The sequence below is a fragment of the Staurois parvus genome, unplaced genomic scaffold, assembly GCF_062004578.1.
Source record: "Staurois parvus isolate SC_StPar_1 unplaced genomic scaffold, SC_StPar_1.0 ptg000768l, whole genome shotgun sequence".
In the NCBI taxonomy this organism is placed as follows: domain Eukaryota; kingdom Metazoa; phylum Chordata; class Amphibia; order Anura; family Ranidae; genus Staurois; species Staurois parvus.
This window is the reverse complement of record NW_028318564.1, coordinates 3,661,270-3,805,448: the sequence shown is the minus strand read 5'-3', so window position 1 is coordinate 3,805,448 and position 144,179 is coordinate 3,661,270.

The window sequence follows — 144,179 nt, the reverse complement described above, 5'->3', positions numbered from 1 at the left end:
CTCCTATAGCTGCTGCCAGGCCCCTAATCTGCCATAGGCCCCTATATACCGCCTCCTCATGCTGCTGCTAGGTCCAGAGTCTCTCATGGGTCCCTGTACGGCCTCCCATTGCTGCTGTCTCCATCGCCACACTCTGCTGCCATGTGCCACTTTCAGGTCTCTTCACACTGCTGGTGTGTTAAATTTTTTGACATAGGGTGCAGGCAGATTACGGGCCTCACATAGCTGCTGCCAGGCCCCTAATCTGCCATGGGCCCCTATATACCGCCTCCTCATGCTGCTGCCAAGTCTAGAGTCTCTCATGGGTCCCTGTACGGCCTCCCATTGCTGCTGTCTCCATCGCCACACTCTGCTGCCATGTGCCACTTTCAGGTCTCTTCACACTGCTGGTGTGTTAAATTTTTTGACATAGGGTGCAGGCAGATTATGGGCCTCACATAGCTGCTGCCAGGCCCCTAATCTGCCATGGGCCCCTATATACCGCCTCCTCATGCTGCTGCCAAGTCTAGAGTCTGTCATGGGTCCCTGTACGGCCTCCCATTGCTGCTGTCTCCATCGCCACACTCTGCCATGTGCCACTTTCAGGTCTCTTCACACTGCTGGTGTGTTTAATTTTTTGACATAGGGTGCAGGCAGATTACGGGCCTCACATAGCTGCTGCCAGGCCCCTAATCTGCCATGGGCCCCTATATACCGCCTCCTCATGCTGCTGCCAAGTCTAGAGTCTGTCATGGGTCCCTGTACGGCCTCCCATTGCTGCTGTCTCCATCGCCACACTCTGCCATGTGCCACTTTCAGGTCTCTTCACACTGCTGGTGTGTTTAATTTTTTGACATAGGGTGCAGGCAGATTACGGGCCTCACATAGCTGCTGCCAGGCCCCTAATCTGCCATGGGCCCCTATATACCGCCTCCTCATGCTGCTGCCAAGTCTAGAGTCTGTCATGGGTCCCTGTACGGCCTCCCATTGCTGCTGTCTCCATCGCCACACTCTGCCATGTGCCACTTTCAGGTCTCTTCACACTGCTGGTGTGTTAAATTTTTTGACATAGGGTGCAGGCAGATTACGGGCCTCACATAGCTGCTGCCAGGCCCCTAATCTGCCATGGGCCCCTATATACCGCCTCCTCATGCTGCTGCCAAGTCTAGAGTCTCTCATGGGTCCCTGTACGGCCTCCCATTGCTGCTGTCTCCATCGCCACACTCTGCTGCCATGTGCCACTTTCAGGTCTCTTCACACTGCTGGTGTGTTAAATTTTTTGACATAGGGTGCAGGCAGATTACGGGCCTCACATAGCTGCTGCCAGGCCCCTAATCTGCCATGGGCCCCTATATACCGCCTCCTCATGCTGCTGCCAAGTCTAGAGTCTCTCATGGGTCCCTGTACGGCCTCCCATTGCTGCTGTCTCCATCGCCACACTCTGCTGCCATGTGCCACTTTCAGGTCTCTTCACACTGCTGGTGTGTTAAATTTTTTGACATAGGGTGCAGGCAGATTACGGGCCTCACATAGCTGCTGCCAGGCCCCTAATCTGCCATGGGCCCCTATATACCGCCTCCTCATGCTGCTGCCAAGTCTAGAGTCTGTCATGGGTCCCTGTACGGCCTCCCATTGCTGCTGTCTCCATCGCCACACTCTGCCATGTGCCACTTTCAGGTCTCTTCACACTGCTGGTGTGTTAAATTTTTTGACATAGGGTGCAGGCAGATTACGGGCCTCACATAGCTGCTGCCAGGCCCCTAATCTGCCATGGGCCCCTATATACCGCCTCCTCATGCTGCTGCCAAGTCTAGAGTCTCTCATGGGTCCCTGTACGGCCTCCCATTGCTGCTGTCTCCATCGCCACACTCTGCTGCCATGTGCCACTTTCAGGTCTCTTCACACTGCTGGTGTGTTAAATTTTTTGACATAGGGTGCAGGCAGATTACGGGCCTCACATAGCTGCTGCCAGGCCCCTAATCTGCCATGGGCCCCTATATACCGCCTCCTCATGCTGCTGCCAAGTCTAGAGTCTGTCATGGGTCCCTGTACGGCCTCCCATTGCTGCTGTCTCCATCGCCACACTCTGCCATGTGCCACTTTCAGGTCTCTTCACACTGCTGGTGTGTTTAATTTTTTGACATAGGGTGCAGGCAGATTACGGGCCTCACATAGCTGCTGCCAGGCCCCTAATCTGCCATGGGCCCCTATATACCGCCTCCTCATGCTGCTGCCAAGTCCAGAGTCTCTCATGGGTCCCTGTACGGCCTCCCATTGCTGCTGTCTCCATCGCCACACTCTGCTGCCATGTGCCACTTTCAGGTCTCTTCACACTGCTGGTGTGTTAAATTTTTTGACATAGGGTGCAGGCAGATTACGGGTCTCACATAGCTGCTGCCAGGCCCCTAATCTGCCATGGGCCCCTATATACCGCCTCCTCATGCTGCTGCCAAGTCTAGAGTCTCTCATGGGTCCCTGTACGGCCTCCCATTGCTGCTGTCTCCATCGCCACACTCTGCTGCCATGTGCCACTTTCAGGTCTCTTCACACTGCTGGTGTGTTAAATTTTTTGACATAGGGTGCAGGCAGATTACGGGCCTCACATAGCTGCTGCCAGGCCCCTAATCTGCCATGGGCCCCTATATACCGCCTCCTCATGCTGCTGCCAAGTCTAGAGTCTGTCATGGGTCCCTGTACGGCCTCCCATTGCTGCTGTCTCCATCGCCACACTCTGCTGCCATGTGCCACTTTCAGGTCTCTTCACACTGCTGGTGTGTTAAATTTTTTGACATAGGGTGCAGGCAGATTACGGGCCTCACATAGCTGCTGCCAGGCCCCTAATCTGCCATGGGCCCCTATATACCGCCTCCTCATGCTGCTGCCAAGTCTAGAGTCTGTCATGGGTCCGTGTACGGCCTCCCATTGCTGCTGTCTCCATCGCCACACTCTGCCATGTGCCACTTTCAGGTCTCTTCACACTGCTGGTGTGTTTAATTTTTTGACATAGGGTGCAGGCAGATTACGGGCCTCACATAGCTGCTGCCAGGCCCCTAATCTGCCATGGGCCCCTATATACCGCCTCCTCATGCTGCTGCCAAGTCTAGGAGTTTGTCATGGGTCCCTGTACGGCCTCCCATTGCTGCTGTCTCCATCGCCACACTCTGCCATGTGCCACTTTCAGGTCTCTTCACACTGCTGGTGTGTTTAATTTTTTGACATAGGGTGCAGGCAGATTACGGGCCTCACATAGCTGCTGCCAGGCCCCTAATCTGCCATGGGCCCCTATATACCGCCTCCTCATGCTGCTGCCAAGTCTAGAGTCTGTCATGGGTCCCTGTACGGCCTCCCATTGCTGCTGTCTCCATCGCCACACTCTGCCATGTGCCACTTTCAGGTCTCTTCACACTGCTGGTGTGTTAAATTTTTTGACATAGGGTGCAGGCAGATTACGGGCCTCACATAGCTGCTGCCAGGCCCCTAATCTGCCATGGGCCCCTATATACCGCCTCCTCATGCTGCTGCCAAGTCTAGAGTCTGTCATGGGTCCCTGTACGGCCTCCCATTGCTGCTGTCTCCATCGCCACACTCTGCTGCCATGTGCCACTTTCAGGTCTCTTCACACTGCTGGTGTGTTAAATTTTTTGACATAGGGTGCAGGCAGATTACGGGCCTCACATAGCTGCTGCCAGGCCCCTAATCTGCCATGGGCCCCTATATACCGCCTCCTCATGCTGCTGCCAAGTCCAGAGTCTCTCATGGGTCCCTGTACGGCCTCCCATTGCTGCTGTCTCCATCGCCACACTCTGCTGCCATGTGCCACTTTCAGGTCTCTTCACACTGCTGGTGTGTTAAATTTTTTGACATAGGGTGCAGGCAGATTACGGGCCTCACATAGCTGCTGCCAGGCCCCTAATCTGCCATGGGCCCCTATATACCGCCTCCTCATGCTGCTGCCAAGTCTAGAGTCTGTCATGGGTCCCTGTACGGCCTCCCATTGCTGCTGTCTCCATCGCCACACTCTGCCATGTGCCACTTTCAGGTCTCTTCACACTGCTGGTGTGTTTAATTTTTTGACATAGGGTGCAGGCAGATTACGGGCCTCACATAGCTGCTGCCAGGCCCCTAATCTGCCATGGGCCCCTATATACCGCCTCCTCATGCTGCTGCCAAGTCCAGAGTCTCTCATGGGTCCCTGTACGGCCTCCCATTGCTGCTGTCTCCATCGCCACACTCTGCTGCCATGTGCCACTTTCAGGTCTCTTCACACTGCTGGTGTGTTAAATTTTTTGACATAGGGTGCAGGCAGATTACGGGCCTCACATAGCTGCTGCCAGGCCCCTAATCTGCCATGGGCCCCTATATACCGCCTCCTCATGCTGCTGCCAAGTCTAGAGTCTCTCATGGGTCCCTGTACGGCCTCCCATTGCTGCTGTCTCCATCGCCACACTCTGCTGCCATGTGCCACTTTCAGGTCTCTTCACACTGCTGGTGTGTTAAATTTTTTGACATAGGGTGCAGGCAGATTACGGGCCTCACATAGCTGCTGCCAGGCCCCTAATCTGCCATGGGCCCCTATATACCGCCTCCTCATGCTGCTGCCAAGTCTAGAGTCTCTCATGGGTCCCTGTACGGCCTCCCATTGCTGCTGTCTCCATCGCCACACTCTGCTGCCATGTGCCACTTTCAGGTCTCTTCACACTGCTGGTGTGTTAAATTTTTTGACATAGGGTGCAGGCAGATTACGGGCCTCACATAGCTGCTGCCAGGCCCCTAATCTGCCATGGGCCCCTATATACCGCCTCCTCATGCTGCTGCCAAGTCTAGAGTCTGTCATGGGTCCCTGTACGGCCTCCCATTGCTGCTGTCTCCATCGCCACACTCTGCCATGTGCCACTTTCAGGTCTCTTCACACTGCTGGTGTGTTTAATTTTTTGACATAGGGTGCAGGCAGATTACGGGCCTCACATAGCTGCTGCCAGGCCCCTAATCTGCCATGGGCCCCTATATACCGCCTCCTCATGCTGCTGCCAAGTCTAGAGTCTGTCATGGGTCCCTGTACGGCCTCCCATTGCTGCTGTCTCCATCGCCACACTCTGCCATGTGCCACTTTCAGGTCTCTTCACACTGCTGGTGTGTTTAATTTTTTGACATAGGGTGCAGGCAGATTACGGGCCTCACATAGCTGCTGCCAGGCCCCTAATCTGCCATGGGCCCCTATATACCGCCTCCTCATGCTGCTGCCAAGTCTAGAGTCTGTCATGGGTCCCTGTACGGCCTCCCATTGCTGCTGTCTCCATCGCCACACTCTGCCATGTGCCACTTTCAGGTCTCTTCACACTGCTGGTGTGTTTAATTTTTTGACATAGGGTGCAGGCAGATTACGGGCCTCACATAGCTGCTGCCAGGCCCCTAATCTGCCATGGGCCCCTATATACCGCCTCCTCATGCTGCTGCCAAGTCTAGAGTCTCTCATGGGTCCCTGTACGGCCTCCCATTGCTGCTGGCTCCATCGCCACACTCTGCTGCCATGTGCCACTTTCAGGTCTCTTCACACTGCTGGTGTGTTAAATTTTTTGACATAGGGTGCAGGCAGATTACGGGCCTCACATAGCTGCTGCCAGGCCCCTAATCTGCCATGGGCCCCTATATACCGCCTCCTCATGCTGCTGCCAAGTCCAGAGTCTCTCATGGGTCCCTGTACGGCCTCCCATTGCTGCTGTCTCCATCGCCACACTCTGCTGCCATGTGCCACTTTCAGGTCTCTTCACACTGCTGGTGTGTTAAATTTTTTGACATAGGGTGCAGGCAGATTACGGGCCTCACATAGCTGCTGCCAGGCCCCTAATCTGCCATGGGCCCCTATATACCGCCTCCTCATGCTGCTGCCAAGTCTAGAGTCTGTCATGGGTCCCTGTACGGCCTCCCATTGCTGCTGTCTCCATCGCCACACTCTGCCATGTGCCACTTTCAGGTTTCTTCACACTGCTGGTGTGTTTAATTTTTTGACATAGGGTGCAGGCAGATTACGGGCCTCACATAGCTGCTGCCAGGCCCCTAATCTGCCATGGGCCCCTATATACCGCCTCCTCATGCTGCTGCCAAGTCCAGAGTCTCTCATGGGTCCCTGTACGGCCTCCCATTGCTGCTGTCTCCATCGCCACACTCTGCTGCCATGTGCCACTTTCAGGTCTCTTCACACTGCTGGTGTGTTAAATTTTTTGACATAGGGTGCAGGCAGATTACGGGCCTCACATAGCTGCTGCCAGGCCCCTAATCTGCCATGGGCCCCTATATACCGCCTCCTCATGCTGCTGCCAAGTCTAGAGTCTCTCATGGGTCCCTGTACGGCCTCCCATTGCTGCTGTCTCCATGGCCACACTCTGCTGCCATGTGCCACTTTCAGGTCTCTTCACACTGCTGGTGTGTTAAATTTTTTGACATAGGGTGCAGGCAGATTACGGGCCTCACATAGCTGCTGCCAGGCCCCTAATCTGCCATGGGCCCCTATATACCGCCTCCTCATGCTGCTGCCAAGTCTAGAGTCTGTCATGGGTCCCTGTACGGCCTCCCATTGCTGCTGTCTCCATCGCCACACTCTGCCATGTGCCACTTTCAGGTCTCTTCACACTGCTGGTGTGTTTAATTTTTTGACATAGGGTGCAGGCAGATTACGGGCCTCACATAGCTGCTGCCAGGCCCCTAATCTGCCATGGGCCCCTATATACCGCCTCCTCATGCTGCTGCCAAGTCTAGAGTCTGTCATGGGTCCCTGTACGGCCTCCCATTGCTGCTGTCTCCATCGCCACACTCTGCCATGTGCCACTTTCAGGTCTCTTCACACTGCTGGTGTGTTAAATTTTTTGACATAGGGTGCAGGCAGATTACGGGCCTCACATAGCTGCTGCCAGGCCCCTAATCTGCCATGGGCCCCTATATACCGCCTCCTCATGCTGCTGCCAAGTCTAGAGTCTCTCATGGGTCCCTGTACGGCCTCCCATTGCTGCTGTCTCCATCGCCACACTCTGCTGCCATGTGCCACTTTCAGGTCTCTTCACACTGCTGGTGTGTTTAATTTTTTGACATAGGGTGCAGGCAGATTACGGGCCTCACATAGCTGCTGCCAGGCCCCTAATCTGCCATGGGCCCCTATATACCGCCTCCTCATGCTGCTGCCAAGTCTAGAGTCTGTCATGGGTCCCTGTACGGCCTCCCATTGCTGCTGTCTCCATCGCCACACTCTGCCATGTGCCACTTTCAGGTCTCTTCACACTGCTGGTGTGTTTAATTTTTTGACATAGGGTGCAGGCAGATTACGGGCCTCACATAGCTGCTGCCAGGCCCCTAATCTGCCATGGGCCCCTATATACCGCCTCCTCATGCTGCTGCCAAGTCTAGAGTCTGTCATGGGTCCCTGTACGGCCTCCCATTGCTGCTGTCTCCATCGCCACACTCTGCTGCCATGTGCCACTTTCAGGTCTCTTCACACTGCTGGTGTGTTAAATTTTTTGACATAGGGTGCAGGCAGATTACGGGCCTCACATAGCTGCTGCCAGGCCCCTAATCTGCCATGGGCCCCTATATACCGCCTCCTCATGCTGCTGCCAAGTCTAGAGTCTCTCATGGGTCCCTGTACGGCCTCCCATTGCTGCTGTCTCCATCGCCACACTCTGCTGCCATGTGCCACTTTCAGGTCTCTTCACACTGCTGGTGTGTTAAATTTTTTGACATAGGGTGCAGGCAGATTACGGGCCTCACATAGCTGCTGCCAGGCCCCTAATCTGCCATGGGCCCCTATATACCGCCTCCTCATGCTGCTGCCAAGTCCAGAGTCTCTCATGGGTCCCTGTACGGCCTCCCATTGCTGCTGTCTCCATCGCCACACTCTGCTGCCATGTGCCACTTTCAGGTCTCTTCACACTGCTGGTGTGTTAAATTTTTTGACATAGGGTGCAGGCAGATTACGGGCCTCACATAGCTGCTGCCAGGCCCCTAATCTGCCATGGGCCCCTATATACCGCCTCCTCATGCTGCTGCCAAGTCTAGAGTCTGTCATGGGTCCCTGTACGGCCTCCCATTGCTGCTGTCTCCATCGCCACACTCTGCCATGTGCCACTTTCAGGTCTCTTCACACTGCTGGTGTGTTTAATTTTTTGACATAGGGTGCAGGCAGATTACGGGCCTCACATAGCTGCTGCCAGGCCCCTAATCTGCCATGGGCCCCTATATACCGCCTCCTCATGCTGCTGCCAAGTCTAGAGTCTGTCATGGGTCCCTGTACGGCCTCCCATTGCTGCTGTCTCCATCGCCACACTCTGCCATGTGCCACTTTCAGGTCTCTTCACACTGGTGGTGTGTTTAATTTTTTGACATAGGGTGCAGGCAGATTACGGGCCTCACATAGCTGCTGCCAGGCCCCTAATCTGCCATGGGCCCCTATATACCGCCTCCTCATGCTGCTGCCAAGTCTAGAGTCTGTCATGGGTCCCTGTACGGCCTCCCATTGCTGCTGTCTCCATCGCCACACTCTGCCATGTGCCACTTTCAGGTCTCTTCACACTGCTGGTGTGTTAAATTTTTTGACATAGGGTGCAGGCAGATTACGGGCCTCACATAGCTGCTGCCAGGCCCCTAATCTGCCATGGGCCCCTATATACCGCCTCCTCATGCTGCTGCCAAGTCTAGAGTCTCTCATGGGTCCCTGTACGGCCTCCCATTGCTGCTGGCTCCATCGCCACACTCTGCTGCCATGTGCCACTTTCAGGTCTCTTCACACTGCTGGTGTGTTAAATTTTTTGACATAGGGTGCAGGCAGATTACGGGCCTCACATAGCTGCTGCCAGGCCCCTAATCTGCCATGGGCCCCTATATACCGCCTCCTCATGCTGCTGCCAAGTCCAGAGTCTCTCATGGGTCCCTGTACGGCCTCCCATTGCTGCTGTCTCCATCGCCACACTCTGCTGCCATGTGCCACTTTCAGGTCTCTTCACACTGCTGGTGTGTTAAATTTTTTGACATAGGGTGCAGGCAGATTACGGGCCTCACATAGCTGCTGCCAGGCCCCTAATCTGCCATGGGCCCCTATATACCGCCTCCTCATGCTGCTGCCAAGTCTAGAGTCTGTCATGGGTCCCTGTACGGCCTCCCATTGCTGCTGTCTCCATCGCCACACTCTGCCATGTGCCACTTTCAGGTTTCTTCACACTGCTGGTGTGTTTAATTTTTTGACATAGGGTGCAGGCAGATTACGGGCCTCACATAGCTGCTGCCAGGCCCCTAATCTGCCATGGGCCCCTATATACCGCCTCCTCATGCTGCTGCCAAGTCCAGAGTCTCTCATGGGTCCCTGTACGGCCTCCCATTGCTGCTGTCTCCATCGCCACACTCTGCTGCCATGTGCCACTTTCAGGTCTCTTCACACTGCTGGTGTGTTAAATTTTTTGACATAGGGTGCAGGCAGATTACGGGCCTCACATAGCTGCTGCCAGGCCCCTAATCTGCCATGGGCCCCTATATACCGCCTCCTCATGCTGCTGCCAAGTCTAGAGTCTCTCATGGGTCCCTGTACGGCCTCCCATTGCTGCTGTCTCCATGGCCACACTCTGCTGCCATGTGCCACTTTCAGGTCTCTTCACACTGCTGGTGTGTTAAATTTTTTGACATAGGGTGCAGGCAGATTACGGGCCTCACATAGCTGCTGCCAGGCCCCTAATCTGCCATGGGCCCCTATATACCGCCTCCTCATGCTGCTGCCAAGTCTAGAGTCTGTCATGGGTCCCTGTACGGCCTCCCATTGCTGCTGTCTCCATCGCCACACTCTGCCATGTGCCACTTTCAGGTCTCTTCACACTGCTGGTGTGTTTAATTTTTTGACATAGGGTGCAGGCAGATTACGGGCCTCACATAGCTGCTGCCAGGCCCCTAATCTGCCATGGGCCCCTATATACCGCCTCCTCATGCTGCTGCCAAGTCTAGAGTCTGTCATGGGTCCCTGTACGGCCTCCCATTGCTGCTGTCTCCATCGCCACACTCTGCCATGTGCCACTTTCAGGTCTCTTCACACTGCTGGTGTGTTAAATTTTTTGACATAGGGTGCAGGCAGATTACGGGCCTCACATAGCTGCTGCCAGGCCCCTAATCTGCCATGGGCCCCTATATACCGCCTCCTCATGCTGCTGCCAAGTCTAGAGTCTCTCATGGGTCCCTGTACGGCCTCCCATTGCTGCTGTCTCCATCGCCACACTCTGCTGCCATGTGCCACTTTCAGGTCTCTTCACACTGCTGGTGTGTTAAATTTTTTGACATAGGGTGCAGGCAGATTACGGGCCTCACATAGCTGCTGCCAGGCCCCTAATCTGCCATGGGCCCCTATATACCGCCTCCTCATGCTGCTGCCAAGTCTAGAGTCTGTCATGGGTCCCTGTACGGCCTCCCATTGCTGCTGTCTCCATCGCCACACTCTGCCATGTGCCACTTTCAGGTCTCTTCACACTGCTGGTGTGTTTAATTTTTTGACATAGGGTGCAGGCAGATTACGGGCCTCACATAGCTGCTGCCAGGCCCCTAATCTGCCATGGGCCCCTATATACCGCCTCCTCATGCTGCTGCCAAGTCTAGAGTCTGTCATGGGTCCCTGTACGGCCTCCCATTGCTGCTGTCTCCATCGCCACACTCTGCCATGTGCCACTTTCAGGTCTCTTCACACTGCTGGTGTGTTTAATTTTTTGACATAGGGTGCAGGCAGATTACGGGCCTCACATAGCTGCTGCCAGGCCCCTAATCTGCCATGGGCCCCTATATACCGCCTCCTCATGCTGCTGCCAAGTCTAGAGTCTGTCATGGGTCCCTGTACGGCCTCCCATTGCTGCTGTCTCCATCGCCACACTCTGCTGCCATGTGCCACTTTCAGGTCTCTTCACACTGCTGGTGTGTTAAATTTTTTGACATAGGGTGCAGGCAGATTACGGGCCTCACATAGCTGCTGCCAGGCCCCTAATCTGCCATGGGCCCCTATATACCGCCTCCTCATGCTGCTGCCAAGTCTAGAGTCTCTCATGGGTCCCTGTACGGCCTCCCATTGCTGCTGTCTCCATCGCCACACTCTGCTGCCATGTGCCACTTTCAGGTCTCTTCACACTGCTGGTGTGTTAAATTTTTTGACATAGGGTGCAGGCAGATTACGGGCCTCACATAGCTGCTGCCAGGCCCCTAATCTGCCATGGGCCCCTATATACCGCCTCCTCATGCTGCTGCCAAGTCCAGAGTCTCTCATGGGTCCCTGTACGGCCTCCCATTGCTGCTGTCTCCATCGCCACACTCTGCTGCCATGTGCCACTTTCAGGTCTCTTCACACTGCTGGTGTGTTAAATTTTTTGACATAGGGTGCAGGCAGATTACGGGCCTCACATAGCTGCTGCCAGGCCCCTAATCTGCCATGGGCCCCTATATACCGCCTCCTCATGCTGCTGCCAAGTCTAGAGTCTGTCATGGGTCCCTGTACGGCCTCCCATTGCTGCTGTCTCCATCGCCACACTCTGCCATGTGCCACTTTCAGGTCTCTTCACACTGCTGGTGTGTTTAATTTTTTGACATAGGGTGCAGGCAGATTACGGGCCTCACATAGCTGCTGCCAGGCCCCTAATCTGCCATGGGCCCCTATATACCGCCTCCTCATGCTGCTGCCAAGTCTAGAGTCTGTCATGGGTCCCTGTACGGCCTCCCATTGCTGCTGTCTCCATCGCCACACTCTGCCATGTGCCACTTTCAGGTCTCTTCACACTGCTGGTGTGTTAAATTTTTTGACATAGGGTGCAGGCAGATTACGGGCCTCACATAGCTGCTGCCAGGCCCCTAATCTGCCATGGGCCCCTATATACCGCCTCCTCATGCTGCTGCCAAGTCTAGAGTCTCTCATGGGTCCCTGTACGGCCTCCCATTGCTGCTGTCTCCATCGCCACACTCTGCCATGTGCCACTTTCAGGTCTCTTCACACTGCTGGTGTGTTAAATTTTTTGACATAGGGTGCAGGCAGATTACGGGCCTCACATAGCTGCTGCCAGGCCCCTAATCTGCCATGGGCCCCTATATACCGCCTCCTCATGCTGCTGCCAAGTCTAGAGTCTCTCATGGGTCCCTGTACGGCCTCCCATTGCTGCTGGCTCCATCGCCACACTCTGCTGCCATGTGCCACTTTCAGGTCTCTTCACACTGCTGGTGTGTTAAATTTTTTGACATAGGGTGCAGGCAGATTACGGGCCTCACATAGCTGCTGCCAGGCCCCTAATCTGCCATGGGCCCCTATATACCGCCTCCTCATGCTGCTGCCAAGTCCAGAGTCTCTCATGGGTCCCTGTACGGCCTCCCATTGCTGCTGTCTCCATCGCCACACTCTGCTGCCATGTGCCACTTTCAGGTCTCTTCACACTGCTGGTGTGTTAAATTTTTTGACATAGGGTGCAGGCAGATTACGGGCCTCACATAGCTGCTGCCAGGCCCCTAATCTGCCATGGGCCCCTATATACCGCCTCCTCATGCTGCTGCCAAGTCTAGAGTCTGTCATGGGTCCCTGTACGGCCTCCCATTGCTGCTGTCTCCATCGCCACACTCTGCCATGTGCCACTTTCAGGTTTCTTCACACTGCTGGTGTGTTTAATTTTTTGACATAGGGTGCAGGCAGATTACGGGCCTCACATAGCTGCTGCCAGGCCCCTAATCTGCCATGGGCCCCTATATACCGCCTCCTCATGCTGCTGCCAAGTCCAGAGTCTCTCATGGGTCCCTGTACGGCCTCCCATTGCTGCTGTCTCCATCGCCACACTCTGCTGCCATGTGCCACTTTCAGGTCTCTTCACACTGCTGGTGTGTTAAATTTTTTGACATAGGGTGCAGGCAGATTACGGGCCTCACATAGCTGCTGCCAGGCCCCTAATCTGCCATGGGCCCCTATATACCGCCTCCTCATGCTGCTGCCAAGTCTAGAGTCTCTCATGGGTCCCTGTACGGCCTCCCATTGCTGCTGTCTCCATGGCCACACTCTGCTGCCATGTGCCACTTTCAGGTCTCTTCGCACTGCTGGTGTGTTAAATTTTTTGACATAGGGTGCAGGCAGATTACGGGCCTCACATAGCTGCTGCCAGGCCCCTAATCTGCCATGGGCCCCTATATACCGCCTCCTCATGCTGCTGCCAAGTCTAGAGTCTGTCATGGGTCCCTGTACGGCCTCCCATTGCTGCTGTCTCCATCGCCACACTCTGCCATGTGCCACTTTCAGGTCTCTTCACACTGCTGGTGTGTTTAATTTTTTGACATAGGGTGCAGGCAGATTACGGGCCTCACATAGCTGCTACCAGGCCCCTAATCTGCCATGGGCCCCTATATACCGCCTCCTCATGCTGCTGCCAAGTCTAGAGTCTGTCATGGGTCCCTGTACGGCCTCCCATTGCTGCTGTCTCCATCGCCACACTCTGCCATGTGCCACTTTCAGGTCTCTTCACACTGCTGGTGTGTTAAATTTTTTGACATAGGGTGCAGGCAGATTACGGGCCTCACATAGCTGCTGCCAGGCCCCTAATCTGCCATGGGCCCCTATATACCGCCTCCTCATGCTGCTGCCAAGTCTAGAGTCTCTCATGGGTCCCTGTACGGCCTCCCATTGCTGCTGTCTCCATCGCCACACTCTGCTGCCATGTGCCACTTTCAGGTCTCTTCACACTGCTGGTGTGTTAAATTTTTTGACATAGGGTGCAGGCAGATTACGGGCCTCACATAGCTGCTGCCAGGCCCCTAATCTGCCATGGGCCCCTATATACCGCCTCCTCATGCTGCTGCCAAGTCTAGAGTCTGTCATGGGTCCCTGTACGGCCTCCCATTGCTGCTGTCTCCATCGCCACACTCTGCCATGTGCCACTTTCAGGTCTCTTCACACTGCTGGTGTGTTTAATTTTTTGACATAGGGTGCAGGCAGATTACGGGCCTCACATAGCTGCTGCCAGGCCCCTAATCTGCCATGGGCCCCTATATACCGCCTCCTCATGCTGCTGCCAAGTCTAGAGTCTGTCATGGGTCCCTGTACGGCCTCCCATTGCTGCTGTCTCCATCGCCACACTCTGCTGCCATGTGCCACTTTCAGGTCTCTTCACACTGCTGGTGTGTTAAATTTTTTGACATAGGGTGCAGGCAGATTACGGGCCTCACATAGCTGCTGCCAGGCCCCTAATCTGCCATGGGCCCCTATATACCGCCTCCTCATGCTGCTGCCAAGTCTAGAGTCTCTCATGGGTCCCTGTACGGCCTCCCATTGCTGCTGTCTCCATCGCCACACTCTGCTGCCATGTGCCACTTTCAGGTCTCTTCACACTGCTGGTGTGTTAAATTTTTTGACATAGGGTGCAGGCAGATTACGGGCCTCACATAGCTGCTGCCAGGCCCCTAATCTGCCATGGGCCCCTATATACCGCCTCCTCATGCTGCTGCCAAGTCTAGAGTCTCTCATGGGTCCCTGTACGGCCTCCCATTGCTGCTGTCTCCATCGCCACACTCTGCTGCCATGTGCCACTTTCAGGTCTCTTCACACTGCTGGTGTGTTTAATTTTTTGACATAGGGTGCAGGCAGATTACGGGCCTCACATAGCTGCTGCCAGGCCCCTAATCTGCCATGGGCCCCTATATACCGCCTCCTCATGCTGCTGCCAAGTCTAGAGTCTGTCATGGGTCCCTGTACGGCCTCCCATTGCTGCTGTCTCCATCGCCACACTCTGCCATGTGCCACTTTCAGGTCTCTTCACACTGCTGGTGTGTTTAATTTTTTGACATAGGGTGCAGGCAGATTACGGGCCTCACATAGCTGCTGCCAGGCCCCTAATCTGCCATGGGCCCCTATATACCGCCTCCTCATGCTGCTGCCAAGTCTAGAGTCTCTCATGGGTCCCTGTACGGCCTCCCATTGCTGCTGTCTCCATCGCCACACTCTGCTGCCATGTGCCACTTTCAGGTCTCTTCACACTGCTGGTGTGTTAAATTTTTTGACATAGGGTGCAGGCAGATTACGGGCCTCACATAGCTGCTGCCAGGCCCCTAATCTGCCATGGGCCCCTATATACCGCCTCCTCATGCTGCTGCCAAGTCCAGAGTCTCTCATGGGTCCCTGTACGGCCTCCCATTGCTGCTGTCTCCATCGCCACACTCTGCTGCCATGTGCCACTTTCAGGTCTCTTCACACTGCTGGTGTGTTAAATTTTTTGACATAGGGTGCAGGCAGATTACGGGCCTCACATAGCTGCTGCCAGGCCCCTAATCTGCCATGGGCCCCTATATACCGCCTCCTCATGCTGCTGCCAAGTCTAGAGTCTGTCATGGGTCCCTGTACGGCCTCCCATTGCTGCTGTCTCCATCGCCACACTCTGCCATGTGCCACTTTCAGGTCTCTTCACACTGCTGGTGTGTTTAATTTTTTGACATAGGGTGCAGGCAGATTACGGGCCTCACATAGCTGCTGCCAGGCCCCTAATCTGCCATGGGCCCCTATATACCGCCTCCTCATGCTGCTGCCAAGTCTAGAGTCTGTCATGGGTCCCTGTACGGCCTCCCATTGCTGCTGTCTCCATCGCCACACTCTGCCATGTGCCACTTTCAGGTCTCTTCACACTGCTGGTGTGTTAAATTTTTTGACATAGGGTGCAGGCAGATTACGGGCCTCACATAGCTGCTGCCAGGCCCCTAATCTGCCATGGGCCCCTATATACCGCCTCCTCATGCTGCTGCCAAGTCTAGAGTCTCTCATGGGTCCCTGTACGGCCTCCCATTGCTGCTGGCTCCATCGCCACACTCTGCTGCCATGTGCCACTTTCAGGTCTCTTCACACTGCTGGTGTGTTAAATTTTTTGACATAGGGTGCAGGCAGATTACGGGCCTCACATAGCTGCTGCCAGGCCCCTAATCTGCCATGGGCCCCTATATACCGCCTCCTCATGCTGCTGCCAAGTCCAGAGTCTCTCATGGGTCCCTGTACGGCCTCCCATTGCTGCTGTCTCCATCGCCACACTCTGCTGCCATGTGCCACTTTCAGGTCTCTTCACACTGCTGGTGTGTTAAATTTTTTGACATAGGGTGCAGGCAGATTACGGGCCTCACATAGCTGCTGCCAGGCCCCTAATCTGCCATGGGCCCCTATATACCGCCTCCTCATGCTGCTGCCAAGTCTAGAGTCTGTCATGGGTCCCTGTACGGCCTCCCATTGCTGCTGTCTCCATCGCCACACTCTGCCATGTGCCACTTTCAGGTTTCTTCACACTGCTGGTGTGTTTAATTTTTTGACATAGGGTGCAGGCAGATTACGGGCCTCACATAGCTGCTGCCAGGCCCCTAATCTGCCATGGGCCCCTATATACCGCCTCCTCATGCTGCTGCCAAGTCCAGAGTCTCTCATGGGTCCCTGTACGGCCTCCCATTGCTGCTGTCTCCATCGCCACACTCTGCTGCCATGTGCCACTTTCAGGTCTCTTCACACTGCTGGTGTGTTAAATTTTTTGACATAGGGTGCAGGCAGATTACGGGCCTCACATAGCTGCTGCCAGGCCCCTAATCTGCCATGGGCCCCTATATACCGCCTCCTCATGCTGCTGCCAAGTCTAGAGTCTCTCATGGGTCCCTGTACGGCCTCCCATTGCTGCTGTCTCCATGACCACACTCTGCTGCCATGTGCCACTTTCAGGTCTCTTCGCACTGCTGGTGTGTTAAATTTTTTGACATAGGGTGCAGGCAGATTACGGGCCTCACATAGCTGCTGCCAGGCCCCTAATCTGCCATGGGCCCCTATATACCGCCTCCTCATGCTGCTGCCAAGTCTAGAGTCTGTCATGGGTCCCTGTACGGCCTCCCATTGCTGCTGTCTCCATCGCCACACTCTGCCATGTGCCACTTTCAGGTCTCTTCACACTGCTGGTGTGTTTAATTTTTTGACATAGGGTGCAGGCAGATTACGGGCCTCACATAGCTGCTGCCAGGCCCCTAATCTGCCATGGGCCCCTATATACCGCCTCCTCATGCTGCTGCCAAGTCTAGAGTCTGTCATGGGTCCCTGTACGGCCTCCCATTGCTGCTGTCTCCATCGCCACACTCTGCCATGTGCCACTTTCAGGTCTCTTCACACTGCTGGTGTGTTAAATTTTTTGACATAGGGTGCAGGCAGATTACGGGCCTCACATAGCTGCTGCCAGGCCCCTAATCTGCCATGGGCCCCTATATACCGCCTCCTCATGCTGCTGCCAAGTCTAGAGTCTCTCATGGGTCCCTGTACGGCCTCCCATTGCTGCTGTCTCCATCGCCACACTCTGCTGCCATGTGCCACTTTCAGGTCTCTTCACACTGCTGGTGTGTTAAATTTTTTGACATAGGGTGCAGGCAGATTACGGGCCTCACATAGCTGCTGCCAGGCCCCTAATCTGCCATGGGCCCCTATATACCGCCTCCTCATGCTGCTGCCAAGTCTAGAGTCTGTCATGGGTCCCTGTACGGCCTCCCATTGCTGCTGTCTCCATCGCCACACTCTGCCATGTGCCACTTTCAGGTCTCTTCACACTGCTGGTGTGTTTAATTTTTTGACATAGGGTGCAGGCAGATTACGGGCCTCACATAGCTGCTGCCAGGCCCCTAATCTGCCATGGGCCCCTATATACCGCCTCCTCATGCTGCTGCCAAGTCTAGAGTCTGTCATGGGTCCCTGTACGGCCTCCCATTGCTGCTGTCTCCATCGCCACACTCTGCTGCCATGTGCCACTTTCAGGTCTCTTCACACTGCTGGTGTGTTAAATTTTTTGACATAGGGTGCAGGCAGATTACGGGCCTCACATAGCTGCTGCCAGGCCCCTAATCTGCCATGGGCCCCTATATACCGCCTCCTCATGCTGCTGCCAAGTCTAGAGTCTCTCATGGGTCCCTGTACGGCCTCCCATTGCTGCTGTCTCCATCGCCACACTCTGCTGCCATGTGCCACTTTCAGGTCTCTTCACACTGCTGGTGTGTTAAATTTTTTGACATAGGGTGCAGGCAGATTACGGGCCTCACATAGCTGCTGCCAGGCCCCTAATCTGCCATGGGCCCCTATATACCGCCTCCTCATGCTGCTGCCAAGTCTAGAGTCTCTCATGGGTCCCTGTACGGCCTCCCATTGCTGCTGTCTCCATCGCCACACTCTGCTGCCATGTGCCACTTTCAGGTCTCTTCACACTGCTGGTGTGTTTAATTTTTTGACATAGGGTGCAGGCAGATTACGGGCCTCACATAGCTGCTGCCAGGCCCCTAATCTGCCATGGGCCCCTATATACCGCCTCCTCATGCTGCTGCCAAGTCTAGAGTCTGTCATGGGTCCCTGTACGGCCTCCCATTGCTGCTGTCTCCATCGCCACACTCTGCCATGTGCCACTTTCAGGTCTCTTCACACTGCTGGTGTGTTTAATTTTTTGACATAGGGTGCAGGCAGATTACGGGCCTCACATAGCTGCTGCCAGGCCCCTAATCTGCCATGGGCCCCTATATACCGCCTCCTCATGCTGCTGCCAAGTCTAGAGTCTCTCATGGGTCCCTGTACGGCCTCCCATTGCTGCTGTCTCCATCGCCACACTCTGCTGCCATGTGCCACTTTCAGGTCTCTTCACACTGCTGGTGTGTTAAATTTTTTGACATAGGGTGCAGGCAGATTACGGGCCTCACATAGCTGCTGCCAGGCCCCTAATCTGCCATGGGCCCCTATATACCGCCTCCTCATGCTGCTGCCAAGTCCAGAGTCTCTCATGGGTCCCTGTACGGCCTCCCATTGCTGCTGTCTCCATCGCCACACTCTGCTGCCATGTGCCACTTTCAGGTCTCTTCACACTGCTGGTGTGTTAAATTTTTTGACATAGGGTGCAGGCAGATTACGGGCCTCACATAGCTGCTGCCAGGCCCCTAATCTGCCATGGGCCCCTATATACCGCCTCCTCATGCTGCTGCCAAGTCTAGAGTCTGTCATGGGTCCCTGTACGGCCTCCCATTGCTGCTGTCTCCATCGCCACACTCTGCCATGTGCCACTTTCAGGTCTCTTCACACTGCTGGTGTGTTTAATTTTTTGACATAGGGTGCAGGCAGATTACGGGCCTCACATAGCTGCTGCCAGGCCCCTAATCTGCCATGGGCCCCTATATACCGCCTCCTCATGCTGCTGCCAAGTCTAGAGTCTGTCATGGGTCCCTGTACGGCCTCCCATTGCTGCTGTCTCCATCGCCACACTCTGCCATGTGCCACTTTCAGGTCTCTTCACACTGCTGGTGTGTTTAATTTTTTGACATAGGGTGCAGGCAGATTACGGGCCTCACATAGCTGCTGCCAGGCCCCTAATCTGCCATGGGCCCCTATATACCGCCTCCTCATGCTGCTGCCAAGTCTAGAGTCTGTCATGGGTCCCTGTACGGCCTCCCATTGCTGCTGTCTCCATCGCCACACTCTGCCATGTGCCACTTTCAGGTCTCTTCACACTGCTGGTGTGTTTAATTTTTTGACATAGGGTGCAGGCAGATTACGGGCCTCACATAGCTGCTGCCAGGCCCCTAATCTGCCATGGGCCCCTATATACCGCCTCCTCATGCTGCTGCCAAGTCTAGAGTCTGTCATGGGTCCCTGTACGGCCTCCCATTGCTGCTGTCTCCATCGCCACACTCTGCCATGTGCCACTTTCAGGTCTCTTCACACTGCTGGTGTGTTAAATTTTTTGACATAGGGTGCAGGCAGATTACGGGCCTCACATAGCTGCTGCCAGGCCCCTAATCTGCCATGGGCCCCTATATACCGCCTCCTCATGCTGCTGCCAAGTCTAGAGTCTCTCATGGGTCCCTGTACGGCCTCCCATTGCTGCTGGCTCCATCGCCACACTCTTCTGCCATGTGCCACTTTCAGGTCTCTTCACACTGCTGGTGTGTTAAATTTTTTGACATAGGGTGCAGGCAGATTACGGGCCTCACATAGCTGCTGCCAGGCCCCTAATCTGCCATGGGCCCCTATATACCGCCTCCTCATGCTGCTGCCAAGTCCAGAGTCTCTCATGGGTCCCTGTACGGCCTCCCATTGCTGCTGTCTCCATCGCCACACTCTGCTGCCATGTGCCACTTTCAGGTCTCTTCACACTGCTGGTGTGTTAAATTTTTTGACATAGGGTGCAGGCAGATTACGGGCCTCACATAGCTGCTGCCAGGCCCCTAATCTGCCATGGGCCCCTATATACCGCCTCCTCATGCTGCTGCCAAGTCTAGAGTCTGTCATGGGTCCCTGTACGGCCTCCCATTGCTGCTGTCTCCATCGCCACACTCTGCCATGTGCCACTTTCAGGTCTCTTCACACTGCTGGTGTGTTTAATTTTTTGACATAGGGTGCAGGCAGATTACGGGCCTCACATAGCTGCTGCCAGGCCCCTAATCTGCCATGGGCCCCTATATACCGCCTCCTCATGCTGCTGCCAAGTCCAGAGTCTCTCATGGGTCCCTGTACGGCCTCCCATTGCTGCTGTCTCCATCGCCACACTCTGCTGCCATGTGCCACTTTCAGGTCTCTTCACACTGCTGGTGTGTTAAATTTTTTGACATAGGGTGCAGGCAGATTACGGGCCTCACATAGCTGCTGCCAGGCCCCTAATCTGCCATGGGCCCCTATATACCGCCTCCTCATGCTGCTGCCAAGTCTAGAGTCTCTCATGGGTCCCTGTACGGCCTCCCATTGCTGCTGTCTCCATGGCCACACTCTGCTGCCATGTGCCACTTTCAGGTCTCTTCACACTGCTGGTGTGTTAAATTTTTTGACATAGGGTGCAGGCAGATTACGGGCCTCACATAGCTGCTGCCAGGCCCCTAATCTGCCATGGGCCCCTATATACCGCCTCCTCATGCTGCTGCCAAGTCTAGAGTCTGTCATGGGTCCCTGTACGGCCTCCCATTGCTGCTGTCTCCATCGCCACACTCTGCCATGTGCCACTTTCAGGTCTCTTCACACTGCTGGTGTGTTTAATTTTTTGACATAGGGTGCAGGCAGATTACGGGCCTCACATAGCTGCTGCCAGGCCCCTAATCTGCCATGGGCCCCTATATACCGCCTCCTCATGCTGCTGCCAAGTCTAGAGTCTGTCATGGGTCCCTGTACGGCCTCCCATTGCTGCTGTCTCCATCGCCACACTCTGCCATGTGCCACTTTCAGGTCTCTTCACACTGCTGGTGTGTTAAATTTTTTGACATAGGGTGCAGGCAGATTACGGGCCTCACATAGCTGCTGCCAGGCCCCTAATCTGCCATGGGCCCCTATATACCGCCTCCTCATGCTGCTGCCAAGTCTAGAGTCTCTCATGGGTCCCTGTACGGCCTCCCATTGCTGCTGTCTCCATCGCCACACTCTGCTGCCATGTGCCACTTTCAGGTCTCTTCACACTGCTGGTGTGTTAAATTTTTTGACATAGGGTGCAGGCAGATTACGGGCCTCACATAGCTGCTGCCAGGCCCCTAATCTGCCATGGGCCCCTATATACCGCCTCCTCATGCTGCTGCCAAGTCTAGAGTCTGTCATGGGTCCCTGTACGGCCTCCCATTGCTGCTGTCTCCATCGCCACACTCTGCCATGTGCCACTTTCAGGTCTCTTCACACTGCTGGTGTGTTTAATTTTTTGACATAGGGTGCAGGCAGATTACGGGCCTCACATAGCTGCTGCCAGGCCCCTAATCTGCCATGGGCCCCTATATACCGCCTCCTCATGCTGCTGCCAAGTCTAGAGTCTGTCATGGGTCCCTGTACGGCCTCCCATTGCTGCTGTCTCCATCGCCACACTCTGCTGCCATGTGCCACTTTCAGCTCTCTTCACACTGCTGGTGTGTTAAATTTTTTGACATAGGGTGCAGGCAGATTACGGGCCTCACATAGCTGCTGCCAGGCCCCTAATCTGCCATGGGCCCCTATATACCGCCTCCTCATGCTGCTGCCAAGTCTAGAGTCTCTCATGGGTCCCTGTACGGCCTCCCATTGCTGCTGTCTCCATCGCCACACTCTGCTGCCATGTGCCACTTTCAGGTCTCTTCACACTGCTGGTGTGTTAAATTTTTTGACATAGGGTGCAGGCAGATTACGGGCCTCACATAGCTGCTGCCAGGCCCCTAATCTGCCATGGGCCCCTATATACCGCCTCCTCATGCTGCTGCCAAGTCTAGAGTCTGTCATGGGTCCCTGTACGGCCTCCCATTGCTGCTGTCTCCATCGCCACACTCTGCTGCCATGTGCCACTTTCAGGTCTCTTCACACTGCTGGTGTGTTTAATTTTTTGACATAGGGTGCAGGCAGATTACGGGCCTCACATAGCTGCTGCCAGGCCCCTAATCTGCCATGGGCCCCTATATACCGCCTCCTCATGCTGCTGCCAAGTCTAGAGTCTGTCATGGGTCCCTGTACGGCCTCCCATTGCTGCTGTCTCCATCGCCACACTCTGCCATGTGCCACTTTCAGGTCTCTTCACACTGCTGGTGTGTTTAATTTTTTGACATAGGGTGCAGGCAGATTACGGGCCTCACATAGCTGCTGCCAGGCCCCTAATCTGCCATGGGCCCCTATATACCGCCTCCTCATGCTGCTGCCAAGTCTAGAGTCTGTCATGGGTCCCTGTACGGCCTCCCATTGCTGCCTTCTCCATCGCCACACTCTGCTGCCATGTGCCACTTTCAGGTCTCTTCACACTGCTGGTGTGTTAAATTTTTTGACATAGGGTGCAGGCAGATTACGGGCCTCACATAGCTGCTGCCAGGCCCCTAATCTGCCATGGGCCCCTATATACCGCCTCCTCATGCTGCTGCCAAGTCTAGAGTCTCTCATGGGTCCCTGTACGGCCTCCCATTGCTGCTGTCTCCATCGCCACACTCTGCTGCCATGTGCCACTTTCAGGTCTCTTCACACTGCTGGTGTGTTAAATTTTTTGACATAGGGTGCAGGCAGATTACGGGCCTCACATAGCTGCTGCCAGGCCCCTAATCTGCCATGGGCCCCTATATACCGCCTCCTCATGCTGCTGCCAAGTCCAGAGTCTCTCATGGGTCCCTGTACGGCCTCCCATTGCTGCTGTCTCCATCGCCACACTCTGCTGCCATGTGCCACTTTCAGGTCTCTTCACACTGCTGGTGTGTTAAATTTTTTGACATAGGGTGCAGGCAGATTACGGGCCTCACATAGCTGCTGCCAGGCCCCTAATCTGCCATGGGCCCCTATATACCGCCTCCTCATGCTGCTGCCAAGTCTAGAGTCTGTCATGGGTCCCTGTACGGCCTCCCATTGCTGCTGTCTCCATCGCCACACTCTGCCATGTGCCACTTTCAGGTCTCTTCACACTGCTGGTGTGTTTAATTTTTTGACATAGGGTGCAGGCAGATTACGGGCCTCACATAGCTGCTGCCAGGCCCCTAATCTGCCATGGGCCCCTATATACCGCCTCCTCATGCTGCTGCCAAGTCTAGAGTCTGTCATGGGTCCCTGTACGGCCTCCCATTGCTGCTGTCTCCATCGCCACACTCTGCCATGTGCCACTTTCAGGTCTCTTCACACTGCTGGTGTGTTTAATTTTTTGACATAGGGTGCAGGCAGATTACGGGCCTCACATAGCTGCTGCCAGGCCCCTAATCTGCCATGGGCCCCTATATACCGCCTCCTCATGCTGCTGCCAAGTCTAGAGTCTGTCATGGGTCCCTGTACGGCCTCCCATTGCTGCTGTCTCCATCGCCACACTCTGCCATGTGCCACTTTCAGGTCTCTTCACACTGCTGGTGTGTTTAATTTTTTGACATAGGGTGCAGGCAGATTACGGGCCTCACATAGCTGCTGCCAGGCCCCTAATCTGCCATGGGCCCCTATATACCGCCTCCTCATGCTGCTGCCAAGTCTAGAGTCTGTCATGGGTCCCTGTACGGCCTCCCATTGCTGCTGTCTCCATCGCCACACTCTGCCATGTGCCACTTTCAGGTCTCTTCACACTGCTGGTGTGTTAAATTTTTTGACATAGGGTGCAGGCAGATTACGGGCCTCACATAGCTGCTGCCAGGCCCCTAATCTGCCATGGGCCCCTATATACCGCCTCCTCATGCTGCTGCCAAGTCTAGAGTCTCTCATGGGTCCCTGTACGGCCTCCCATTGCTGCTGGCTCCATCGCCACACTCTTCTGCCATGTGCCACTTTCAGGTCTCTTCACACTGCTGGTGTGTTAAATTTTTTGACATAGGGTGCAGGCAGATTACGGGCCTCACATAGCTGCTGCCAGGCCCCTAATCTGCCATGGGCCCCTATATACCGCCTCCTCATGCTGCTGCCAAGTCCAGAGTCTCTCATGGGTCCCTGTACGGCCTCCCATTGCTGCTGTCTCCATCGCCACACTCTGCTGCCATGTGCCACTTTCAGGTCTCTTCACACTGCTGGTGTGTTAAATTTTTTGACATAGGGTGCAGGCAGATTACGGGCCTCACATAGCTGCTGCCAGGCCCCTAATCTGCCATGGGCCCCTATATACCGCCTCCTCATGCTGCTGCCAAGTCTAGAGTCTGTCATGGGTCCCTGTACGGCCTCCCATTGCTGCTGTCTCCATCGCCACACTCTGCCATGTGCCACTTTCAGGTCTCTTCACACTGCTGGTGTGTTTAATTTTTTGACATAGGGTGCAGGCAGATTACGGGCCTCACATAGCTGCTGCCAGGCCCCTAATCTGCCATGGGCCCCTATATACCGCCTCCTCATGCTGCTGCCAAGTCCAGAGTCTCTCATGGGTCCCTGTACGGCCTCCCATTGCTGCTGTCTCCATCGCCACACTCTGCTGCCATGTGCCACTTTCAGGTCTCTTCACACTGCTGGTGTGTTAAATTTTTTGACATAGGGTGCAGGCAGATTACGGGCCTCACATAGCTGCTGCCAGGCCCCTAATCTGCCATGGGCCCCTATATACCGCCTCCTCATGCTGCTGCCAAGTCTAGAGTCTCTCATGGGTCCCTGTACGGCCTCCCATTGCTGCTGTCTCCATGGCCACACTCTGCTGCCATGTGCCACTTTCAGGTCTCTTCACACTGCTGGTGTGTTAAATTTTTTGACATAGGGTGCAGGCAGATTACGGGCCTCACATAGCTGCTGCCAGGCCCCTAATCTGCCATGGGCCCCTATATACCGCCTCCTCATGCTGCTGCCAAGTCTAGAGTCTGTCATGGGTCCCTGTACGGCCTCCCATTGCTGCTGTCTCCATCGCCACACTCTGCCATGTGCCACTTTCAGGTCTCTTCACACTGCTGGTGTGTTTAATTTTTTGACATAGGGTGCAGGCAGATTACGGGCCTCACATAGCTGCTGCCAGGCCCCTAATCTGCCATGGGCCCCTATATACCGCCTCCTCATGCTGCTGCCAAGTCTAGAGTCTGTCATGGGTCCCTGTACGGCCTCCCATTGCTGCTGTCTCCATCGCCACACTCTGCCATGTGCCACTTTCAGGTCTCTTCACACTGCTGGTGTGTTAAATTTTTTGACATAGGGTGCAGGCAGATTACGGGCCTCACATAGCTGCTGCCAGGCCCCTAATCTGCCATGGGCCCCTATATACCGCCTCCTCATGCTGCTGCCAAGTCTAGAGTCTCTCATGGGTCCCTGTACGGCCTCCCATTGCTGCTGTCTCCATCGCCACACTCTGCTGCCATGTGCCACTTTCAGGTCTCTTCACACTGCTGGTGTGTTAAATTTTTTGACATAGGGTGCAGGCAGATTACGGGCCTCACATAGCTGCTGCCAGGCCCCTAATCTGCCATGGGCCCCTATATACCGCCTCCTCATGCTGCTGCCAAGTCTAGAGTCTGTCATGGGTCCCTGTACGGCCTCCCATTGCTGCTGTCTCCATCGCCACACTCTGCCATGTGCCACTTTCAGGTCTCTTCACACTGCTGGTGTGTTTAATTTTTTGACATAGGGTGCAGGCAGATTACGGGCCTCACATAGCTGCTGCCAGGCCCCTAATCTGCCATGGGCCCCTATATACCGCCTCCTCATGCTGCTGCCAAGTCTAGAGTCTGTCATGGGTCCCTGTACGGCCTCCCATTGCTGCTGTCTCCATCGCCACACTCTGCTGCCATGTGCCACTTTCAGGTCTCTTCACACTGCTGGTGTGTTAAATTTTTTGACATAGGGTGCAGGCAGATTACGGGCCTCACATAGCTGCTGCCAGGCCCCTAATCTGCCATGGGCCCCTATATACCGCCTCCTCATGCTGCTGCCAAGTCTAGAGTCTGTCATGGGTCCCTGTACGGCCTCCCATTGCTGCTGTCTCCATCGCCACACTCTGCCATGTGCCACTTTCAGGTCTCTTCACACTGCTGGTGTGTTAAATTTTTTGACATAGGGTGCAGGCAGATTACGGGCCTCACATAGCTGCTGCCAGGCCCCTAATCTGCCATGGGCCCCTATATACCGCCTCCTCATGCTGCTGCCAAGTCTAGAGTCTCTCATGGGTCCCTGTACGGCCTCCCATTGCTGCTGGCTCCATCGCCACACTCTGCTGCCATGTGCCACTTTCAGGTCTCTTCACACTGCTGGTGTGTTAAATTTTTTGACATAGGGTGCAGGCAGATTACGGGCCTCACATAGCTGCTGCCAGGCCCCTAATCTGCCATGGGCCCCTATATACCGCCTCCTCATGCTGCTGCCAAGTCCAGAGTCTCTCATGGGTCCCTGTACGGCCTCCCATTGCTGCTGTCTCCATCGCCACACTCTGCTGCCATGTGCCACTTTCAGGTCTCTTCACACTGCTGGTGTGTTAAATTTTTTGACATAGGGTGCAGGCAGATTACGGGCCTCACATAGCTGCTGCCAGGCCCCTAATCTGCCATGGGCCCCTATATACCGCCTCCTCATGCTGCTGCCAAGTCTAGAGTCTGTCATGGGTCCCTGTACGGCCTCCCATTGCTGCTGTCTCCATCGCCACACTCTGCCATGTGCCACTTTCAGGTTTCTTCACACTGCTGGTGTGTTTAATTTTTTGACATAGGGTGCAGGCAGATTACGGGCCTCACATAGCTGCTGCCAGGCCCCTAATCTGCCATGGGCCCCTATATACCGCCTCCTCATGCTGCTGCCAAGTCCAGAGTCTCTCATGGGTCCCTGTACGGCCTCCCATTGCTGCTGTCTCCATCGCCACACTCTGCTGCCATGTGCCACTTTCAGGTCTCTTCACACTGCTGGTGTGTTAAATTTTTTGACATAGGGTGCAGGCAGATTACGGGCCTCACATAGCTGCTGCCAGGCCCCTAATCTGCCATGGGCCCCTATATACCGCCTCCTCATGCTGCTGCCAAGTCTAGAGTCTCTCATGGGTCCCTGTACGGCCTCCCATTGCTGCTGTCTCCATGGCCACACTCTGCTGCCATGTGCCACTTTCAGGTCTCTTCACACTGCTGGTGTGTTAAATTTTTTGACATAGGGTGCAGGCAGATTACGGGCCTCACATAGCTGCTGCCAGGCCCCTAATCTGCCATGGGCCCCTATATACCGCCTCCTCATGCTGCTGCCAAGTCTAGAGTCTGTCATGGGTCCCTGTACGGCCTCCCATTGCTGCTGTCTCCATCGCCACACTCTGCCATGTGCCACTTTCAGGTCTCTTCACACTGCTGGTGTGTTTAATTTTTTGACATAGGGTGCAGGCAGATTACGGGCCTCACATAGCTGCTGCCAGGCCCCTAATCTGCCATGGGCCCCTATATACCGCCTCCTCATGCTGCTGCCAAGTCTAGAGTCTGTCATGGGTCCCTGTACGGCCTCCCATTGCTGCTGTCTCCATCGCCACACTCTGCCATGTGCCACTTTCAGGTCTCTTCACACTGCTGGTGTGTTAAATTTTTTGACATAGGGTGCAGGCAGATTACGGGCCTCACATAGCTGCTGCCAGGCCCCTAATCTGCCATGGGCCCCTATATACCGCCTCCTCATGCTGCTGCCAAGTCTAGAGTCTCTCATGGGTCCCTGTACGGCCTCCCATTGCTGCTGTCTCCATCGCCACACTCTGCTGCCATGTGCCACTTTCAGGTCTCTTCACACTGCTGGTGTGTTAAATTTTTTGACATAGGGTGCAGGCAGATTACGGGCCTCACATAGCTGCTGCCAGGCCCCTAATCTGCCATGGGCCCCTATATACCGCCTCCTCATGCTGCTGCCAAGTCTAGAGTCTGTCATGGGTCCCTGTACGGCCTCCCATTGCTGCTGTCTCCATCGCCACACTCTGCCATGTGCCACTTTCAGGTCTCTTCACACTGCTGGTGTGTTTAATTTTTTGACATAGGGTGCAGGCAGATTACGGGCCTCACATAGCTGCTGCCAGGCCCCTAATCTGCCATGGGCCCCTATATACCGCCTCCTCATGCTGCTGCCAAGTCTAGAGTCTGTCATGGGTCCCTGTACGGCCTCCCATTGCTGCTGTCTCCATCGCCACACTCTGCTGCCATGTGCCACTTTCAGGTCTCTTCACACTGCTGGTGTGTTAAATTTTTTGACATAGGGTGCAGGCAGATTACGGGCCTCACATAGCTGCTGCCAGGCCCCTAATCTGCCATGGGCCCCTATATACCGCCTCCTCATGCTGCTGCCAAGTCTAGAGTCTCTCATGGGTCCCTGTACGGCCTCCCATTGCTGCTGTCTCCATCGCCACACTCTGCTGCCATGTGCCACTTTCAGGTCTCTTCACACTGCTGGTGTGTTAAATTTTTTGACATAGGGTGCAGGCAGATTACGGGCCTCACATAGCTGCTGCCAGGCCCCTAATCTGCCATGGGCCCCTATATACCGCCTCCTCATGCTGCTGCCAAGTCCAGAGTCTCTCATGGGTCCCTGTACGGCCTCCCATTGCTGCTGTCTCCATCGCCACACTCTGCTGCCATGTGCCACTTTCAGGTCTCTTCACACTGCTGGTGTGTTAAATTTTTTGACATAGGGTGCAGGCAGATTACGGGCCTCACATAGCTGCTGCCAGGCCCCTAATCTGCCATGGGCCCCTATATACCGCCTCCTCATGCTGCTGCCAAGTCTAGAGTCTGTCATGGGTCCCTGTACGGCCTCCCATTGCTGCTGTCTCCATCGCCACACTCTGCCATGTGCCACTTTCAGGTCTCTTCACACTGCTGGTGTGTTAAATTTTTTGACATAGGGTGCAGGCAGATTACGGGCCTCACATAGCTGCTGCCAGGCCCCTAATCTGCCATGGGCCCCTATATACCGCCTCCTCATGCTGCTGCCAAGTCTAGAGTCTCTCATGGGTCCCTGTACGGCCTCCCATTGCTGCTGTCTCCATCGCCACACTCTGCTGCCATGTGCCACTTTCAGGTCTCTTCACACTGCTGGTGTGTTTAATTTTTTGACATAGGGTGCAGGCAGATTACGGGCCTCACATAGCTGCTGCCAGGCCCCTAATCTGCCATGGGCCCCTATATACCGCCTCCTCATGCTGCTGCCAAGTCTAGAGTCTGTCATGGGTCCCTGTACGGCCTCCCATTGCTGCTGTCTCCATCGCCACACTCTGCCATGTGCCACTTTCAGGTCTCTTCACACTGCTGGTGTGTTTAATTTTTTGACATAGGGTGCAGGCAGATTACGGGCCTCACATAGCTGCTGCCAGGCCCCTAATCTGCCATGGGCCCCTATATACCGCCTCCTCATGCTGCTGCCAAGTCTAGAGTCTGTCATGGGTCCCTGTACGGCCTCCCATTGCTGCCTTCTCCATCGCCACACTCTGCTGCCATGTGCCACTTTCAGGTCTCTTCACACTGCTGGTGTGTTAAATTTTTTGACATAGGGTGCAGGCAGATTACGGGCCTCACATAGCTGCTGCCAGGCCCCTAATCTGCCATGGGCCCCTATATACCGCCTCCTCATGCTGCTGCCAAGTCTAGAGTCTCTCATGGGTCCCTGTACGGCCTCCCATTGCTGCTGTCTCCATCGCCACACTCTGCTGCCATGTGCCACTTTCAGGTCTCTTCACACTGCTGGTGTGTTAAATTTTTTGACATAGGGTGCAGGCAGATTACGGGCCTCACATAGCTGCTGCCAGGCCCCTAATCTGCCATGGGCCCCTATATACCGCCTCCTCATGCTGCTGCCAAGTCCAGAGTCTCTCATGGGTCCCTGTACGGCCTCCCATTGCTGCTGTCTCCATCGCCACACTCTGCTGCCATGTGCCACTTTCAGGTCTCTTCACACTGCTGGTGTGTTAAATTTTTTGACATAGGGTGCAGGCAGATTACGGGCCTCACATAGCTGCTGCCAGGCCCCTAATCTGCCATGGGCCCCTATATACCGCCTCCTCATGCTGCTGCCAAGTCTAGAGTCTGTCATGGGTCCCTGTACGGCCTCCCATTGCTGCTGTCTCCATCGCCACACTCTGCCATGTGCCACTTTCAGGTCTCTTCACACTGCTGGTGTGTTTAATTTTTTGACATAGGGTGCAGGCAGATTACGGGCCTCACATAGCTGCTGCCAGGCCCCTAATCTGCCATGGGCCCCTATATACCGCCTCCTCATGCTGCTGCCAAGTCTAGAGTCTGTCATGGGTCCCTGTACGGCCTCCCATTGCTGCTGTCTCCATCGCCACACTCTGCTGCCATGTGCCACTTTCAGGTCTCTTCACACTGCTGGTGTGTTAAATTTTTTGACATAGGGTGCAGGCAGATTACGGGCCTCACATAGCTGCTGCCAGGCCCCTAATCTGCCATGGGCCCCTATATACCGCCTCCTCATGCTGCTGCCAAGTCTAGAGTCTGTCATGGGTCCCTGTACGGTCTCCCATTGCTGCTGTCTCCATCGCCACACTCTGCCATGTGCCACTTTCAGGTCTCTTCACACTGCTGGTGTGTTAAATTTTTTGACATAGGGTGCAGGCAGATTACGGGCCTCACATAGCTGCTGCCAGGCCCCTAATCTGCCATGGGCCCCTATATACCGCCTCCTCATGCTGCTGCCAAGTCTAGAGTCTCTCATGGGTCCCTGTACGGCCTCCCATTGCTGCTGGCTCCATCGCCACACTCTGCTGCCATGTGCCACTTTCAGGTCTCTTCACACTGCTGGTGTGTTAAATTTTTTGACATAGGGTGCAGGCAGATTACGGGCCTCACATAGCTGCTGCCAGGCCCCTAATCTGCCATGGGCCCCTATATACCGCCTCCTCATGCTGCTGCCAAGTCCAGAGTCTCTCATGGGTCCCTGTACGGCCTCCCATTGCTGCTGTCTCCATCGCCACACTCTGCTGCCATGTGCCACTTTCAGGTCTCTTCACACTGCTGGTGTGTTAAATTTTTTGACATAGGGTGCAGGCAGATTACGGGCCTCACATAGCTGCTGCCAGGCCCCTAATCTGCCATGGGCCCCTATATACCGCCTCCTCATGCTGCTGCCAAGTCTAGAGTCTGTCATGGGTCCCTGTACGGCCTCCCATTGCTGCTGTCTCCATCGCCACACTCTGCCATGTGCCACTTTCAGGTTTCTTCACACTGCTGGTGTGTTTAATTTTTTGACATAGGGTGCAGGCAGATTACGGGCCTCACATAGCTGCTGCCAGGCCCCTAATCTGCCATGGGCCCCTATATACCGCCTCCTCATGCTGCTGCCAAGTCCAGAGTCTCTCATGGGTCCCTGTACGGCCTCCCATTGCTGCTGTCTCCATCGCCACACTCTGCTGCCATGTGCCACTTTCAGGTCTCTTCACACTGCTGGTGTGTTAAATTTTTTGACATAGGGTGCAGGCAGATTACGGGCCTCACATAGCTGCTGCCAGGCCCCTAATCTGCCATGGGCCCCTATATACCGCCTCCTCATGCTGCTGCCAAGTCTAGAGTCTCTCATGGGTCCCTGTACGGCCTCCCATTGCTGCTGTCTCCATGGCCACACTCTGCTGCCATGTGCCACTTTCAGGTCTCTTCACACTGCTGGTGTGTTAAATTTTTTGACATAGGGTGCAGGCAGATTACGGGCCTCACATAGCTGCTGCCAGGCCCCTAATCTGCCATGGGCCCCTATATACCGCCTCCTCATGCTGCTGCCAAGTCTAGAGTCTCTCATGGGTCCCTGTACGGCCTCCCATTGCTGCTGTCTCCATCGCCACACTCTGCCATGTGCCACTTTCAGGTCTCTTCACACTGCTGGTGTGTTTAATTTTTTGACATAGGGTGCAGGCAGATTACGGGCCTCACATAGCTGCTGCCAGGCCCCTAATCTGCCATGGGCCCCTATATACCGCCTCCTCATGCTGCTGCCAAGTCTAGAGTCTGTCATGGGTCCCTGTACGGCCTCCCATTGCTGCTGTCTCCATCGCCACACTCTGCCATGTGCCACTTTCAGGTCTCTTCACACTGCTGGTGTGTTAAATTTTTTGACATAGGGTGCAGGCAGATTACGGGCCTCACATAGCTGCTGCCAGGCCCCTAATCTGCCATGGGCCCCTATATACCGCCTCCTCATGCTGCTGCCAAGTCTAGAGTCTCTCATGGGTCCCTGTACGGCCTCCCATTGCTGCTGTCTCCATCGCCACACTCTGCTGCCATGTGCCACTTTCAGGTCTCTTCACACTGCTGGTGTGTTAAATTTTTTGACATAGGGTGCAGGCAGATTACGGGCCTCACATAGCTGCTGCCAGGCCCCTAATCTGCCATGGGCCCCTATATACCGCCTCCTCATGCTGCTGCCAAGTCTAGAGTCTGTCATGGGTCCCTGTACGGCCTCCCATTGCTGCTGTCTCCATCGCCACACTCTGCCATGTGCCACTTTCAGGTCTCTTCACACTGCTGGTGTGTTTAATTTTTTGACATAGGGTGCAGGCAGATTACGGGCCTCACATAGCTGCTGCCAGGCCCCTAATCTGCCATGGGCCCCTATATACCGCCTCCTCATGCTGCTGCCAAGTCTAGAGTCTGTCATGGGTCCCTGTACGGCCTCCCATTGCTGCTGTCTCCATCGCCACACTCTGCTGCCATGTGCCACTTTCAGGTCTCTTCACACTGCTGGTGTGTTAAATTTTTTGACATAGGGTGCAGGCAGATTACGGGCCTCACATAGCTGCTGCCAGGCCCCTAATCTGCCATGGGCCCCTATATACCGCCTCCTCATGCTGCTGCCAAGTCTAGAGTCTCTCATGGGTCCCTGTACGGCCTCCCATTGCTGCTGTCTCCATCGCCACACTCTGCTGCCATGTGCCACTTTCAGGTCTCTTCACACTGCTGGTGTGTTAAATTTTTTGACATAGGGTGCAGGCAGATTACGGGCCTCACATAGCTGCTGCCAGGCCCCTAATCTGCCATGGGCCCCTATATACCGCCTCCTCATGCTGCTGCCAAGTCCAGAGTCTCTCATGGGTCCCTGTACGGCCTCCCATTGCTGCTGTCTCCATCGCCACACTCTGCTGCCATGTGCCACTTTCAGGTCTCTTCACACTGCTGGTGTGTTAAATTTTTTGACATAGGGTGCAGGCAGATTACGGGCCTCACATAGCTGCTGCCAGGCCCCTAATCTGCCATGGGCCCCTATATACCGCCTCCTCATGCTGCTGCCAAGTCTAGAGTCTGTCATGGGTCCCTGTACGGCCTCCCATTGCTGCTGTCTCCATCGCCACACTCTGCCATGTGCCACTTTCAGGTCTCTTCACACTGCTGGTGTGTTTAATTTTTTGACATAGGGTGCAGGCAGATTACGGGCCTCACATAGCTGCTGCCAGGCCCCTAATCTGCCATGGGCCCCTATATACCGCCTCCTCATGCTGCTGCCAAGTCCAGAGTCTCTCATGGGTCCCTGTACGGCCTCCCATTGCTGCTGTCTCCATCGCCACACTCTGCTGCCATGTGCCACTTTCAGGTCTCTTCACACTGCTGGTGTGTTAAATTTTTTGACATAGGGTGCAGGCAGATTACGGGCCTCACATAGCTGCTGCCAGGCCCCTAATCTGCCATGGGCCCCTATATACCGCCTCCTCATGCTGCTGCCAAGTCCAGAGTCTCTCATGGGTCCCTGTACGGCCTCCCATTGTTGCTGTCTCCATCGCCACACTCTGCTGCCATGTGCCACTTTCAGGTCTCTTCACACTGCTGGTGTGTTAAATTTTTTGACATAGGGTGCTGGCAGATTACGGGCCTCCCATTGCTGCTGCCAGACATGTAATCTGCCATGGGCCCCCGTACCGACTCCTCATGCTGTGACGTTGCAACAAGGTGTAATTCAACCCTACATATGTTAGACCGCCTTTACGAACAGCTAAAGGCCATCACAGATTTCCTGATGTTAAAAGCGGATAAAGGTACTCCCTGTGTAACTTAGATGTCAGCCATTGTCAGCTCATGTGTGACACCTGCGCTTGCTCAGGCCCTTTGAGGAGGCCACGCTATTCGTGAGTCGGCAGGACTATGGGATGAATGAGGTCAAATCGGCCATGGGCCCCCGTACCGCCTGTTCACGCTGATGCTGGTCCCACAGTGTGACCTGGGTCCCTGTACGGCCTCCCATTGCTTCCACTCTGCCATGTGCCACTTTGAAATCTCCTCACACTCCTGCGGTTGTCCATTTTGTCATAGGTTGCTGGCAGATTACAGGCCTTCCATAGGTGCCACCAAGCCCCATATCGGCCATGGGCCCCCGTACCGCCTGGTCACGCTGCTGCTGGGCCCACAGTGTGACCTGGGTCCCTGTACCGCCTCCCATTGCTCCCACTCTGCCATGTGCCACTTTCAGGTCTCCTCACGCTCCTGCTGGTTTCCATTTTGTCATAGGTTGCTGTATGGCCTCCCATTGCTGCTGCCTCCACCGCCACACTGTGGCTCCAAACACTGGTTTTGGCCCCGTGACTGGCCAAAGGAGTGAAGTGTGCAGTGATTCTAAGATCGACGGCACTCATCTGCATGTCATACTGACAGACAGTATTATTTCTCTTCCCCAGCAGACTCCAAGGGCATTTAAATTAAAGGTACAGTGTTCTGCACTAATATTAAGTCTCTCTGAAGCCTAGAAACACCCTTTTTTAAGTTAAATTCACAGCGAATTTATTCGACTCGAATCGAATATTGTCCACGAATTCGCCGAATCAGTCGAATCGAATTTTTCATTTCTTCGCTCATCTCTAGTTATAAGATTAGTGCATAAGAAGAGCTACGATCAGATAATGAACTTATATGAACTAGTACACAGGGAACCTTGGGGAGGGATGGGGGTAATAGGTAGGGCAGAAACGATGGGGAAGGCTAATAGAAACAGGTAACTGTGGTACTAAATCAACAATACTAGTCATAGAGGAAGAAGATAGTATGTAATTCATAAATTATTATACTCCAAAGGGGGATGCTATCAAACTTGAACTGTACATTTAGAATGAATTGGCCATGATAGCCAAGATCTGTGGAATTTAGGGTAGGAGAGATGGGATACGAAGAATCTCCTTTCCATATCACACTGGATGTTCAGGTTAGTTATTACTTTATTTATGGAGGGGGAAGATGTGGCTTTCCATAGGGTTGTGATATTGTTTTTAGCTGCATAAAGGGTGTGTATAATAATGTTATGTAGGTCAGGGGAGAATTTGTCTATACCGATATGGAGTAGAGCTAGTTCACAGGTGGGTTGTACTATGGTGCCATATATTTCTGATATTATTGTAAAATGCTGTTCCAGAAATATCTTATAGATTTGCAGGACCAGATGATGTGAAATAGGAAGCCCACCTCTCCACATTGTCTCCAGCAGTGTGGAGAATGTGCTGGGTATATTTTGGATAGGCTCAATGGAGTTAGGTATCAGTGGTGTAGCAATTTAAGGTAAGATTCCCAGTGTGTAGTACAATGGGAGGCTTTATAGGTGATGGCAAAGGTTTTATGCCATATCTGGTCGGAAAAATATTGGGAAAGTAATGTCTCCCAGTTTGTCAGAAAGGTTGTTTTTAAAGAAAATTGTGAGTCTAGTAAAAGTGAGTAGAATGTTGAGATTCCTTTTCATGGGTATTTGGGTTTATTCAGGAATTGGAAAGCTGGTATTTCTGTAGTGTGGGGAATCTCATTGGTTTTTAGGCAGTGACTTATTCGGAAATAGTTGAAATTTTCATTTGACGGGATGGAATATTTGAGTTGGAGTTGATGGAACTTGGCTATTTTATGATTTATAAATAGGTGGAGAGGGCATTTGGCGGAATAGATATCTTTCTAGAATTTTGGAGGGAGTGTGTCATGAGGGAAAGCCATGCATCTAGTAATGCTTTTATGCAGGGATGGTTGATTGGAGGGGGTTTGCGGTCAATGTAATTGTCAGGAATGGACTCAGCACTGGTGGTGGGACTCACCTGCCGTGTGGGCTGCAGTACCAGGGCTGACCAGCGGGTGCTCTCAGCAGCCAGAAGCTCACTCCTGCAATCAGCCAACACCTGGGGCTGATTGCAGGAGGTGTATTTAAGGAATGGCCAGACCTGCAGTCAGTGCCTTGGTGTATGTTTCCCATGAGCCCCTGTACCTGGTATCCTGTGTTCCTGCCTATCTGCCTAGTTGCTGACTCTGCTTTGATCCTGACCTCTGCTGACTGTCTCCTGTTGAACCCCTGGCTTGCCTGACCATCCTTCTGCCTGATCCTCTGTACCGCGCTGCCCGTGAGTTACTGAACCCGGCTTGTGACCCTGACTATTCTCTGCCTGCTCCTCACTGCCCGCACGTTGCTGACCTGGCCTGCCTGACTATGCCTGACGCTACCCAGACGATCCATCCCGCACGGATCCAGTCACTACTGTGCAAACCTGCCAGCCCCTTCACATCAGGCTTTCCCCCGGTACATACCCTCGGCGGACCCCTCTACCACAGTTGGGTGCACTCAGGGGCCGCGACCTGGTCTCAGTCCTGCGCCAAGTCCATCCCCACCATCAGGGGCTCTGGTGAAAAGGCAGACTGGGGCTTAGACTCCGCGCCCTGGGGAATCCTGTTCTGTGGGTCACTAGAGATCCCGCCGGGCGGTGCCTGACAGTACCTTACGGCCCGCCTGACCATTCCACCTCTCCAGCCCTGACTACGCCTGTGTTCCTGAAGCCTGCTACTTCCCTGTGTCAGTCCACACATTTCTGGTCACACCTGGATCCCTGACATTACACCAAGGCCATTCCTGATTCCGGTTTAGGGATATTCAGTCTACTAGATGTGGTCAGTGCAATGCTGATTGGTGCATGATCTGACCAGGTTATAGAGCCTATTGAGGAAGAGATAATACGTTGTAATATCCATTTGTCTGTGAGGAAGAAATCTATTCTAGAGTACGGTAATTGGGAAGTAGTCCCTTTCAGAGCCATATTGACATCTCCAGATATCATGTAGGTCATTGTCGTGAAGAAATTGTTCAAGGCGGAGTTTTGAGGGTCGTTTGCCAGATGAGGTGTCCATATGTATATTGCTTACAATGTTGAAGTCTCCTCCGATTAGTAGTTGTCCTTGCTTCATTGAAGATATTTTGGTAATGAGTTGTTTGTAGAATCGTAGTTGGTCTGAATTTGGGCCATAAACGTTTACCAGGGTGAATGGATTATTATTAATCAGAACTACCAATATGTGGAAGCGTCTGGATGGATCAACATATTCCGATTGGAGTTGGAAGGGAATCTTTGCAGTCATGACTCATTTTTTTGTGATGAGATGCCAGATATCGTGTTGAGAAATTCTTGAGGTGAAAGGATGGTGCTTTAGAGAATTAGAGAAGCGAAGTGAGTCTCTTGAACACAGATAATGTCTGCGTGGAGGTCAGTTATTTACTTATTTAAGAAGGATCTCTTGAAAGGTGAGTTAAGTCCTCTAACATTTAGTGATGTTGCTTTAATCATTTTGCGGCAGGGTGCTGGTTGGGTGATTTTGAGGTACTATATATTTTAGCAGTGAACACAGAGGAAGGATGGAAAACTTGTATATTAAAAAATCTTGCTAACAATGCAAGAAACATGAGTAGTCTGGATGACTAATGTCATAGTGGGGCGTGAAGAAGGGTTTGACAACACATAGTTGTCATTATGCAATGACAAAAGAAACAGAGCTAGGATTAGAGATAGGCCTAGGCTCTATAGCAGCAAATTGTGATAGTGTAGTCAGAACTCTGACTTGCTTGAAGGTATTGATCAAGTCCAGTCACCCTCCATTTGGTGTGGCTGGTTAGGGTTGTTCCTGTGCTCATCTTCTGGAATTATATTCCATTCTTTGAGGAGATCTATGCCTTCATCTAGATTCTTGATGATAATGGATCTGCCCTGGTGTTTAAGGAGAAGTTTGGTGGGGAAGCCCCATTGGTAGCTTATATTCTGGTTTCTTAAGGCTTTAGTAATGGAGATCAATTGTTTCCTGTTTTGGAGAGTTTCTTTTGATAGGTCCGCATACAATGTAATGCCTGCGTGTGAGTGGGGCAATGCTGCGGAGTTTCAGGTGGCCATCATTAATTTATCTTTGATGTGGTAGAAGTGTACTCTAATTAGTACATTTCTTGGGTTGGATGCTGGTAGAAATGAGGGTTTTGGAATTCTATGCACCCTATCTGTGGCGGCCTCAGTCACGTTGATTGTTGGAATGAGATGTGTCATCAGTTGTTGTATGTATGGTAGAAGGGCGTCATTGGCGACTGATTCCAGAATTCCGCATATTGTAATGTTGTTTCTTCTGGAGCCGTCTTCCAGGTCTGCTATTTTATTTTTCAATTGGGTGATTTCAGATACTTGATCTGTGTGGGCGTCTACTACCGAGTTATGAGTTTTGAACATTGCGGCCATTTTATTCTCAATATGATGTATTCGCTTGGAGTGATCTGTTAAAGCATTTGAGAGAGGGGCAATCACATTTGAAATATCACTGTAAAGGGTTTGCCTTAAGGAAAGAAACATATTTTTCATTGCCAATTCAGAAATAGGTTGGTCAGAAGCAGGAAAATTCTCAATGGCAGGTTGTAATTGCATTACAGGAGTGGGAGGAGTAGCTGAGAAGTGTGGGTCTGAAAGTGGGGGCTCCTCCATTCTGGGTCTGGACTTGGCAGGGCTCCTAGATGTGGGGGATAGAGGAGGAGAGTACTCACCAGGGTCAGCATCGTACAGGGGGACCAGTAGCCTGGGATCCGGAGTGTAGTTGTCAGTGGCTGCAGCAGGGATGGAGCATCCTTGCTGTGAGGTGTTCGGCGCCGTTTTGGCTCCGTGTGTCCAGGGCCTGATAGAAGTCCGTGAGCAGCTGAGGGTGAGCGGGGACTTCCTCCTTCTAGGCATGGCACCGGAGGGTACTGGTGGGTTATACCCCTTAGAGAATTATTGCGTAGCCCCGGTTGTTGCGGTACATCTAGCTGCTAAGGCGTTGAGGCAGTTACCAAGCTGCCATTTTGGATGCCTGCCACGCATGCGCCCTAGGAAGAATATTTTTAAAATATATTTCAAATATATTTTGCTTCCATATGGTTAAGATCAGGTGTACTGAAAAAACGAGGCTTAATAATATCTTAACTGCAGGTGTGACGACTCCTTATGATGTCCTGTAAATGATGAAATGCATAGGGATTGGGACTTCTGGTACCACATCACTTCTACTAGTTGAAACACATGCTGGTTCTGGATGGATCTGAGCAGCGGCAGTTCCTTACATATATCGGCAGATTATTTCAGGTGCCAGGAGGTACCAGAGCACTTTGACTGCAATATTTGTATCTATGTTTGAGTGGAAGTTTAATAAACTTACTGCACTTTGTTGGTTGTTTTGGCTTCCTCTCTACTATAACACTATGGGCACAGAGCATACCGGAGATTATAACACTAATTAGGGAAAACAGCACTTAATGACCTCCCTGAGTATAATCTTAGGTGGTCAACAATGTTTTATGAGTACAATCCTAGGTGGGGGTACAGGTGGTGACAGGAGCTGGTGACACATTCAAGTGGAGTTTTCTTTTTGAACAGCATATTCACTTTGGTGCAGAAGATTTATTACAGTAAACTTATTGAAGCACTTTTGTATGGATTGAAGATATTTTGTATGCACTTTTATTCACTGGGAACTTTATTAATTCAGACAAACCGTTTGTGTTTGTGTATATGCAGTGTGTATATATATATACAGTGCTCAGCATAAATGAGTACACCCCTATTGAAAAGTAAGATTTTAATGAATATCTCAATGAACACAAGCACTATTTCCAAAATTTTGACAAAACTGAGTTTTATAGAACCTATGTTTAGCTCATTACATGAAAGTAAGGTTAATAATATAACTTAGATTACAAAATCTTCAGTTTTACTCAAATTTATTGATGCAAAAATGAATACACCCCACAACAAAAACTACTACATCTAGTATTTTGTATGACCTCCATGATTTGTAAGGACAGCGCCAAGCCATCTAGGCATGGAATGAACAAGTTGGTGACATATTGCAACATCTTTTTGTTTCCATTCTTCAATAGCGACCTCTTTTAGAGCCTGGATGCTGGATGAAGAGTGATACTCAACTTGTCTCTTATGGATTTCCCATAGGTGTTCGATTGGGTTCAGATCAGGGGACATACTTGGCCACTGAATCATATTCATCCTGTTCTTTTCAGAAATGCAGCAGTGGCCTTAGATGTGTGTTTTGTATCATTGGCATGTTGGAAAAGTGCACGACGACCAAGGGCACGAAGTGATGGTAGCATCTTCTCTTTCAATACAGAGCAGTACATCTGTGAATTCATGATACCATCAATGAAATGCAGCTTCCTGACACCAGCAGCACTTATGCAGCCCCTCAGAAGGGCACTACCACAACCATGTTTCATTGTAGGCACCATTCATTTTTCTTTGCACTCTTCAGCTTTGCGACGCCCTACAGTTTTGAAGCCATCAGTTCCAAAAACATTTATGTTGGTCTCATCACTCCAGAGTACAGAGTCCCAGTAGTCTTCTTCTTTTTGAGCATGGGCCCTGACAAATTCTTGGTGGGCTTTTTTATGCATGGGCTTTAGGAGAGGCTTCATTTGTGGACGACACCCATGCATGCCATTCCTCTGCCGTGTACACCATATTGTGTCATGGGAAACAATCACCCCAGTTTGGCTTACTACTTCTTTAGCTAACTGCAGTGAACTTGCATGGTGGTTTTCTTCAACTCTTCTCATCAGAAGATGCTCCTGTCGAGGTGTTAACTTCTGTGGATGGCCTGGATGTCTCTGTGAGATGGTTGCAGTTCCATCTTTGTTAAATTTTTGTATCACGTTTGCTACAGTATTCTGACTGATAAGTAAAGCTTTGCTGATCTTCTTGTAGCCTTCACCTTTCTAGTGTAAAGAAATTATTTTCTTTCTCATGCCTTGTGGCATTTCTTTTCCATGTGGTGCCATTGCTGAAAGCATGAAATGGGAAGGGATTTTCTTTGTTAAGTAATGCCCATCTATAATCAACTGTCTGCTGGACACCTGTTTAATGAAAAATGTGACTCACCTGTAGTTGAATTCTCGCTAATTAGGATTTTGTTGTCTAAAATTTAGCTTTGCTCCCTAGACTTTCATTGGGGTGTCTTCATTTTTGCAACATGGTCTTGAATGAATTTGGTAGGAAAAAATTTTTTTTGTGTGTAAATTTTGTTTGCAATTAATGACCTGCATTTTTGGGAGTATTTTTTTGTATAGTGTCCCATAGAAAATGTTGATTCTGAAAGGAAAGGTTTTCTGACAAAACTGTTGCAGTGTACTCATTTATGCTGAGCACTGTGTATACATACATATATAACTTTTTTAGCTGAAGGCCTCTGTTCTCAGCTGCAAAAGGGGTTTCCACTTGTGGGGAGGAAGAAACATCAGAACACTGCTTTTCTCAGTGAATAGCTGTGTGTGGGGAGCACCAGTCTGACCATTGGAGGAGAGGCAGGCTGTTGTCCCAGCAAAGCCAGAAAACTGACCATGCTGGGATGGATGTGCTCTAATGCCTAGTGTGGTCAGTCTGAATGAGGAAAGCAGGGGGACTGGCAGAATCGCCAGGTATTCCACACAAAAGGTAGCAATACAAAGATAATAGGATACTTTTTATTAACACAGGTATATGGTACACATATCAGAAATATGAAATGTTAGGGTAACAAATACTTTAAATGAATACAGGTCCTAAAAATGAAATGAATTGAATTATTACCCATTTTAGTCTTTGTGCATTTCACTATGCAATAACTTCAGTATGTGTGATAAATATATCAGCCAGCTTAACCAAAGATTAGTCAGCAACTGCATCCAGAGCGGATGTGGATCAGAACCACCATAACATTTCCGTTGTGTAAAAAAACAGAAGATTTTTACTTGTCACTGTTTCTTTTCTTTTCTTTGACTCCCTGACCCTAAGCAACCAGTTTATACTGTTGTTTGTGCTCTTACCAAAAGTCATATCATCAATAGTTTGCACTGAGTAGGGCTATGAAACACCCACGTGCAACTTAGATAAATGGCTTTATGCTTTAGGTTCTACTTCTGCTGTGATCTAGTAGTTCCAGATGTACACTTGACTGACCTAACCAGCATTACATTTGCGTTCAATAAAATATTATATGTGGCATTCTTGAACCTTGTCATCTGAGAGTTGTTTATGACATATTGATCTATGGGCTATCTGGGGAAGTAAAAGAAAAATACTACACATGTTTATAATTTATTTATTCTAGCCATGCATGCATGTTTTAACTTTTTTAGATCTAAATTTATTCAATCAGATTTGGGATTTAAAAAAAAAAAAGTCTAGAAAAGAAAATTCAGTAAAAACAAATAGTGAATGAAGATTGAAATGATAATATAATAAAAATGTGCTGCTTTAAACCCTTTAAAAAGATCTGAAATTTTCCAACAACTTAATATTTTTGTTGTATTGATTCATCCTGGAAAATCAATTAAAAGTGTTAAAATACATGACACAGCAATCATTTTTTTCTTGTGTATGGTCAGAATATTTAATGAACCGATGAACCAAACAATTTAATTACAATGTGGTGGCACTTGGACACCTGGACATACACACATAGAAATGAAAGCATCTAAAAACACACATTTTAAACGTTTCTTATTGCAGTTCATGCATAATAATATTAAAGACACTAAATTATATATTTTTCTCATATTCTATATGCTATTTTTGGAACTAATAGAATCCTAAGACCAAAAGATTTTTCGTGATTGGGTGATAATAATTAAGCAAATACATTTCCTTTGCTGCAGTTTGCAATGAAGTGACATTTGGCAGTGAACAACCTTTTTAAAGTTCAAGAGCTGCATTAAAAGAGGAATGATAAAGGGCATCATTAGGTGAAAACTGTTATTCACTATTTCAATTACTTAGCTACACGAGTGCTTGTGAGAAATAATAGACACAAATCATTGCTATTGACTAAGTATCCATTCAGCTGCCTGAAAAGCAATTTAGATCCAGATTCTCGTCATAAATTTTGGAATGTTAAAACAAGTGTATATGTATGAACAGCTCTACATTTGCAACATTAAAGATTCCAAAGAGCTTTTTCTTGGCCCAATCAAAATGATGGACCTGGTGTATTCACCTTATTAGCCTGATTGGTGTCTCATTAGGATTGCTGCAACCTTTTCAAGGGATTTAGATATAAATAATGCATTTAATATCTCCTAATCTAGATTTTAAAAGGGTTCTTTCCATGTAATGTGCAATGTTTAATTAGCCCATGGTGGCTGTTCGTACAGTATCATAACATGCCTAATGCAATCTTCAGTATGGTGATTTGTGACGATTATTTTACAGTACATAATGGCTGCTAATGGAGTTCTCAACAGCTAGGAATAGGAATTCTGGGCTATAATAGCAATTTTTATGCAATTCTGAAACAGATTGTGTAATTTGTAATTTATATTCATTTGCATTAGTCCATGAGTGTATCTCTTTTCTTATATTTTGGAATTTAAACAGAAACTGTAAACAAAACTTCCATCTCTAAGGGCAGCTGGAACCATTTTGTATTAGGGATCAATATTTTTTGGAATGCAACTATTGATCCACAAGGACCCTGTGACATCTCTGAGTTATTTCATTACCAGAAATTAATAAGATTCTGGCTGCTGGGGATCAATAACTTTTATTTTCATAATAAGGATTCAATATCTAAGATGACTGTCTCTCAAATGAAAGATGTACCGTACTTTCACATTGAATCAGTCCGGGAGCAAGTCGCTATACATATAACTACAGTGATTTTAGTATTTGTTATATGACAACTCTGCATAGAAGGTATTAGAGATCATACTTGCTCAATCTAAAAAAATATACCAATGCTATTTTTTAAGTAAAACCTAAGAATAAACTTCTCTTATTTTCTCAATTTGGATTTATTTAATATACCTTTGGAAGCATTTTGTTCAATAAATTATAAAAAAAACCCAGTTGATCCTGGCAGAAATCCAGTGAGCTAACTGATTCAGGTGCTTTATGATACTGCTACACTGTTATCAGCTAGCAATGTTTCCAGTTCTCCTTCTGGGGTACAGAAACTCCCAATGCTGCTCATCCATAGAGACAGTACAGTGAATGAGCGTTGTACCTTAGAATAAGACATATGCCACTGGCAGGTTCCCCAGGTGAATATAAAGAAAAAAAAGAAAACCTAATGTGCCATCATACGGACTAGGTAGCTGCAATTCATTAAAGTAATATTAAACTTAAAACGAAAAATAAAAAATATTGCAGCTTATCAATCCTTAGATGTGGTGGCTGCTCTAGGTTTCTTTTTTAGGCTTTTCCTCCTCCGTTTTGACCTGGTGCTTTGGCCAATAACACAATCCTGCATTAGAGTTCCCCCACTCTGGATGAATGAGCCCAGGAACACCTTTGGACAGCAGCATGGTCAGCCTGGGGGGGAGGGGGGTGTTAGATGTACTAGTGGATTCAAATACACTAAGGCTGCTTTCACACTGATCCGTCTTTCTTTCGCTTTAAGCCCTCATGCACACTGGACGCTTTGATAATGCTGGTAACATTAGCTGTGTAATGTCACATTAAAATTTGAGTTTTTCAGCTTTTTTTTAGAGTTTTTCCATTAGCGTTTAGCAGCGTTTTGCCACATTTAGTGGCATTTTCTTGTGTTTTTCCACGTTATTTGTTTTTAGCAGGTTTTTTTTGGTAAAAAACGTCCAAAAACGCTGGTTTGCTTTGTTTTACCGCATTTTTCAGCGTTAGAGTATTTTTTACAGCTAAAAAACTCCTCTAGAAACTAACTAGTCCTCGGTTTTTTTTCCAACCAAAAAGCATCCCAGCCAAAAAATGTTGATTACAGTCTATGTGTGCATGGATACGTAGGATAACATGCTGGGGAGTTTACGTGCTGTAGAAAAAAACATCAAAAGCCAAAAACAGCCGCTGTAAAAATGTCCAGTGTGCATGAGCAGCTATGTTATAAAGCAGAAGAAAAACATGTGACTATGAGGTTGATTTACTAAAGACAAATGGGCTGTGCACTGAAAGTGCAGTTGCTTTAGATCTGAGGGGAACATGCAAGGAAAATTTAAAAAACAGCATTTTTGCTTGCACATGATTGGATGAAAGAAAGCAGCAGAGCTGCGGCTCATTTCAGAGCTTCCCCTTAGATATAAAGCAATTGCACTTGCAGTGCACAGTATATTTACCTTTAGTAAATCGACCCCCATGTATTCCTATGGAACTCTTCACACTGATCTGTTGCGGGTGCGCTGCATTTTTAAAATCCTGCTTGCTGCATTTTTAGTTTGGTGTGATAAAAAAATGCACCTCCCCATTGAAATCTATGGAAAAAGTGGCAAAAATACATTTTAGTAGGTTTTGAGTCACATGTCATGTCCTGTAAAGAATGCATCACAAATGCAGTAAAAACGCAGTAAGAATGTGGCAAAAATGCGTATACGTTTTTACCATGTTTTTGCCGCTGATCAGTGTGAAGTAGCCTAACAAACTGAAGCCAAACTCCAGCTAATACTTAATCATCAGTTACAGCAAACAGCTTTGTTCCTTTTGAGATAAAGATTTTATATATATATATATATATAAATTTAAAAAAGCTGATCATTGTAAGCAGGGGTAAATGGTTTGTCTCAAAGCTACAACTGCTACATTTGGAGGACAGCTTGTTCTGCTGAAAAACAACAGACATACTGGCCAGATCACCAGGTAAAAATAAAAAGAAAGAGAGCCAACAATAGAAAACTAATGCAGCCACAACATCTAAGAATTGGTAAGCTGCTATATAATAAAGGTTTGCATTTGAGTTTAATGCTACATTCAATTGTGTTGGGTTTAGATATGCTTTAAGGTTTAGTTTAATGTTTAGGATTTAAGGAGAAACTGTAAAACCTAAGCAACTACTCTGTCTTTATTGTTACGCTGCTGTTATGTTAATAGTTACGGGGCTTTCTCTAAGTTTATTGATATCTTTTTTATATATTTGACTAAACTGATGTGTCACTTTGGTAGGCATACTAAAGCACAGGATGCACTAAAATTGTTAATAATATAAATGTTTCAATTTTCCCCACAAAATATACTGTAGTGTGCTAACGTGCCACAAATATACAATAAAGCTGGGTACACACAGACTAAAATTCTGCTGGTTCAGAGTGCTTCTAATTTCAGCTTGTTACCTGTATGAAAGACACCTGGTAGCCAGAAATCCTGCTGAATGATAGGGGATCAAATACTTATTTCCCTCATGAACATGCAAATCAGTGCATCATATGTTAGACATGCATTTCTTATGAAATTTTTGATGCTATTCTGTCTCTCAGTGTTACAATACACCTACCATTTGATTTTTAGACTGATCATTTCTTTGTGAGTGTGCAAACATTCAAAATCAGCAGGGGATCAAATACTTATTTCACTGTAGCAGTTTTACTGCTACAGGGCGGCTTTCCTGTGCAAAATCATGTGTGTGTGTGTATGTATGTGTGTATATATATGTATATATATATATATATATGTGATTTTGCACTTCTGCCTCAACGTACGTAGTTGGTGGATCACTTCTGCTGTGAATTGTCACAGCAGAAGCCGATATGTGAGTTCTTTGTAGGAAAGAGAGGACATACATTTCTTTTAAAGTAAAGCAGCACCGTTTCTCAAAAATGGCCTGGTCAGGAGGGGGGTAAATCTTCCGGATGGAAAGTGATTAAACAGCTTAGGTGAAATTTGTTTGAAGAAAAGTCCTACTCTTTTTTTTTTCCTGTACTTAAAGGGTGTGTTGGGCAGGTGTAGGACAGTTTAGGGTCCATTTACACCCACTGCATGCTCTGATGTGTTGTGATGCAACGCATCCGCTGTGTTTGAATAGGATGCCAACTGTGGTGAGCTGCAATGGGTCTCAACAAAAATGTGTGCGCTGCAGAGCATTAAATTGTGGTGTGAATAAGCCCTTACTGCTTATTACCTTTTTGCTCTCTGTGTTTTCTTTTATGCAAAGAAAAGAAAATGTAAAATAATAAGGCTAATGTGAGTGGAATCTTTGGCAAAAAAAAATAGGTTCAGGATAGTTAGCAGTATTAAACCCAAAAGAAAACATTTGTTTCAGTTTATCAATTCTTAGATGTGATGGCTTCATTCATTTTTTTCTTTAGGCTGGTGATCCAGCCAGTAAGCCTGCTGTTTATAAAAAGAACAAGCTCTCCAGCAGAGATAAGGCAGATAAGTTTACCTGTGACAGGGGATAGCTTTTGATTATATGTGTAAAAACCTTTATCCCAAAAAATGATTTGCTAAAGCTGCTTATAAAGCATTAGCTCGAGTTTGGCTTCAATTTGTTAATGTATTTAAATCTGCTACTACATCTAACACTTCCTTCTCTCCAGACTAAAAGTGCTGTTGTCCAAAGGTGTCCCCTGTTCATTCAGAGTAAAGGCATTTTAATACAGGAGGGGTTTTACTGGCCAGATCACCAAGTGAAAACAAATGAAAAAAACCTCAAAAGAAAACTGATGCAGCCACAACATTGTCTCATCCCTACACTATCACTTCCATCCTCACTCTACATTTCGGCCACTAGATGGCGCAGACAGTCATAGGAATTAATCTATTACAATATCTAATATAAGAGGAAAATATTTGTCCAGAAAATGTCTTAGAAATAGATCACTAAGTGTTAGGTCCCATTCAAGTCTGTGCGTTGTAAAATGCTATATGCATTTTACGAAAATACATATTGCATTTTTATTGCATTTTTAATGCATTGCATTGAATTTTATGTGTTTTACGTCCATATTCCTCTACTGGTAAAATGGACATGTGACTCAACTGATTTTTTTTTTTGGGCCATTTTTGGTGTGCACTCATTTCTCATTCATTTGGTGTGTTTTTTCACAAAATGCACTGAAGATGCAGAAAGCGAGTCTTTTGAAAAGAGCAGCGCTCTGTATAAAAATGCAGCACATGTGAACAGATGGGAACAGTTACATAGCATTTAAAGGAGACTATTTTACATATGCTTTTGAAATGCTGACTGGTACGTTTTAGCACACAGATGTGAACAGGTACTTAAAATGATTGTAAAGGCTCAAGGTTTTTCACCTTCCTGATTCTATGCAGGAAGGTAAAAAACATTCTGTGCACATCAGTGCCCCCAACCCCCTCATTACTTACCTGAGCCTCATCGCAATCCATCAATGTGCACAACAGGCTCGGCTGTACCGGGTCTCTGCCTCCTCATTGGCTGAGACAGCAAGTGGGAGCCATTGCTACCAATGACAGCCAGTCAACCAATGAGGAGAGAGAGAGGGGGTGGGGCCAAGCTGTGGCTCCATGTGTGAATGGACACACGGAGCTGCGGCTTGGGAACAGCCTGCCTAGGTGCCCCCATAGCAAGCTGTTTGCTATGGGGTCACCTGACAGAAAGGAGGAGCCGGGAGCACCGACAGGGTACCTGAGAAGAGGAGGATCCAGGCTGCACTGTGCAAAACCACTGCACACAACAGGTAAGTATAACATGTTTGTTATTTTACAAACAAAAACCTTTGTGTTGTATAGACCACGTAGGGAAGAGTAAGAACCCTTGCCAAGTTTTACTGCTATTGGTGCCTCCATTATAGAGATTTCCCCTCACTTCCTGTTCTGCTGTCAACAGCTTCTCCAGATAGGAAGTAAGAGTTTCCAGTGGCAACACAGACAGAAACAAAATGCTTTTTCTGTAGCGAAAATGATTGTTAAAAACCCTGCCAGCTTTGTACTGATATCTGTGTCTCCATTGCAGAATCTCCCCCTTGTCAGCAGAACAGAAAGTGAGAGGAAATCTCTGTAAATGATTCATGGATAGCAGTAAAATCTAACCCATCCCAAAAAAATAAAAAATCTTGGCTAAACAGACACTTAACGGCCACGTTCACACTTGAGTGTTTGTGATCTTGGGCAGAATTGGCTCGATTCTGCCTGCAATTCCAAAACCCTCTGCACAAATGACAAATCGCACCACGCCTGTTCTGGTGCCATTCATTTTCAGTGGCATCAAAACGCGGTGCAGTTCCGCCCCGACGGTCATGCTGAAATTGCTCTGTAATCGTGGTGAACCGCATCGCACAAAGCTAGGTGCCCAAAAGAATCCTTTTTGAGTGACAAGCTTTGCACAATGCGGTTTGCCGCGATTGCAGCCCAAATTATTGTGCGACAGTCAAGGCAGAACTGCACCGAATTTTGGTGCAATTGAAAATGAATGGCACCAGAACAGGTGTTGAAGCATGAGACATCACTATGTGCTACTCGGAAGCTGAATGTCAAAGGAATCACCTCACTGGCAGATATAGAGGAGCAGTGCCCCAGTGTTAGTCCAGTCACATACATGGAGGAAGAAGAAAAGACACTGCTCTCACCTCCCATACAGTCCCGTGTGTAGAGGCTGGCGTCTTCAGTGAAACCAGTCACGCCTGCTGATGCGTTTCGCCCCACCCACTGGGGCTTGATCACAGAGGAGTGCAGAACAACAGGCGCTCTGAGCTTTTATGTGCATCATTGGCCACAAACGAGATTAGGTGTTTGGTAAAGGGGAGTGATAATGAAAATGAGAAGAGAAAAAAAAACAGATGAAAAAGAAAAGTGAAAAGAAAAAAGGGGGAAAAAGAAAAAAGAAACAAATACAATAAATAATAAAGAAAAAAATTTATAAAAATAATGAAATGAAGAAATAAAAAAAATAAAAATATGAAGAAAGTACAAAAAGTAGTATATCTAAAGAAAAAGATGAAAAAGATGAAAAAACGAAAAAAAAACAGGAAGAAGAGAGTAACATGATCCATGGAGAAAAGGGAAAAAAGGGGAAAAAGGAGAAGAAAAAATAAGAAATAGGGATAAAATGAAACTTTATTACATCCATATAAATTTTTTTTTTTTAAAAATGTATATTTCTTCTCCTTTTTTTCCCTTTTCTCCATGGATCATGTCACTCTCTTCTTGTTTTTTTTGTTTTTTTTTGTCTTGCTGCTTTTTCCTTTAGAATTTTTTTTTTTTTATTATTTATTGTATTTCTTTTTTTTTCTTTTTCCCCCTTTTTTCTTTTCGCTTTTTTTTTTCATCTTTTTTTTTCTTTCTCTTCTCATTTTCATTATCACACCCCTTTACCACACACCTGTTCACATTTGTGGCCAATGATGTACATAACAGCTCAGAGCGCCAGTTGTCCTGCACCCCTCTGTAATCAAGCCCCAGGGAGCGGGGTGAATTGCGTCAGAGGGCGTGGTCGACATGATGGCTGAGGCCACCCTGTACACATGGTACTGTACGGGAGGTGAGAACGGTGTCTTTTCTTCTTCCACCAGAACAGGTGTTCTGCAATTTGTCATTTGTGCAGATTGTTTTGTGATCACAGGCAGAATTGCGGTAAATCTGCTCGAAATCGCAAATGCTCAAGTGTGAACAGGGCCTAAAACTAAACGCTGAGCAAACCTCTAAATACTGAGATCAATAACACATATGAGAGCTGTTCTGCCAGCCAAGGAATTTTTATTTCTGTTCATCCAGTTTTGAGATTTATACAGTTCTGCAGTACAGCACTTACTTGACAGCATCTGTCACTTTTGAAATTAAACGTGCAAGGGGTCTGCCCACAGAGCTACGCCATTCATTCAAAGAGATATGTGAATGAATAAACTACAAGTTCTGTCTGCCACCGAGGCAGATGGACTTCTTTTTCTCAATGGAACTCAAATATGGTAATCAGTGTCGATGTACAGGTAGTGAGCCTGAGGTAGAGTCTGCAGGAGCCTGGCATTGCCCCTATGATTCACTGATCACAGGTGCAATGGTTTGCAGGCTCTTGTGAAAAAAAACAAATAAATGCAATTTTTCCCCTGGAAAAATGTGTACTTATTTATTTTTTTTTTTCATTTGGATGAACATTGCCTTGAGTCTGGGTTCACACTGATGTGGTGCAGAATTTGCAGCGTTTTCTGTGTGAATTCTGCACCGCATCACAATTGCACCCCGTTCATGCGTACCACTGCGGATCTGTATGTTAAGTTAACATCACCCCAAAATCGGTCCGCAAAATGCAGTGCGATGTGCAGAATTGGATCTCATAGCTGTGAATACCCATGCTATCCAATTCTAGTGTGGACAAAAAAGGGTCCTGAACCTTTTTGATGTGGATGCGATTTGAGCCATACAAAATGTATGGCTCCAATCGCACCGCACACAATTCGCATGTGATTTGCACAGGAATGTGGTGTGGTTCCTGTGCGAATCACATGTGATATACCGCACCTCACAAGTGTGAACCCAGGCTTAAGGGTTAAAGTGTTACTAAACCCAGGACCCTGCATTCACTATATCTGGTCTCCTACAGTACACAGAACACAGAATTGCAATTAATTTAGTAAATATAAACTGCTAAATACCTTTTCTCCTCAGTAGTATATAGCAGTCTTGTGACTTCTATCAGTGTTCAGCTGAACACAGGGGAAAGCTTGTAGGAGGAGTTTTCATTCTCCTCTCACTGCCCTCTGACCCTCTGTCTGGACAGTGCTGATTGGCTCTGTGCTGATCACATACACCCTCCCAAGAAAAAGAAAACACGCTTTAACAATATACACCAAACTGAGCATGTGCAGAATGTCCCCAAGACTCTTTTCTATCAGGAGATGAAATGGGGAACGTGAAAGAAGGGGATGATCAGAGAAGACAGGATCAAATGTAGAGGATTAACCCGTTAGGTTCCACAGTGAGCATAACAAGCATGCTTTACTGCATACACAGACTGATTGTACTGTTGTGGGTTTAGTAACTCTTTAACCACCTCCTGCCCGCCATATAGTACAATGACTGGCGCAAGGTGGTTCTCTCGTTCTGGGAGGACGTCATATGACGTTCTCCTATTCTCACTGCGCATGCGTGGCTCAAGGAGCGCGCTGCGCGGCGATCGATGGTGCGCTGTGTCTCTCGGACACAGCGGATCACCGATCACGGAAAGAGCCGAAGATGTCGGCTCGGTCATGTGATCAGCTGTGTCCAATCACAGCTGATCACATGTAAACAGGGTAATGCTGGTTATCGGCATTTCTCTCCCCTTGAGCTGTCACACTGACAGAGGAGAGCCAGTAATCGGCTTTCTGCGGAGGGGACATGTTCACTGATCATCAGGGCACTGATGATCAGTGTGCCCTGATGATCAGTGTGGCCCCAGCAGTGCCACCTGTCAGTGTCCATCAGTGCCTTATGTCAGTGCCTCGTGCCAGTGCCCATCAGTGCCACATCAATGCCACATATCAGTGCACACCAGTGCACATCAATGCCACATATTAGTGCCCATCTGAGCTGCCTTTCAGTGTCACCCATCAGTGCCAGTCATTGCCACCTAGCAGTGCTGCCAATCAGTGCCACCTATCAGTGCTGCCAATTAGTGCCACCTATCAGTGCCAGTCAGTGCCGCCTATCAGTGCCAGTCAGTGCTGCCTATCAGTGCTGCCTAATAATGCCAGTCAGTGCCGCCTACCAGTGCCAGTCAGTGCCACCTAACAGTGCCAGTCAGTGCCACCTATCAGTGCTGCCTATCAGTTCCATATATCAGTGCCATTTATCAGTGCTGCCTTTCAGTACCCATCAGTGATGCCTGTCAATGCCCATCAGTGCCACCTACCAGTGCCTCCTCATCAATGCCCATCAGTGCCACCTATCAGTGTCCATCAGTGCAGCCTATCAGTGCCCATCAGTGCAGCCTCATTAGCTCACATCAGTGAAGGAGAAAAATCACTTATTTACAAAATGTTATAACAAAAACTAAGAAAAAACTATTTTTTTTCAAAATTTTCAGTGGTTTTTGGTTTGTTTAAGAAAAAATAAAAAACCCAGAGGTGATTAAATACCACCAAAATAAAGCTCTATCTGTCACAAAAAAATTATAAAAATTTCCTATGGGTACAGTGTTGTTTGACCGCGCAATTGTCATTCAAAGTGTGACAGCGCTGAGAGCTGGAAATTGGCCTGGGCAGGAGGGGGCATAAGTGCCCTGTAGGCTAGCGGTTAAGCGCCAAAGCCCAATTGAATTTTTGGGTACAATTCTGTGCAGTAAAACAGTAAATGTTCTCAGTCTTATAATGTGTTTAGCTCACAAAGAAGCTACAACCATAGTGAACCAGCCTGCCCCTGCCTTTACGCTGCGGGTAGAAGACCACTGCTCTATGTTTATATAGAAGTGATATAGCGACCTCTCTGCAGTGATCTGACCTGCCCCAGTGATTCAGAGCTGGTGCTGTCCACTCAGCAAAGCTCACACCATCTCCTGACTGGTGAGCTCTATCTCTGATTTAGAGGGACTAGCTGCTTTCACACAAGGAGCAGTGGTCCCTTTCTGGAGCAAGATGGCAGGGGACTGGCTTGTTTACTATGGCTGGGGATGCTTTATCAGCTACATTAACAGTAATACTGGGTACACACAGAACGTTTTTCTTCGTTCAACCCAGCGGACTGAATGAAAAAAACATACAGATCGATATACTAACACATCCGATGTTGGTGCTGCAAATCTCCCCACAGCCAGAATACACTGATCAGCGCTCGCAGCCATTGGCTACCAGCACTGATCAGATGTTGATCACCTGCCTGTTTAAGGCTGGCCATACACTATCCAATTTTCTGCCCAATTTCCTTTAGATTTACCTTCAACTATGTAGTGCACGAGCCTGCCTAATTGGATACAATTGAAAGTGTTGTTAGGTTTGACCTCCTATTTTATGGTTTTTGGTAAATCTAAACCAAAAATCTCAAAGTCATTGTATAATGTATGGCCAGCCTAACAGAAGCCAGTCATGAGACTGGCTTCTGTCGGATGAGGAGCTGTACACATAGGCCGTATTGTACCCAGCTTAAAACTGTGGGCAGTTTTTTTTTTACTGCACCTGGAATCTATTTCAATAGTTGTACCTCATGGGGTTTTATTATTTGGGTGGCGTTATGTGCATGGGACACCTAAAGAGTTAGGTTAAGGTCAATGGGCAGGGGTATGCAAAGCAACTTTTTTCTCATGTATGCAATGACAAATAATACCAGCACATAGCATAGTGAAAAATTTTAATTTACTGCATTTGTTAAAGAGGAACTACACTGCATATGAGCATCACAATTCAAGAACGCAATTTAATTAATTTTAATATTCAAAGCAAACACATCCATCCACCCATGTCTCCATGCTTTATTGTGCTGAGAAATCACATTGAAAAACACTCCCTCACTTTGGCCATCTTGGGTAAGGGCAGATGATTCTTGTAGCATTTCCTGGAATCCATCTGCCCTTAGCTCAGGCATGTAGGCAGGAGGGTGTGGTTAGCTGTGAAAACGCCTCCTCCCCTCCTGAAGACTCCTGGCATGTATGCCATCATGGAACCAGGAAGTAACTGAAGAAATGTAAAAAAAAGAAGTTTTAAACATGTAAATATAATATACTTTCCTATCTATTTACTAATGCTGGCAGCGTATGGATTAAAATTAGCCAATGCTGATTGGGAGAGTGAAGATCCACTTTATTGCGAAATACATTAAATCATAGTATTAGAAAATCCATTGTGAACATTTTTTTATTTTACTTATTTATATTACTGTGTATTTTTTAAAATCTATTCTATGGTAACACGGGCAGCTCAGTGGCTAAATGGTTAGCACTTCCCCCTAGGGTCGTTGGTTTGAATCCCAACCACAGCACCACCTGCCTGGAGTTTGCATATTCGCCCTGTGCCTGCGTGGGTTTCCTCCCACACTCCAAAGACATGCTGGTAGGTTAATTGGCTCCTGTCTAAATTGGCCCTAGTATGTGTATGTATGAATATAAGTTAGGGACCTTAGATTGTATGCCCCTTGAAGGTTAGGGACTGATGTGAATGTACAATATATATATATATATATATATATACTGTATATATGTACAGCACTGTGTAAATTGATGGCGCTATATAAGTACCTGTAATAAATAAATAATAATATTCTGGCTGCTGTAAATATGTTTTAACTTTTACATTTTGAAGTATGAAAAAACACACATTAATATTCCATAACAGCAGCAGGTGGCAAGCTTTAGTGAAAAGTCTACCTGGGTAGTTACATACGTCTAATTTCCTTTAATACCACCTCACAAAATAGTTTTAAGCTCAAATCTCATTTTTACGTTTTTTAATGCATACACCTCCACTCATGCAGCCACTGCTGTGTTTCCTGAATAAATAAAACAGCTAACATGAATCATAAATGGCCATGAAAGCATCCCCTGTAAAAGTATTTTAATATTTTATTTCAAGCAAATAAAATATTTGTATAAACATATAAATTCTCATGCAAGAAATCGTTTATTAAAATGCTGATGATTTTCTTGTCTGGCCAATTTTCATTATAACTGAACAATACTGGGGTATATGGGAAAAGACAGCTCTTCAGTAATGTGAGTAAGATTTTAATACACTTTTTTTCCACAATTCCACTGATTCACGAAACCCCTTTATGTCCAATGACCAAGTCTAAAATATTATCAGATTTTGGTTTCAATCCCAGGAAGTCAGATATGACACTGTAAGTTCACAACCTGCACGCTAGGTAAATATATGGTTTCTATGTATTCCAGGACAATCTGTTTTTTCCATCTTCAGGAAGTAATACGTCAACTTAATGTTAATGCTGTGCCAGAGAATGGATTTATTGAAATGATATTCCATCTGATGTTCTATCTAAGACTATTGCAAAAAATACTTATATAAGACTGGTAATTTTAGCATTCACTTAAAGTCTTCTCCACCTTCTTAAAGCTTAAATCAGTTTCAAGCAACAAACAGCTCATCTTTGGGGACAAAATTATGTCTATCACATTAAAAGAGTTATTGCTCTATTGACTTGAATAGCACTCAGCTGCCACATTTACTCACATGAGCTGATAAATTTGCAATGGGTGAAAGACAGAAATAAGACGGAAATTGATTTATAAGTTTGTGTAGAATAGAAGCCCTGAAAATGCCTCTATTAAAAATCTGCAATTTTTCACAAGGCTTCGCTTGCCTTAATAAATGTGAAAATGGGTTTGATTTCATTCAGAATTAATGTAGTTTGAAATTGAAATGAGTCGCACTTCCTGCCTTTAGGAGATCTGCTGACATTTCCACTCTGATCATTGTAGCCTGAGAAACAAAACATAGGAAGAAAGTAGAAAATAAGATAAATTCTGTATAATTTGCACAACAACCACTTAAGACCAATTTTATCAGGTCAAAAATAATTACATTTTTAAAATGTCAGTTCACTATGGGCAATGACTTATGTTTTATACAGAATATCAATAGATATTGCCTGTGCTTTAGCAGTATATTAGTGGCTGACTGATACACCTGAAAATGTTTTCAATTTTTTCTCAGTTTTTTTATTTAAAATTATATAGTTGCATTTCATCTATTGTCAGAATAATGACAGTGACAAAATCTTCAAAGCTCTAGGCCTAAGCTATTCGGTTCATTTTTAGATTTGTCTTTAAGCTCAAAAATTTTCCAGCAATTGGCCTTGAAATGTGATAAAGCTCAGAACAATGGATTCCTGTGTACTGTATTAAACTTCTTCCCCATAGAATGTAGGACAGTGCATTTAACTTTAGATAGAGACCATGGCATTCCACAATCATTTAAGTGACCATTGGACACATAAGTGGAGAAACTAGTTGGCCCTGAACCTGACTAGTTTAGTCCTAAACAAATATAAAAATTATATTAAAAATATCTATAAAACCACTATACCTACCTTTTAATGGGATGTGAGAGCCACTGCTTTCTTTCTTATGACACCATTGTTACATAGTTAGTATGGTTGAATAAAGACTTCGGTTCATCCAGTTAAACCTGAGTGTGTGTGAGTGTGTATGTGTGAGATTACTGTTTTCCATATCCCTGTATATTGTGTTCACTGAGAAACACATCTAAACATTTTTAGTTGAGGGCCCCCTCTCCTGAACCATACCAGGCCACATGCCCTCAACATGGGGGAGCACTCTTCCCCTACAAGGGCCTCTTCTTCACAACCCTTACTTTTGACGTTTTGTTGGTGAATGAGTAGGGGTACTATGTACCCCTTATTCATTCACTTATGGGGCCAGGATCTGGGAGCCTCCTTGTTACAGGGGGCTTTCAGATTCTGATAAGCTACCCTTGGCACCCCCACAGCCACCAGACCAGGGTTGTGGGGAAGAGGCCCTTGTTCTCATCAACATGGGGACAAGGTGCTTTGCCAGGGGGTCCCCCTGGCAAATTGTCCCCCCATGTTGCAGGCACATAGCCTGGTATGGTTCTATAGGGGGAGACGCTTGCTGGTCCCCCCTTTCCTGCCCTGCCAGGCTGCATGCTTGGATAAAGGTCTGGTATGGAATTGGGGGGGACCATCTTTGTGTATATTCCCAATCACCATGTTCTTTATTAAACAATATTGTGAAGTGACACCGACAATCTTCATCAATAAAGTGCTACAGTACGTGTAAGTGAAATGCTCACTTAACAGAACTCTTTGGCTGACAATTCACCCTAGAAGATCATAGTGCCACAACCAGGTCACACAATAGACATATTCAGACCACCCAAAGATGTTGATAAGCAGCTCACACCTGGATAAGGGACCTGACAACTCGCACCACTGCTTGTATCCAAGGAGCCAGCGTGCGTTCCACAAAGACCAGAAGGGATGTGTAGACTGGAACTGGAAGTGATGTCAGAGTCTTAGCCTCAATGCATTTCACGCTCTGCGTGTAATTTGCCTTGTCATCCAAAGAGTCATCTGTCCAGGGATCCAGCTCTGTCCTTTCCTGGGCCGGTTCTTTGTCAAACTTTGTGTACCAGTGCTGGCAGGTTAACTGTGGGAAGCCAGCTGTGACTTATTGCGGCTTCACAGCCAGCTTGCCACTGTGCGTGAGCTAGCCGTGCTGCACCCTGTGCAGTGGTGTATTTTGTTTTTGTGCTGCCCTACACAACACAAAATTTCGGTGCCCCCCTAAATTAAAAAAAAAAGAGGGGAGAGAGAAAGCAGCTGGCCATCTTCAGTGCTCTTGTGTGGGGACAAGAGTCAGCCTCTACCTACACCCTTCAAAAGCCCGCAGCCTCTCTCAGATCCCTTGGTGGAGCCAAGGCAGTGCCTCACCTGATCTCCATCTTCTGTAAACTGCCATGTGTGCCCTTCTTCCGGGGGGGGGGGCGCCCAAGGCAAATGCCTTGTTTGCCTTGGGGTAAATACACCCCTGAACCTGGGAATGGTCCTGCAGCCTCCTTGGATCCGTGCCATGTCCCAGAAGATTGCAGGCAGGGAGAGTGGGGCTCAAACTTCAGCTTAATTTGCCTAGGTGATCTGAGTGGAAGTGGGAGCAGAAACTAGGCACTTACTTCCACCCAAAAAACTAAATTCCAAGTATGGAAGGTGGGGAGGGAGGGAGATGGAAGAGTGGAACTTCCCCCTTTTGGAAAAAGTTCTGCTTTAAATATTACCAAAATAAAACTCAATCTGTCTGGAAAAAAAATATAAAATTGGGTACCTTGTTGTCTGACTGAAAACGTTCAGTTGGTATATCACAGCTCTAATAACTGAAAAATGGCCTGGACAGGAAGGAGTGTAACATGCAGGTCTTCAACTAGTTAAAGACCAAATATATTTATGAATTCAACTTTTTTAGCTGAATAAAAATCTTTAAGTAGAACTGAAAGGAAAACTTTTTTCCCTACAGCACCTGTAAGGTTTATTTTTGCTGTGTCCCATTGGGGGGGGGGTATTTCCCTTCACTTCCTGTACCATAGACAAAACATGAAGTTATATAAAATCCCTCTAAGGTGAGGGAATCCTGGGCTGTCACCAAAATTAGTGTCAACATTGGAAGATATCCCCACTATTCCCCACTATTCCCATTCTGGGGACAACCCAAAATTTGTGATTTTCTTATACTTTCACTTTCAGTGAAACAGGACAAATAAAGAGGTTAAATATCCCTAATGGGGGCACAAACAGCAATCAAAACCTGACAGGTGTTCTAATCCTTCTAAAAAATCCAAAAGAAAAGTTTTGCTTTAGTTATTCTTTAAATATCTATTCTGGATAATACACCTGACGGTCTCTCCATAAGTGGTTAAATAATGCTTTTAAGTGTTGTTAATGAGTAATGGTTCATTTATTCCACAAAGATTCACAAGCTGTAATCTTCCCTTGCCCTTTGACTTGTATGCTCGGATTGATGCTCTATGCCGTATCTATCCTTGCCTCACTTCTTTGCCATACCTATTCACGCTTTCTCATCTCCATAATTTTCTATTTTCCACTATGAGAATGCATGAGAACATATTCTAATTTTGGCTTCAGTGAATAGAACCTGATAACACATGCATTGTATAACAAGACTGGGAAGAGAAGCATATAAGTACCTCTCAAAAATCACCAACTCACTCAACAGTCATAGAATTCATTGAGTATTCTTATACAGATATTTCTTTGTGATTTAAACAAAGTACTAGAGCATATGTTTATGCAGGACAAAGGTATTCAAATAAAAGTGTATTCCTTGTAATTATGAGCTAGGTTTTCAAATTATAAATGTGATGCACACAGGAGAGGAGATGACAAAATTAGAATTTCCTTATGTATCCCACTTCTGTGTGTGTTTGTGTGTCTTTCCAGTTACGTGTTTACCACACAATGGTAAATTGAGGAAGAACTGAAAAACAAATCACCGAGTTTTTGTATTGCTGATACCAGTGGCATATTTAGTATATTTACCACCTGGAGAGCACGCACTATTGAATAGCATGAATAAAAATGCCCAGAACTAAAATGCAGACAGTAAAAATTACAGTGACCCTTACATTGGTGGTCAGTCGCTTTGTCTACAGAGCTGGAAAGTCTGCTCTTTCAGGCTCGTTTACACTGGCATCACCCTCTGAACAGTGATATGTGGTGGATTGCATTTCAGAGGGCATTTCACAGATGGTGAGGAGACATTATATGGCCTCACCATTTGTTTTAAACCCCAAAAACCCACACAAATGCACATGGTTGCAGCATAACCGCATTTATTTAGTTGAATGGGTTGCAGTGTTGTGAATCCTTAAAGTGGTAGTTAAGTGCTGAAATCAAATCCAGCTACCTCTGCAAGTTAATGGCATAATGTGCTAGTATGCACAAGGAATATATATCCTAATTGTTAAAAGTTATAGGAGATTTCCCTCATAATTGCTAACATCCCTTGTGTGAAATTCGATCAAGAAAAAACTCCCCCTAAGGGTGAGATTTTTTTAGGCAATATATAAACAACATTTAAAAAGACAATTTAGAATAACTTTTATTACATAATATCTAAAAGGTAAAACATAGTAGTTTCCACATGTCAGGCAATTATTTTTGCAAAAATGATATACAGCGATTTTTCATACAAGCAGACTTTAGACTGAGTATCCGACGCGTTTCTGAGGCACAGCTCCTTCAGGGGTAACTCTGCTTACAATACGATACGATCTGTAGCAAGATTGAAAATATACATTTTTTAATCACAGAAAAAAAAGCCTTTCTCACATATTATCAATACGGCTAAAATTTTATGATACTCACAGCACTTACCTTTTAGATATTATGTAATAAAAGTTATTCTAAATTGTCTTTTTAAACGTTGTTTATATATTGCCTAAAAAATCCCATCCTTAGGGGGAGTTTTTTCTATATCCTAAATGTGCACCATGTAGGGGATAGTAAGAATTTCAGCAGCCAGTAATGTAACCCGCACATGCATATCGCCCTCTGAAGGAACGGCATACTGAGTATTGAGTAATCTTCCAATCTCTTTTCCTCATGTACACATGAACTCCCCTAGACGTTTAGCTCTAATGGCAGCAGAAAAACTCTAAAAGTGGCAAAAACGTGTGTAAATCTGGTTACTGCTTGGACGTTTATTCATTTGATTGGTTCGAGTATTTTCCATTGACATGAATAAACACCCAAGAGCAAAATGTGGCTAGCATTTAGACATGTTTACAACCATTTTTGCTATGTTTACATGCATTTTTGTTGTGTTTAGTGTTTTTTTGGCCAAACCATTCCTCTCCTGAATGCGATTGTTCTACATTCTGGAGAGGAATGTTTAACTGTTTCTAAACTCTGTTGCTCCTAAAATCTGGTAAAAGCCTATGTGTACATGGACACATAGACTTTTATTGAGTTGAGTTCAGGGGCTTTGGCAAAAAACACCAAAAGCCCCTAACTCATGTTTAGGAATAGCAGTGTCCATGAGGCCTAATCTGTCAGCAGAATGTTCTGGGTTGGGAGTTTCTGGATCTAATATCTAAAAAATATAAATTGACATTGTCAGATGCTAGTTCTAAATGGTTTAAGTTCCTAGAACAGGGCATGGAGGTATGTGTTAATTACAAACCATACCTTTTCATTTATTGGTTAAAGGATCAGTTAAAAAAATAATAATAAATGCACATTTTTTGCAGGTAAAAAATGTACATTTACTATCTTTTTGTAGGAGCCTGCAAAGCATGGCACTCGTAATTAGCAGATTGATAATGCATTGCAGGGCTCCAGTAGACTCTCAGTGTAAGCTGTCTGCCTGTACCTCATATGGGCAGGCAGTTACACAATAACTGGAAGATCCAATGAACTACTAGAGTGCTCAACAGAGCCCTGGAAGTTCATTGAGAATACAAGCCATCAGCCACAAAGGCTGTTTATACTTGTAGTTCATTCTGTAACACCCTGCTGCAGTGTCATTTGCACGATGTTGAAACAGACACAAGATGGCAGTGTCCTGTCCTGGGGATCGGAGAACCATTGAGGGCCCTCATCCGCTGAGAGAGAGACCACAAGGACCTGTGGGAAGCCATAGATCGGGAGAAAGTCCCATACACCAGCCAAACAAGGGAACACTGACACTCCAATCTGTCGCTTTCCTGCACACAGTTCCTATAAAAGAACACATGGATGAGCTCTTGCTGGAGAAAAAAATATTTTTAGCAACAGACAGCATGGATTCATGAAAGACAGAAGTTGTCAAACAAATCTGATTTCTTTTTATGAGGAGGTGAGCAAAACCTTGGACAGAGGGATGGCGGTGGACGTGATATACTTGGATTTGGCAAAAGAGTTTGGCACAGTTCTCCATACATGGCTAATGTGTAAGGTAAATCCGTATGTAAATGGATAGAAAACTGTCTAAAAGATTGTATTCAGAGAGTAGTGGTTAATGATTCATACTATGAATGGTCTAGGGTTGTCAGTGGTGTACCCCAGGGTTCAGTGTTGGGACTCTTACTTTTTAATATATTTATAAATGATATAGGGTCTGGGATTAAAAATCCCATTTCAGTCTTTGCAGATGACACCAAGCTGTACAGTGGAATAACATCCTTACAGGATGTCTCCAACTTACAAGCCGACCTCAATGCACTGTTTAATTGGGCAACTAGGTGGCAAAGGAGGTTTAATGTTGATAAATGTAACGTTATGCACTTTGGGGGCTAGGAATATGCATGCATCATACATACTAGGGGGGGTACAACTGGGGGAATCAATGGTGGAGAAGGATCTGGGAGTTCTGGTAGATCATAAGCTTAATAATGGCATGCAATGCCAAGCTGCAGTTTCTAAAGTGAGCAAAATCCTCTCTTGTATAAAAATAGGTATAGACTCCAGAAAGAGAGCTATCATTTACCCCTGTACAAATCATTACTAACACCTCATCTGGAATATGCAGTTCAGTTTTGGGCACCAATTTACAAAAAGAATATTGGGGAACTGGAAAAAGTGCAGAGAAGGGCAACCAAACTGATACGAGGCATGGAGGAGCTCATCTATGAAGACAGATTAGAGGAACTGAATTTATTCTCTCCTGAGAAGAGGAGATTAAGGGGGGATATGATCAACATGTAGAAATAGATCAGTGGTTCATATAGTAAACTCGGTGTAGAGTTATTCACCCTGAGGCCATCACACAAGACAAGGGGGCACTCTTTATGTCTGCAAATACGGAAATTTTTCTTCACAGTAAGAGCTGTGAAAATGTGGAATAGACTCCCTCAAGAGTTGGTTTTGTCCAGCTAAGTAGATTGTTTTAAAAAAGGCCTGGATTTTTTCCTAGATACACATAATATAACTGCATACTAACATTTATAGGTAAAGTTGATCCAAGGAATATACGAATGCTTCTCTGTGATCAGGAAGGAAATTTTTTTTCCTGCAGGAGCAAAATTGGAGCATGCTTTGCTTGTTTTTTTTTTTTTTTGCTTTCCTCTGGATCAAATGTGGGTCTAGGATTATAACTTTTTATTTTTTTATGGTTGAACTAGATGGTCTTTTGTATTTTTTCAGCCAGATTAACCCCTTGACGCCGACGTCACACAAATATGCGGCCTCACGGAACTGGGCTTTTTTCCGTGGGGCTGCATAGTTGCGTACCTGTCTTTGTGCTGGGAGCGATCGGGACCCGAGACTCCTGATTCCAGGTCACATGATCGCTGTGATAGCCTCTGATTGGCTATCACAGTGATCAGTCACTGTACAGCCCGGCCCCCTTGCTTTTTTCTCTCTCTCTGAATGGAGAAGAGAGATACATTGTATCTCTCTAACTCCTGGCATAGAGAGAAAAAAAATGTTTGTAAAAAAAAAAGAAAGAAGATAAATAAATAAATATTAAAAAAATAAAATAAAAAATAAAGAAAAATACCTAGATCAAGGTTTGATCTAGTTCAGTGCCAGGGTTATTGGGTCAAGGTCAGGGTCAAAGGTCAGGATGTTAAAAAACATTCGTATCAGTGTCAATGTCAGTGTGTTTTAGGTAAAAAAAAAAAAGACAAAAACAAAATGTGCACTATTGTTTCTGGGCTGTACTAAGGGTATAAACAACAAATAACATACACATATGAGGTATTGCTGCGATCGTCAAGAGCTGTAGAATTTATTTTGGATTGTTCTTTGGTTGTAGGTTATGGTAGTAACAAGAAACACACAGCTAAATAAAAAAAAAAATTTTTTTTTACTATTTTGGTCCAGTTTTCTTTTGATAATAAAAAAAATCAGGAGCTATCCATTACCATTTACCACCAAATGAAAGCCCAAGTTGTCCTGAAAAAATCAAAGTATAGTCCACCTGGATGTACAAAGTAGTTGTGATGATATGTACAGTTTTACTAACACATGTCAATGTTGCAGAATTGTGCTTAGGCATTTAGATTTGTTTTACCCTTAAGCATTAAGAGGTAACTATGTAAGTTGAGGACATTGCATATAGTTAAAACATGTTGCGGCCTAGTTTCCCTGGCTGCTACTATTGAACACATTTGCAGCATAGTCCAATCTTTCTTCCCTTGAATTAATCCTTTGAGGGACTGCCACCTTAATCTCTTCCCACTTAAAAGGTCTAAATCGTTGTAGTGCACCAACTGGGCCTCAACGAATGCACAGAAAATTCCTCAGTGTATTTGAAGGGACGTTGACTACCTTAATTAAAGACTTATTTTATATCTCAAATTTAAACATTGTCATCAGATCCTAAGGGCCCAAAGTGAGCTAGTTCAACCTTTTGATAATTTTCTTGCTCACTAGGGACTAGAGACATGTCAGGTTTGAGGTTCTGGGTTAACTTATGAGTTGCAGGCCTGCCAACACTGATTGAGATTGTGCTATATGTGTTGTTTTCTTTGCTTATAGTTGTTACCATTACATACACATATACCACTTTATGCTGTTTTACCAAGCATGCAATCAAGTTTAATATAAACATCATATCAGTTCACTCTGATCTGTGTCTATTTTTGTGATGATAATTTACTCTGGTCAAAAGAATACTGTGGTGTCAGTGGAGGTTGGGCTTTCAGAGAGAGGTTCAGAGCTACAGGGAGCCCAAAAATAACTCAGCAACACCTAAAGAGGTAGTGCTAAAATTCATTCACATAACGTGAGCAGGAACAAGCATGCACATATGGAGATGACACTAATGCCAAATGCTCTATTTAAAGATCAACACTCCCCCAGGGCAGTGGTCATCAGCTCCTGTGACCTGACTTATGCTGCTGATATCCTGTGTGTGGACTGGCTTACCTACTCATTCAGTTTTACCTATATCTCCTGCTGCTAACTTTGGCTTATGTCCTGAATATTTACCTTCTGCCTGCTGTCTTGGTGTATATATATATGTAGCACTTCCCCCTTAGGGATCGCTGATGAATTTGGGTCCCCCTATAGTCCTGCACAGCCAGGTAGTTAGCATTCTCCACACAGCTTTCATCCACAGACAGAAATCAGGAGTTGAGTGTTGGTTTTGTTGTTTTATTGAAAGGATTAAACTTGGATAGGGTATAGAGGTGTATATGATGTCTAAGGGAACTGAAATCTGAGGACAATTTCCTTAACTATTCACAGCTTCTTCTCTTTGACACATAGTCTCTGTTGGAGTCCTAGCCAGCAGCTTCAGTTGTACTACCCCACACTCCAGATGACTCCTCTTCACCCAGCAATCTGAAGGTTTTCTTCTTGAGCAGGTGATCTGGCTCCTGTTTCCTTAAGTAAGGTACATAGTTACTAGCAGAGGGCTCATGTGGTTTCCCACCATAGTGCTCCTTCCCCTATCCAACCGGGGGTGCGGGTTTACACACTGAGATCCTCTCCTGTACAGCTTGTGGAATGGCTGCTGCTACCAGGCCTATCAGCTGGACTGCTCCTTCCATGTCACAAAGGTGGTCCTCTCTCATTGGACCAGTGAGTCCCAAGATTTCCTTCTTTCCAGCTCCAGGCTCTCAGGCAGGCTCCATCCCAGCAGGCCTCCTGGCAGCCTTCTTCTTCCAGCCTCACATCTTCCTGACAGACACTCCTCTCCCACCACCACACTCCAACTTCTGCTCCTCCTATTGAGCAGACTTTAACACCTCTTAAGGGAGTCCAGCCCATTGCCAAGCCTCCTGTTGGGGATTAGCTGAGGTCCCTCAAAGTTGCAGCCTAGCACTCCTCAGATCCACCCACTGCCTCCAAAGTCCTCCTCTGAAAGACTCAGAGCAGGGTTAATTCCAGAAGGGCTAGTAGCCTGCAGAGTCTCTCAGTCCTGACACGAATTTGACCCCTCTGGCTATTGTACCTGAGCTGCTATTCAGCTTCTTTCTTACTATTACGGACCTAGCTCCACCTAGTGTAACTAGAAGTGTGTTTTATTTATATATATATATATATATATATATATATACAGGGGTTAAACAAAAAAATGGAAAAACTACATGATTTGCAGGTGTGAAAGTGATGACATGTTTTGTGTTGAAAGCAGAAGTGAGGTAACACACTTTTGCTTCCTCTGTGTGATGAGACACCTAGATAACAGGTGGGAGCCTCATTTTCATCATTCACTGAATGTACTGCTAGAAATACGGTGTCATGTCAGAGCTTACTTCAAAGAAGGCACATTATTGGTGCCCTCTTAGCTGGTGCCTCTGTGACTTTTCGCCATGTCACGAGGTACAGTATCAAAGGTCATGATAACATATACAGTTTCCATGGAAAATGTTGTCTTATAACCAAAAGCTAAGATAAAACCAAAAGGACTTTGCGCAGGATTGTGAAACGGAATAAGGAAACAACTACTGCAAAAGTGACTCTAGAGCTCAATCTCAGTCTTAAAAGGACTAAGACAACATTTTCCAGGAAATTGTATGTGCCATCATAACTTTTAATATTGTACTCATTCTATAATCATACATGTGTCAAAAAACTATTCACATGTGCTGTGCCACACACAAATTTATATATTTAAAGTCAAATTCTTAAATAAACACTGCTATCAGGCTCCCATGCTGGATAATATAAAACACTTCTTCTTGTAACTGCAAAAAAATTTCTAGTGATTCCCATCACTCCTTCTCCACCGCAGGGCCTCGCTCAAGATGTGCTCTCACCTTAAAATATTGGCGTGCACATTATAAAAGTGATTTAAAGATTTTTTATTGTTTATTCCCCCTTCTTGAGGTCCAGGTTTCCTAAACTTCCTCTCAATCACTCAAGACAAGCAGAGACATACTACATAATGTTTGTTTTGTTTTCATTTTTAAAACCACATTTATTAAAAACCACTAAAAACACACTAACTGTTCAACAGTGCACCATCTCCTTATTGCAAATAAGTAAACCACAATATTAATAAAACACTTCTGTTTAGCATGACCTGTAATCTACGTTTCTCCCTGGTCTGTGCTCAATGATGTCATTAAGCCCCACCTAACATGTTTCATCACGGTAATGTGACTTCATCGGGGGATTCTCTGCTGTCTTGGTACACCTACCAAAACATTTGTCCATGTTGGATAGAGTAGCTACATCTCTGTCAGTGGCTCATTCAAAAGATTTCCTTTCATTTCACAGAAGTAACTTTCCTTTTAGTCTATTGTCACCAGAACAAATGTCCCAATTGAAAGATTTATAATTACATTTTCTCATACATTCTGTCACAGTGACACTGGTCACCTGGACAAATAGAGAAAATCTCTCTACAGTATAAAAAGCAGAAAATAAAGTCTTAGTTTTTCTATACCAATACAACCAAAAATATACCATGACACCAAATGTATCATAAAACAATGCTATCCTAACAAATTCAAACAGTTGATTGCCATCTCAGAAGGAAAGCTGTGCCATCTTTGGCCAATCTGGAATTATTTTGAGACAAAATGTTTTCATCTTAGAACATCAAAAGCCTACAATATTGGTTGCCTACTTACATAAAGAGCAGTGACATTTAGTGCCATGTATGTTTGTGTATGTATGTATGTATGTATGTGTGTGTGTGTGAGGAAAAATCTTGCTGTCGTATTGCAGTATGAAAAATGTCTTTGGTAGACCTCTGTGGCCATTGCTGAGGTTTCACATTGTATCAGTGCCCCAGTATTGCTGTTATAAATATTCATAGAACAGGTTCAACTTTAGGCTGTTGAGGTCTTCCAGGTACTAAAACATTTTCTTGAAGGCAGTGGATTAAATGAAACTCGACTCTCTGCTTTTACATCTGATTTAAAAGCTTTAGCAGAAACTGTGGCTGATGAACAGAATGTGTACAGCAAGTGAAGGTCAATCGGAATGCAGCAGTGATCAGTTTTGCCTCCTGAACCGTATGAACTATTGAGCCCCTGGTAGAGGAATATAATTAGTTAATCGGTAAATTTTTTTATATGAGATTGTGCAAACTGCAGTAAGTTACAGCCAATCAGTTTCCTAACACTTGATCCCTGAATGAGAAATTTGATTGGTTACAATGCATTATTGCAATTTACCCATTGCACCTTGTCTTGTTGAATAAACACAACAATAATGAAGTAATGAAGTGTTAATAATAGTTGATTGAGACAAAAACTGCTTCTATCATACCTGCAAATATATTTGTGTCAGAAAGAGAAATATATCTTATGTTTAGATTTTATGCATTTCATAACTGTAGGTTCCATAAGTATTTGCAATCATGACTATTTGTCATGCTGTATGCCATGTGTCTTAATAGTACCCCCCTCACCTTATTTTAGATTGCCCTTTTTCTATTTATAACAGTTGTTTTGTCATTAATACCATCTAAAATTGTGTTTCTGTTCTTTATCTAAAAAAAATGAAAATTGAGGGTTAAACTTGTGACAAAAATATTTTTTGCAAACTATATTTTTTTACAATGTGGTCAGTTCAATTAGTTAAATTGGATCTGTAGAATTTTTTACAAAAAAATAAAAGTGACGTTTCTATGTTTGTTATTACTTTCCTTTTGTCTCTGTTTTGTATTGGCTTTGACTCATAATCATAATTATGATTATTTTCCTTTCGCCTAGCCTTTAAGTCAAGATAAAAGTGGAGCATGTTCTCAAATGAAGGAAAAGATGGACATATTTCTAAGGGTCACCTCTCAAGTCAAGTGGCTGCTGTAAATAGTTTCTTAATTAAAAATGTTGCTATAGCTGACTGGACTTCTTCAATTATCTGTAATTTTTCATGTACATAATGTACACTCGTTTATCACTGTAATAATACTTGTAGATCGATGGAAAATGATGCAGTGAAATAATTTTTTTAAAGAAGACCTTTAGAAGTATTGCCTCTGTGTAATCACATTTTATTTTTAAGACTTTATTATTATTTTCTGCAAATAAATAGATATTACCTGCAAATGAAATAGTGATCTAATAACATGGTGCTTATGAGTTCATTATGTTCTCTATTGAGATGTAGAGGGATATCAAAATTATGACAGTAATTTGTCACAATTTCAACACACTTGTGTAAGGTAATGTGGATTATGGCATTATGTCTTCTGGCTCATGCAAACTATAGCTTAGAGGATAAATTCACATTTTGTAACATGTTACATCCTGAACATGTAACTTGTTTCTGTACGACCTTCTCCCGCACTGCCCCCCTCAATCCCCTGATGTGACAGCTAGCGGGGATCTTCTCCCACACTAGTAGTCACAATTTTAAAAAAAGCTGCCAGGAGGGGCTTTCCCCACTCAGTTGCATCATTCATTCATTCATTCATTCATTCACAGAGTCCTGTGAATGGGAAACTACAAGTCCTGACAACCACAAATGACCTTCTCCCACACTGCCCCCTCGATCCCCTGATGTGACAGATAGAGGGGATCTTCTCCTACGCTAGTAGTCACAATTTTAAAAAAAGGCTGCCATGAGGGGCTTTGCCCACTCAGTTGCATCATTCATTCATTCACAGAGTCCTGTGAATGGGAAACTACAAGTCCCGAGCAGGGGCGGACTGACAACTCATGTGGCCCCCCGGCAATAGGGGATTATGGGGCCCCTGTGTCCTTGCCCAAACTCAAAAAAGCCTATGAAAAAGGTACCAGGGGCATCTCATGGGGCCCCCTACTGACCCCGGGCCCTTGGGCATTGCCCGAGTTTCCAAATGGTCAGTCCGCCCCTGATCCCGACAACCACAAAGTCTGTTGAGCCCTGTGGTAGGTTATTGATTCTTCCTGTCAGTGTAAAACTGCCTGCTCGTACGAGGTATGAGCAGACAGATTATACTGACAGTCTTCAGGAGACCTGCATGGCGCCAACAATCTGTTGATCATCAGTGTAATGCTTTCCAGGCTCCTAAAAAAAAAAGTATCCTTTAATTATATTACAGTCAAGGATCATCTTTGCAAAAGGTCTTCTGAGAAGTGTCCATACAGAAATTTCTGAAAGCAAGAAAAGCTCTGAAAGAAAGCTCTGAAAATGTATCAACATGTAGGCATGTAAATTACTTTGTGGAATAGATATACCTCAAATTCATGTGGCAGCATGCATATAGTACAATGTCAGTAGGAATATACTGCATAAGAAACTTTTGCTAAGCTAAGTCTGCCATAGTTGTGTAGAAGGGTGGTATAAAGTTGTAAACACATATTGTCAAGTACCTGATAGAGGTTGAGTTAATGAGAAGGCTTTCTTTACAACTCCTAATATCCCTTAGAGTTGGTAGCAGGACATAACAGGAGTGACAAGAGGAATAGCATGAGAGCCTACAATGTGTGTGGATACAGATAATTCAGAGACAGTCTAGACACTGCTGGGATGCAGGAAACCTTCTGACCAGATTTGTGCAGAATACTGATTTGCAGATTGGGCATGGGAACATGCAAGAGTAGAAAGGAGAATAATTGGATGGGCCAGAGTCAACAACAGCTGGGCAAGGGCAAGTACAAACTGAGTCAAGAAGCAAACCAGTTCAAACAGGGTAACAGAAACGTAGGTCAGGTCACAAGTCACAAAAGCTGAACTCAGAAACTTCCTCAGGTAGTGCTGAGCTTTAGAGTGATTGGCTCATGAACACACTTACAAGTGTGCATCTAGGTGTGACTGTAATATGGGCACACACAGCTCTTTGGGCATGGCCATGTGTCAGACCTTCCTGATACATATTGGAATCAAGTATAAAAACATTTTTAAATGGGAGAAAGCTTGTGGGCAAAGAACACTAGTCTGATCACAGGTGGCACTAAGTTACATTCTTTTTATGAGTCACTAAGTTAAAGAGTTTTTAGTGTATCCCAATACTAAAATACTATACTATATAACAATATAAGAATTATCACCATTAACTGTGCCAATTCAATAGATAATCCTGGGATTTAGTGTATTGTTTCTCATTTCTTCTGCTGAGAGAACACTGCAAGATATTACCTGGCTATTACAGGTAAGGCCAACTTGGAAAGTGGAGAATTTTCAGGTTGCTATGTTGGCCATTCATGTGGAATCAGATTGGATACAAGGCTTGAATATTTCTATATATACAAAGAGGTTTTAGGGTAGGGGCACAGCATAGTAAAAAAAAGTTGCCCTTTTCCAGCTAGAATAAACCCTTCATCTTTACTGGATGATGTCATTAGATGTATCACAGGCACATGTAAGAGACCACTAGAGCAGTGAACCATTGCTGCAGGAGGAGGCAGAGCTAAACTGAATCATCTTTGTTATAGCCTTCAGACTGACAAGATGTGACCTTACATCACTTTCTCTGTAAACACAATGCAGAATGAAAGCATAAGTGACCAATGTACACTGCTCAAAAAAATTAAAGGAACACTTTTTAATCAGAGTAAAGCATCAAGTCAATTAAACTCCTGGGATATTGATCTGGTCAGTTAAGTAGCAGAGGGGGTTGTTAATCAGTTTCAGTTGCTGTGGTGGTAATGAAATTAACAACAGGGGCACTAGATGAGCAACAATGAGACAACCCCCAAAACAGGAATGGTTTTACAGGTGGAGGCCACTGACATTTTGTTTACCTACTCATCTTTTCTGTCTGTTTTTCACTAGTTTTGCATTCGGCTAGGGTCAGTGTCACTACTGGTAGTATGAGGCAATACCTAGACCCTACAGAGGTTGCACAGACAGTCCAACTCATCCAGGATGGCACATCCATATGTGCCATTGCCAAAAGGTTTGCTGTGTCTCCCAGCACAGTCTCAAGTGCATGGAGGAGATTCCAGGAGACAGGCAGTTACTCTAGTAGAGTTTGACAGGACCGTAGAAGGTCCTTAACCCATCAGGTATCTGCTCCTTTGTGCAAGGAGGAACAGGATGAGCACTACTGGAGCCATACAACAGGCCACTGGTGTGAATATCTCTGACCAAACAATTAGAAAAAGACTTTATGAGGGTGGCCTGAGGGCCTGATGTCCTCTAGTGGGCCCTGTGCTCACTGCCAAGCACCATAGAGCTTGACTGGCATTTGCCATTGAACACCAGAATTGGCAGGTCCACCACTGGCACCCTGTGCTTTTCACAGATGACAGCAGGTTCACCCTGAGCACATGTGACAGACGTGAAAGGGTCTGGAGAAGCCGTGGAGAACATTATGCTGCCTAACATTGGTCAGCATAACCGTTGAGGTGGTGGGTCAGTGATGGTCTGGAGAGTAATATCCATGGAAGGATGCACAGACCTCTACAGTCTATACAATGGCACCCTGACTGCCATTAGGTATTAGGATGAAATACTTGGACCCATTGTCAGACCCTACGCTGGTGCAGTGGGTCCTGGGTTGTTCCTGGTGCACGACCATGCCCGGCCTCATGTGGTGCAAGTATTTAGGCAGTTCCATGAGGATGAAGGAATTCATACCATGCCCCCACGCTCACCTGACCTAAATCAAATAGAACACCTCTGGGATATCATGTTTCGGTCCATCTGACGCCACCAGGTTGCACCTCAGACTGTCCAGGAGCTCAGTGAAATACCCCAGGACACCATACATTGTCTCATTAGGAGCATGCCCCAACATTGTCAGGCATACATACAAGTGGGGACCATGCAAACTACTGAGTATCATTTTGAATTGCTGCAATGAATTTTCAGCCAAATGAACTAACCTGCTGCATAATTTTTTTCACTTTGATTTTTGGGGTGTTTTTGAATTCAGTCCTCTGTAGGTTGATAATTTTCATTCCTAACACATTACCAGTCCATATCGGTATAGATATCCAGTATGATATTTTTCCCCATTGAGATCTGATGTGTTTGCAAAGTGTTCCTTTAATTTGTTTTTAGCCGTGTATTATATTCTTGATAATGCATTTATATATGGCTGAACTTTTGATCTACATGAATTATTCCGTTTTAGTACATAGTTTTGTTCAATCAGGAATTAACATGTGCTTGTCTGAAAATTATAAGAATTTTATACTTTAACCACTTGCTCTCCAGAGGATGTACCCCCCTTCCTGACCAGGCCATTTTTTCTTTACGCATTGCGTTACTTTAACTGACAATTGCGTAGTCATGCAATGCTGCACCAAAATAAAATGTACGTCCTTTCCTACGAACAGAGCTTTCTTTCGGTGGTATTTGATCACCTGTGCAGTTTTTATTTTTTGCTTTATAAGAAAAAAATATATATTTTGAGAAAAAAAAATATTTTTGACTTTTTGCTATTAAATATGTCCAGTAAAAAAATTTAAAAATCATAAATTTAGGCCAAATGTATTCTGCTACATGTATTTGTTAAAAAAAAATCCCAATACGTGTAAATTAATTGGTTTACATGAAACTTATAGCGTTTACAAATGGTGGTATATACGCTGAGATTTTGTTTTCTACTAGTAATGGCTGCAATCAGCGACTTATAGTGGGACTGCGGCGGGCATTCTGACACTGGGGGGGAACTGACATGGTGTCACTGACATCCCCAGTGACAGCAATACAGTGATCAGTGCTAATAAAAAGCACTGACACTGTACAAATGAAACTGGGCAGGAAGGGGTTAATGTGGGGCGATCAAAGGGTTAACTGTGTGATTTTATTTACTGTGTACTGTGTTAGTGCTTTCAACTGTAAGTACACTGCTTTGTATTGCTGTACTATGCACAGCCATACAAAGCAGTGTGCAGGAGCTGACAGGGGAGAGAACTGTATTGTTTACATACAGTTGTCTCCCTCCATCGGTAATGATCTGCGATCACCGGGTTCTGGTGAGTAATCACCTGGCCAGGACCCAGTGATTGACAGCCGAGGATGCAAACAGCTGCACAGGTAGGGCTCGCACATGCTCCCTTCCCGGAAATGCGAAGTCACATATATATACGTGATTTTGCGCACCCCTGCCACCTCGTAGCAGTGTATGTGCTATAGGGGAACGGGAAAGCTGTTAATTAAGAATTACAGAAGAGTATATGAACTTTAGCACCAAAGAGCAAATCCGCCTGGGGTTGACTTGTGGGAGCATTAAACAAACTCATCAAAAGGTCCACAAATTGCACATTTTAATGTGAACTGAATGGGAGGTGTAACTTGAAAATCAGTTTTGTCCATTCTTGAGGCACAGGGGTTTATTTTCTAAAGCTGGAGAGTCCAAAATCAGGCTAATTTCTGCATAAAAACCAATCAGCTTCCAGGTTTTGTTGTCAAAGTTTAACTGAACAAACTGAGGTTAGAAGCCAACTGGCTACCATGCACAGCTGCACCAGATTCTGAGTGTACCAGTTTTAGTAAATCTACCCCTAATAGTCAAGGGATTGATAAACAAAGTACATAGGGAGTTGGACACTAACAGAGGGGACAAAGGGGGTCAAAGCCTTTACCAAGTAGCTATAGACCTGTTAGTCTAACTTCTATAGTTGAGAAAATACTGGAGAATTGCATTAAAGACCACATAGATGAGTTCTTGCTTGAAAAAATATTTTAAGCAACAGACAGCATGGATTCATGAAAGACAGAAGTTGTCAAACAAATCTGATTTCTTTTTATGAGGATGTAAGCAAGACCTAGGTATACTTGGATTTTGCAAAAGTGTTGATACAGTTCCCCAAACATGGCTATTGTGTAAGGTAAAGTCTACGGGCTTAGAAAAATCAGTTTGTAAATGGATAGAAAACTGGCTAAAACACTGAATTTAGAAAGTAGTGGTTAATGATTCATACTCTGAATGGTCTAGGGTTGTTAGTGGTGTGCCCCAAGGTTCAGTGTTGGGACCCTTACTTTTTAATATATTTATAAACGATATAGGGTCTGGGATTGAAAATCCCATTTCAGTCTTTGCAGATGACACCAAGCTGTGCAGAGGAATAACGTCCTTACAGGATGTTTCCAACTTACAAGCCGAACTCAATGCACTGTTTAATTGGGCAACTATGTGGCAAATGAGGTTTAATGTTGATAAATGTAAAGTTATGCACTTGGGGGCTAAGAATATGCATGCATCATACATACTAGGGGGAGTACAACTGGGGGAATCAGTGGTGGAGAAGGATCTGGGAGTTCTGGTAGGTCACAAGCTTAATAATGGCATGCAATGCCAAGCTGCGGTTTCTAAAGCGAGCAAAATCTTTTCTTGTATTAAGAGAGGTATAGACTCCAGAGAGAGAGAGATATCATATTACCCCTGTACAAATCATTAGTAACACCTCATCTGGAATATGCAGTTCAGTTTTGGGCACAAATTCACAAAATGGATATCAGGGAACTGTAGAAAGTGCAGAGAAAGGCAACCAAACTGATAAGAGGCATGGAGGAGATTAGCTATGAGGAAAGATTAGAGGAACAGAATATATTCTCTCTTGAGAAAAGGAGATTAAGGGGGGATATGATCAACATGTATAAATACATCAGTGGTTCATATAGTGAACTTGGTGTAGAGTTATTCACTCATTCAGTCATCACAGAGGACAGAGGAGCACTCTTTACGTCTGGAGGAAAAGAGATTTAATCTCTAAATGCAGAAATATTGTCAGCGCCCTGATTATTAGTGCAGCCCCAAAATTGCTGCCCATCAGTGCCCAACAGTGCTGCCAATCTGTACTAGTCAGTGCCACCAATCAGTGCCACCAGTCAGTGCCCTTCAGTGCCGCCTATCAATGGCCATCAGTGCAGCATCATCAGTGCCTCCTCATCAACGTCCACCAGTGCCACCTCATCAGTGTTGCCTCATCAGTGCAGCCTATCAGTGCAGCCTCATCAGCGCACATCAGTGAAGGAGAAACATTACCTACAGGTGAAACTCGAAAAATTAGAATATCGTGCAAATGTTTATTTATTTCAGTAATGCAACTTAAAAGGTGAAACTAATATATGACAAAGACTCATTACATGCAAAGCAAGATAGTTCAAGACGTGATTTGTCATAATTGTGATGATTATGGCTTACAGCTCATGAAATCCCCAAATCCACAATCTCAGAAAATTAGAATATTGTGAAAAGGTGCAATATTCTAGGCTCAAAGTGTCCCACTCTAATCCGCTACTTAAGCCATAACACCTGCAAATGGTTCCTGAGCCTTTAAATGGTCTCTCAGTCTGGTTCAGTAGGAATCACAATCATGGAAAGACTGCTGACCTGACAGTTGTGCAGAAAACCATCACTGACACCCTCCATAAGGAGGGAAATCCTCAAAAGGTAATTGCAAAAGAAGTTCAACGTTCCCAAAGTGCTGTATCAAAGCACATTAATAGAAAGTTATGTGGAAGGGAAAAGTGTGGAAGAAAAAGGTGTACAAGCAGCAGGGATGACCGCAGCCTGGAGAGGATTGTTAGGAAAAGGCCATTCAAAAGTGTTGGGGACTTTCACAAGGAGTGGACTGGGGCTGGAGTCAGTGCATCAAGAGCCACCACACACAGACGGATCCTGTACATGGGCTTAAAATGTCGTATTCCTCTTGTTTGGACAGCAAACTCTCCTGACCTGAACCCCATAGAGAATCTATGGGGCATTGCCAAGAGAAAGATGAGAGACATGAGTCCGAACAATGCAGGAGAGATGAAGGCCGCTATTGAAACATCCTGGTCTTCCATAACACCTCAGCAGTGCCACAGGCTGATAGCTTCCATGCCACACCGCATTGAGGCAGTAATTGCTGCAAAAGGGGCCCAAACCAAGTACTGAGTACATATTCATTAAACTTTTCAGAGGTCCGATATTGTTCTATGTACAATCCTTGTTTTATTGATTGCATGTAATATTCTAATTTTCTGAGATTGTGGATTTGAGGTTTTCATGAGCTGTAAGCCATAATCACAATTATGACAAATCAAGGCTTGAACTATCTTGCTTTGCATGTAATGAGTCTATCTCATATATTAGTTTCACCTTTTAAGTTGCATTACTGAAGTAAATGAACTTTTGCACGATATTTAAATGTTTTGAGCTTTCACCTGTATATGCAAAATTTTATAATAAAAACCAGGAAAACTTTTTATTTTTCAAAATGTTCACACTTTTTTTGCTTATAGTGCAAAAAATAAAACACCCAGTGGTGATTAAATACCAATAGAAAGCTTGTTTTTGTGAAAAAAATTTCATATGGGCATGACCACACAATTGTCATTCAAATTGCAACAGCGCTGAAAGCTGAAAATTGCCTTGGGCAAGAAGGGGGTAAAAGTGCCCAATAATCAAGTGGTATAGTTAGCTTTTACTGTGACATATCATCATATGATCACCAAGTTCCGGGATCCACATTTCCACCGTGTCCACTGCGCCGTACCCCTTAGTGTCAGTATAGAGAAATGTGGAGCGTTTTTAATAGACCACAGAGGGAGAGGCCAGGAACTTTTTGAGCAGAAATAACAATGACAGTGGATTATGTCACAGACATACAGTCGGCATTAAAGGATAAGTTCACCTTTAGTAATATGTTACATATTACACTCATATGCAGGGTGTAACATGTTATGAACAGACCGGCCCCCGATCCCCATTGTGACAGCTAGCAGGGGATCTTCTTTTTCCCTGCTAGCTGTCACAATTAAAAAAAAAAAACTCAGCCGTGCGGGCTCAGTATTCTGTGAATGGGAAAAATTCAAGTCCCGACAACCTTTGTGGCTGTTGACTTGTAGTTCTCAATGAAATATCAATGCATTCCACAGCACCATGGTAGTTCATTGAGCCTTCCTGTCAGTAAGTATCTGCTTGCCCATACAGGAAGTATGGGCAAGCAGATATAGTGATAGAGGTAGACCGGCATGGCACCAGTGATCTGCTGATCATTGATGCAATGCTGTAGAGGCTCCAGAAACAAAAAATAATAAATTTAAATTTTTTTACCTGCAAAAAAAAAGGTTAAAAGGTGAACTTATCCTTTAAATAAGTTGGAATATGAGTCAATTTTGTAAAGGACACAGAATTCAGATTTTCATGTAACTAAGCAACATCTAAGTGTATATGTAACACAGGAAAAAGGAAGAAGTATTGTCCACACTACACAGACAGCATTTCAGCTGTTAATGATTCCTACTCTGAATGAGATGCCTGCTTTACCTGTAAATTCATGATGCTGACCCCCCCCCCTTCTTAAAAAAACATAGCAGAGGACCTGATCAAAACAATATAGAAGATAAAATATACCACTGTACAAAAAAACGCAAATAAAAAACTAACACTAGAACTTCATCCTCTTGGTTGGTTTTTTTTTGCAGGAAAAAGAAACACATTATAAAAATAATAACCAATATAAAAATCAGAAAAAGTGGACCAGCAGCAGGTAGAAAGCAACAGGCATTGTTGCTGGCACAAAAAGAAAGGACTAAAAAGGACTGCTAGGTTTATTCACTGTCAATTTAATGGATGGTACATGCTGCAATGGCTGATATAGACTTGCATGGATTTTAAGGGGAATAGCCATGCAAAAAAAAATAAAATTGTGAGATCTTCCTAAAAATCCATACCACACCCTAATCCACACACGCAGCCTGGCTAGCCATAAAAAGGATGGGGGGGGAGGTTTGGACATGCATACAGCCCCTCCTCCTGAACCATACCAGGTCACATGCCCCTAAGGCAAAGCATCTTGTCCCCATGTCAACAAGGGCTTCTTCCTCTTCCCCACAACACTGGCTAGTGGTTGTGAGGTCTGCTGGAAGGGGTTTGATTGGAATTTGGAAGTCCACTTTATTAATAAGGGGCCCCCAGAAACTGCCTCCTCCATGTGAAAGAGTGTAAGGGTAAAAATAAAAATAGAAAACTTAACCTAGAAATGAAGACACCCAAACATTTGATATGTCCTTTAATAGAAAAAAGGAAACTTCAAAAAAAGTCTCAAATTGTAAATCCATTGTCAATGGCAATGCCCGTTGCTGGCCGGCTTGCTGAAACAGAACCTCATAATCCGGCACACATGACCGATTCCTGTACGCTTGCCAAATATCATCAGCTATATAAGAGAAGGGACAAGGATAGTGGCGACATTATTGCCCAAATATTGAAGTTACACTACAAAGTAGTATCATATAGGAAACAGGCGGGAGGGGGGTGGGCAAGATTTGGAGACAGGAGCTGGAACATATTACATATTCCACCCTAAATATGGGTGGAACATGTATCATGTTCCAAGGGTCAACTTAGCTTATGAGTATTCTTTTGTCTCCAAAAGACACTGACCCATGCATAATAAAGCGGGGAAGGGGGGCACAGCTTGGTATTTTCGGTGTGGATGACCTTGTCCTGGGACTGCTTGCCTCCATGGATCATAGCCTAAATTTAGATACAAATTTAAGATCAGTTTGAAATAAAGTATACTAATGCTGACAGCTATAGATAAAATATACACTGCAGATTGTTAAAATGAATTACCTATACCTTTACTTCATAATAATCATAATGAGAGAGGCACTATACAGTTTTATTGGTGTACGTTTCCAATATTTCCAGGAAATAAAAAATATAAAAAGGTAAAGGTATAAAAAAAATATAATATAGCTACTGTATGTCTTTGTGATGTTATAGAAAACAACATTTTATATGATCTCCGTATAGGAGAACAGCTGCTACCTCTGTAAAGTATAATTATTAAATCAAAGTACATTAAATAAGGTACGATACAAATAAAATAGTATGCCAATATAATGTCATGTCATGTTGCAGTAAATCAGCAATATAAGTAAATGGATTACCAGGAACAGGCACCGTATGGTACACTAAATCATGTGACTGGTGTTGGCTTTCTTTTCTCTCTTGGAAATAGCTTTCATACATTGCATGCTATATATTTATATAAAAATAAAAAAGGCAAAAGAATAAAATATTAGAGCAAATGGCAAAATTGGTGACTATGTAATGCCATTCCTTTTTACAGTCTTTTGTTGCCATGACAGATGACTTGTTAGTTTTATTAATTTGTTTCCTTTTCACTAAAAAACTAGTAACAATCAACCTGTTTTTGTAATGTGTAGAGCTTCAGTCATGGCCTCCACTACACATGGTCTCCCCAGTCCAGTTTGCTGGCTGGTCCTTGGCTGGTTCTTCTGGCCTCCCACCCCATACCATGTGAAGAAAACAACCAGAAAACAACAAGAAGCCAGAGTCTGAAGCTCATTTCCACTGTAAAAGTTTTTTGTGTTAAGTCAGTACATAAATCGATTTGGGCTCCTTCCACGGATACATTTAATTCAAAGGAGCTTAATTGTAGTCTTTTAATAAGGAGTAAAGATGGGGAGTAACCTGTTTGTTGAAAGGAAATACACTTTTAATTGTAGCTGCTTTAGTTAATTCAGAAAATATATGCTTCTTCTTTGCACATGTGATGGAATTACCATTCTCTCTACTCCTGATAGTATTGCTTCTATCTGTTCTTAACAGTGCCCCGCAAACACCACTGCTAAATCCAAAAGAGGTTCAGGTTCACTACTACCCTGGGTTTTAGGTGAATCCAGTGGATTTAAAATTCATGGACCAAGCAAATCATTGTGAAAATACACACATTATTTGTAAACATAATACACTGCCTGGCCTTTGAACTTTGTTCAGCTGGTTTAAAATAGCCAATAAGGAAAAATTTGGATAAGTCAGCTCCTTTACTATACAAGGGTGGTCACATCAGCCATATTGATAAAGTGTTTTATCTGTGATAGGGAAAGCATATAGGGAAAGCTGCTGACAAACTACATAGGAAGAGGCTTTTAGGCGCTATCAGGTCTGTTAAAGTAGATGTAAAGTACATCTAAAGTACATCTAAAGTAGTGAATGTCATACATGTAGCAAATTGCTTTGCATTGTAAAGACTTGAGGGTGATTGCATTTTGTGCATCCTTTGTTACATCTGAATTTTGTTCTGCAGCCTCTTTACATCCTGCAGTTGTCTACACACACTATGGTAAAAAAAAAATGGTTGCATGTGTTTTACCATGGAGCATATTTCCTAAATGTTGTTGGCTACAATTGTTTCTATCAAATGTTTTTTTTTTAATGCTGAAATATGCTTGAGCAATGTGCATCAACACAGCAGCTTATAGGTCCCCTTAGGAAAGCTTTTGTAAGGATGATTTACAGACAGGTGATTGTGGAAGACGGGAAGAGCATTGGTACCACATAACACAAAGTGCCCAACCAAGGACCTTTATATATCAGTTGTCATCGTATAAAACAAGGTGCTCATACAAGGACCTTTATATCAGTATTACCAGCAGCTATTTTCATGGTAGCTAGTGGTTAAAAACACTTTCCAAGTGATATTATTATGTTAAAGCTTTGAGTGACCAAGTTCTTTTAATTGTAGCACTGGGTACTCACAGATCTGCACATCCAAAACCCAAAAATTCTTTCAAGGACCAATATCTGTCAACAACTGATTGACAACAAGCTCTTTAAATGCTGACACATTAGCTACATTTTCTAATTATTTAGTGTATTTTCCTGTGTTATTTTTTTAGATTATACCTTGGGGTAATTGGAGCTCATCAGGCAGTTGTTGCTGATAATCTATTGAATAGCACCATGCAGCACCTTACTTTAGTTTGAAGAAAGAAAACATGTAAAAACAATGTGCACCCAAAATACCACACACCCTCACCCCAGATGCACCAGAACCCCTTGCTGTATTCCCAGATGCACAACTTTTCAAAAATATTAGAGCAATGGTTCTTCAGTATGGTTTGTTAAATATAAATTATCTTGCAGCAGGACAGTGCATAAACATGACCAGGTAGAATAGACTACCAAAGGAGAGCTGTGCATAACTTTAGTCATAATTGCAACCTATGCTTGTGGATGTTCCTGCAGAAAACCAGAAATTTAGTACTCAAACAATTCTGCTTGATCCAGTCATAGCCAGTTTCAAGGGTTCTGGAGGGATTAGAAGAGGAGGAGAAATGGGGTGAATCAAGAAAGGCAACTTTTTCTGACAACAAAGATTATAGTATTCCAAGACCACTTTTGCAAGTCAATCCATTCATAAGTCTTTTGTTTTTAATATTAACCAATGGCAGCCCGACCAATAGCCGTTTGGCGGCCGGCGCAATGCTGTAGATTTCCGGGTGGATGCCATATGGCGTCCTCCCGGCATGCGCAGTTTTCACGCTTGCAGAGCTGCGCAGCGGCATGATCTGTCACCGGCCGTGTACCTTGGACACAGCCGATGACAGATCTGAGTACCGGCCCCTGTTGCCAGTACCATGTGACCTGCTGTGACCACTCACAGCAGGTCACATGACAGTTGTATACAATGGATGGCTTCATTCATGCCATCGATTGTATACTAGTGTCTAGCTGTGAATGGTCACAGCGATCACATGCACATGTCATGTGATTAGCTGTGGCCAAATCACATCTAAGCACAAAAAAAAAAAAAAAAAACCCTGAATGAATCGATGTCATTCAGGTAAATGCTTGCTTATAGCAAAGCAATTCTTTGCTATAAGCAAATTGTGTAAAAAAAAAAAAAAATACTGATCACTTCCCCAAAGTAGTACAATGTTACTATGGTAACATTGTACTACTTTGGACATAGTGAAATATGAAAAAAAATTCTTTAAAAAAAAAATGTAATAAAAAATTAAAAATAATTAAATAAATTAAAAATAATTAAAAAAAATATATATATTTTTTTTTTCATACTGTCACCAGTCAGTGTCCCTGATCACCTCCATGCCAGTTATATGATGACGCTGTACTGCACTGGTGACAGTATGTAAAAAAAAATAGGGAAAATAATTTTTTTCATTTTTTCATTTTCCGAAAAATTATGACAAAAAAAATACAACTTCAAAAAACTCGCCATTCCTCTTATGAAGTACGTCGGACTGTCTACTCTGCAAAAAGGGGTCATTTGGGGGATATCTGTACTGTTCTGACATTCTTGGACCTCAAGAAATTAGGTTGGCTGTCAGTACTTCAGGATTGATCAATATTCAGATCTATACCATAGTTTGTGAACTCTATAACTTTCCTACAAACTAAAAAATACATCCTAATTTGGGTTATTTTCACCAAAGACATGTAGTAGAATACATCTTGGCCTAAATTTATGAAGAACAATTATTTATTTGCAAACTTTTATAACAGAAACAAAGAAAAATGTGCTTTGTTTTCAAAATTTTCGGTCTTTTTTTTGTTAATTTAATAAAAAATAAAAACCCCAGTGGTGATTAAATACCACCAAAAGAAAGCTGTAGTTGTGTGAAGAAAATGATAAAATTTTAGTTTGGGTACAATGTTGTATGACCGCGCAATTGTCATTCAAAGTGTGAGAGCGCTGAAACCTGAAAAATGGCCTGGGAGGGAAGGGGGTAAAAGTGCCCGGTATGGAAATGGTAATCAAATGAAAACATGTTAGGGTGCTGCTACTTGCAATTCCTCAGTCAAAAATACTCTGCCAAAGTAAATGCTCACCAATATTGTCCCATAAAATCACACTGGTTCCAAAATAAACCTGTTATTTGAAAGGTTTAACAAAGATTTGTGTATTGTCTATGTCACCCTCTCAGCCACACGATCACAATAATTTTGTTTTCATTTTTGATATTGGCAGAGGCTTCATATGGCAGTGCCCAGATTGCTATGACTTTTTTATATTAGCTTGCCTCTTAGCCTTGAATATGGCTAAAATCTGTATCAAGATTTTCTCCCCATAAACTTAATTGAGATTCACTGCTAAGTTTCGGTTTATTATGAATTACAAACATGAATAAGGAAACTGTGAATGAAACCCAGACAGATTTGCTCATCTCTGCAGCTGAACCATTCTCAACATTACATTGTGCGCGTAGCTATCGTTTTATGCAACTCTGGATTTTCAGTACAGTGTTTCTGGAAAAATTACTCAAACCTTTGGAGGTTTCTTTGTTGTGTGACTTGTGTCAGTAATTTAAAAGTGTATCTAAACCTAGGAACAAAAATTTAATATATTGCAGACTACCATTCCAGGGGTTGTGTTTGCATTAGTTTTAGCTTTTCCCTTTATTTCCAACTAGTGATGATGCCAGAAAAACATGTCCATTTGCAGTATATGTATACAGTGTGTATAGTATTTCATTGGCAAGGTAAGGTTGGAGCTGGGTTTTTGGTTGAGACCCACCAGGATTCTAGAGACCTTTTAGAAGCTGATTGTTATTCAAGTCCACATTGGAATGATCAAAATTCTAATGCATAGACCAGGCAAAACTGCTGCCCTATGTGAAATAGAATAAAGTATTTCATGGGTGGAGCTGGGTTTATGTATGGGACAGCCCTGCTAGGATTTTTTTCTGAATGTTCTTGGAATTGCAAAATTAACTCTGACGTCCACCCAAATGGTGGACATGACTGGCTTGAAAAATCACAGGGTTAGGTGTTTCCAGAACACCCCATCAGCAAAGGCAAATGTTCTACACATGGCTAAGGTGTCTTAAGTTACTAAAAAAATCTGGGCCAGTAGTTTGTATGAGTTTCCAAGCTAATTGTATTTAAGTATTAATGGTCTAAAATGGTCTTAAATATTGTAATCCTGTAACAAACACTGAATGTTTACAATTTGTACAGTCCTTGTCTGTGTGATTTCGATTAAGATTTTAAATATTTTATCTATAAGTTATTTAGTTGTATTGCCTTAAAAAAATGCACTGCTTATGCCTTTCTTTCAGGTTTCCCCTGTATTTTTGGCTGCATTTCTTCAAAACCTTCTTCAGAATTCTCAAGGCCAAAATTAGTTACAAGAAATATGACTTGCGTTTTGTAGAAAATCTAACTTAATACTTTTTCATAACTTCAGCCTCTAAAAGTCTGTATTCAATCTGTTTCAATGGTGTGAACAGCTTTCTCCCCTTTGAGAGCAATTAAGTCTTTTCTGAGATATATAATGGTGACAAATATTGGACATAGTGGTAGAGGTTAAGACCATCCAGTGCCTTACATATCAATAATATCAGGGGTTTGATTTATACTTTGTTCCCGTAGCAATGTATCTCAGTATATGCTGTACTATTTGAAGAATAGTGCCCATGAGCTGAGGAAGTAATGACTTTTCTTGCAACCCCTATGATTTCTTGTTCCATTTAAGTTAAGTGTCTACTGCTGAATACAGTAGTGATGATACTTTTAATATCTGTTATTGAATGCTGAATGGAATTGACTGTGCATCATATTGAATTAAAATAACTGCCATATTGTTCTATGGACATTATTTTCCTTACCTTCATCAATCAGTTAATGTGAAGGCTTGCGTAATTGTCTTAAATATATTGTTTCACTATAAATATATGGTATGATAGTGTGTAAAGGAAAAAAAAAGATTTAAGGGAAATGACAATTCTCAGCATAAAAGTGGATCTCTACAATGAAAATACTAATATATAGTATGCAGTCATGCCCTGCTTAGGTCTGACCACAGCAATTGCATAATAACTAAGATGAACACTTATTAGAAGGAGAGATAGGGCAATCTGTCACAAAGACTGTGATCACCGAACAGTATGTTGTTTGCCAGGTGTTTGGGTTTGGCACATTGTGGATCAGATGGTCAGATTGTTGGGTGGGGCTGTTGTGGGCTCAGCTGTCATTGTACACATTGATACAAATGACGAAGTCAGAGGAAAATGGAACATCCTTAAAAATAACTATATAAAAGAAAAGGATCTCAAAGGTAGTATTCTCAGATATCCCCAGTGTTTGGCAAACCTGTTATATGCATTATTTTTCATTGTCAACATTCCCTCCATGAAAAATTAGCAGTTAAGTTCTTTGATTATCTCTATAATTGCAGGAAGTGGTGTGTGGGAGGGGGGCTTCCATTTTCTGCCAATATGGAACTTACAAGTATTAATAGCAAGTGGGCATTTATTGTTCTGTTTGCTAGGGAAATCAGCAAACATATGTTAATATGTAATAGAGCCAACTCAATGGTGGGGAGTATAAATGTCTCAATGATGTCAGCTATAGCTATATAATAGGATTTAAGAGTTACAAACCACAATATATGTACAAGAGAACATTATAGGGAGTTAGAGTGAATTATTTTTAGGGAGCCCATATGGAGTGATATACCAGTGGTGGATTGTCCTTTGAAAACGTTTCCAGGGGTTGCAAGAATGTAAAGTGAGGGCCATATTTTATCTAAGAGAATAGTTTTCCTATTTAATTATTGATTCAGATGTAGAATAATTGCCTATAAAAAGGGAGATCCCTTTATAGGGAGATAATAGGCAATATAGTTAGGCATACACATTAGAATCCATTTCTATAGTCATCAGATAGTATCCCTTAACAATAGAAGGGAAATGCATAAATAATAATATTGCTCCATAATCAGGATATAAATCCAAGAGACAGGCAATCAACCATCTTCAAGGATTTGTTTAATTATAGTTCAGATAGTACAGGGATATCTCTACTATGCCAAATATGTAGGTTAAAATCTAGAATAAAGCCCATTAGTCATTTTAAAGGTGCTGGGTGCACTTCATTTCCTTGATCTGGAGAAAAATATGGTCCTTCCAAGCTTTCAGGGTGTCTTGAAGGGTAGGGAACTGAATCTTGGAAACCAGAGCTCCCATTTTAATGGCTAATAAAAGATATGAGATGTTTCTACCTGATAGTAATTGCATTTTCATCTTTGCCATCTTTTGTCAGTACAAAATGACCCCCAATATTTTAGATGATCAAGGATAAAGGCACACTGATATTGAAAAATGTCATGATGTGTTTGGTGAATATGGTAAAACTGCATCTGTCTCAAAACCATATTTTAATGCCAGAGAAGACTAGTTGCACTCCAATTGCCTGTGCTAGGGGTTCCATTACAATGGCAAATATAATAGGAGAGAGAGGAGACACCCTTGTCTAATACCATTTCTAATCTCAATTCTGTGGATAGCATCCTCTTGGTATATACTTTTAGTAAAGCGACATTATGGTGGAGAGGATTGGCCCAGAGAATCCAAACTTCTCTAGGGTCATTCTAATATAGAGCCAATATACCCTATTAAATACCTTCTCCATATCCAAGTAAAGGACCTGAAAAGGCATTCCAGATAATTCAATCAGTGATTTTTATTTGGGGCTGGGGGATGGTTTAGTAATAAGTAGAGCATGCATTTTAAAGTAAGAACTGTTTTAATTTAACATTGGAAGCATCTGTTTGAACAAAAACTTATTTTGAAATCTGAAACAGTCAGATTGGGTAGTTGGCATAATGCTGCCTTAAATTGCAGGAATGTTTTTTCAGGCTTTGCATTACTGTCAGGGCAGGAGCTGTGGAATGGACAGTCAGGCCTAATGGCAGGGTCACGCACCGACTGACGACAACCACCACCCATAGACCGGAGTCCCTCAGGGCGCAGAGTCTAAGCCCCAGGCTGCCCTTCACCAGGGCCCCTGATGGTGGGGATGGACTTGACACAGCCAGGGACCAGGTCGTGGCCCCCGAGTAACCCCAGCTGTGGTAATGGCCGCCGCCAATGGCGTATAGCTGGTAGGAACCAGATAAGAACGATAACGTAGTCGGACAGACAGTACAGAACGGTAGACAAGAATACACAGGTCACAAGCCGGGTTCAGCAACGGGAGGTCATATAAAGGGATAAGGCTGAGAATAGACTTAGACAAAGCTGAGTCAATTTCCAGGAGAGCCACGAGAGTAGAACAAGAGCTCACAACAACACTATCATACAGGACAGGAATGCAAAGAGCAAGTGCAGACAACAGGCTTAAATGTGATCAACCACACCCCTCTGGGGGATGGACCGCAGAGGCCTGAAAGCATAAAAGGCTCCCACCATGCTTTGCAGAAACCCAAGATGGATGCCAGCACATGGAGCAGCATAACCTCTCGGAAAAGGTAGGACCTTGAAAATTACATATTTCCTTTGATAACTTGTTTTCTTTGTTAGGTTTAGTAATGGTAAAGCTATAGAAGCAATATGCCAAATTAACTTTATACATGTTATGGTTCAAGCCAAATGTATATTACATTATCCCACAGAACTGTCTGTGTGTCTCATTTACTTGTTAACTCAAAAAAGTTATTCTCAAAGGTTGTGTATACTGACTGAAACTGACTTTATCAACATGTTGGAATTTGTGATACATCTGCTGACTCATTCAATCCATGGATGGTTAAGTGTAACATATTATCATACAAATGGCTGCTATTTATAAAACTGCTTTATAATTATTGCTGGGACTTATGGTACATTTGACTACCTGCATTGCCTTTTGTTGAATTAACTGGCTTGAATGCATGATACACCTGTTTATCTATAACTTGCATGAGTATCATTTCATAAAGAGGGGGTATACCCTTGAAATGCATCAGCAATTTGGAGTGTCTTTCCTTTACTGGGATTGGAGCAGTGAACCAGGTGATGCAGGACACTGTGGATACTGATGAGCTTGATATCATATGCTGTTTGTGAGTAGATCTCAGTTTTATTTCTTTAATAGAACGATTTATAATGCGCAGATAATAAGCAAGGCTGGTGCTCCATCTGTTTCTGATTTTCAAGTGTTGTCTATAAATTTACATGAAATCAAGCTGTTTAGACTTAGTCTTGCTGAGACTTATGATATATCTTGCTGTTAAGTGGATGACTATATGTGCCTTTTTAAATTATTCCCTACAAAAAAAGTTAGAATTTTTTTGTATTTCATTTAGATTAAATATTTGATAATTATCCAGCTCTCCAAAAAGTTTTGAATAGAAAAAGAATATGAAATCTTCATTTACTTGAAGCCATGGGCATCACAAGTATTTGATAAGGAGGCTTGAAAGTCCTATTCTTGTTGATTGTATATAAATCCTGTTTTTAAGCCCTTTGTTTTAGGTGTTATTTTGGCATTATTCTAGCCACTCTGTCTTAAGTCTAAGATGTAAGTTGTATTACCCTTTCGTACAGTGTAATGTCATTTCCCTTGTTTTCTTAGTAATATCAAGTTATCCTCTAGGGTAAACTCAAATGGCAAAAACACCTTGGAGACGTGAGGTCCTTTCTTAATTGAAAACAACAGATAGGCTAACGGACAATCCAAATACTGTCCATCTTTTTTACAACCTTTTTCAAAATGCCCTTTAACGTTTTAAGTATACTTTTATGTGGAAAACAGTAAAAAGAATATAATTTTAATAAATCAAAGAAAATGTCAGTCCACAGCATAGGCATCATGTTTCAAGCACAGCAACCCAAAATGCAGCTTAAACAATCTCAGAAAAAATGGCTCTGGGCATATAAGCATAACAAAACTTTGGAATCAGTATGGAACAGTAGAATTGACTCTTAGGAGTTAGAGTGCAGCATGTTTTCAAATAAAGCTCTGCAGTAGATGACTCTCTCCTCAACTCTGAGCACCACCATCTGCAACAAGCCTTTAAGAAATAGCAGAACTGCACATATCTGAGCTAAGGGGGAATAATATATAGAACATGGAGAGGAGCATATGATTTTCATGGAACCAAAGACCCTAACTTAGAGGTTTAGGTGAATTATATACTGTCTCTAGCACTGTACCAGTGTATGATTTTAAATATTAAAGGGTCATGCAGTGATTTTGTATATGTTTATTTGACATATTTGTCATGGTCATCCTAATAAAATATTGCATATGAATATTATCTACTTTTATATACAGCAAACATCTGGGCCTGTTGGCTCCTTTTCACTTTTTCTAGGCTCTTCAAGTTACTTATGGCGGTGCCCAGCTCTCCATATTTGTTTGAGAATCCCTTGCCTGTTAGACTAGACAATAGCTGTTACTGATTTCTAAGATTCATCTCATATTGACTTCAATGAGGATTGGATGCAGCATGTCAGTAATGATTGGTGAACGCACCCCTGAATTGAACTCACACATTTGGCTCATCACTAATAGTGACCGAAGTGGGTGACAGGACATTAAATACCTTTAGACACAGAATCTTTAAATACTTTTTCTATAACAAAGTGGTTGTAAATTCTTAAATATACCTAGTGAAGTGACTGGCCTCAGGTACTACACAGAGATATAACAGATCCTCCTAAAATCCTCCTACGCAATTTGTACCTGTCTATCTGCTCTCTTCTTTACATTACTTCATTGGTTGCCTTAAAATCTAAATGATAAAGGTTTTTTTTCCTGCAGCATCCATACTTGCATGGCACAATTTTAATACTCTGTGAAGTCCCCATTACCATTGAAAGGAAACCTATCATGATAGAGTCTGCCATTGATGTTCCTGAAAATGTTATATGCTTACATGCTAGAAGTCTTTCTGATCCTCTTGCTTCAATATTTTAATTCACTGAAAGGTAAGGGCTTATGATTTTTCTTTGGGTTTTGTGGTCTGCATAGTTGTTCTGGGAAATGGATTTAGTATGGTAGTATTGAAATATAACTAATATTTTCAGCCTCTTTGAAAAAGCAGTGTAAAACATGATATGTAGTGGTGGGCATATCTGCCTGGGTTTGTATTTTCAAGGGTTTTTGCCAAACTTCTTGAAAGTTTGTCAAAATTGTAGATAAACGCTACAGAAGTCTACGGGGACAAATCTTGTTAAAACCAGACCATTTTTAGGGCTCTTAGGCAAACAATTACTGACTTTGAGGGCAACATGAAAAAATCCAATAATTACATGCTTGGGAGAAGACTTCAAGAAGTTTGAAGTATTACATCGCAGTACAAATTCCACATACAGCTTTAGTGAGACTTAAAGTGGTTGTAAATGCTTAAAGGTTTTTACCTTCATGCATTCTATGCATGGAGCTAAAAAACCTGTGAGCAGCAGTACCCTCAGCCCTCCCAATACTTACCTGAGCCCCATCGCGACCCAGCGATGTGAATATCAGCCTTGGCTGTCCCGGGTCTCTGCCTCCTCATTGGCTGAGACAGCAAGTGGGAGCCATTGGCTCCTGCTGCTGTCAATCACAGCCAGTCAACCAATGAGGAGAGAGAGGGGGCAGGGTCAACCACAGCTCCGTGTGTGAATGGACTCATGGAGTAATGGGTGCCCCCCATAGCAAGCTGCTTACTGTGGAGGCACCCAGCAGGAGGAAGTTGCCAGGAGAGCCTGAGGGGAACCTGAGAAGAGGAGGATCCAGGCTGCTCTGTGCAAAACCACTGCACACAGTAGGTAAGTATAGACATGTTTGTTATTTTTAAAAAGAAAATTAACCTTTATAATTGTTGTACGTTCTGGCATTCCTTATTTTGGATGTTTTATTGATCTTTAACTTTTAACCCAAAAATTCAAAACACAGACTTCGGGTATGTGTTTAGTAGAAATTGGCTCTGGAAATAAATGCTAGAGTGTATTATTTCAGATGTACAGCCATAGAAAAAAATTTTAAGCAATGCACTTGAGAGGTAAAAATATGCATGCAAGTTACGCACTAGGGGAAGAACCTCTGGGAGAATAAAGGATGGGAAAGAATCTGGGGAACCTTGTAGATCACAGACTCAGCAATAGAATGCAATGTCAAGTTACGGCAAGCAAGGCTAGCATACTATTATTGTGCATTACAATAAATATTTAGTCATGAGATAAACCTATATTTCTACCACTTTACCACACGTTGATTATGCAGTCCTGTTTTGGGCCCTAATCTTCAGGAAGGTTCAGAATTGTCCTTTGACCTGGAGAGAGTCTAGAAAAGGACAATAAAACTAATAAGGGTGCTAGAGAGCCTAGAACTTCATAGAATTTTGGGACTTGAGCTTGTGGAGTATGTGCTTGAGCTTCTGGCTTGTCTGTGTTTTATCTGAGAAGACCTTAAGTGCAGCAGAAGGTTTTGGCACTCAGAAGTAAATCTGCTTGTCCCCTAACACTGTGGACCAGCTCACTTTCACAAAAGTGAACCAGTCTTGCATTAGAAATAAGTACAAAACCTCTGTTGCTGATACTGACAACTTTCCAACACTTGCCTTTCCACCATTACCAACTCTCTTTGCCTGCCAAAGGTGCCACACATTGTTTCCACAACTGGACCTCAGCTACCCAATTTGTAATGTTTACTGCACAGTAAATCCTTCTATGTGTCTACAAGTTTGCAGCCTATTCCAGTGCTCTGGTACTGTAACCCCCGTTCCCGCTACACAATGTTGGGACTGCGATTTTAAAGTAATTCTGTGTGCTGCATAGGGCAGCCTTTTCTATTAAATATCTCGCCCTATGTGCGTTTTTCTTCCAGAAAGAAGGCCCTGCTCCTTTTTGGGCAACAAGCTACACACATAGTTACATATACATAGTTACATAGTCTGGTTGAAAAAAGACACAAGTCCATATAGTTCAACCAATAAAAAGGAAAAAAAAATACAATCCTATATACACAATCCTATACCCACAGTTAATCCAGAGGAAGGCAAAAGAATCACAGCAAAGCATTATCCAATTCACTGTTGCAGGGGATCAAAATCCATCATGATCGGTTAAGAGGCAATCAGATATTCCCTGGATCAACTTGACCTATAATTGTTAATATCCAGTTATATTGTGTGCATTTTGAAAAGAAACCAGGCCTTTTTTAAAGCAATCTACTGAGCTGGCCAGAACTAGATCTTGAGGGAGTCTTTTCCACATTTCCCAGCTCTTACTGTGAAAAACCTTTACGTATTTGGAGATCAAATCTCTTTTCCTCCAAATATAAACAGTTCACCCTTGTCCTATGTGATTGCCTTAATATAAATAACCATACACCGAGTTCACTATATAGACCACTGATGTATTTATACATGTTGATCATATCCCCCCTTAATCTCCTCTTCTTAAAAGAGAATATATTCAGTTCCTCTAATCTTTCCTCAAAACTGAGCTCCCCCATGCCTCCTATCAGAATTTTTGCCCTTATCTGTACTTTCTCCAGTTCCCTGATATCCTTTTTGTGAATTGGTTTTTAAAAATTATATATCTCTTTCTGGAGTTTATACCTCTCCTAATACAAGAAAGGATTTTGCTCGATTTGGAAACCACGGCTTGGCATTGCATACCATTAATAAGCTTATGATCTACCAGAACACCCAAATCATTCTCCACCATTGATTCCCCAGTTGTACAACCTCTAGTATGTATGATGCATGCACATTCTTAACCCCCAAGTGCATACCTTCACTTTTATCAACATTAAAATTCATTTTCCACATAGTTGCCCAGTTAAATTTTGCACTGAAGTTGGCTTGTAAATTGGAGACATCCTGTAAGGACGTTATTCCACTGCACAGCTTGGTGGCATCTGGAAAGACTGAAACAGTATTTTTAATCCCAGGTCCTATATTGTTTATAAATATATTAAAAAGTAAGGATCCCAACACTGAACCTTGGGGTACACCACTAATGACCCTAGACCATTCAGAGTAGGAATCATTAACCAGTACTCTCTGAGTACTGTCTTTTAGCCAGTTTTCTATCCATTTACAAACTGATTTTTCCAATCCTGTATACTTTACCTTGCACATTAGACGTGCGTGGGGAACTGTGTCAAACACTTTTTGAAAATCCAAGTATACCATGTCCACAACCACCCCTCTGTCCAAGGTTTTGCTTATCTCCTCATAAAAAGAAATCAGATTTGTTTGAGAACTTCTGTCTTTCATGAGTACATGCTGTCTGTTGCTTGAAATATTTTTTTCCAGCAAGAACTCATCTATTTGGTCTTTAATTGAACTTTCCAGTATGTTCCTGACTATAGAAGTTAAACTAACAGGTCAATAGTTACTTGGTAAAGACTTTGATCCCTTTTTACATATAGGCACCACATTGGCCTTACAGTACACCTATCCAGTGGTACTATGCTATCCAGCGGCCAGACTCATCTACCTTACCAACCGCTCCGCTTCTGCCACCCCCCTCTGTCATTCCCTCCACTGGCTCCCGATTGCCTAACGCATTAAATTCAAACTACTAACACAGACATACAAAGCCATTCATAATGCTGCCCCAAACTACCTCACCGGCCTGATACCCAAATACCACCCTACCTGTAATCTTCGCTCCTCACAAGACTCCCTACTTTCTGGTCTCCACCTCCCATGCCCGACTGCAGGACTTCTCCAGGACTTCCCCCATCCTCTGGAACTCACTACCCCAATCCATCAGACTGTCACCTACCCTCCTCACCTTTAGGCGCACCCTGAAAACCCATCTCTTCAGGGAAGCCTACCCCGCCCTCACCTAACAGCCGATCTCCTCCACTCCTCCTACCACTCTATCCCCCACAGCCACTTCCTCCTGTACTACTATCCCCTCCCTCCTAGATTGTAAGCTCGAAAGAGCAGGGCTCTTGAATCCCTCGTGTTTTGTTACTGTATTGTCTCATGTTCTGTCCCCCACTATAATGTACAGCGCTGAGCAAACCTTTTAGCGCTATATAAATACTGTATAATAATAATAATAATTATTAGAGTCCCCAAAAATTAGAAACAATGGCTTTGAAATGACAAAGCGCAATTCTGTCCCTGTCACTCACTCTAGATTATTTTGTAAAGGGCCTACATGCTCAGATCTGACATATTTACTATTAATATATTTGAAGAATTTTTTCGTAGCTTGTCCTGCTATCTTTTGCAATCTTGTAGTTAGTTTTGAATTTTTGGGATCCTAATTAACTTTTTACATATTCTGTTATTGTCGTTGTAACAATGAAATGACGATAGCATTCCTTCATTCTTATATTTTTTAAAACCTCTTTTCTTATTATTTATAGCTTTTTTAACTTTAGTAGTGAGCCACATATGATTTAATGTTAGCCTTTTAAACTACTTGGCCATGGGAATTTATTTTGCAGTGTAAAGGCACAATTTACCATCCTGTTGCTTGACAATCACGGCAAAATTGCATCACATTTGGGGTGCCATTGAAGGTTAACGGCACCCAATTGGGCGCAGATTGTTGTGCTGAGATTGCTATGTGATTTGGGATCATGGGCAGAATAGCTGCTGTTTTGCTGCAATTCTGCCCGTGATCTCACATTGCGAGATGTGATAGGGGCCTAAAGGTGCTACAGAAATGTTCTACAGCTGGACCTCAGCTGGTAAATTTCAAATGTTTTCTACAGGGTAAATCCTGCTTTATGTCTACAAGTTTGCAGCTTGTTTTGGTACTGCACTCCACAATGGGCACAGCAGCTTGTGGCTCCATTAACTGGTGCCTCCTATGCATGTTTTTTTTTTTAACTATTTTGGTGGTGCTGTGCTGGGTTCTTCAAGGTAATAGATAAGATTATGATGGCTGCTGGAGAGCATTCTCACATTCGGTAACTCTGCAAGATGCAGCATGGAGAGCTGAGGAGAGCCTGATAGGTGGCCCAGGGACCCCGAAGAGGAAGGACTAGAGTGTAGACAAGTTAGGGGATGCTTGCATTCATCTAATCAGTGGAACATACAACATTGAGCTTTAGTGTATAGAGAGTGTGCATCTGGTGAACAATGATAGCAGCTGACTGCTAATGAGCTCCATCCTAGCCTGGGGAGAGCTAGAATCCTGTGCTAACCCTTAGATAAATCCTATTGCACACAGTCTACTGATAATGAGTGCCTAGTTTGGAATGAAGAGCAGTGCTGTGATACCACTTGACAGTTTCGCAAGCAGGTTTAGTGATGCAGATCACTTATATAGATGCAAGCATATAGTATACAGTATTTGATATTGGACTGCAGAAAAACAGCTGTTACAGCTGTAAGTGATTTTTGTGGAAAATTAACATACTGGAGGATATAGTGAGAACAGTGCGGGCACCGGTGATTTTTACACTTGAAAAGCGGCAAAGGAGACAGAGAGTGAGAAAGCAGAAGTGAGAGTTTGCTTGAAAGGCTAAAGGAACAAGTATACAAGTATCTTTCTCACTAATGCTAGATCTATAGTTCATCAAATAGAAGTGCTGGAGCTACAGATTGTCGCAAATAACTATGTCCATAATTGCTGGGTGATGATCATAACTGAACTTGGATTCACACAAAAATACTAGATGCAGCAATACAGATAGTGGTTCATGCAATCCATCACTATGACAGGAAAAAAAAGACTCAAGTAGGAGTAGAGGTGGTGGACTTTGCATTTATGTGCTTAACCACTTGATCTCCAGAAGGTACCACATTTATGACTAGGACATTTTTTGCTATTTGGCACAGTGCAATACTATACACAAATTAAATTTATATCATGTTTACACACAAATAGAGCTTTCTTTTGGTGATATTTAACCACGTCGTTTTTTTTTGTTATAGTATATAAATGAAAAAATACCCAAATATTGAGAAATAACACATTTCTGTGTTATAACAGTTTTTGTTATAAACTTTTGCAAACAAATAATCCGTCTTCACACATTTAGTCCAAAATGTAGTCTGTAAAATTTATTTGGTTAAAATAACCAAAATCAGTATATATTATTTAGTCTGTGTGAATGTCATAGAGTCTACAAACTGTGGAATATGTATTTGAAAATAAATCAGTCTTGATGTACTGACGACTTATCTCATTTCTTGAGGCCCTAAAATGCCAGGACAGTATAAATATCCCCCAAATGCAAAGTAGACATTCCAAGAAAGTAAGGCATGGTGAGTTTTTTAAAGTTGTAATTTTTTTGTCACAATTTTTTGAAAATGAAGAAATTTAATTAAATGTGTTCTTTTTTCATAATTGTTTTTTACATTCTGTCACCAGTGCAGTACACCATCATCATATGACTGGTGTTCTGGTGATCAGGGTTACTGACTTAAGAATGTTGGAGATGATAAACAGTTCAGTGAAGGGGGACTCGCAGGGAGTGTAGGTGTAATCCAATCCCAGGAATAGATAAATTGCCTGCTTACCAGAAGCGCAATTATAATGCGCATGTACAGATTACATGTAGCCGGGATCCCATGTAGGCGCTGCTTTATAGTACCCAGATGGTCCGTCGGTGGTAAGACGATGCTGGCCTGGTCGGATCACACTGCACCTTGGATCCACACAGAGAACCTAAAAATGCTGGGGCTGAGGTATGGGAACTCAGTGCCAGGTGTAAGGAGTAAAAATACTCATAGTGTAGTATGTTTTAAAATTATTTATTAAATCCAATATGTAAAACCATATAAGTTTACAAAACGCATGCCTGCAGCCTGTAGCCAGTATATGCAGCTTGAAAAAGAGATCCTATACACTGACCAGTAAAAATCATGGGTGGGCAGCCGGACCTCCTGACCTGGCGGCGTAACGTCAAGGCGTGCGAAGGCTCCCCCTAGTTAGGAGGAGCCTTCGCACGCCTTGACGTTACGCACACATATGTGGGATAACCACAATTGTCAGGAGTAGCAAATAAATAACAAAATTGGTTGTTAATTATTATTATTATTATTATGCAGGATTTATATAGCGCCAACAGTGATTTACAATAAAAGGGAGACAATAGAGCAACAATACAGTTCAATACAAGAGGGTTAGGAGGGCCCTGCTCCTTGGAGCTTACAATCTAAGAGGGAGGGGCTGGTGGTACAAAAGGTAGGGGGATGGACTGGTAGGAGGAATAGAAGATTCCATTATTAGCTGAAGGCAGGATATGCTTCCCTGAAGAGATAGGTTTTCAGAGATCACCAAAAAGTGGGCAGAGTAGGCGATAGTCTGATAGATTGGGGTAGATAGTTCCAGAGGATGGGGGAGGCTCTGGAGAAGTCCTGAAGATGAGCATGGGAGGAGGAGACAAGGGAGCTAGAGAGCAGGAGGTCATGCAAGGAGCGGAGAGGACGGTTTGGGTGATATTTGGAGACAAGACTGGTGATGTAATTTGGTGCAGAGTTATAAATGGTTTGATATGTTATTGTTAATGTTTTGAATTTTATTTGTTGGGCAATGGGAAGCCAGTGGAGGGATTGGCAGAGAGGGGTGGCAGATACAGAAGGGTTAGTAAGGTGGATGAGTCTGGCAGCAGTATTCATGATAGACTGAAGAGGGGATAGCCTCCAATGAGGTAGGCCAATGAGGAGGGAGTTACAATAGTCAAGGCGAGATATAACCAGGGAGTGAATAAGTTGCTTAGTGGTTTCCGAGGTTAAGAACGGGTGTATCTTGGAGATGTTGCGGAGGTGAAGTCTGCAAGATTTGGACAGTGATTGGATTTAGGGCTGAAAGGACAGATAGGAGTCTAGGATTACACCTAGCACCCTGGCATGAGGAGAGGGACTGATGGTTGTATTATTGATCTTGATGGAGAAGTCAGGGGAGGAGGCACGGGATGGAGGGAATAGTATGAGCTCAGGTTGTTAAGACTAACAGCTGTCAGTAACAGCATGGTCTTTGAACTAGGGACACATACACTATAGATATTTTTTTAATTTTTTAATAGATTAACATTTCCTCAGCATAAATAACCAAGCCTAAAACTGTAGTCTATAGAACAGAATAATAAATTGATAGTAAACATAGAGAGAGGGATTAGTTTTTTTTTAAATAAACCTTTTATTTTTAAATATACTTTATGTTTGGTTTTTTCTTTTTAACTTTCTTTGGGGTTGGCCCCCTAATAGACTCATTCATCACTTCACTGAGGAAGCAGGTAAATGACACGTAATGCCTTTCTGTTTGTACCTTTTTCCAGAAACAACAGTTTTGTGGAACAGCTAGATGCTGTTTTTTCTAGGGGCAGCCTTCATGAAACACTAAAAACAATTGGGCTGGTGTTATTATATCTGGAAGCCAGCATGTCTGAAGGTAGATTGAATAGTTTTATAGGTCAGTGGTACAATGGACTATAGCAGTTATGAGCAAACTTCTGTGGACAATAATCAAATACAGTCGTACAAATATTGCTCTTTTGTGTCTAGATATTGTGGTACTAAAATAAATTCTAACACTTGTTTGAACTTTTGATGCTTGAGCAGAGCTTGAACAATAGAGTTAAAGGCTTGGTAAAATTGGCTCCAAAGAATAAAATTACTTTGTACAAGTTCAGTGAGGCAGGCTCCTAACGTCTGTAGAGTAACAAGCTCTTCTAATAACTGACTCTGTGGAGTAAGATCATATAATCAATATTGTCATATCAGTTTTAGCTGCAAGAGCTCAGGGGTTTATTCTGGGTAAGTGTTAAACTATTTTGTAACTTGTAACTATCTACTATCATCTGACCCTGTTTAGAAGGCCTCCTTGACGTAAAAACTAAGCAATGTCTCTTATTACTGTTACTAATTGCACATCTGTGCCTGGATAGTAATTGTTAGATGGGTTAAAGCCCTTACTAAGTTAAATGTGTTTCAGTTGCCAAAGACAATATGTTGTTTGACAAGATGTTTGGCTGCTCTCCATACTCTTTTCCAGCTGATGAGATGTTTATTCCAACTGACTGTTATCACAAGCATGGCCTTTAAAGGGAAACTATAATGGTTCTGGGGGCAATTTGTTTTTTATTTAGGTTAAGAAGTTTTAAAATAGATAAGTTATAACTTTCTTTAATACAAACCAGAAAAATTGTGCCCATTTCAGGCAATGGATTGAGGTTGGTATGATGGTAGCCATATTGTTCAGTGAAGGAATGTAGAGGGTATGACTACAGGTTTGATGTATAGGAGAAGTGTGTGGCTGGTATCACGGCATGCAGTATATGCCCGAGCACTGGTGCGACCTGTCATACAAATTTGACATGTCGCACCCTATTGTCAGCAATGAAACCATTCAATCAATTTTGAAAATAGTTCCTGCACTATTTTCGATGATTTCAAGTGCTATTTGTATTGACATCTGAGCACGAAGTCACACAGATGTAAAGCAAGCTGCATGTGAAATCGCACCAGGTCCGCAGATTTGAAATCATGCTACTTCAAGTGCAGTAGCATGATTTCAATGTTGCATTTGGTGTGAACCAGGGCTGAAAGTAGTTTGAAGACTATGACAGCAGAAAATGTGGGCAGGAGTGGAGCGTGGAGATTATGACAGTGGGTGGTATATGCAGGTGAAGAGAGCAGAGGGCATGATAGCATGCAATATTTGTGAGAGAGGAATGTAGAGGAAATTACAGCAACCAGCATATACAGGAGAAGATTGCAGAGGATATGATGGGAGAGGGGATGATGTGCAGAAGAAGAATATGTAAGGTTATGACCTCATGCAGGATGTGCAGAGGGTATGATGGTGAAGGGAGGGTCGGTGCAGGAGAAGAGTGTGCAGGTTATAACATGCAGCAGTATGTGCAGGAGAGGAGTACAGAGGGTATGTGAATGCACAGTATGTGCAGGAGAAGAGTGTGGAGAGAGAGTATGATGCCAGGCAGTATGTACTGGATAGGAGTGCAAATGGTATAATTAAAAAGCAATATGTTCAGTAGAGGAGTGTGGAGGGTATGACAGCTGCCTGAACGTACAGGAGGAGAAAACAAAGGACATGACAGGGGGAACCAGAAGGTACAGGAGAGAATTGCAAAGGATATGACTGGCCAGTATATGCAGGAGTGTGAAGAATATGACAGTGGGCAGTATAATCAGAGGGGAACTGTAGATGGTATAACACTGGACAATAGGTGCAGGAAAATAGTGTGAAGGACATTTCTGAGACCGGATCATGCAATGCCCAGGGCAAAAATACCAGGCTACACCCCTTTCTTCATAATTTGCATGCCCAATCATCTTACCATGCCCATAATGCATGTCCACTCATCGTACCCCTGTCCAGAGTGCAGAGTTCAGAAGTGTAAAATGTACAGACTGCAGGGGTGCAATAAGCAGAGTGCAGAGGCCTGGAGTAAATTAAATAACATACAGAATGAAAGGGTCAGGATTAAGTAAAGGGTCAGGAATGTATAATGTACAGAGTGCAGGAGTCAGAAGTAAAGGTAATGTATATGGTGCATGAGTCAAGGGTCAAAGTAATTTACAGAGCAGAGAAGTCAGGAGTAAAAGTAACATACATGGTGTAGGGGTCAGGAGCATATACACCCTAGTGCATAGCACTTCCTTTATTCATTTCATTACATCCCATTTATTACAGCACAGCAGTACCCCTTATGAGGCATTTCAACAACACACAAACATAGCTACACACATACATTCACATACCTACATACACACACACGCGCATGCACACACACTTACACACACACACTGTACGTAATACAACACATATACATGCATACATATACTCACATATATACATACTGTGACAGTAGGCAGGTGAAATCACCTGGTTGCGTCCTGGATGGACGATATATTTGTCCGAGATTCAGGGTTTATGGGGATTTGTACCACTAGAGGGAAGTGCTGAGTCCTTCAGCACTGAGATAATGAGCCCAGCTGAAGGTAGTGGGCTCATTAACACTTGTATAAAGCTTCCCAGAGTGCTTAGGGAGTTGCTCCACCCTGGAACCAGATCTGTGCCTGAACTGTCTGGGGAGCTGACCTGTTATCTGTGTGCAGAGAGACCAAAGCCTGTGTGGCTAACCTCCCAGTACTAGCAACTAGGTATAGCAGCAGGCTGTACCTAGTGGGTAGCTAGGGAAAAGCTGTTGTTGCAGTAAGTAGCCAAGTTGGCCAGGATTTATTTTGATGTCTCTTTTTGTTTATCATTTTTTCTGTAAATATTGTAAATAAATTGCACCTGTTTGTTTTCACCTCCACTATTGTTGTGCTGTGCCTATCTTTTTGTGTTGTGCACCCATCCAGGGGGTCACACACACCCGCTGCCGAGCTAACCTTGTTACAATACTCACACTCATAGCGAATGCATACATATATAGATACACTCACATGCTTAAATAATCCCAATACATACATAAATACACTCACATACATACATATATACACACACTTATAAGTACTCTCACATACATACTGTAACGTACATGTGACATGATGTAATGTGCATGTGACATAAATGTACAGATTTCAGTAGATAAGATGTGATCAGTACCAATATGTAATTTTAACTGTAGAGACATTCCATTGTCATTAAGGATGTATATTCTGTAGGGACATTCCATTGTCAGTAAGGATGTACAGTCAGGTCCATAAATATTGGGACATCGACACAATTCTAACATTTTTGGCTCTTTACACCACCACAATGGATTTGAAATGAAACGAACAAGATGTGCTTTAACTGCAGACTGGCAGCTTTAATTTGAGGGTATTTACATCCAAATCAGGTGAACGGTGTAGGAATTACAACAATTTGCATATGTGCATCCCACTTATTAAGGGACCAAAAGTAATGGGACAATTGGCTTCTCAGCTGTTCCATGGCCAGGTGTGTGTTATTCCCTCATTATCCCAATTACAATGAGCAGATAAAAGGTCCAGAGTTCATTTCAAGTGTGCTATTTGCATTTGGAATCTGTTGCTGTCAACTCTCAAGATGAGATCCAAAGAGCTGTCACTATCAGTGAAGCAAGCCATCATTAGGCTGAAAAAACAAAACAAACCCATCAGAGAGATAGCAAAAACATTAGGCGTGGCCAAAAGAACTGTTTGGAACATTCTTAAAAAGAAGGAACGCACCGGTGAGCTCAGCAACACCAAAAGACCCGGAAGACCACGGAAAACAACTGTGGTGGATGACCAAAGAATTCTTTCCCTGGTGAAGAAAACACCGTTCACAACAGTTGGCCAGATCAAGAACACTCTCCAGGAGGTAGGTGTATGTGTGTCAAAGTCAACAATCAAGAGAACACTTCACCAGAGTGAATACAGAGGGTTCACCACAAGATGTAAACCATTGGTGAGCCTCAAAAACAGGAAGGCCAGATTAGAGTTTGCCAAACGACATCTAAAAAAGCCTTCACAGTTCTGGAACAACATCCTATGGACAGATGAGACCAAGATCAACTTGTACCAGAGTGATGGGAAGAGAAAAGTATGGAGGAGGAAAGGAACTGCTCATGATCCTAAGCATACCACCTCATCAGTGAAGCATGGTGGTGGTAGAGTCATGGCGTGGGCATGTATGGCTGCCAATGGAACTGGGTCTCTTGTATTTATTGATGATGTGACTGCTGACAAAAGCAGCAGGATGAATTCTGAAGTGTTTCGGCAATATTATCTGCTCATATTCAGCCAAATGCTTCAGAACTCATTGGACGCCGCTTCACAGTGCAGATGGCCAATGACCCAAAACATACTGCAAAAGCAACCAAAGCGTTTTTTAAGGGAAAGAAGTGGAATGTTATGCAATGGCCAAGTCAATCACCTGACCTGAATCCGATTGAGCATGCATTTCACTTGCTGAAGACAAAACTGAAGGGAAAATGCCCCAAGAACAAGCAGCAACTGAAGACAGTTGCAGTAGAAGCCTGGCAGAGCATCACCAGGGATGAAACCCAGCGTCTGGTGATGTCTATGCATTCCAGACTTCAGGCTTTAATTGACTGCAAAGGATTTGCAACCAAGTATTAAAAAGTGAAAGTTTGATTTATGATTATTATTCTGTCCCATTACTTTTGGTTCCTTAACCAGTGGGAGGCACATATGCAAACTGTTTTAATTCCCGCACCGTTCACCTGATTTAGATGTAAATACCCTCAAATTAAAGCTGACAGTCTGTAGTTAAAGCACATCTTGTTTGTTTCATTTCAAATCCATTGTGGTGGTGTATAGAGTCAAAAATGTTAGAATTGTGTTGATGTCCCAATATTTATGGACCTGACTGTATATTCAGTCCTTGTCATTGGGGAAATGAGATACTCAGACAGTGGTCATCAATTAGCATCAATTAGGCTGAAAAGCCCTGCTTCTAGGATGTGACACCTTTGTGTTAATAAGGTTGTCACCTTCTGGTGAAACCGGTTTAAAGGAAGTGGCTCCAGACATTCCGGCTTCATGATAGCAGGGAGCTAAAGGTATATCCATCCATCAAAAGGGGTATGTTTAATCTCTCATAAAAGCTAAAATATTAGTTGCAGAGAGATGAACATACTCCCTTCTATTTGGGCACTCTGTAGGCTACATCTGCATATAAAAACCATATTTGTGATTAGGTAGAATGCCAGGAAAATGCAGGGAATGGTTAGGTGGCGCTGGATTGCGACAGTCGAATGGTGTTTGGTACTGTCGCGATCGGACTGATGCGCTGGTGTCGGAAATCCAATCCCTGACTTGGTGCTTCAAGCCGGTCTTAGTCCGATTGAACTTGGCCAGTTTAGCATCCAGAACATCCTGTGGGCAGGTACAGGAGCAGCCCCACATGCATGGTCAATTGGCCGAGGACTAATGTCCCGCCTACGTCCATATCCCCATAAAAGGAGTACCCAGGCATTGGGACATTTGTGATTCGTATGGAGCCAGTTCGATTTGACTGACGGATTGCTGATGCTCTGACTTGCTCCAGTCGCAGGATAGATCTTGGTAAAAGTTTTATTCTGTTTTATTCCCTTTTTATTTTATAGTGAATAGTCATTTGTGTGTCTTCTTGTATTTTTTGTATTTCTGTAACTTTTTATATTTTGTACATATTTTATGCACTGCCCACTTTCAGGAAATTATATATAAGATTTGTATATGCCAGTGTGTGGTCGACCAGCTGGATTGGAGTGGAGTCTCCATCTGGTGGTGGCCAAAGGTAGTGCGGGCTGTGAAAGGGTATCAAGGCTGATCTTATATTCAGTTTTATATATTCAAAGTTAAGTCCCCTTTATTCCCTCTTACCCCCAGTCACGGCTGTGCATGCGCGCCTCGGTTAGCTAGTCGCTGTGGGTGTGTGCATGTGGGGGATCCGTGATACATACATACACCTAAATTTATACAAACACTCACACATGTGCACACACACGTGCGCACACACACATACAGTACGTTCATGCAAACACATACATACATATATACACTCATATATATACATACTTACACTCATAGCCAATGCATGTATACATATACATACACGCACATGCTTATAAAAACATATAAACATACATACTGTACATACACACTATATACATATACATTATATTGCCAAAAGTATTGGGACACCCCTCCAAATCATTGGATTCAGGTGTTTCAATTATCCCCATGGCCACAGGTATATAAAATCAAGCACCTAGGCATGCAGACTGCTTCTACAAACATTTATGAAAGAATGGGACGCTCTCAGGAGCTCAGTGAATTCAAGCGTGGTACCGTGATAGGTTGCTGCCTGTGCAATAAGTCCATCCATGAAATTTCCTTGCTACTAAATATTCCACGGTCAACCGTTAGTGGTAATATACCAAAGTGGAAGCAACTGGGAACAATAGCAACTCAGCCACAAAGTGGTAGGCCATGTAAAATGAGCGGGGTCAGCGAATGCTGAAACACTCAGTGCACAGAGGTTGCCAACTGTCTGCAGAGTCAATAGCTAAAGACCTCCAAACTTCGTGTAGCCTTCAGATTAGCACAACAACAGTACATAGAGAGCTTCATGGAATGGGTTTCCATTGCCGAGCAGCTGCATCCAAGCCTTACATCACCAAGTACAATGCAAAGCGTCAGATGCAGTGGAGTAAAGAACACCGCCACTGGACTCTAGAGCAGTGGAGATGTGTTCTCTGAAGTGAGGAATCATGCTTCTCTGTCTGGCAATCCGATAGACGTATCTGGGTTTAGCAGTTGCCAGGTGAACGTCACTTGTCTGACTGCCTTGTGCCAAGTGTAAGTTTGGTGGAGGGGGGATTATGGTGTGGGGTTGTTTTTCAAGGGCTGGGCTTGGTCCCTTAGTTCCAGTGACGGGAACTCTTAAGGCTTCAGCATACCAAGACATTTTGGACAATTTCATGTTCCCAACTTTGTGGGAACAGTTTGGGAATGGCCCCTTCCTGTTCCAACATGACTGTGCACCAGTGCAGAATGCAAGGTCCATAATGACATTGATGAGTGAGTTTGGGGTGGAGGAACTTGACTAGCCTGCACAGAGTCCTCACCTCAACCTGATAGAACACCTTATGGATGAATTAGATCGGAGACTGCGAGCCAGGTCTTCTCGTCCGATGTCTGTGCCTGACCTCACAAATGCGCTTCTGGAAGAATGGTCAAACATTCCCATAGACACACTCCTAAACCTTGTGGCCAGCCTTCCCAGAAGAGTTGAAGCTGTTATAGCTGCAAAGGGTTGGCCAACTCAATATTGAACCATATGGACTAAGACTGGGATGCCATTAAATTTCATGTGCGTGTAAAGGCAGGCGTCCCAATACTTTTGTCAATAGAGTGTAAATATATACATGCATATGCCAGATTATGCAGATACCAAATTCTACCAGGAAATACATTATGACACAGAAACTAACATCATTACAAGAAGACCTTGTTACAAAAGGGGGTTGGGAAGCTACATTGCAGGTGAGATTCCATCTTAAAAATGTAAGATGGGTGCCACAATGCACGTGCAAAATACACATTAGGAAAGGCTTCCGTGGAAGAATCAGTGATGGAAAAGGATTTTGAGGGCTTGCAGATCACAGACTTAGCAATAGTATGCAATGCCAAGCCACAGCTAAAAAGGCTAGCAAAATACTCTTGCACATACAGGACATTCATTCAAAAGACATGGACTCATGTTGATTATGCAGTTCATTTTTGTTCACTAATCCTCTGAAAAGACAGTATTGAAATAGAAAAGGTTCAGCAAAGGGACAAAATTAATAAGGAATACGGGGGACCTCAGCTTTGAGGATTGATTACATAAATTATGTTTTTTTTACATAATTACATAGTTAGTCTGGCTGAAAAAAGACACATCTAGTTCATCCATAAAAGGGTAAAAAAAATTATATCCTATACTCACAGTTCATCGAGAGGAAGGTAAAAAAAAAACTCAGCAAAGCATGATGCAATTTGCTCCTGCAAAGGAAAAACGTATTTCCTGATCCCCCAAAAGGCAATCGGATACTCCCTGGATCAACTTTACCTATAAATGTTAGTATCCAGTTATATTCTGTGTATCTAGGAAATAATCCAGGCCTTTTGATAAAGCAATTTACTGAGCTGGCCAGAACCAACTCTTGAGGGAGTCTATTCCTCATTTCACAGCTGTTACTGTGAAGAAACCTTTCTGTATTTGGAGATTAAATCTCTTTTCCTCCAGACGTAAAGAGTGCCTCCTTGTCCTCTGTGATGACCTTAAAGTATTACTAAACCCACAACAGTAAAATCAGTCTGTATATGCAGTAAATTATGCTTGTTATACTCACTTTGGAACCTAAGGGATTAATAATCTGCATTGTGTAAAAAACCTTACTTCTCTGCCCCTCCTTTTGTTGAAATGACCACTTGATACAGACTGAATCCATAGTCACATGCAGATGCTCAGTTTGGTGTGTATTGCTAGAAGTTTTTTTTTCTTGGGAAAGTGCATGTAATCAGCAAAAAATTAGGATAGAGGATTTTAAATCATTTCCATTTTCATGTTGCTATTAAATACCCTGAAAAAACTCAAGATACAAATAACACAATGATGGTAGTTTTTGTTATGTTGCACAATATTTGCACTACTGTTTATCAAACCTATATATTTAGTAAACATTTGTCTGTTAATTACAAAAGACAAGGCTGCAGTGAGTAAATGGATGCTGAAAAATGTCAAGCCTCAAAATTGCATGCACCTGTGATACAGTAAAAATGGCAATATCCATAAGTGTCCCAATCACCTTAAAACACTTTAAAGCACATTAGCTGAGCATTAACTGTAAATGATAGCCCCATAATAATTCCTCTTACTCCAGCATACCCTAGGATACCTAATATGTGCATATGTCATTTAGTGCATGCTTGCACCCTACATGTGCTTTTGTGTGCATATATATGTGTGGATAGGGGGCTTTGAAATATTCTTTGTCTTTCTTTTTTATATGGCAGTGTGAACACTGCACAAACATTGTCTTAAAGCAACAGGGGTGCCTGGATTCATCTTAATGATACATCTAGGGTTGTCGCTAGTGGCTTCAAATCACTTGATTGTTACAAAATGTAAGCAAGCATGAAAATGCTCAAGTATATGCATGTAGGCATGAAGTAATAACAAAGAGGCTACAGGGGATGTCAGCACCAAAATACAACAAAGAATGAAAATACGTTAAAAGAGTATTTTATAAAAACAGTGTGACAATTGTTTAAACACACAGTGTTTTATCACACTAAATGTCATTCGGTTAGACTTTAATTGTACTATCAGAAATGATCATGTATAATTTATGTTTTGCATGAAACATTTTTTCTTGCTGATCTTTAGCGAAGCAAGACCTTTACCCCTTACATTATAAACATAACGGTTTTGTAAAATTTTAAAACAAACACACACATGAAAATGCAAATACAGTGCAGCCCTCTGTTGTTTGAGAGATTTGAAGGGAACCCTTTCACTTGACAAGCCTGCAGTACTGAGCAACTTGAAATTATTTGTCAAATATCCAAGGAAAAAGAGAGTTAGACACATCATAACATCTTATCTGCCTAAGAAAGGAAATTGCCAGGAGATTTTCTGGTAGAAATGTGAAAAAAATACTGTCAATATGTTAGAACAATAAAAATCTCCTGGGTAGCTATAAAATTAAATGGAGCCTGTTTCACCTTGCCTTCTGTCTCACTACTGAAAAATAGGTTTGATCAGCCTGACTGGTCACTTGTGTCATCTCTCTCTGAACATTCTTCTTTATGAGAAATATCTGGCTGATATAAATGATTGTTGCCGCCTTCAAAAGGGTAGACGAGAACAAATGAACATGCAAAGGATTTCTTTACACAATGGGGAGTGTGTGATCACAGCAAAATGTCATAAAAAAATCTTCCAACATGTTAAAGTAACCATGGCAAAAGTGCAGAATGAATGTACAATTATTGCAGCAACTAAAGCCAATAAGGTCTAATATAAATCATAAGCGTAGCCGGCAAATAGCTATTGATATTTCCAGAAATTAATATTTTAAATGATGGCTTGTTTACACATATACTTTGCCTATACGGAGAAAAGATTAGATGCAATTATATAAATTTATCATAACCATGGCATCAATAATACAGTTAAAATACTAAAACTGGCAATAATGACTAGGATGAGAGATGATTGACCCTATGCCAATGTAGAAAGTAAAGACACAAGATAACATCATGTAAAATTAATGCCCACATGGCACTGCTATCAAATAATTGCTAATTTATGTATTTATTTATTGCTGTTGGAGGCACACTCATAGTATAAAATTGCAAAAATATGTGCTTTCATTGCTCCTTCCTTACCTTTGTACATTATGGAACTGAAAAGTCCCACCTATTATGTTACCATTTAACAGGACATGGCCTGATTGGTGCCACTAGGGCAATATATTCTAGCATAAATTGTGATATTTAGGCAATGTTGGGGTTAAGAGCAATACTGAACACTTCTAAAATATTAAATATCTTCTTACTACAGACAGAGAATTTTAGTTATTTTCCAAAATGTCTACAAACTGTCAATGACTGCTCTCCTTTTCAGTAGAAATCAGGATGAGACTTTTACTGTATGTGTACCACATCTGCATTCCTAGCACTTGGCTCACTTAGAGAAAGTATGGGGAAAATTGTTTGAGAACGTAACAACTAATTTAGTTAATACATGTCAATGGCCTACCTATCATGTGTTTGTTTTGTACAATGGCATGACAGTCTACTTTGCATATGCTGCATATGTTGAAAGATCAGCATACCAGAGATGTGATGTTTACTTGGAAGAAAAAAGCGGGAGAAGGAGGAAACTGCTCCTTCCAGTACATATCATCACTATAGAAATCAAGATATATCTCCCAGTTTCTAGTCTCTTGACAAATTTTTATTTGTTGGACATCCACTGCAAGCATAGCCATAGCAGAAAAGTAATGGGTATGGGAGACCCATTAGAAAAAGTAATGTAAATGGGAGACTCGAGACCCAGTGCGCTTCATGAGCTGGTGAAAGAATCTATATTCCACAAGCTGACTGTACAGCCAGACTTAATATTAATGATTGATTTGGTGCAAATCTTGGCTTCCACTGAAGGCATTCCATAATGGGTGAATTGTGATTGTAAGAGGCAGGATAATAAAGATTAAGAAAATGGCATAGTACATTTGTGTAGCCATCTGTAACGAAAAAAAAACAATATCATGTTCCTAGTCCTTTTTTTTTCATGCGTACACTAACCTCTTTATAATTACAAACAGCTAACATTTAACAGTCTTCTATGTTTGTAAATTAATTGATACTTTCTCTTTTTTAACATTTGAGACTTAACCTTATTCCTTTCTTCTAGTGCCTTGTACCTTTATTAGTGATAAGTTGTTGTTAACAATAGGGTCCTATTTTTGATCTACATGTCTTTTTAGTACAATTTTAGCATCACTAAGACTTATTGTATATGTAAACTGTAACAATAGATATCTGTTATTTGCTCCCTATTGGCCTGTTAAATGTATATTTTAGGTTTTGTTATATCTGTTCAATAGCTAGAAAACATTACTTATTTATCCTGCCAGAAACTCAATGAGCTTGCTATTTCCTGTGCAAATATGAAGCAATTATTAGTCCCTCCCAATTTATGTTTTGAATTTCAAAGCCTCTTCCCCAATTTTATACTGATGTGGAGATGTAGATATTTCGTAATTCTAACATAATTCCTGTCCTAGGTTGACAACTATGCTCTTCCAGAGATACAGTGGGGCAAAAAAGTATTTTGTCAGCCACCAATTGTGCAAGTTCTCCCACTTAAAAAGATGAGAGAGGCCTGTAATAGCCTTTGTTACGTTGGTCCCAGCTCTCTGCAGGTCATTCACTAGGTCCCCCATGTGGTCCTGGGATTTTTGTTCACCGTTCTTGTGATCATTTTGACCCCACGGGGTGAGATCTTGCGTGGAGCCCCAGATCGAGGGAGATTATCAGTGGTCTTGTATGTTTTCTCATTTTCTAATTATTGCTCCCACAGTTGATTTGTTCACACCAAGCTGCTTGCCTATTGCAGATTCAGTCTTCCCAGCCTAGGTGCAGGTCTACAATTTTGTTTCTGGTGTTCTTCGACAGCTCTTTGGTCTTCACCATAGTGGAGTTTGGATTGTGACTGTTTGAGGTTGCGGACAGGTGTCTTTTATACTGATAACAAGTTCAAACAGGTGCCATTGATACAGGTAATGAGTGCAGGACAGAGGAGACTCTTAAAGAAGAAGGTACAGGTCTGTGAGAGCCAGAAATCTTGCTTGTTTGTAGGTGACCAAATACTTATTTTTCACCATAATTTGCAAATAAATTCTTTCCAAATCAGCCAATGTGATTGTCTGGATTTTTTTTTCTCATTTTGTCTCTCATAGTTGAGGTCTACCTATGATGCCATTTACAGGCCTCTCTCATCTTTTTAAGTGGGAGAACTTGCACAATTTGTGGCTGACTAAATTCTTTTTTGCCCCACTGTACAGTAGAGGGATTGAGTTTTGTCCCCCTAAGACGGGATGTGTGTCACTGGTGGAATCACCACATGAAAGGAAATAATGAAAGTGGGCTATTGTTTAAAAGGGTTTCACATGCAATTATTCAGATCACAAATATGAAAAAGACCCTTCATAGTGGACTTTTATAGTACCCACACATCACAACCTATCAGATAAAAATAATTGTTTGAAGCAGGGAAGTGGAAGAGAGCTATGTAGCGAGATCAGTGAGTCTGCAAGTAACTCCATTGGCCCAGTCAGTCCAGTTCAACCTGCATACTGTACATGTAGGTGTGTGTGATTTTTATTCTCTAATAATTCCCTTAGCTCTATATAATCTGCATCTTGAGCTAGACCTCTTAATTGTTTAATTTTTTTAAAGTTTTTTTATTTTTTAGTTGTTGACAATCTCAGCTAGTACTTTGTGGCCGAGTGAGTTCCAAATTTTTACTGCTCTAACAGGAATGAGCCCTAACCAAAAAGTCGAGTATCTAGCTGCTCGTCCCCAATACAAATACACATGTAGGGCCCCCTTATATGGGATTTAATGCAGCGACTATAGTACACATACTCATAAAAATGTCTTTAAAATACATGCTTTATTCCATAAACATACTTAAAAGATACATATTTTTTTAGAGAACATTGACTCTGACAATCTATAAAGTACTTTCACAAAATGAAAAAACTCCCCTAAAAAGAGAGACTATCCTACGCGTTTCGATCATTCCATTTTTTTTATCTTCTTCAGGGGGCATGGATACAAGAAGAATTTCTAAATAAACATATATAGGTAAATGATAATGTACACATGGATAGTAGGTAAATGACATTGAGGTAAATGCCATAAACATACTTACAAAAGGATTAAACAGGCATTAATCAGAGCAATTATAAAATAATGGTGTCCAGGATGAGACTGCATATTCCAAAGCCTCAACGGCATGGACCATCAAGAAAAGTAAGGGTGGTCAGATATCCATCTTATGGCTGACAGCAACTGGGGAACACTAAATCACCCTCAATATTCCTCTATAAACATCATAGAAGATACTGTATAATGTAAATTAGATACAAGGCTAATTGGACAGGTCTAAAAATTGATATTCTGATAGATCTATAAGAAAAAAATCGCTGTTGCAACTATCCATAATGCTTACTGAAGTGTAGGGAAATTGAAATATTCCAAATCTCAGTAGACTACTGAGATTTGGAATATTTGGAATATTTCTATTTCTCTACACTTCAGTAAGCATTATGGATAGTTGCAACAGAATTTTTTTGTACTAATATAGGCAGTTATGCCAATACATTTTAAATTTTTTGATTTTCATTATATATCAAATAACTGCTTTAAATCTGTGGTTCTGTGAGATCCGTGACTTGTTCCCCATAATAGCAATAAGCACTTTAGTTCTCTGTGCTCATCTACCATGTTCTCAATATGGTTAGTCTTGTTCTTATAGATCTATCAGAATATAAATTTTTAGACCTGTCCAATTAGCCTTGTATCTAATTTACATTTTATCTTCTATGATGTGTATAGAGGAATATTGAGGGTGATTTGGTGTTCCCCAGTTGCTGTCAGCCATAAGATGGATATCTGACCACCCTTGCTCTTCTTGATGGCATTGAGGCCTTGGAATATGCAGTCTCATCCTGGACAACATTATTTTATAATTACTCTGGTTAATGCCTGTTTAATCCTTTTGTAAGTATTATTATGACAATTACCTCAATGTCATTTGCCTACTATCCATGTGTACATTGTTATTTACTGCTATATGTCTATTTAGAAATTCCTCTTGTATCCATGCTCAGTGAAGAAGATGAAAAAATGGAATGATCGAAATGTTCCAGGGTAGTCTCTCTTTTTTTGGGAATTTTTTTCATGTTGTGAAGGAAGTACTTTGTAGTATTGTCAGAGTCAATGTTCTCTACAAAATATGTATATTTTATAAGAATGTTAATGGAATAAAGCATGTATCTTTTTTAAAGATGTTTTTATGAGTATATGTACTATGGTCACTGTATTAAAGTGCCATATAGGGGGGCCCTTCATGTGTACAGGAATGAGCCCTTTCCCTAATCCTTTCCTTGAACCTCAAACAATGGCTATGTGTCCTCCTTGGGGTCCATAGAGAAACAGTTAATTACAGTTAATGGTATGACCCTTGATATATTTGTACATTATATCCTCTCTTAATTGATCTCAACAAAATGGTGGCTGCCTGCAAACAGACACTGACTCCCTGTTGCATGAGTATGAAATGAAATGTGCAAAAGATGGCTTTAGCTTCTGTTCTCCACCTGTAGAGAATTCCTCAGATGCATTTGCCCTTTTTGGGAATACATTATAGAGGTTGAAATCTTTCTAATTTGATAAAATCTTTGCAAAAACTTCATATTCAAGATGAGGCTAGACCATTGTTTTGTAAAGGGGTAGGGTTATTGATTGATCTCTTGAATGCATACCGTTTTATTGCATAAGAGTGTCTTGCCAGCTTTATTAGATGTGGCTTGCTGTTGATAAGTCTGGGTAGCATTTAGGGGAGCAGATCCCCATAACAGGGATGTGATTGGTTGTTGGACTTTAGCCCTGTCTTCTGTGTTAGTAGTACAGTACTATGTTAATAGTAAGCGACACAGCATTCAGAGGTTAGTAGTAAGTGATGCAGAGGCCAGTAGTAAGTGGCTGTCAGGGAGCGAGGAGCCAGACACACAAGGAGGTGCAATTAAAGGTAGGTTTATTAATATAAAAATAAGACAAGAGTCTATGCAAGTCCAACAGCGGAAATCGTAGCCAAAGCCGGGATCAAGAGCCAGGAAGAATCGTCGCCAGAGCCGGGATCAGGAGCCAGGAAGAATCGTCACCAGAGCTGGGATCAGGAGCCAGGAAGAATGGTCGCCAGAGCCGGGGTCAGAAGCCAGGAGGAGTCTTAGCCAAAGCTGAGTCGGTATCCAGGAAAGCAAAGAGTAGCTAAACAGGAGCTTGTTGCTGTGCAAGAGACAGGACATGAATGCAATGGACAGCTACAAACAGCAGACTTATATGTGATAAGCCGTCACCTCCTGGGGGAGGAGCTGCAGAGGACTGAAAGCATAAAGGATCCCACAATGCTTTGCAGACACCTAAGATGGATGCCAGCACATGGAGCAGCACAGCCTTGAGGAAAGGTAGGACCTTGACAGTGGCATAGAGACCAAAGATCAGTAGTAAGTGACACTGTAATCAGTAGTAATTGACACAGCAATCAAAGATCAGAAGCAAGTGATACAGTGTTCAGAGGTCATTAGTAAATGATGCAGAAATCAGTAGTAAGTGACACAGAGTTTAGAGGTCAGTAGTAAGTGATGCTTAGATCAGTAGTAAGCAACGAAGAGGTCAGGGATCAGTATTAAATAAGTCACTTAATACTGACCCCTAGGCATGTGCCCCGTTGTCTAATGCTGGGCCTGACCATCCAATGTACCTTAATAGATACTATGCTGTATGGTCCGTATTCAACACTCTCTCATGCGTGCCACATTTTTTTCACAAGCAAGGGAGTCCTAACTTGAATTCATGTACAAAGGCTTACTGCTTCTGGACAAAAACCCTGGGTGTGTTGCAGGCATATAGGTAAGTTTGAGGGGAAATATGCATAGGTAAAGTGGTGAGAGGAAGGGTACAGATACAGAGGTGGATAGAGGATTGCTGGCACAAGAGGTGGAAAAAGGGGAGGCTGGGGGTGTGTTGGGTGTGGAAGAATGAGGGGATGCAGGTGTAGCAGTTGGTACCACAGTAGGTGGTGAGAGAAGGAGGGCTGCAGGGGTGGTAGGTGGTGAGAAAAGGTAGGTGCTAGGTGTTGTAGGTTGTTTGCTCAGTGTGTGCTAAAAGAAGGGGGTGCAGTGTAGTGATGGTGGTGGAGTGGTGAGAGGATGAAGGTGTAGAAGTGGTGATTTTGAGAGGAGAGTGCAGGCATGTTGGAGAATAAGAGCAGGGGGAGTGCAGGTGCGGTGCCTTGTGGAGTGGCTAGCTGAAATTGCAGGAGGGTGGGTTCTGTGATAGTGGCTGGGAGGAATAGCTGAGATTGCTTGAAGAAGTCAGTTGATAGTGTTTGGGAGATTGCAAAGGGTCGCCCACCAGCACAAGCACATTCCCTAAACAATCCAATCCACTAACCAGTCTTCCCAGCTTCTGTCACCCAGTACTACCCAGCCAGGAGCCTCCCTCAACACTCTGGGGGATCAGACAGAAGAATACCTACCCTAGCTAAGTCTCTGCCTGTTCCCAGTTCCCTGCTGCCTCCACTATTGTGGAGCCATCCCTTCCTCAAGCTGCTGCTACTTGGAGGGATGCCAGATTTCCGAAGAACTTCTGTGCTGCTGCAGTAATCTCTCACTCAGACTGCTCTCTGAGGCCTGACAGGGTATGTAGTATATTGGACATAGTAAATTGATAGTGCAGAACCTTAGATAGATGTTACCTGGTACATGTAATTGGTTTTATCAAAACTATACTGATAATGTCCCAATGGAACATTTAGATCAGGGGTTAAAATTTAGAGTCCAGACCTACTAGCCGGTCACAAAACTTACTCTCCACCAGTTGCCCCACCCAACCCCGCCGCGTCCCAAACCCCACCCTGGCCTGCCCCAAACCCCACCTCTGTCCCGCCCCCAACCACTTCCCCTTAAAGCTTATGAAATTACATTTTCCTTAAGAATAAAGGGTCCAAAACATAAAACTGTACACAGTAATGTATATACCAGCTCCCCGTACTCCATTATAGTGATATGACCTGTATAGGGGCGGACTGACCATTTGGAAACTCGGGCACTGCCCGAGGACCTGGGGTCAGTAGGGGGCCCCATGAGATGCTCCTAGTACCTTTTTCATAGGCTTTTTTGAGTTTGGGCAAGGACCCGGGCCCTATGATCCCCTATTGCTCGGGGGCCCCATAAGTTGTCAGTCCGCCCCTGGACATATATACAGTAATGATTACTGTATACATGTCATATCACTATAATGGAGTACAGGGGAGCTGGGATATACATTACTGAGTAATGTATATCCCAGCTCCCCTGTACTCCATTATAGTGATATGACATGTTGTATACAGTACTTACTCTGAGTCCCCCGCGGCGGTGGAGAGGGTGTCTCCTCTCAGTGGAGGAGAGCGGACCACTCCTGCACCTGTCCCCTCTCCTGCACCTGTCCCCGCAGAAGCCGGAAACCGGAAGTTGTAAACCGGAACTCAGCTTCACAAAGAGGCTTGGAGCGCAGGTGCAGTCACTCCATGCTTCATCTGTGCTCGCTGCTCGCCACAAAGGAATTTCTCCTCGCATTTGGCGAGCGGGCGAGTGGCTTTTTTAAGCCCTGATTTAGATGATATCGGGACTGCTTCTGTGCATCAAGGGACTCTCACAGAACCTTGGGGTGCAATTGTAATTGTTGAATCAGAAGATTGGAGCTCCATACTGAAATGCTGAAATATGAAAAAGAGGCTTTATTCCAAACATGTAGTGAACATAGCAGCCAATGGCTGATAAAGACTTAGATAAAGACTGTAGATAAAATTGAATATCAAAAATAGCTCGGTCCCATTCTGCAGTCCTGCAACAGTCCTGCTGAACGGGACTGAGCTGAGTTTGATATTCAATTTTACCTATAGTTTGAGTCTTCACCAGCCATTCTCTTAAAGCCTGATAAAAGAGGCAAAGTGTAGCTTCCAAAATATGTTGACTGTTAGGTTGCATGATATAAACAGAGCTCGGAGAGCAATAAGGAAGAGATGGCTGTAGCAGTCTGTTCTCCCCTGGAGGACAGGATGGCTCTGCTATCTGCATGTAGCCTGGGTGCAGACATTATTGCCTCACTTGGCATACAGCTCTTGTTGGAGAGTCTTAGGGGGAAAAAATCTGCTTCTTACACCACTTCTGAGCCTCAGTGAGATGGTCCCCACCCCTCCTGCACTAAGTATACTTTTTCCTAATACTCTGTACATGGTCTCCATCAAATGCTAGCTCTGGTTCCACAGGTGAATAAACAGCTCTCTATCACTGTATGACCTACAGAATATTATCCAGTAACAATGCAAGCCATCGCTATGAAATTGGGTGGCCATGGAACATATGCATCAGAAGTAGGAGGAGTATTTCAGAGGCTAGGAAAATGGAAAATTGTATCAAATACTTACCAAAATTTGCCTTTCCTGGTGCCAAATACATGTGGTAGTATGCTGCCATGTTTTTGCCAGGAAAACAGAAAAACATACCAAATACTTACCATATTTTTCCTTTCCTGACACTAGTCCATGGCAGCATACTACAATATGTATGCTATCATGTTGGTACCAGAAATTCCCCATCACTGGCAGAGGTTTGTGCATTGGGGATGTTAGCTGACTGGGTTTGGTCAGATGTTTGGAGGGATATGTGGAGAAGTGTTGTAAGGTGACAAGGAGTGCAGGAGGGTTGGATGAAAGTCTGAATGTGGGGGAGGGGGAGCCGGCTTAGATTGCAGGTGCTGTGCTGCACTGTGTCCTATTGCCGTTTTGCCACTGGGGACCAGAAACCGAGGCAGTGTCACTTATTTCTATTCCCCCAATGTTGCATTTGTACTTGTTTTTGTTTGCCCAGTATAACATTTTAATATTTTTAAGGATTATGCAAGCTGTTTATATGTGATATAAACAGGTGTTTTAGTGCTTCCCAAAAATATGTTGCTGTCTGATTACACGCAGCTAAGCAAACTGCAAGCTGACAAGTAGCTGGCCCTTTAATCATCAGTATTGCTCAGTTTAACACAATTCAACTTTTTTTAATGCAAACATGAGCTCTCGAGCTATTGCCAAAATTGATTTTTTCGGTTTTATAGCTCATTGTGTTGGGGCAAACAAAAGGATACAAGATATACAGCCATGGGGGGCTTTATAAGTACTGTTATTAATCTAAAATCATGACTGTTTTGGAAAACAGAAGTTGTGGAACTATTTTGACAAAATATATTTTTTACATGGGGGCTTGCTGTGGCTAGGTAAACAACTGCATAAGTTTGCCCAGAGGGTATCTTTTACAAACTATAGCTAGTACAGCGTACTGTGATTTTATCAGACACAGAGTAATGGAACCGTTGACAACAACTCTTTTTCTTTTGCACCAAGATAAATAATAAAATACAAGGCATGCGGCCACAGAGGGCTGAATACACTTTATGGTACATTACAGTGACTTTAGGATACAGCACAAGGTAACTTTAACACAAACAGGAGTTATGGATTATTGGTAAAATGTAAATTTTTGTTTTGGAGCTTAAAAAAAGGAGCTGCAAACAAATTAATATTAATAGAAAACACTATCTCTTAAATAGGTACTATGTTTTTTGATATACATAAAGTTATTTATTTTTTTCAAAATGTCATTTAAATTGCGAACTTGAAAATATGATGATTTATTTGGAGCCCTAACCCCCAATATCTTAACCAAGGGTCTTCAAAATAAAGAAAACAAATAGATCACATGATATCATGGAACTCCTCAATGGCAGTGTTTTTTATTTTCTACATTATTTATAGTGCAATTATCTGCTTATATTACTCAGTACCGAGGTGGCATTTGGAAAATTAGATTTTCTGTAGTTGTAATGAAAACTGTCCGTTGAATGTTAATTTTCCAGTCAAACTCAAATATAAGTTAACTACAGTAATCTACAACAAGCAATGGTGATGGAACAAATTGTTATACAGTATTTGATGAGATGTTAAGTGATTTCAATCAGTTACTTGTCACAGATAACACGGCCATCTATTTTTCCCCCTAAATTATTAATAGTGCAATTATCTGCATGCACTAGTATGAAATTGAGAAAGAAATGGTTCCTGTAATTGTACAAAAATGAGCTGATTGAATCGCTAACCAACCAAACCCAAAAAAGTTACCAACATCAGTTACTCAATTTACAACTCAATTGACATGGCTGGCCTTGAGCTGATGAAATACTGTACTCAGACCATGCTGAAGGCATGACTACATTTATTGCCAAAATGTTATGTGGTCAGTGCAAAAAAATATTTACAGCATTATTATTACCGCAAATGATATTTTTTACCTTAAAGGGTTTGTGATTGTGATAAGTAAAATTCAAAATTTTACCTTGCGATTTTATCATATAATTAGTGTTAATATATTGCCAGGGCTGAATAGGTTCCCTGTACTGCTGTAATAATAATAGTGCTACTGGACTTGGTACCCAGTGACTAGGATAGACTTAAAACGGCTTTTGCTTTCCCATACATAGGATACAAAACCTGCTTGGAGAAAGTCAAATGTAGATCAGAAGGAGCTTGGCTGTAGGCTCACTTCACTGATAAAAGTTCACAGATAAAAGATCTCACAATATTGGTTGAGGACGATGCTCATGACTAGCAGAAAGAATGGTCCAATGTAATGGTAGAAAGTCATTTTTACTGAAGTACTAGTTAGTGGATGCTTGAAACAGTCTTACTGACTAAGATCTGGTTCACATATGTGCATTCCTGCCGGCTGCGTTTTGAGCGAGCATGAGATCCCATTCATTTAAAAGGACTCCCGTACCCCAGGACACGCAGGGAAGTCCCTGCACTTCTTTGGAAACTGCAGCCCACACGGGAACCTCGGTTCCTAGTGCGGTTGCGATTTCCAGTGCGGGTGGCATGCCATTACAATTAATGGCACCTGGCCGCGGGTCCACATTCTTCAGTGTGGGTGGTGTGGCTCCATGGATTTTTGTGCGGATCCGCATTGGCACCACCCGCACAGATGTGAACCAAGCTTAAGAGGTTGTGACGACAAGCTTTTGTTTGCATAAAACGGCTTTTGCTTTCCCATACATAGGATACAAAACCTGCTTGGAGAAGGTCAAATATAGATCAGAAGGAGCTTGGCTGTAGGCTCACTTCTGCATAGAAACCAATCAGCTTCCAGGTTTTATTGCCAAAGCTTAATTGAACAGGCTGGGATTAGAAGCTGATTGGATTCTTTGCAGAAGTGAGCCTGATTTTGCAATCTCCAGCTTTATTAAATAAACCTCACAATGTCATCACCACAAGCCCAAAGCTGCTGATACAGTCTCATATTTATTCAATCAACAAGTGACCACCTCAATACTGGGCACCTTTACCCCCTTCCTGCCCAGGCCAATTTTCAGCTTTACCGACTGTCACACTCAGGGGCGGACTGACCATTTGGAAACTTGGGCATTGCCCGAGGGCCCGGGGTCAGTAGGGGGCCCCTGGTACCTTTTTCATAGGCTTTTTTGAGTTTGGGCAAGGACACAGGGGCCCCATGATCCCCTATTGCCCCATGAGTTGTCAGTCCGCCCCTGGTCACACTTTGAATGATAATTACTCACTCAAGCAACACTGTACCCATATGAAATTGTTATCATTTTTTGAGACAGATAGAGCTTTCTTTTGGTGGTACTTAACCACTTTTATACTGGACACTTTTACCCCCTTCCTGCCCAGGCCAATTTTCAGGTTTCAGCGCTCTCACACTTTGAATGACAATTGCACGGTCATACAACACTGTACCCAAACTACATTTTTATCATTTTGTTCACACAACTAGGGATTTCTTTTGGTGGTATTTAATCACGACTGGGGTTTTTATTTTTTGCTAAATTAACAAAAATAGACCAAACATTTTGAAAAAAAAACATGTTTTTCCTTGTTTCTGTTATAAAAATTTGCAAATAAATAATTGTTCTTCATAAATTTAGGCCAAGATGTATTCTGCTACATTTCTTTGGTGAAAGTAACCCAAATTAGTATTTATTATTTAGTCTATAGGAAAGTTATAGAGTTCACAAACTATGGGATATATCTGAAAATTGATCAATCCTGAAGTATTGACAGCCAATCAAATTTCTTGAGCCGCAAAAATGTAAGAACAGTACAGATATCCCCCAAATTTTTTATTAATAATTTTTTGAAAAATGAAGAAATTAAAAATATTATTTTCACACTGCAGTACTGCGTCATCATATAACTGGTGTGGCGATGATCAGGGACACTGACTGGTGACAGTATGAAAAAAAAAAAAATTAATTATGTTTTTTATTAATTTTTTTCTCTTTTTTTAAGATTTCTTTTTTCATATTACACTACGACCAAAGTAGTATAATGTTACCATAGTAACATTGTACTACTTTGGGGAAGTTATCAGTAATTTTTTTTTTACACAATTTGATTGGTTATAGCAAATGTATTCTGTTTTTATAAAAGAATAAAAAGCATTAAAAAAAACTGCTTCCAAGATGGCGGACAACGCGATGACATCAAAGGGAGGCTCTGTGTGACACGTTTCATCCGGATAGCCCCGGAAGACGTCTTTTGATGACAAAACGCGTTGGGTGGAGCCTCCCTCTGACATCATTGTGCTGTCTGCCATCTTGGAAGCTGTTTTTTTAATGCATTTATTCTTCTGTAAACCTGTAAGTAGGATTTTATTTCCGCAAATAAAGGTACATCGATTGTTTTGCATGCTTTATTTTCCATGACATTATCCTGACACTGCAATGGCGATGGTGCATTGATGGTGCATTGATGTGTGCGGATTTTGGGTCCTGACATGATTTGAGAGAGAAACTGGGTCCTGACAGCTTATGGAATTCTGGATGACAACTCATCAATACAAAAGCTGACTATGACCCCCTATAGTTAAGGGATCTTTCCATCTGATAAGCCTCCATTTATTCATATGGTGGTGGTTCACTCACATTGGTGATTGATTGGATGAAAGAGGATCTACATTATCAATATTATATTCAAGGAACGAAAAATCCTTTATACAAGTATTTGTGGAAGTCACTATTCATGTGGACTTTATTTTCCTGTATATCGACTATACAGGAATCTGTTTATGTAATATATTTATGGCTGTTAGAACCCGCCAGGTGGTGCCCCTGGCTGCCCACTTGACAGACCTACCCAAAGCGTGGAGTCTAAGTCCCGGTCTGTGCTTTCACCAGGGCCCCTGATGGTGGGGATGGACTTGAAACAGACCGGGACCAGGTCACGACCTCCGAGCAGGCCCACCAGTGGCAGGGGCAACCTCCGGGGATGTATGGGTACCGGGAGAGCCAGATGTGAGGAGGACGGCAGGACCTAGCAGGATGGATCACGAGCGGGGGTCCCGTGGGGTAGGCGAGGTACAGAATCGGCAGGCGGAGAGTAGTCAGGTCACACGCAGGGTCAGCAGGATAAGTCAGTCCGTAGAGAGGTCAAAACAAGCCGAGGGTCAGGATGGGAGAAGGCAGAGTAATCAGTTACAATCCGGGTCAACACAGGAGTAGGCAGCGTAGTCAGGGTCAATCAGGGTCAAAAACACAGGTACAGGACTCAGGAACTCAGATAGACCTTGCGGCGATTACTGACAGTGCAGGGCATCTTTAAATATTGCGCCCTGCACTGTCATTGGCCGCTCGGGACGCGCCCCCGGGCTGTCATTGGCCGCCCGAGGCGCGCCCGCGGGTCCCACTGCGCATGCGCGGCATCCTGTCATCCACGGCTCGCCGGGACCTAGTGCCTGTGTCCCGGCGTGAGCCGTGGCCAGCGCGCATGCGCCGGCCGACAGGACGCCGCGATCCCTGACATTGCCCCCCCCCTATGGGCACCCTCCGGGAGCCCCACTGATCTCTCCACCGCGGGTGGCCACGAAAAAATTCCCGGATGAGTCTGGGGGCGTGAACATCCTGGATGGGCACCCAAGAATTCTCCTCAGGGCCATAACCCTTCCATTTTATCAGGAACTGCGTCTGGCCCCCCCTCTTTCGGCAACTGAGAATAGTTTCTACCTCATATTCCTCCTGGTCACCTATGGCGACTGCCTCAGGAGGTCTGGATTGGCGATCCGGGAAGGAATCTGGTCTGGATGGTTTCAGGAGAGAGACATGGAACACCGGGTGTATTTTGAAAGACTCCGGGAGCTCAAGTTCATAGGCCACTTCATTGATCACTCGTTTAATTGGAAATGGTCCTAGGTACTTCGGTCCTAACTTCCTGGAAGGACACAGCATTTTCAAGTTGGTCGTAGCCAACCAAACCTGATCCCCCGGCTGGAGCAACAGCTCTCCTCTTCTCTTCCTGTCGAACGCCTTTTTACTATCTTCTTGGGCCTTAGTGATGGCCTCCTGAATCGTTTTGTTATTGACAGAAAAGAAATGCAAGACATCTTGAGATGCGGGTACCGGACTTTCGGGCGTTAGGTCGGGGAGAAACGTAGGATGATATCCGAAATTGGTAAAAAACGGTGATTGTCCCGTCGCTGAGTGGCTTGAGTTATTATAGGCGAACTCTGCAGAAGGCAACAGTGTTAGCCAGTCGTCCTGGAGATAGGAGGTGTAGCATCTGAGGTACTGTTCCAATGTTTGATTGGTCCTTTCTGTTTGCCCGTTGGTCTGTGGATGGTAAGCAGATGACAGTGACAGTTTGATTCCTAATGCTTCACATAAGGCTTTCCAGAATCTAGATGTGAACTGGACTCCCCGATCCGATACTATGTCTTCGGGTATCCCATGTAGCCTTACTACTTCCTTGATGAATATCCGTGCAGTCTCCGGTGCCGACGGGGTTCTTTCCAAGGGCACGAAATGAGCCATCTTTGAAAAGCGATCCACGATCACCATTATAGCAGTGTAGCCTTGAGACGGTGGGAGTTCGACCACAAAATCCATGGCAATCATTTGCCAGGCCCGTTTGGGTATCGGCAATGGACGCAACAATCCCCAGGCCTTGCTTCTGGAGGGCTTGTTCCTTTGGCAGGTGGGACAGGTCTGGACGTAGCGCTCGCAGTCTTTGACCATGTTTGGCCACCAGAATGAGCGCCGTAGTAGCTCCAGAGTCTTCGCCACCCCAAAGTGCCCTGCCATTGGATGGTCGTGGCAGTGCCCCAGGACGAAAGTTTGAACTCCTTCTGGCACCACGATCCGATTTTCCTTCCAAAGCAGACCATCGCGGTTCTGGAGAGGCGACCCAGGCGGGACTGGCAGTCCAACGGAAGCGTCAATCAGTCTGGAGCGAAGTTCCGTTTGCAGGACGAGGAAGCTTCCGGATGGCAAAATTGTGTCAGGTAACACTGTATCGTCGGGGTCCTCAAACATGCGGGACAGAGCGTCTGGTTTTGTATTTTTAGACCCAGGTCGGTACGTTATATGAAAGGTAAATCGAGAGAAGAAAAGAGCCCATCTCGCCTGGCGTGGTCTCAGTCGTTTCGCCGTCCTTAAATACTCGAGGTTTTTGTGATCCGTGAATATTAGAATTGGGTGTGTGGCTCCTTCCAGGAGATACCTCCATTCTTCTAGAGCGGACTTGATGGCCAGGAGTTCCCGATCTCCAATATCGTAATTGCGCTCCGCCGGAGTCAACTTCCTGGAGAAAAACGCCACGGGATGCAGTAACTCCTTGGTACCACTCCTTTGGGAAAGAATCGCTCCTACCGCGTTTTCGGAGGCGTCCACTTCCAAAACATATGGAAGAGAAGAATCTGGATGGCAGAGAATGGGAGCGGAAGTAAACAATTTCTTGAGCATGTCGAACGCGGTCTGGGCTTCAGGGGTCCATTTAAAACGAGTCCCTTGTTTAGTCAGTTGCGTGATTGGGGAGACCAGCCCTGAGAAGTTCCTGACAAACTTTCTATAAAAGTTTGCGAATCCAATGAAACGCTGTACCCCCCTCTTATCGGTGGGTGTTGGCCAATCTAAGATCGCCGTGACTTTCTGGGGATCCATCGCGACCCCCGCGGGAGAGAGGACCAGTCCCAAGAACGTTATTTCACACTGTTCAAAACAGCATTTTTCTGCCTTGGCGTAAAGCCCGTGTTGGCGTAAACGTGTTAGGACCCTTGCCACATGCTCCCTATGAGCCTCCAGTGAGGGTGAAAATATCAGGATGTCATCTAGGTAGACAACCACGAAGACATCGAGGAAATCACGAAAGACATCGTAATAAAGTGTTGGAAGGTGGCCGGTGCGTTACAGAGCCCGAACGGCATCACCAAATATTCGAAATGACCGAATCTCGTACGAAAGGCTGTCTTCCATTCATCCCCCTCCCTGATACGTACAAGGTTATATGCCCCCCGCAAGTCTAATTTAGTAAAAATCGCTGCTGACCCTAACCTCTGGAGGAGCTCAGGGACTAGGGGTAACGGATAGCGATTTTTTACTGTGATTTTATTCAGGTCTAGGTAGTCAATGCAGGGCCGTAACGATTTGTCTTTTTTTTCTACAAAAAACAACCCAGCCCCGGCCGGGGACGTGGACGGGCGAATAAAACCCTTCCGCAGATTGTCATCAATATACTCCCTCAAAACCCCTGATTCTAGTTCCGATAATGGAAAAATGCGACCGAAGGAAATCTCAGATCCGGGTAGGAGGTCTATGGGGCAATCGTAGGAACGGTGTGGGGGAAGAATGTCTGCTCCTCGCTTACTGAACACATCTAGGAAATCGTGGTAGGCCGGAGGGATAACCTGAGACAGATCCGTATCACTATCCATGCATAGGAGAAACCGGGGCGGCACGGGCCCTGGGACGTGGCAGTGATCCCGGCAGTATGGTGACCGAAACTGAACCGTTCCCTTCTCCCAATCAACCTGGGGGTTATGGGCCCGCAGCCAAGGAAGCCCCAGAATGATTGGGAAAAGGGGGGATGCGATGGCATCCAGACGGAGGAACTCCTGATGATGGTCAGCCATCGTGGTAAAAATAGGGGGAGTCTCCTGATCCACCACTCCCGACTTTATGCTAGACCCGTCTGCCAGGAAGATGTTAAACCCCCTTTCTTTGGTCTGGAGGGGGATCTTTTGCCGGTGAGCAAAAGTAAGATCAATGAAACAACTACATGCTCCCGAATCAATGATTGCGGTCACCGACAGGGTTCCTCTGGGAAGCTGTAACGACACAGGTATTGCCAGGTAACTAGATAGGTCACCCCTTTCTGTAGGTAAAGGAAAACAGGAAACTGACTTACTCATTTTTGCAGGACAGGAGCGCACCTGGTGACCAGCTTCCCCACAGTACAGACATAGGTTCTGCGATCGTCTCCTCTGACGTTCCTCGGCCGATAACGTGGAACGGGCCAGTCCCAGTTGCATGGGTTCTGAGGTGTCCCCTGCTTCCGTGCTCCGAGCATGGCTCCCTGGGGTTGGAGCTGCTTCTCTCGGTGGGGTCCATGCCACCCTTTGACCCTGGCTACTCCTTTCCAGGCGACGCTCTCTCAGTCTGCGGTCAATTTGGATGGCCAACTCTATCAGTTTCTCAAGAGAGTCCGGTAGTCCTACTCGTGCTAATTCGTCTTTTAGAGACTCAGACAGCCCAATGCGGAACTGGTGACATAATGCCGCATCGTTCCATCTGGTATCTCCCATCCAACGCCTGAAATCAGACGCATACTCTTCGGCCGCCCGGCGGCCTTGCCGCAGAGAGTATAGAGTAGCCTCTGCAGAGGCAGCCCGCTGGGGGTCGTCATATAGGACGGCCATGGCCTGAAAGAACTCAGTCACGGAATCGAGATGGGGGTCACGCTTCTCCATCAGGCGGTGAGCCCAATCCTGGGGCTCATCCTGAAGGAGAGAGATTATAAACCCCACCTTGACAGTCTCGACGGAAAACGTGCGGGGCTGCAGGTCAAAAAATAAAGTGCACGCGTTCCGGAAGGCCCGAAAACGGCTTCGGTCTCCACGGAATCGTTCCGGCAGGGGAACGCGGGGTTCGGGAGCTAGGGGTGCCGCAACTGCTCCGGATGCTGGAGCAGCGGGTGATTCCACTGTTGCGGAACTTGGAGCAGGGGGAGTCTGGGTGGCAAACGACTCCATGCGGTCCTCAAGTCGGGTGCAGCGGCTGTGAAAATTCTGGAAGGCCTGGGTCAGAGTCGCCAGGTGCTGGCATATATCCTCTAGGGACGCCGGTCCTCTTCCTGGCTCTGTCATGGCCGCAAGGTACTGTTAGAACCCGCCAGGTGGTGCCCCTGGCTGCCCACTTGACAGACCTACCCAAAGCGTGGAGTCTAAGTCCCGGTCTGTGCTTTCACCAGGGCCCCTGATGGTGGGGATGGACTTGAAACAGACCGGGACCAGGTCACGACCTCCGAGCAGGCCCACCAGTGGCAGGGGCAACCTCCGGGGATGTATGGGTACCGGGAGAGCCAGATGTGAGGAGGACGGCAGGACCTAGCAGGATGGATCACGAGCGGGGGTCCCGTGGGGTAGGCGAGGTACAGAATCGGCAGGCGGAGAGTAGTCAGGTCACACGCAGGGTCAGCAGGATAAGTCAGTCCGTAGAGAGGTCAAAACAAGCCGAGGGTCAGGATGGGAGAAGGCAGAGTAATCAGGTACAATCCGGGTCAACACAGGAGTAGGCAGCATAGTCAGGGTCAATCAGGGTCAAAAACACAGGTACAGGACTCAGGAACTCAGATAGACCTTGCGGCGATTACTGACAGTGCAGGGCATCTTTAAATATTGCGCCCTGCACTGTCATTGGCCGCTCGGGACGCGCCCCCGGGCTGTCATTGGCCGCCCGAGGCGCGCCCGCGGGTCCCACTGCGCATGCGCGGCATCCTGTCATCCACGGCTCGCCGGGACCTAGTGCCTGTGTCCCGGCGTGAGCCGTGGCCAGCGCGCATGCGCCGGCCGACAGGACGCCGCGATCCCTGACAATGGCTCTTTTCACATTCATATAAGTGTATTTAATTAGTTTGATTTTTTCACACATAGCACAACATTTATGATTTTGTTTATATTGTTTAGAATAATTACATTACAATAGAAATATGAAGTTTTTTGTTGAAAGAACATAATTCTATTATAAACAGTATTTTACTTATAGTATACCAATGTGAACATACAGTATAAGAGGTAGATAGTCAAGTCAGCGGCATGCCCTAAACTTGAATTCGAGGCACATCTATAAAGCAACCGCCAAGAAAGTGTAAGCTGAAGAAGAGGGACAAAAATGTTTAGACCTAAACAGGTTTATATACCACTGTAATATTCAAAACTATTCACTGGAACACAGTGTAAATAGTATATATATCTTTATCCATACCAATTAATATCCAACACTGTGAACAAAGAAAAGAAGTCCACCTTCACAATCACTACCCCTAGAATGTTAATCCACATGTATCCACATCTGACCACTATCTAAGATCCACTATTTACTGTTTATATTATAAAGAAATGTGGAAGCATTCCCAAACTTGCTCTTTCGGCCTATGTGTACAATAATAATGGGAAGGATGTTGATAAGTTATAATAGATATGTGTACAATCCGTATTTAATATAGTTTTCAAAGAAATGTATCCATTTAGTCTTATTGCCATATGGTCCCCTTCATATTGGGCTACAGATGTGGGCATCCTTCTTACGCTAGGTTCACACTTGTGCAGTTTGCATTTGATCCATTTTTTTGTTGCTAGGCAGATTAAAAAGCAAAACGCATCAAAAATGCATCACAAAACGCCGCAAAAACGCACTATATGCTTTTCTGCAGCATCTCCATTGTAGTCTATAGAATCAAAAATGCAACTTTTTGCATTTAAAAAAGTCCCCGACTCTTTCCAAAAAATGCACCAGGTGAAAACACGGAGATGTGAACCTGTCCCATAGGAAATCATGTTAAATGGACTGTAGTGTGTTTCTGCAAAACGCAAAATGCTGCGGAAAATGCTTAGATGTGAAATCTATGGCTGGTTGCTTACCCCTTTACTGTTATTAGCAGGACACTCCTCTTCACATCACCGTCTCCCGATGCTGCTCCATGCCTCTTCCGAGTCCCTTCATATATGTGCCCGAACCATAAACCTCACACCTGCATGGTGTGTGACGTTATCCGATCTGGTCACAAAACCACGCCTGTGCAAAACCCCACCTGCACATGCACACTCCAGCCCTGCCAAATGGACGAAGTGGAAATCCCGCTAGCCTGAGTGGGAATCGCACAACTGCAGCTATGAGGCTGACAGCCTACGTTATATACGTAACCAATGGTAAAAGGCTTTAATTCCCAAACGCCAAGTATATTCTGGAGAGTGTAGAGTAAGTACTAGAATAATGTGAGAAAACTGGTCTGCTGGATGGCACACCCGCCAAATATATACCTTATATAATAGATATATAGACCCTGACCAGCCCTTCTCCCAGGGGGAAACATATCCATCCAACCATCCATCACCATGTTGAAATCCCCTACTTCCAAAACTGGTACCCTTGTCTTTTTAGCTCCATCTTAAAGGGGGGAGAGATATATAAACATTTAGCAATATGCATGAAATACCTACTAATAAACAATACATAAATATATACCGACCTCCACTATCAATCCTTGTCTGTCTGTAGGAGAAAGACACCGATCTGTGTATTAGTATACTCAGTCTTCATGAATAAGAGGTGTATACTAAGTGGGAGTGATACTGAGTGGGATATCCTTTATGCTTCAATTGTATCACTGTTGCTTTGATAAGATGCGTCTCCTGCAGACAAAGAACAGTTGTCTTGAGAGTGGTGGCCGTTTTGAATATAGTTATTTTCTTTACCAGATCTTCCAACTCCCTTACATTCCAAAAGCAAACAGTCACCCCCTTAGTCACCATAATGAATACCAAAAAATATTAATAAAACCAAAGTTGTAACCCCCCCCCCCCATGTTGAGAAAGCTGTACAAATTTAACACATTGCCTCCCCCAAGTGCCAAAAATTGCAACAATAATTTTTTTTTTTTATTAATATTTGTTGTGTCACCATATTCAGGACCCTTCTCATTCTGTGCCATACTATCTTTTTCTCATTCTAAACTAGTGTTTCTGGGCTCAGGCTTTCCTTTACTGTGTAGCTTCTAATCAGCGGCTCAGAGACCACAGCAGGAGTTTCTTCTTGCCCTTATGCTCCTGCCATTTGACAGCTCAGCCCAGGGACTGCAGGGCTGGAGATTACTAAAAGGAGCCAAATGAAGCCGAGCAGAGCTGGCAGCCGCTCCTCTCCGCCCTTGCCAGCCTGAGACCTGCTCCTCCGCTTCACCATTCCAAAACCACAGCATCTCTCCCATTCACCGGCAAACAGTCCAGCCCAAGCAAGACACGACAGCAGGGGATCAGGCACAGCAGAACACACCGAAGGATTAGCAGGATAAAGGAGCAACAGGTGAGCTATACCCGCCTACTCACATAGGCGCCAGGTCACGCCTTCCCCAACTAAACCAAAAGGGAATCTTTATATTCTTACTTATAGCAGGTAGAGCTTTGATCCCCTGACATTGGAAATCCCCCATGATACCTACTATACAGGAATGGGTTACGGAATTAAACTATATCATATGCATGGAGGAACTATTATCTATTACCTATGAAAATTTCACTAAGTTTAGGAACTTGTGCTTTCCATGGATAGAATTTTCTGATTCCCCAAAACTATTGCCATTTTATAAGACATTAGATATAGGTACTTACTTTCTGGTAGTACGTTGGGATGATCCTCCCTCCCGGATACCCCCTCACCAGTTCTCTTGTCCTCCTTCTGCTCCCCATTCCTCTATTCTTCCCTATCTTTTTATTCTATTTCCCCACTTTTCTCAGAAAAGGTGACCCTGATGGTAATTTTATATTAAAAGCAGCTTTTATTGGTGGCTTACTCTCATGAAATCTTGCATTTTTCTATCTGCAAGGTTTGCTTGGTATTTGGATTGTTTTTTCCATCCCCTTAATGGGCCTTATTTAGCACAGTTGCCCAAATGGACGCTTTAACTTGCACCTGTTGGTATTTTATAGTTGTTGTTTTGTTCTTTCCCTGAGCCGTACTTATGATAATTGTATGTTTTGATGTCGTTGGCCTCAGACCTTGAATGTGTTATCACCATTACAGTATAATGCTCAAGTGCCTTGCTTTGTTTTATTATTATAAATGTGCCACATCTCAATAAAATGTTATTCTTTAAAAAAAAACATTCAGTGCCTGCATGAATGGAATTTTCTGAGCAAAAACCACATTTGCTATTAAAAAATTGTTAATTTCAGAAACAAAATTCATCCAACTCCTTCAAATTTTCTTGTCACTATGGTCAAAAACAAACAAAAAAAAAAACATAGATACAAACAAACCATTAGAAAACTGAAATATTATGAAACATTATGAAAATGAAAAATCAGAGATCTTGTGTATTACCATAGGCTAGTTTATCTAGTTTCCCATTTCTCTTCCAAAAACTGCTCACCCATTTCTTGTTCCCATGCTTTCTGGTAGTACATGATACAGCCCTTAAGTTGTTTACTAGGTGGCATTACACACGTTCTAGACTAGCTACTATTTATTTGCAGGTTTCCCCTATCTGCTTTTTTGGCTGTTCTCACCCAGGTACCTTTCTTTACACTTTCTAGGAGTGCAAAAAATAGCTCCGATATGGCAGGAAATGATTAGCCTCTGCTCTCAATTTGTAGGCATGCAGTTAACTTTAACATGCTCTCATTGTCTCCTCTTGACCCTTAGAAAGATTGTTTCACACCTTATTTGTAGCCATGCTCTGGACAATAGGATATCACTGGAAAACACAGACTTTACCATTTACTCAAGTTGTGTCTAGAATGGATGCTTTAATGCTGATGGAGAGAATCTTTCACACCATCACTGATTCTAAATTAAGATTTGATGCTAAGTGGGACCCTTGGTCTCTATACAGTCTACCTCTCTAATGTATACTTACATTATCTCCTTGCTTTGGAGAAAGAGGATCGTGACATAGCCTGTTCATTTTCCATTCCAAATGTTCCACACATCTTTACTGGTTCATTATATACTTTCTACAAGAACAATGAATATATTCTTTGTTTTATTTCACTGGTACTTTCATTACTGGGAGACTAGAGCTGTTGCACTATCGATAATAACTGATAGTTTATTGTTTGTTTGTTTTTTGTCTTTTTATGTCTCTTCTTTCGGTACTGATCTGTTCTAATTTTGATCTTAGAACATCTTCACTTCACATATATTACTGATCACCTATTTTTTGTGAGATCCTTTTTTGAATTGTGAATTGATCTATTTATGATCTCCTTTTTGTACTTACAGATATAAGTCACAATTTGAAAGGTTATTTGCATTTTATTTGTTGATTCAATAAGTTTGTAAACAAAAAAAAAACAAAAACAAAAACATAAAAATAATTGACCCATAGATGTAGCAGCAACAACATACCTAAAAGCTTTACGCTTACAAAAATAAAAAATCTTAACCCCTTAATTATGTATTAATTATGTACTGGCCTGTAGAAAAAAAGTTTCATAGTGTAGTTTGTGAGCTTCTTTTTCCTAGTACCACACAGCATTACTTTTTATTATTATTATACAGGATTTATATAGCACCAACAGTTTGTGTAGAGCTTTACAACATGAGGGCAAACAGTACAATTACAATACAATTAAATACAGGAGGAATCAGAGGACCCTGCTCGTTAGAGCTTATAATCTAAAAGTGGAAGGTCAAGTGATACAAGCGGTAATAAGTGTGGGGAAGGAGCTGATGGAGAAATTCATGTACAGTTGTTAGGTGGAGGCAGGATAGGCTTCTGTGGAAAAAAATGTTTTCAGGGATCACCTAAAAGTGGACAGATTAGGAGATAGTCAGACAGATTGGGGTAAGGAATGTAAGAGAATGGGATAAGTCCTGGAGGCAGCATAGGAGGAGGTGACAAGGGAACTAGAGCAGGAGGTCTTGGGATGAATGAAGTGAGTGATTTGGTTGGCATTTTGAGACTAGGTTAGTGATGTAGCTGGGGGCCAAATTGTGGATGGCTTTGTAAGTTGTTAGTATTTCTAATTTAATTCTTTAGGTGAGTGGCAGCCAATGCATGGATTGACAGAGAGGGGCGGCAGACACTGAACAGTTCGTAAGGTGGATAAGCCTGGCAGCAGCATTCGTGATGGACTGGAGGGGGGATAGCCTATGTAAAGGTAAGCCAAAAAAGGAGGGAGTTGCAGTAGTCAAGACGAGAGATAACCTGGGAGTGAATTAGGAGCTTTGTGGTGTCATTGGATAGGAAGGGGCGTATTTTGGAGATGTTGTGGAGATTGAGATGGCAAGCTTTGGAAAGTGATTGAATTTGGGGCTGAAAGGAGAGTTCAGAGTCCAGGATTACACCTAGCACCCTGGCATGCGGGGACAGGTTGATCTTGACAGAGAAGTCAGGGTAAGGGACATGTGGTGTCCTGCACAGCAGTACCTGGAGAATGTCTTCCGAACATAAACAACTCAGGCAATGTTTCTGCATCCTATACTTAGCTATGGTAGATATCATGACTTGGGTAGGGCTGAGAGGGTGGCGTCATATTGAACATCAATACCAATCACATTAAACACCATACATTATATAATGTGACACAAATTTTTTTTGTAGGAGTAATATGGCCACAGCTTTTATTAAATAAACAGATAACAACAATAACATAATTCAGAAGTCATGTCTTCAAACACATGCAGGTATTCTAATATAGCCATTAAAGCCAGGTCCTTGACAGTGCCACCCAATGTCATGTTCCATAGTAAACCTGTATGGGCCACCAGCCATTCACAACCAGCTTGGTGGGTATATAAATAATATGCTTAGTGATAATAATAAATAATAAATATTCTTATTCCCCCAAAATTACAAAAAAAGTCCTGTATCCACAAATCCAAAAATTAAAGTCCCCTTCAAACAAAAATTATGTCCAAAAATATTGTCCAAAAATAGTGATAGATTCTTCAAAGTTTTGTGAACTTGATTTTACCTCAAAAAAAACAGAAATAAAAACCACATAGTGCATTATCCTTAATATATAAATATCATATAACTCATCCAGTGATAATTCACCAAAGTGAAAAACGTGTAAACAGCAAAGATGTGCCAATACACTATTTATAGTGAAAAACTGTGTAGGTGAATCACTCTTTATAGTGCTTATGCCACACACCTAAATCACATCTACTGCAGTAAGGAGTGGATACCCTTACCAATGTGTTTATCATTAAAGGCTTTAGATAAACATCCCCAAGTAGGTTGTATGATGGGACGAGTAAACGAATAATATTCTGCCAGTATCCTCACTTTCACCTCCTCATAATTCAATGTGGATCCATCCACACTATTTCCTCAGACCATTTTCATCACAGCCGCCATCCCGATAACGATATATATATACACACATAAAGAAGTATATAGTGTAATACCGCCACACATTCGATTCACAAATTTTATTGGTGCTGCTTACAATATCAAATCTTTCTCATCGCATGTTTAAAAGTATGAAAAACCTGCATGCCGCACGTCCAGGAGAGTCCAAACCGCTATCCACAGTCTTACTTCCACTCTCTGCAATGGCCGCCGCTCCACTTCCGGTTTCTCGTTTGCGTCTGACGTCACCTCCCTCTGACGCGTTTCGTCATTGGACGTAATCATAAAGGGTGTGGTTATCAGACACGGACGCTTCTTTATACTCCTCCTCTCATCATGGTGAAGCCGCAATCTCCATTCCTTGAAAGGGCACCGCTCTGCCTTTGACGGAGACTTAAAGCTACATCCTATACTGACATGGATAGCAAATATTGCCGGCACAAAATCCGTCTTCAGGAACAGCATTGATCAAAAAAGCCGCGGATCACCGCCCACCATGAATATAAAATTAAATAAGCTACAACCCTCCAATATAATCATAAACAATAAAATACCTACATAATATATAAATAATGTGCAATTACTATTTATAGCACTCGCATATCAATAAAGGTAGCCAAATTATCTTTGATATAATTAAAATTAGAATTATTAAATCCATCTATTTATATACTCCAGAGATAAATATGTATCGAGCTAACCCCAACATATTTCATATAATTTATATACACATATAAATAAAACACCAACCCTTTATATTATAAATTGAACATCAATACTCTAAAATTGAGAGCCACCCTCAGTATGTTTCTCATATATTGCCCTCTCCTATTCAATATATATTCTTTAAAATAAATAAAACTATTAAATAATCCCTTGACATACTATCTTAATATCCTCATATAGGGTCCACAATAATCTATTGATATTATTTATCTTGCATATATAATTATACTATATCATTATTGTATATACGATTCAGGATATAACATCCCCAATCATATAGTAAGAAAGGTTTGTCATAAATACATAAAATTATTTAAAATATATTTAAATTAGCCATATTCTAAAATAAACATTTCTATTATTTTCTAAAACTTTCTCCTATATCCATCCTCAACAGATCAACCCATAATATTCTGCACATATCCATCTTTTGTATTATGATAAACTTATGTTTGCAGCATACAACTACACCTTTTAGGTTAAAAATTGGAAACAAAGCAATTTAAATCTAAATCTACATTTAAACCTCCTGGTTTCATCGTTCTTAACTCATAAATCCAGTAGGTTTCGTTCTTGGATATGGTTTTGATTTTGTCACCCCCCCTCCAGTGCGCCTCTATTCTATCGATTCCGCAGAATTTTAAGCCACTAGGGTCACAGTTATGATGGTCTCTGAAATGCCTCGATAGACAATGGTCTTTTTTCCCTTTTAAAATATTTGTAACATGTTCACTTAGTCTTTTTTGTAAGGGTCTTGAGGTCCTCCCCACATACTGTAACTTACACGGGCATTCCAGTAAGTATGTTACAAAGGGGGTAGTGCAAGTGATAAAATTCTTCATGTTGTATGTCCTTCCAGTTTTATTAGATGTAAAATTAGAAATCACTCTCATATTCGTATTCGTTATTGTGCATATTCTACATTTTCTACAGGGGTAAAAACCCTTAAAATCAAACATATGTTCCTTCTTTTTCTTTGGAGGAGAGATAACACTTTTAACTATAACATCTCTCAAATTCTTAGTCCTTCTATAAATGAACGAGGGCTTTTTTGGGATTAATGGACCTAAAATAGTATCTTTACTTAATATTGGCCAATGTTTAAAAACAATTTTTTCAATATCTTTATATTGGTTATTATAACCAGAAATAAACGCATATTCTATCTTATTCCTATTACCAGGATTCTTTTTAGATGGAACTTTTACAACCTTCTTATCTCCTAGATAGCCCTTACTCACTTCATACCTAGTCCTTTCTAGTACCTCGGGGTCATACCCCTTCTCAATGAATCTATTTTTAATAATATCTGTTTGTTCAACATATTCCTTCAATCTAGTACAGTTTCTAAAAATTCTTCGAAACTGTCCTTTGGGTATCCCATTGATCCAGGAAGGATGGTGACAGCTATTGGTAGGTATATATCCGTTCCTGTCTGTTTTTTTAAAATAAGTTTTAGTAAAAATAACTTTATCCTCAATAAAAATATTAAGATCTAGAAAATTTACAGAGCACCTATCCATACTAAAGGTAAAACCTAAACCATGCTCATTATTTTCCAGAACAGAAATAAACGCCTTTAGAGATTCCATTGGTCCATCCCAAATTACAAGAATATCGTCGATATACCTTTTCCACATAATTAAACCCTCCCATTTTCTATTAAAAATAACCTTCTCCTCCCATCTACTTAGAAACACATTTGCTAGACTGGGCGCAAATTTTGCGCCCATTGCTACCCCTTTCTTCTGCACATAAAATTGTCCACCATACCAAAAGTAGTTTTTTCCCATGCAAAACTCTAATAGAGACACAATAAAATTCCTTTGTTTCCTACATAGGTCAGTAAAATTCCTTAGACCCCATTTAACTGCTTTAATACCATCCTCATGTTTGATGCTGGTATACAAAGAATTAACATCTATTGTAACTAGAATGGTGTTATCAGAAACTTTCCTATACTCCACCAAATCTATAACATCCTGTCCATCCTTCAAATACGATGGCATTACTTTAACTATGGGCTGCAAATAGAAATCAATATACTCCCCAGTTCTCGCATGTATGGAGTCAATACCGTTTATAATCGGTCTTCCAGGGGGATTTATTAAACTTTTGTGTATCTTAGGTAGATAATATATTATAGGCATTTTACAATGGGAAGGAATTAAATATCTTGCCTCTTTTTCATTCAGAATTCCTTCCTTTTGCGCTCTGTTAACTAGTACTTGGAGTAATTTTTTGTATTTAGTCACTGGGTTACTCTTAATTTTCATATATGTGTCTGAATCATTTAGAATATTATCCATAACATGTTCGTAAGCCGATCTATCCAGAATCACCACCCCTCCCCCCTTATCGGCTGGTCTAATCACCACATTATTTGCCTTCTTTAAAGAATTTAGACCCTCCTGAAATTCAATACTCTCTTTAACTTTCTTGATTTCTATATCTCTTAGTTCTTCAGTTACCATCTGTTTAAAAACTTCAACAAAATGATTTTTATTATTGATTGGGTTAAAAACCGAATTGTTCCTCAATCCGCTGTGTACATATTGATTTACAATATCTGGACTAGATCTAACAACTGAAGATCCTTGTCCAGGTAACGATAAAAAATATTTTTTGATGTTCAATTTCCTAATATATCTATTCAAATTAATGTACGTCTCAAACTTATTCAAACTCCTTTTAGGGGCAAATTTTAATCCTTTGTCTAAAACCTGGGTCTGATATTGTGTTAAAGGGATGGAACTAAGGTTATAAATACCTTCCCCTACACATCTTTCCTTTTTCTCTTGTTGTCTGTATTTGGTTCCATCCCTTGAGTTATCTTGTTTTCTCCCTGATTTCCTTGCTCTTCCCCTCTTGGTTGGGGTGGCCTTTCCTGTTCTCCCCTGTATTGGTTTTGGTAATAATAGGGTGGATCCCTCATCATCCCTCGGCCCCATCCTTGTTGATAATATGGGTTTCTTGGTGAAGAAACCCATATTATCAACAAGGATGGGGCCGAGGGATGATGAGGGATCCACCCTATTATTACCAAAACCAATACAGGGGAGAACAGGAAAGGCCACCCCAACCAAGAGGGGAAGAGCAAGGAAATCAGGGAGAAAACAAGATAACTCAAGGGATGGAACCAAATACAGACAACAAGAGAAAAAGGAAAGATGTGTAGGGGAAGGTATTTATAACCTTAGTTCCATCCCTTTAACACAATATCAGACCCAGGTTTTAGACAAAGGATTAAAATTTGCCCCTAAAAGGAGTTTGAATAAGTTTGAGACGTACATTAATTTGAATAGATATATTAGGAAATTGAACATCAAAAAATATTTTTTATCGTTACCTGGACAAGGATCTTCAGTTGTTAGATCTAGTCCAGATATTGTAAATCAATATGTACACAGCGGATTGAGGAACAATTCGGTTTTTAACCCAATCAATAATAAAAATCATTTTGTTGAAGTTTTTAAACAGATGGTAACTGAAGAACTAAGAGATATAGAAATCAAGAAAGTTAAAGAGAGTATTGAATTTCAGGAGGGTCTAAATTCTTTAAAGAAGGCAAATAATGTGGTGATTAGACCAGCCGATAAGGGGGGAGGGGTGGTGATTCTGGATAGATCGGCTTACGAACATGTTATGGATAATATTCTAAATGATTCAGACACATATATGAAAATTAAGAGTAACCCAGTGACTAAATACAAAAAATTACTCCAAGTACTAGTTAACAGAGCGCAAAAGGAAGGAATTCTGAATGAAAAAGAGGCAAGATATTTAATTCCTTCCCATTGTAAAATGCCTATAATATATTATCTACCTAAGATACACAAAAGTTTAATAAATCCCCCTGGAAGACCGATTATAAACGGTATTGACTCCATACATGCGAGAACTGGGGAGTATATTGATTTCTATTTGCAGCCCATAGTTAAAGTAATGCCATCGTATTTGAAGGATGGACAGGATGTTATAGATTTGGTGGAGTATAGGAAAGTTTCTGATAACACCATTCTAGTTACAATAGATGTTAATTCTTTGTATACCAGCATCAAACATGAGGATGGTATTAAAGCAGTTAAATGGGGTCTAAGGAATTTTACTGACCTATGTAGGAAACAAAGGAATTTTATTGTGTCTCTATTAGAGTTTTGCATGGGAAAAAACTACTTTTGGTATGGTGGACAATTTTATGTGCAGAAGAAAGGGGTAGCAATGGGCGCAAAATTTGCGCCCAGTCTAGCAAATGTGTTTCTAAGTAGATGGGAGGAGAAGGTTATTTTTAATAGAAAATGGGAGGGTTTAATTATGTGGAAAAGGTATATCGACGATATTCTTGTAATTTGGGATGGACCAATGGAATCTCTAAAGGCGTTTATTTCTGTTCTGGAAAATAATGAGCATGGTTTAGGTTTTACCTTTAGTATGGATAGGTGCTCTGTAAATTTTCTAGATCTTAATATTTTTATTGAGGATAAAGTTATTTTTACTAAAACTTATTTTAAAAAAACAGACAGGAACGGATATATACCTACCAATAGCTGTCACCATCCTTCCTGGATCAATGGGATACCCAAAGGACAGTTTCGAAGAATTTTTAGAAACTGTACTAGATTGAAGGAATATGTTGAACAAACAGATATTATTAAAAATAGATTCATTGAGAAGGGGTATGACCCCGAGGTACTAGAAAGGACTAGGTATGAAGTGAGTAAGGGCTATCTAGGAGATAAGAAGGTTGTAAAAGTTCCATCTAAAAAGAATCCTGGTAATAGGAATAAGATAGAATATGCGTTTATTTCTGGTTATAATAACCAATATAAAGATATTGAAAAAATTGTTTTTAAACATTGGCCAATATTAAGTAAAGATACTATTTTAGGTCCATTAATCCCAAAAAAGCCCTCGTTCATTTATAGAAGGACTAAGAATTTGAGAGATGTTATAGTTAAAAGTGTTATCTCTCCTCCAAAGAAAAAGAAGGAACATATGTTTGATTTTAAGGGTTTTTACCCCTGTAGAAAATGTAGAATATGCACAATAACGAATACGAATATGAGAGTGATTTCTAATTTTACATCTAATAAAACTGGAAGGACATACAACATGAAGAATTTTATCACTTGCACTACCCCCTTTGTAACATACTTACTGGAATGCCCGTGTAAGTTACAGTATGTGGGGAGGACCTCAAGACCCTTACAAAAAAGACTAAGTGAACATGTTACAAATATTTTAAAAGGGAAAAAAGACCATTGTCTATCGAGGCATTTCAGAGACCATCATAACTGTGACCCTAGTGGCTTAAAATTCTGCGGAATCGATAGAATAGAGGCGCACTGGAGGGGGGGTGACAAAATCAAAACCATATCCAAGAACGAAACCTACTGGATTTATGAGTTAAGAACGATGAAACCAGGAGGTTTAAATGTAGATTTAGATTTAAATTGCTTTGTTTCCAATTTTTAACCTAAAAGGTGTAGTTGTATGCTGCAAACATAAGTTTATCATAATACAAAAGATGGATATGTGCAGAATATTATGGGTTGATCTGTTGAGGATGGATATAGGAGAAAGTTTTAGAAAATAATAGAAATGTTTATTTTAGAATATGGCTAATTTAAATATATTTTAAATAATTTTATGTATTTATGACAAACCTTTCTTACTATATGATTGGGGATGTTATATCCTGAATCGTATATACAATAATGATATAGTATAATTATATATGCAAGATAAATAATATCAATAGATTATTGTGGACCCTATATGAGGATATTAAGATAGTATGTCAAGGGATTATTTAATAGTTTTATTTATTTTAAAGAATATATATTGAATAGGAGAGGGCAATATATGAGAAACATACTGAGGGTGGCTCTCAATTTTAGAGTATTGATGTTCAATTTATAATATAAAGGGTTGGTGTTTTATTTATATGTGTATATAAATTATATGAAATATGTTGGGGTTAGCTCGATACATATTTATCTCTGGAGTATATAAATAGATGGATTTAATAATTCTAATTTTAATTATATCAAAGATAATTTGGCTACCTTTATTGATATGCGAGTGCTATAAATAGTAATTGCACATTATTTATATATTATGTAGGTATTTTATTGTTTATGATTATATTGGAGGGTTGTAGCTTATTTAATTTTATATTCATGGTGGGCGGTGATCCGCGGCTTTTTTGATCAATGCTGTTCCTGAAGACGGATTTTGTGCCGGCAATATTTGCTATCCATGTCAGTATAGGATGTAGCTTTAAGTCTCCGTCAAAGGCAGAGCGGTGCCCTTTCAAGGAATGGAGATTGCGGCTTCACCATGATGAGAGGAGGAGTATAAAGAAGCGTCCGTGTCTGATAACCACACCCTTTATGATTACGTCCAATGACGAAACGCGTCAGAGGGAGGTGACGTCAGACGCAAACGAGAAACCGGAAGTGGAGCGGCGGCCATTGCAGAGAGTGGAAGTAAGACTGTGGATAGCGGTTTGGACTCTCCTGGACGTGCGGCATGCAGGTTTTTCATACTTTTAAACATGCGATGAGAAAGATTTGATATTGTAAGTAGCACCAATAAAATTTGTGAATCGAATGTGTGGCGGTATTACACTATATACTTCTTTATGTGTGTATATATATATCGTTATCGGGATGGCGGTTGTGATGAAAATGGTCTGAGGAAATAGTGTGGATGGATCCACATTGAATTATGAGGAGGTGAAAGTGAGGATACTGGCAGAATATTATTCGTTTACTCGTCCCATCATACAACCTACTTGGGGATGTTTATCTAAAGCCTTTAATGATAAACACATTGGTAAGGGTATCCACTCCTTACTGCAGTAGATGTGATTTAGGTGTGTGGCATAAGCACTATAAAGAGTGATTCACCTACACAGTTTTTCACTATAAATAGTGTATTGGCACATCTTTGCTGTTTACACGTTTTTCACTTTGGTGAATTATCACTGGATGAGTTATATGATATTTATATATTAAGGATAATGCACTATGTGGTTTTTATTTCTGTTTTTTTGAGGTAAAATCAAGTTCACAAAACTTTGAAGAATCTATCACTATTTTTGGACAATATTTTTGGACATAATTTTTGTTTGAAGGGGACTTTAATTTTTGGATTTGTGGATACAGGACTTTTTTTGTAATTTTGGGGGAATAAGAATATTTATTATTTATTATTATCACTAAGCATATTATTTATATGGTGTACACCTCTAAGAGTAGGGGTGAAGTGTGCTGACACGGGTTATTTTGGGTAGAGTGATTTATTATTAATAAGCTTGGTGGGTACACACCAGAAACTTTACACCATTATTCAACTGGAATAGACCTTAATAAGTACTTCATTTATGAACACCACATAATCATACATATATGTGACCATTAAGGTTCAACCACTCATCCAAACATAAGCAGCAATCTTTTTTTTTGGCACTATTAAGGACCTGTTGATGAAGTGCCAAAAGTACAACATATATTCCCCAATATAATATTCCCCAAAAGTCCCCCATCCTCTTTCCACACTTCAGTTTACCAAACATATGCACTCATAATCATAGCCATATCCATACCTTTTACCCAGAGGGTGTGTGGGTGGGCCACATTGCTCACCACTTCATCCATTACTCCTTGAAATTTCCCTAAACCATGACCAGCTCCTCCTTTCTCCCTATATCATATCCTTAAACTATTCCCCACACGTTGTTAACCCTTCGCCTGCCTTCCAGCCTGTCCTGCCATTGTGCCCTTTCTCTTGTATGCTCAGGATAGTCCTAATGATAATACAACATGGGGAGCCAAAGTTTGGGGAACAGTAGGATAAAATAATCATGAATAAAGAAGCTTACTGATAAGAATTTCCAACAATACTCACAAATATGACATTTTATTCTTAAAACAATGTAGCATTCTGCATGCAATTCATTTCTATCACAGTGCAATCATGCCATTCACAGTGCATGTTCGATTCACTAACAGTTTTTCCAATGTTTTTCAGTGTCATCCCTACGTTTTTATTTTTTAGGTATAAAAGGAACTTCATGTTAATATAATAATCCCACTGCAACATACTGTGTTACATATAATAATAGATCAGGAAGAGACACTGTAACAGACACTGAGAAAGGATCCGTTTTTCTTCGTGAGCAAGTCCTGTTAACTCTAATGCCCCTGTCATGGTGTCTTGCTAATGTGTGAATTCATGCATCTCTATCTTTGGTGAATTGTCAGTGGAGATAAGCTTTAAGAAGACAGGTGCATCAAGAAGAAAAAAGCAACCTTTCATGTCATCAGATAGCAAGGCAGTAAAACTAATAAGCAAAAAGGAAACTGAAAT